The 101,202-nt window shown below is 42.2% G+C and overlaps 2 protein-coding genes across 3 annotated transcripts; one reads left to right on the top strand and one right to left on the bottom strand.

The window, feature by feature from the left end:
- Positions 1–39,647: 39,647 nt before the first annotated feature.
- Positions 39,648–88,255, top strand: PAIP2B (poly(A) binding protein interacting protein 2B). Its single transcript, XM_003413672.4, has 4 exons — positions 39,648–40,156; positions 68,574–68,722; positions 81,351–81,527; positions 82,526–88,255. The coding sequence occupies exons 2-4, from the start codon at positions 68,585–68,587 to the stop codon at positions 82,580–82,582; spliced, it is 372 nt and encodes a 123-aa protein (XP_003413720.1). The 5' UTR covers positions 39,648–40,156; positions 68,574–68,584; the 3' UTR covers positions 82,583–88,255.
- Positions 88,256–91,555: 3,300 nt separating this feature from the next.
- Positions 91,556–100,723, bottom strand: NAGK (N-acetylglucosamine kinase). Of its 2 annotated transcripts, none has more exons than XM_010593641.3 (10): positions 100,500–100,723; positions 98,258–98,342; positions 98,005–98,103; positions 97,030–97,171; positions 96,130–96,240; positions 95,150–95,262; positions 94,222–94,309; positions 93,168–93,265; positions 92,576–92,654; positions 91,556–91,872 (listed from the first exon to the last, which is right to left on the bottom strand). In XM_010593641.3, exons 3-10 carry the CDS (start codon positions 98,062–98,064, stop codon positions 91,682–91,684), a joined length of 882 nt encoding a protein of 293 aa, XP_010591943.1. In that variant the 5' UTR covers positions 98,065–98,103; positions 98,258–98,342; positions 100,500–100,723; the 3' UTR covers positions 91,556–91,681. The 2 variants fall into 2 exon arrangements, with proteins under 2 accessions (XP_010591943.1, XP_010591942.1); XM_010593640.3 differs by lacking the exon at positions 100,500–100,723 and adding an exon at positions 100,313–100,418.
- Between the last annotated feature and the right edge of the window lie 479 nt (positions 100,724–101,202).

The following is a 101,202-nucleotide window of genomic DNA, read 5'->3' as shown; positions in this document are numbered from 1 at the left end:
TTTCATTAGAATCAAAACTATATGATATGCGGTGAAAAATAACTTTCTGTCCTCTGCTGTCCCCCACCCTTCAACCCTCCACCCCCCAATTTTCTTTCCTCTTAGCTACCAGTTCGCCAATTTCTTGCATATCCTTTCAGAGACATTCGTTACATTAAAATACACACACACATATGCACTCCTTTCCCCCACCTACACATACACCAACACACAGACACAAATGGTACTGTACACACCTGCACACTGTTTTGCACCTTGTTTTTCTTCGCTTACAAGTGTATCTTGGTTGGCTTTCATCATTTTTTTAATAAAATAATATTATATTGTGTTTTAAGTGAAAGTTTACACAGCAAATTAAGCTCCCTTTTTTTTAACAATTTTATATAAACTATTCTGTGCCATTTTTTTTATTATTATTATTGGTTACAGTTTTTACAATGTGTCACTATTCTCATTATTTCCATTCTGTTATGTTCTGTTTCCATTGATCTAACTCCCGTTCCTCTCCTTGCCTTCTCACCTTTGCTTCTGAGTGAATGTTGACCGTCTGTTCTCATATGGTTCATTGTTTAAAAGAGTACATTACTCACAGGTGATGCTGTTTATTTTATAAGCCAATCTGTTATTTGGCTGAAAGGTGACCGGCAGAAATAGCTTCAATTCCACATTCAAAGTTTATACAGGGTGATAGTCTCAGGGATTCCTCCAGTCTCTATCGGTCCAGTAAGTCTGGCCTTTTTTAGGAATTTGAATTTTGTTCTACATTTTTTTTCTGTTTTATATGGGACCTTCGACTGTGTCCCTGGTCAGAACTGTTGGTAGTAATAGCGAGGCACCATCTAGTTCTTCCGGTTTTAGGTTAGAAGAGACTGTGGTTCATGTGGGCTGTTAGTCCCATGTGTTAGTTTCTTCTTTGAGCCTTTGATTTCCTTCATTCTCTTTTGCTCCTTATGAGTATAGACCAACTGTTGTATCTTACATGGCCGCTTGCAAGCTTTTAAGACCCCAGACCCTACTCACCAAACTAGGATGTAGAGCATTATCTTTGTGAACTGTTATGCCAATTGACTAAGTTGTCCCCTGAGACTATGGTCCCAAGCCATTTAACCCCTGAGTTGTTTGGCTATGTCTAGGAAGCCTCCATAATTGCGCACTGTGGTGTGATGAATTACTTAGTATGGCCTTTTTCACCATGGTCTTGTACCAGGTGATTGGGCAGGGCTGTGCAAACAAGATAATCCCACCAAGGGTATTGGTCAGTTTTGCCTTAAAAGAGAGCCAATTTCTGAGTAGAGAGAAGAGCCCACCACCAAGGAAAGAGAGACCTGGCATCCGCGGAGGGCTTCCCACCCCATAGAAAGAGAAAGCTGAGTGCTTTTGGGCAGAGCCTGAAGGCCAGGGAGAGGTGTACCTACGAGCTCAGCTTGGAAGAGACTTTTCTGATGGGAGAACTGCATTCTGAGTGCTCCCGAGCCTGAATTGTAGTTGTTACCTCCCTAATAAATGCCATAATTGTAAGTATGATCTGTGAGTTCTGTGTGGCCATTGCAATGAATCACCAAACCCAGTAGAGAATGCTGTGAGAGGGACGGTTGGTGTCAGAATTAGTGGAGATGGTAGAGAGAGGAGACTTGTCTGGCCTCAGCCTCACGGGAGTCAGCCTTGTAGTATTGATCTTGATTCTCCTTCCCCCTTTGTGGGGTTGGAGGAGGTCAGACACTGTCCCCACACCTTTTTTACAGCCCCCTGTGTGATTTGTTCTGCGAAGAATGGGAATTCCCGAACACTTAATTGTGCTCATGAGGAAACTTTACATAGATCAAGAGGCAGTTGTTCGGACAGAACAAGGGGATACTGATTGGTTTAAAGTCAGGAAAGGTGTGCATCAGGGTTGTTTTCTTTCACCATACCTATTTAATCTGTATGCTGAACAAATAATCCGAGAAGCTGGACTATATGAGGAAGAACAGGGCATCAGGATTGGAGGAAGACTCGTTAACAACCTGCGTTATGCAGATGACACAACCTTGCTTGCTGAAAGTAAAGAGGACTTGAAGCACTTACTAATAAAGATCAAAGACCACAGCCTTCAGTATGGATTACACCTCAACATAAAACAAAAATCCTCACAACTGGACAAATGAGCAACATCATGATAAACGGAGAAAAGATTGAAGTTGTTAAGGATATCAGTTTACTTGGATCCACAATCAACAGCCATGGAAGCAGCAGTCAAGAAATCAAAAGACACATGGGCAAATCTGCTGCAAAGGACCTCTTCAAAGTGTTGAAGAGCAAAGATGTCACCCTGAAGACTAAGGTGCACCTGACCCAAGCCATGGTATTTTCAATCACATCATATGCATGTGAAAGCTGGACAATGAATAAGGAAGACTGAAGAAGAGTTGACGCCTTTGAATTGTGTTGGCAAAGAATATTGAATATACCATGGACTGCCAAAAGAGCAAACAAATCTGTCTTGGAATAAGTGCAGCCAGAATGCTCCTTAGAGGCAAGGATGGCGAGACTGCACCTTACATACTTTGTTCATGTTGTCAGGAGGGATCAGTTACTTGAGAAGGACATCACGCTTGGCAGAGTACAGGGTCAGCGGCAAAGAGGAAGACCCTCAACGAGGTGGATTGACACAGTGGCTGCAACAACGAGCTCAAGCATAACAACGATTGTAAGGATGGCTCAGGACTGGGCAGTGTTCTGTTGTGCATGGGGTCACTATGAGTCAGAACCGACTCAACGGCACCTAACAACAACAGCATACCTCGGATGGGATTGCTGGATCATAAGGTATTTCTATTTCTAGCTTTTTGAGGAAGTACCATACTGTTTTCCATAGTGGTTGTACCATTTTGCAATCCCACCAGTGGCATTCATTGTTTTTAAGGATTGCATAGTATTCCACCAAATTATTGTTTGAAGTTGTTTCCATTTTTTTGCTATAACAATGCTTCAGTCAGCATTCTTACTTATTACCAATTGGCATGTGAATAAATGTATCTTTACAATAAATACGTAGGAGTCAAATGCTCAGTCAGAAGGTGGGGACTTTAAAAATTCTGATAAATATTGCCAGGTTGCTCTCCGTAGTGGTTGTTTCAGTTTACACTCCCATAGCAGTTTACTAAGACTCCTGTTTCCCCAAATCTTTCCCTATACAATATGTTATCAAATTTAACCGTCATACTTTCTTTTTCTGTGAACTGCCCACTCCTACCTTTTGCCCATTTTTCAAATTTAATTATTGGTCTTTTTCTTTTTGTAGTACATATAATTGTATAACAACAACAACAACAACAAAACAAACCCATTGCCAATTCTGACTCATAGCGACCCTACAGGACAGAGTAGAATTGCCCCATAGAGTTTCCAAGGAGTGCCTTGTGGATTTGAACTGCTGACCTTTTGGTTAGCAGCCATAGCACTTAACCACTACATCACCTGTAACTATTCCATTGTGACTAAGTTGCTTATCTTTTATCCACCTCGACTTTTGGCTTTGTTTACAGATTTTTTTTTGGTAATTAATTAATTATTTTTATTTTTATACAATCACATTTATTTTTTTTTTCTAAGTCTCTAGGTTTTCTTTTGCTTGTTAGAAAGGCTGCTACCACCCCACAAGATTTAGAAAAATTCTCCTTGGTTGCTTCTAGTATGTTTGGTATGTACATGGTTAATCCATAAGGCAGATACTCTGTAAGAAGTAAATAAGGGTAAAGGACCTGAATAGACATTTCTGCAAAGGAGATATACAAATGGCCAATAAGCACCTGAAAAGATACTCAACATCGGTATCTATCAGGGAAATGCAAATCAAACCATAATGATATGCCACTGTAGGCTAGGATAGCTATAACAAAAAAGATAGAGAATAACATGTTGGCAAGGATGTGGAGAAATTGTAACTCTCATATACTTCTGGTAGGAATGCAAAATGGTGCAGCCACTTTCAGAAACGGTCTGTCAGTTCCTCAAACAGTTAAACATAAAGTTACCATTAAAAAAAAAAACCAAACCCATTGCCATCAAGTCGATTCCGACTCATAGCGGCCCTATAGGACAGAGCAGAACTGCCCCATAAAGTTTCCAAGGTGCACCTGGTGGATTTGAACTGCCAACCCTTTGGTTAGCAGCTGTAGCACTTAGCCACTACGCCACCAGGTTTTCCAAAGTTACCATATGAGCCAACAATTCCCACTCCTAGGCATATAAACCCAAGAGAAATGAAAACATAGTCCACATAAAAACGTGTACAGGAATGTTCATAGCGTTATTCATAATAGCCAAAGAGTGGGAACAGCCCAAATGTCCATCAGCTGATGAGTAGATAAACAAAATGTAGTATATCCACAAATGGAATATTATTCGGCAAGAAAAAGGAATGAAGTACTGATACATGCTACAATGTGGATGAACCTTGAAAACATTATGTTAAGTGAAAGAAACCACAAAGGGCTCTGTTTTATATGATCATTTATATGAAATGTCTAGAATAGGCAAATGTACAGAGACAGAAAATAGATTAGTTGTTGCCTAAAACTGGGGAAGGAAAGGGACAGGAGCTTGGGGGGTGACAACTAAGGGATGTAGGGTTTCTTTTGGGGGTAATGAAATGTTCTAAAATTGATCGTGGTGATGGTTGCACAACTCTGCATATACTAAAAGCCATTGCATTGTATACTTTGAGTAATGAACTGTATGGTTTGTGAATTATATTTCAATAAAGCTACTAAAACAAAATCAATACCAAGACTTCACTGAACTGAAAGTATATGAACAAATAGTTCATAAGTGAAGAAACTCAGAGAACTATATCTTGGGGAAATGACTAGCCTTGCTGCAAGGCTAATTGAAAATTATAAAAGAAAATATTGGTGGAGCTAAGAAAAATGGCAAAACTCATAAATTATAATGTTATTAGAACAAATGTCTTAGATAATACTATGACAAAACACAAGATCTTTGTATTTATTCATATTCATCTAATGTACATTTGGGAATATATTCCCCCAAAATAATCCAAATGAGAAAAATCAATTTTCACTAAATGTTTATAGCAGCACTATTTGTAATGCAAAACAAAATAAAACTGGAAACAACTCAGACACTTAATAATTGGGAGGGTGTTTATTAAGGTAGCAAACATGGGAAATTAACATTAATTTAATAAATAGGAATAAATTGGAAACATTAATAAATAGGAAAGCATATGCAAAATAATGGAAAAGTAGAATACAAATTAGTTTGTAAACGCTGATGAAAGTGCATAAATATGTGTACATCACTGAGTATAATGAAGAAATTTAGTAATAAATGGTACCAGATGTCTCTTAAAAAAACAAAAACAAAAAAAACTGCCTCTGTTTGGGAAAATACCTTGATAATCTATTTCTACTATAAGACTGAAAACATGAGTATGAACAGAAGCCCTAGCAACACAAGAATGATAAAGCTGTTCTGCATAAAAACATGAGAGGAGTTAATTTTTCTCCTGACAGAGAGGAAGAGAAAGTGTTGAGAAGAGATAGGCCAAGGTGGAGGAGAGCAGTCAACAATAAAGGAGAAGCCTGGTTGCTGCAATTGATGTATTTGAATGGTGATGTTGACAAAGAATATTAAATACACAATGGACTGCCAGAAAGATGAACAAATCGGTCTTAGGAGAAGTATAACTGAAATGCTCCTTAGAAGCAAGGATGACAAGAGTTTGTCTTGCTTACTTTGGACACCTCATCAGGAAAAATCAATCACTAGAAAATGTTTGGTAACGTGGAGGGTCAATGAAAACAAGGTAAACCCTCAATAAGATGGATTGACACTGTAGCCACAACAATGGGTCAAACAAAGATCATGGAGATGGTACAGGACCTGGCAATGTTTGTTCCGTTATACATGGGGTCACCATAAGTTGAAGCCAACTCTACAGCAACTAACAACAACTGGTTGCTATGTAGAGTGTAGGGCCACTGTGGTGATAGGGTGGGAAATCCCCAGTAATAGGGATTTTGAGTGTGCTTTAGGTGAAAGTTTATAGAGCAAGTTAGTTTCTTGTTAAACAATACCCAAATTATTTCGTGACACTGGTTGCCAACCCTGTGATGTGTCTACACTCTCTCCTTCCCCACCCCATCTTTCCTGTTTCCATTTGTCTAGTTTTCCTGTCCCGTCCTGCCTTCTCATTTTTGCTTTTGGGCTGGTGTGCCCATTTAGTCTCAAATACCTGATTGAACTGCGGTGCACATTCCTCACATGTGTTATTGTTTGCCCTATAGACCTGTCTAATCTTTGGCTGAATGTCTTTGGCTGAAGGGTGAGCCTTGGGAGTGACTTCAGTACTGACTTAAAAAGGTGTCTGGGGGCCATATTCTCTGGGTTACTCCAGTCTGTCAGACCAGCAAGTCTGGTCTTCTTTTTGTGAATTTGAATTTTGTTCTACATTTTTCTCCTACTCTGCCTAGGACCCTTTACTGTCATCCCTGTCAGAGCAGTCAGTGGTGGTAGCCGGGCACCATCTAGTTGTTCTGGGCTCAGTCTGGTGGAGATTGTGATGGTTGTCGTCCATTAGTTCTTTGGACTAACCTTTCCCTTGTGTCTTTGGTTTTCTTCATTCTGCAAAGCTCCAACCGAGATGGAACCAGTAGATGTATCTTAGATAGCTGCTTGCAGGCTTTTAAGACCCTAGACACTACTCAATACAGTTGGATGTAGAACATTTTCTTTATAGACTGTTATGCTAGCTGAGCTATATGTCCCCTGAGACCATGGTCCCCAGCCCTCAGCCCACTAGCTTGGTCCCTCAGGGTGTTTGGATGTGTCTGTGAAACTTCTATGGCTTTGCCATGGTCAGGTTGTGCTGACTTCTGCAGTATTGTGTACTGTCTTACCCTTCATCAAAGTTACCACTTATCTACTATTTAGTTAGTGTTTTTCCCTCGCCACCTCTAATAGGAATTTTTTAAGGAACAGGAGTGTCTAATATATAAGTTTTGAGCTGTTTTCTCAAATCTTAAAATCTCAGTAAATCTTCATGTGAATGGAGTTTTGGGGAAACTGAAGAAAAAGCTGATGTTGAGTCAGTGGAAGCAGGGACTCAGAGGCAGAGAGGATAGAAGAAAATAAGCCCCTCAGGAATTATTGGAAAACAGTCTGTCAGTTCTTCAGTTATACATAGAGTTACCATATGAGCCAACAATTCTACTCCTAGATGTATACTCAAGAGAAATTAAGACATATGTCCACACAAAAACATGTACATGAATATTCATAGCAGCATGAACTGCTATGAACTGAGAACTACAGACACCCAAACTGGACTTTTAGGACCATCCTATTTGTATTACAAAAGGGAAGGGAGGCTGTAGCTGACATTTGCCTTATATAAGGATAAGAAGATAACATGTTGTAAATTATAGTGTATGAATTTTTTAATTCCCATTTTTTCTAACAATATTGATCCCCATCCACTGAAACAGAATGAAAGGATCCTGGCTAAGCTCCTGCCGCGGTGAAATCCAGTGGAAGTGATGTTCAAGTGTACCTTGGGTAATGGCTAGGGGAATAGAAATGAATATGTAAGATAGAAAAATTTATATCCACTCTCTCTTAGCAGTAGGGGTGGAAGGAGTTTTGTTATGCTGTCTCAGTTTAGGAAAATCTGTATTCTATGTAGAAATGTTACTAGAGCAAAAATCCCATCAACTCTTCAAGAAAGCTAGTCTGTGAGAAAAGTTCAAAAGAACAAATGTGTAAAGAACTCTCAGTAAGCATTTTTAAGTTCTTAATTGCCCAATCCAGAATTCATGACTTCCATTTGCTTAGCCAGAGGAAAGTTACTAACCAGCCTGATTTACAGGTCTGTGGCACAGGGCCTAGAAGTGATTTTCCCAAGGTTGTAGACCAAGCCAGAGGATGAGATGAAAATAGAACTGCACCTCACACTCCCATGCAGGCTATATGATAACTTGTGTACTGTCAGCAAAGAGTTGAGGAATGAATGTTCTGGAGAGGTTAGCATAGTTTTATAGCTAAAGGAGTCTTGCTCAACAATTGCAAATGCTACTTGACAACAGCAAATGGCCTACCTAAAACAGTAACATCATGGACTCTTAAGCAAATTTTCAGAAAATTACAGAAAAGAATCTCCCTCTTTTAAAAAAGAAAATTATGCAGCTCTACTGTCATGAAGCCACCACTTGTGTAGTGCTTAAACCTACAGAGATAGTCACACTCGGTCCTGTGCCGCTAAAGACTAAACTTCTAAATAATGACTCCTCAACACTGTAATATCAGCAAGCTTACAGGATTTTGCAAAAAAAAAAAAAAAAAAGCATCTAAAAATTCTCATAAGTGCAGGGTTTTCTGGATTCTGGAGACTTAGGCGCTCACTGGTAACTTTCTGTTAGTTCCTTTACTGAATTAACAGAGCCAGAAAGTAATGAGATAGTTACAGCTCCAGGGCTCAGCTACTAAATTTATGTATCTAGGTACCTAGACCATGGAGGGATTGCTTAGGGAGCTGCCATACTCATACCTAGGGATATTTTTAGAAAAACATAAGCTAGGGCCACTGTTAGATGACAGTTTTCTAGGGGAGATTCTTATATTGTACTGAGCTAATCAACAGAAAACTTAAAAAATTTATGTTTTCAGGAGTGTTAATTCCATTCCCACTTTTTAGAAAGGATTCTTTCTGATTATTGCTGTTAATACTTTCTGTCCAGTCCTAAGGGGAAGTATCAGAGAAAATCACAGACTATGGTCTTCTTAACTGCTAGTTTCCTCCCCTTCACACAAGGGGCTGCACTGTCACTGCTTCTACTCAGTTCTTCAGACTCATGCCTTTTGCAAGACCCTGACCAGAAAAGTAAAATCTAGATGTGCAACAGAAGCAAGTGATGGGTTCAACAACCATTTACCAATGTGCTGTCACTTAACTGGTAAAAGTGGTGGAAGCCAATCCCCTTCCCATAGCATAACGTGGTATCTGAAAGCATCTTATTGAGACCCCGTGAAAACCAGAAACTACAGACCTACCTGGACAAAATACATGTCACAAGTATCCACCAATAAAATCAGGATGATTAGAAATGTTACTTTTTGTAGGCAGTATGTTTTTTAATAATTTTATCTTTGTTGTTGTTGAGAATATACACAGCAAAAACAGACACCAATTCAAGTTTCTACGTGTACAGTTCAATGGCATTGATTATATTATTTGAGTTGTGTAACCATTCTCACCCTCCTTTTCTGAGTTGTTCCTCCCCCATTAATGTAAACTCACTGCCCTCTAAGGTTCCATCTAATCTTTTGAGTTGTTGTTGTCAATTTATCCCATAAAGAGAGATCTTAACAGAGCACAACGCTCAAGGCAGGCATTCTTTACTAACTAAGCTAAACTGTTGTTTGGTTTAAAGAAGACTTCAGGAGATATTTTTGGTTTAAGGCTTAAAGATTATCTTAGGGCAGTAGTTTCAGGGGTTCATACAGCCTCCATGGCTTGCAGGCAATATAATATTAATATATGAATAACCCAATTATCAGATAACAGAATAATTCAAACATCCAGATTTGTATGTCTCTTTCAGCATAAATATTTTGGCTGCCACCATTTTTTTTCCCCCTTTTTAGCAGCACAGTGACATAGGTTAAGACTTTCTGAGGCATACATTTAGAGTGGGCATTGGATATAGCTCTACTCAAAATACCTTTTGAGCATTTCTTGGGCATTCTAGTGTCTGAATTCTGGCAACACACAGAATTTGTCTCTGCTAACCAAAACTTTTTTTTTTTTTTTTAACCAAAACAGAAAGGCCAGGGCATGTCTTGAGTCAATCTCTCTTGAGATATAGAAGAGATTAAACAAGCAAGAAAAAAAGCAGAGATGGAGGAAAAGAGATTCCAACCCACAGGAAGATCTAGGAGCAGAAGCTCAAAGAGGCAAGGACCTTCCTCCAGAGCCAACAGAGAGGGAAAGCCTTCCCCCTAGAGCTGGCAGCCTGAATTTGGACTTCTAGCCTCCTAAACTGTGAGAAAATAAATTTCTGCTTGTTAAAGCCAAAAAACAAAAACAAAACACCAGCAAGGTCATATTTCACATAGAAGGAAAAAGAAAGTGAAGAGCTCCATGGAGTCAACAGCGTACCTGGGTTGTCCTTTTGCTTGCTTCTACTAGTCCTTTCTCTTAGTTTGACTAATACCCTATTTCGAAGTCTTGGCTTTTTATTTTGAACCCTAGTTTAGCAATTTCTGTGTCTACAGTTCCAACTATGGGCTATTTTAATTGATCTATGTATTCAACCATGCATCTTTTCACCAACGTTTCTGGCGTTATGGGAGACACAAGCTCCCTGCCCTTGATAAAGCTGCAGTTGATCGGGGGAGATAGTCACGGTAACAGACACAATGGAAGAAAGTATAAGATAAGTGCTAGACTTAGGCTTTGAGTCAGAATGGCCGAAGGTCAAATCTAGTTCTGCCATTTACTAGCTGTTAATTTAGTTGGATTACTGAACTTCACTGAGTTTTATTTTCACCATCTAGAAAAATGAGTGTGGCAATCCTATTTTAAAGATGGGCTTCAGTGATCCTGGTATTCATATCCTTGTGTAATCCTTGAATGTGGACAGGGCCTAGTGACTTTCTAACAAATAGAATACTGAAAAAGTGATAAGATGTCACTCCCTTGATGTGACTTCCATCTTATTGGATTTTCTCTGTTGCCTTCTTAGGTTATATACTTTGATGAACCAAGCTGCTATGTTAGAGAAGCCTATGTGAAAAGAACTGAAGGTGGCCTCCAGCCAACAGATAGTGAAGAACTGAATCCTGCCAACAACCATGTGAGTGAGCTTGGAAGCAGGTCCTCCCCTAGTTGAGGCTTGAGATGATTGCAGTCTCAGTCAACACCTGATTGTAGTCCTGTGAGAGACCCTGGAGCAGAGGACCCAGTTAAGCCATCCCAGAGTCATGGCCCACAGAAATTATAAGATAATAAATGCTGTAGATTAAAGCCACTAAGTTTTGGGGGTAATTTGTTGCACAGCAATGGATAACTAATGCAGTGGAATAATACGTTTCTTGCAGAATTATTGTGGGGATCAGAAAGCATGTATATGAGGGTTAGGTGATGATGATGATGATGACAATGACAACAGGGAATCCCAGTTAAGCCTAAATGAAGATTCAGAATCCCACAGAAGTGCTACCATTGTGAAGAAGGTATTTTTTGGTGCCTGAGCCCCTGAGGAGTACAAGAGAGATGAAGGTATGGGGAACGGGATATCGAGTTCCTCATTCAGGCCCAAACTATGTCTGACTGCGATAGAAAGAGGGGCTGGTGGACAAAACTAAAGTGGTAGTTTTGTAAAACTCTGTGCACAAGAACTGTTGCTTGGTGGACCAAGTGACAAAGTTTGACAAAGAGCTGAGGAAAGGGTCATTCTCCCACTTCTGCTCACATTGGAGCCTGGGTACAGCTACAAAGTGAGAGCGGAAGGGAAAGTGCAGTTCTTCAACTCAAAGATTTCCTATATTGGGAGCATGGAGAACAGCATCCTTGGCAGGGGGGTAGAATTCTCGTAGAGAAAATCAGCTAGAGTGGAGATGACAAGGCCTCCCACTTCTGCTCAGATTGGAGCATAGCTATAGCTGTATTTGTGATGGATGAACAACAAGGAAGAGACTATGGGAAGGAACATAAGCGCACTTGGCTCTAGGCAGCCTCTGAGAGTGGAGTCTGAGGACTTGTATCACCACAAACCAGTGAAACTGGGTTATCAATGTCTTAATGGATGTACAGAGTTTCCAGAGGCAAAGAAGGGGTAAACAGACATCCTAAACTGAGGCAACCACGCAAGCAAAGATTCAGAGCTGTGCGCATGGTCTTGTGTAACCAGAGAAAGGAGTAAAAACTACTAGTTAACTCTTCCTGTTCTGATTCTCAAACTTCCTGATCTCAGTTCCCTTTTGCACTCTTAAAAGCTATTGGCAGCCTCAAAGGGTTTTGTATATATGAATAATACCTTTTGAATATTTTCCATATTAGAAATTATAACTGATAAATTTTAAAATCATTTAGTTTGAATTCATCTAAAACAACAATAAACCTGTTACATGATAATATAAATAACATTTTTATGAAAAATAACTATTTTTTCCAAGACACAATAAAAATAAGAAGAGTGGCATTCTTTCACTTTTTTTTTTCCTGTGGTAAATATATATTTATATATAACAAAACATTTGCCATTTTAACGTTCTTCAAATGCACAATTCACTGACATCAATTATATTCATCATGTTGTTCAACCATCACCATTCTTTTACATTTTTGCAAATCTCTTTTATGTCAGGCTTCATAGAAGACAGCTGGATTTTCATATTCATTTGTCTATCATTCTGTTACAATATCACACATCATATTGCCTCTGGAAAATTGCATTGTACTCTTCTGAAAGAATGAGAGTGAAAAAGGCAAATCATATCTTAGTAGTATTATGAAAGTAGTTTTGATTTCCCAGACCCTCTGAAAGAGTTTTGGGGTCCCACAGAGGTCCGTGGACCACACTGAGAATTGTTATCCGAGACAATAGCAATATATATTACAAAGAGAAAAAGTCAGAATTTACAAGTATAGTAATAATGATGATAATAATATTAATAATAGCTAACATTTATTGGGCATTTACTACGTGCTATTCTAAGCACTCACAAAAACCTAAGAAGTGATTAAAATTACACTTTACAGATGAGGAAACTAAGAGCAAAAGAAGCTAAATATGTTGCCCAAGTTTACATAGCTAGTAAGTAGTGGTTAAGCTGGCATACAAACCTGGCTCCAAAGCCTGTACTCTTAACCACTGCACCACTTAACCACTGTACCATCCTGCCTCTCAAAGGGACAAAGCCCTACAGTGTCATTGACAAAGGGCTGCAGTCATCCTACTCACCCCACCCCTGCTCCCTCCTCTCCCTGCCATTTTATATTTCAATACCCTTTTCTCTTTCCCTGCCTGGTTAGGGTACCTCATGTTTTTTTTCACTCTGCAGTAAGTCCTTGTCCGTTGCCCTGTTGTTCATTATTTCCACCACTCCACAGAAACTGCTCTCTCCAAGGGCACCAGTGACCTTATAACTACCAGATTCAGTGACCACTTTTCAGTCCTCATCCTTCTTGCACTTTGAGATATGTGATATTATGGACCACTTTCTTTTTATTAAAATTCTCTCCTCTCTTAGTTACTCTGACACGAGATTCTTCTGTTTCTTTTACCACTTTGTATTATCTCCTAGGGCTACTGAAACAAAGCATCACAAACTGAATGGCTTTAAACAACAGAAGTTTGTTCTCTCACAGTTCTGGAGGCTACAAGTCTAAAATCAAGGTGTTGGCACAGCCATATATTTCTAGAAGTCTCTAGGGGAGGATCCTTCCTTGCCTCTTCCTAGCTTCTGGTGGTTGTGGGCAATCCTTGACTTTTAGACACATCACTCTAATCTCTGCCTCCATAGTCGCATGGCGTTCTCTCTGTGTCTCTTGTCTGCTTATAAGGACATCAGTCATATTGGATTTAGGGCTCACTCTATTCCACTATGACCTCATTATTATATCTGCAATGACCCTATTTCCAAATAAGTTCACATCTAAGAGGGGCACTATTAAATCCAATACATTATTCAATAATTTCTTCTTGGAAAATCCTTTAATGGTCTTCCTTGATCTGTCCTTTAAACATCATTATTCCTCAGCATTTGGTTCTAGGTCCTCCTTTCTTTTTATTCTATATCTTCTTCAATTGCCATACCATTCACCTCCATGGCTTTAATTACTAAATATATGCTATTAACACTCAAAGACATTATTTACAGCCCAGTCTTCTGTCATGTATGTCCAAATGATGCCTAGGCATTTCCTTAAAAAAAAAAAATTCAAGCCCCCTTCTTCTCATATCCAAAGGATTATTACATTAGCCTCAGTAGTACTTCACTTTCTTCTAGTTCTGGCTGCTGACAATTCATCCACTGTAGTCAGAGTTGTCATTCTGCACAGCTCTAGGTGTCACCATTACATTGTATCATTTATTAATGGTACCTCCATAGTGGAGGCTTTGGACCACACTCCTGTTGAAGTAAGGTTTCTAAATCCCATGCCCAGCTAGGTTCCTCTATAGCCTAAAACCACTTCAGTGACTCCCCATTACCTTCAAGATAAAGCCAAACCTCCAAAACAGTGTTCTAGTGATTATGGCTGTGTTACAAACTACTCTAAACTCAGTGGCATAAAACAACAATCATTTTATTAGGATCATGGATTCTGTAGATCCAAAATCTGGAAAGGGCACATGGGGGATGGTTTGTCTCTGCTTCTTGATGTCTAGGGCCTTAGCTGCGGTTATCGCAGTGAATGATGATTCACATAATCTGACGGCTCATTCACTCACGTACCCAGTGCCTGGGCTGGGAGGAGGAGATTAGGACTGCTGACCAGAGCACCTATATGTAACCTCTCCTTATGGCTTGGTTTCCTAACAGCTTGGTAGCCTCAGGGTAGAAAGTCATCTTATATGGCATTTCAGGGTTCCAAGTATGAGTGTTCTGACAAACAAGATGGAAGCTACATCATTTTTCTGATAGCCTCTGAATTCACACAATGCCACTTCTATCATAGTCTGTTAGTCACAAGCAGATTTAACCAGATTCTAGGGGTGGAGACATAGACATCCCCTCTCAATTGAAAGAGTATCAGGTTACATCGCAGCTGGGCACGTAAAATGGGAGATGTTGTGGCCATATAAGGAAAATACAGTCTGCTACACAAACCATGCCACATCCTGCCAATAAGTCCAGTGTGCCACTCTCTCTGCCCTCTGTGCTCCAATCATACAAACTTCCGGCTGCTCCCCTTTGCATATATCGCTTCCCCTACTTGCACATAAGTATTGGTGGTTCAGTGGTAGAATTCTCACCTTCCATATGGGAGACCTGGGTTCAGTTCCCAGCCAATGCACCTCATGTGTAGCCACCACCCATCTGTCAGTGGAGACTTGCATGTTGCTATGAAGCTGAACAGGTTTATGAGAGCTTCCAGGGTTCACCATGAGTTGGTTACCAACTCAACAACGACTAACACCAACAACCTGCACATATACCTCTTTTAAGAGTTAGCTCAGGTGTCATTTCAAGAAGGCAGACTTAGCCAAGCATAAGTGAAAAACAAAGAATCTTATAAGCTTCCAAGCAGGAAAAAACAGATGGCTTTAAAAGAAGTTAAATACTACGCATCGATAAAGAACAGTGACGAATCTCTGAAACATTTCATAACATGGAGGAATCTGGAAGGCATTATGCTGAGCGAAATTAGTCAGAGGCAAAAGGATAAATATTGTAGAAGACCACTATTATAAGATCTTGAGAAATAGAAAAAACTGAGAAGAACACATACTTTTGTGGTTATGAAGGGGGGAGGGAGGGAGGGAGGGAGAGGGTTTTTTCTTGATCAATCAGTAGATAAGAACTGCTTTGGGTGAAGGGAAAGACAACACTCAATAAAAGGAAGGTCAGCCCAATTGGACTGGACTAAAAGCAAAGAGGTTTCCGGGATAAAATGAATGCTTCAAAGGTCAGTGGAGCAGGGGCTGGGGTCTGGGGAACAAGGTTTGAGGGGACTTCTATGTCAATTGGCAAAATAATTCTATTACGAAAACATTCTGCATTCCACTTTGAAATGTGGCGTCTGGGGTCCTAAATGCTAACAAGCGGCCATCTAAGATACATCAATTGGTCTCAACCCACCTGGAGCAAAGGAAAATGAAGAACACCAAGGTCACACAACAACTAAGAACCCAAGAGACAGAAAGGGCCACATGAACCAGAGACCTACATCATCCTGAGACCAGAAGAACTAGTTGGTGCCCGGCCACAATCGATGACTGCCCTGTCAGGGAGCACAACAGAGAACTCCTGAGGGAGCAGGAGATCAGTGGGATACAGACCCCAAATTCTCATAAAAAGACCATACTTAATGGTCTTACTGCGACTAGAGGAATTCCGGCGGCAATGCTCCCCAGACCTTCTGTTGGCACAGGACAGGAACCATCCCTGAAGACAACTCATCAGACATGATAGGGACTGGTCAGCGGGGAGGAGAGAGATGCTGATGAAGAGTGAGCTAATTAAATCAGGTGGACACTGGAGAGTGTGTTGGCAACTCTTGACTGCAGGGGGGATGGGAAGATAGAGAGAGAGGGAAGATGGCAAAATTGGCACGAAACGAGAGACTGAAAGGGTTGACTCAATAGGGGGAGAGCAAGTGGGAGAAGGGAGTAAGATGTATGTAAACTTACATGTGACAGACTGATTGGAATTGTAAATGTTCACTTGAAGCTTAATAAAAGTTAATTAAAAAAAAAAGAAGTTAAATTACATTTCTGAAATGACAAAAGAATAGAGAAAAAAATCACCCAAAAAGAATACAGTCTAGAAGTAGACACTGGTGTGTATATATGGAATTTAATGTTTGATATATGGGCGGCTTTTCAGATCAGGGAGGGAAAAGATACATAATTCCAGCACATGTCCAAGAGTCAGCTTCACCTAGCAGATTCCGGAAAAGTGAAATTTTTTCCAACCATCTTTCTTATTTCCTCTGAGTTGTGTACTCTGTGTATGTTCTTCCCAGCTTCACCCTTGCCTGCTCCCTCCCGCCTTAGCTTGCTGGTGGTCTCTGCTTGGGGCTCTAGGACAGGTCCCTTCTACAGATTCTGCTCCTTTAGGGGCCATGCTGCCACCATACAAGGCTGTCCAGGTGCATTATACTCAACTAAAGAATTGGAGAAATTACAATGCAGGAAGGGAAAGCTTAAAAGTTGAATGCAAAAATATGATTTTTTTTTCCAGAAAACACCTATGACTTTCATTCAACCTGTCATTTAACATGTATTTACTGTGCACCCACTATGTGAGAGCAACGTTCTATGTGGTAGTGTTAGGTGCTGCCAAGTCAGTTCTGACTCATAGCAGCCCTAAGTACAACAGAGTAAAACAAGGCCCAGTCCTGCAAAAGTTTTAGATGCTGGTAATAAAATGATATAGCAGATGATGTTGTGGCCCCATTCATATCCCCTCAGGCCTTACTATTATAGTGCACACCATACAACTTCTAGTTACCAGCATTTCTTTGTCTGTTGACTTTCTTTAGTAGCCAAATCATAGGCCGGGTGTGCGAAAGAATCCATATACCCTAGAAACAACCCTCATTCAGTGACTGCCAGAAGTTAGTATACAAATACCTCAGCAGCCTTGCCTCTCAAGGTGTATTTCTTGTGTTCTATACTCTTTCTCAGAATTTCCCTGCAAGATTAAGCTCCAGTTACCCACAATAGTAACTTGCTTGATAATTCATCATTTATTGTCTGTCTTCTCATCTCTGTCTTGCTTCTCCATTCCCCTATGATATTTTCTGGGATCATATCCTATATAAACAATTTCACTCAAATTCTTGTCTCAGGTCTGTTTCTGGGGAAATCCAAACTAAGATAAGGGTTTTAAAAAAGAAAGTAAAGTCCTGACCTCGTGAAGAAGATTGACAACAAATAAGTAAACAGATGAATATATGATTTTAGGAAATTAGAAATTCTCTGAAGAAAAATAAAAGGAAGGTGTGATGGTTAATGTTTTGTGTCAACTTGGCTAAGCCATGATTGTAATTATCCTCCATTTTATGTGTATGAATCCTAACCTCTATATGTTAATGAGGCAGTATTAGTATAGGGTGTGTCATGAGTCACATACAAGAAGGTGTGACGCACGTCACAGCCTTACTCGAGTCACACCCTTTCTTAGGTCATAGCGTTACTCAAGTCACACCCTTACTCTAGTCACCACCTTTATTCAAGTCATACCCTTATTCAGGTATCTGATGTAAGGGGAGTTTCTTTGGGGCATGACCTGCATCCAATACACATGTGAATTTCCTGGCAAAGCTCTCTGTCTTGCTCTGGATCCTGCACCAGTTCATCATCATCTGACCTCCAGTTCTTGGAACTTGAGCCAACAGCCTGACGTCTGAACTTTCAACTTTAGGATCGTCAGCCCCCGCAACCACATAATTCAGGAAAAGCCTCCAGCCTAATGCTTGATCCATGATTTTGGGACTTGCCAGCCTCCACAACCACACAAGCCATTTCCTTGAGATAAGTCTTTCTCTCTCTCTCTCTATACATACACTTCATTGGTTTTGCTTCTCTAGAGAACCCAGGCTAAGATACAAGGTAAGGGATAAAGACGGTTATAGGTGGGCATAAGGGGGAAAGATCCCATTTAGATAGGGTGATCAAGGAAGGTGTGTCTGAGGAGGTGATAGCTGAGAGAGACTTAAATGAAGTGCCTTATATGCATGCGAAGGCCGAACAATGAATAAAGACAAAAGAAGAATTGATGCATTTGAATTATCTTGTTGGTGAAGAATATTGAAGATACCATGGACTGCCAGAAAAAAAAACAAATCTGTTTTGGAAGAAGTACAGCCAGAATTCTTCTTAAAAGCGAGGATGGGAAGACCTTTGTCTCACATACTTTGGCCATGTTAACAGGAGGTACCAGTCCCTCTACTTGGTGAAGTAGAGGGTAAGTGAAAAAGAGGAGGACCCTCAATGAGGTGGGTTGACACAGTGGCTGCAACAATGGGCTGAAAGAGCAAAAATTGCGAAGATGGCGCAAGACCAGACAGCATTTTGTTCTGTTGTGCATAAGGTTACTATGAGTCGGAACCAACTCAATGGCGCCTAACAACAACATAAATGTGAGGGAGTGAGCCTTGCAAATGTCTAGTGGAACAACACTCTTGGCAAAGTACCTGGAGCAAGAATGAGCTCCTTCTGTTAAAAGAATTGTAAGAAGGCCAGTAAGGGGCCCTTTTCTCCACCTACATTCACTCTCTTGGTGATGTCAACCTGTCCCATAGGTTTAAATACCATATACTTTCAACTCCCATAGTCATATTTCCAGTTAGGTCTCTCTCTTGGAATCCAGACTTATAAATGTAACTATTTACCTGACATCTCCTTTTGGACATTGTGATAGTTAAGGTTGGGTGTCAACTTGGCTAGGCCATTATTCTCAGTGGTTTGGCAGTTATGTAATGATATAATTACCTCCATAATGAGATCTGTTACAATGTAATCACCTCCATAATGAGATCTGCTATGAGCAGCCAATCAGTTGAAAGGGAGTTTCCTTGGAGGTGTGGCCTGCATCCAATATATGTGGATTTCCTGGCAAAGCTTGCTGGCTTTTGCTCACTCTGGATCCTGCATCAGCTCTCATCATCTGACCTCCAGTTCTTGGGACTTGAACTAGCAGTTTACCTGCCGATCTCAGGATTCAATGGCCTCGGTAGTGGCCTGCCATCTAACCACCTGATCTTGGGTTCATCAGCCCTGCAGCTGGATGAGTCAGGAGAAGGCTCCAGCCTGACACTCGATCCATGGACTTGGGACTTGCCAGCCATTTCCTTGAGACAAGCCTTTCTCTCTCCCCCTCCCCCTCTTTTTCTCTCTCTCTGTATAAAAATATACATGTACATACTTCACTGGTTTTGCTTCTCTAGAGGACCCAGCCTAAGACAGACGTTTAACAGACATCTCAAACTTAGATATCTAATCCCCTCCCCAAATGTTCTCCTCCCATTGAGATGTCTTTCTCCATCTCAGTAGATGGGCAACCTCATTCTTCCAGTCTCCCAGGACAAAGTTATTGGAGTCATCTTTGACTCTTCTCATTTACCTCTCACATCCAATCCAGAAGTAAAATTTGTCAGTTCTGCCTTAAAACTGTACCTAGAATCTAGTAACTTCCTACCACCTCCACCGTTGCTACCTTGATATAGGCCGCCATCATCTCTTGCCTCCCTAGTCTCCTTGTATCCCTCTGTCCCTACTACAGTTTATTCCTACAAGCAGCGAAGGAATCGCTTTAAGATAAAGTCATCATCTCACTCAGAGCAAAAGCCTAGAAAATACCACACTATCTACATTCCCACTTACCGTTCTGACCTCATCACCTACTACCCTCCCTCATACTTTTCCTCTAATATGTCAGTCACGCTCCCATCTCAGAACCTTTGCACTTGCTTTTCCCTCTACTCAGAATGCTCTTCCCCTACTTAGCCATGGGGCTGGCTACTTACATCTTCAGCTCTTTGCTCAAATATCACCTTCATAGTTATATCCTTCCTGCCCAAGGCTCCTGCATATGGTTGGGCACCGTGGGGATAAATGGGGGCTGAAATCAGGCTCAGTACATGGCACACAGTAGGGACTCAATAAATGTTTATTGAATAAATAAATGAATGAACAAAAGAATGAAGCATTGCATCAGACATAGGCAGGACTCCTAATTTAGTATAAATCCCTAAGGAAGAAAAGGCATTTCTTCCCCATCTGGAATGCTGTGCTCTCACACTGGTGTCAGAGCCTTGCATTATTATGCAGGGCACTGTTAGTTCCTTTCCCCTTCTTTGGCTTACAGATTGTGCCCATTCAGGCTTGCTGGGAAAAAGAAGTCTGGTGGCTTTTTATGGCCCTTCTTCAATTGCACAAAGACTTGGCTGAGGCTGTAGAGATTATTGTAATGCTCTTAATGACCAGATTACATTCTTAGCTCAGAACCACATCTTCCCTGGTTTCTACATGAGAACAGGAAAAGAGCTGTATTGTCCTTCGTAAGAAACATAGATTATTCAAAACCATGCTATTGGGGTAACTGGTTAGCCATGGGGAAAGAAAAATTAGTTGGATCCCCACCTCAATTCCTAAATCAAATGGATAAATTCCAGAAGAATTACTTTTACACTTAAGCGTAAAAAAAAAAATTAAAGTGAAGAAAATGTATTCGGTGAATACATACGTGAGAGAGACATTTCTAAGCATGAATCAAAAGTCATAAATCATAAAGGAAAACAGATGTTTGTCCTACATAAAAATTTAAAAACTTTTATGTGGAGATTTAGGAATAAATATGGATGAGGTAAAAGTATAAAGAAAAAGAAGAGAAGGAGTAGCAAAAATGTTGTATAGTTACCTCTGCAGGGAGATTACCCCAGCAATTTTATGCCTATAAATTATCCTATGGAATGAATATTATAAGTTTCTAAAAGTATATTTGCAAGTGGGTTAATCACAGTATTTTTATATTGGACATAACCCCAAATTTCATTCACAGGAAATAAATTATAACATGCACGCAACAATGGAATCCTAATATGCATTTAAAATGATGTTAGCATAGATGTACTAACATGAAAAGATGTCCACAATATTTTGTCAAATGAAGAAAGATTAGAAAACATCATATGTACAGTGGTCTGGTTTGTGTGTGTGTGTGGTTAAACAAACAGATAAGTATGTAGAAGAAAATATTAAAGGCTGGATAGGAGCCCTAGTGATTTGCAGTGGTTAAAAGCTTGGCAGCTAACAAAAAGGTTGGCAGTTTGAATCCACCAACTGCTCCTTGGAAACCCTATGGGGCATTTCTTCTCTGTTCCGTAGAGTTGCTACGAGCCGAAATCAACTCGACGGCAATGGGTATCTCTGAATAATGGTATTTTTGGAAACATTTGCTTTCCTTTTCATATTTTCCTGAATCATTGGGTATTTATTAATGTACAAGCATCTTTTTGTCAATATAATTGTTTATAAAATTTTAAATTTGAAAAAAAATTTCATTTGTAAAAATTAAGTACATCACATCCCTGTTGACACACAATTTCTATATAGCCTTAGTATTGTGACACTCCTGTCCCTTTTCTCACTTTCTGCGTAGAGCTCATGTTCACCTCTCACATTGGCTTGGGCCCCTGAGTTCTCTCATTTTTTTCTGACAGGTTGCTCCACCTAGTACTCATAATCTCCTGCTTCATAGCTAGAGCCACTCAGAAACCCTGGCCCCGTTGGCTGAACTCCTGGCATACTGCCTAATCTTTGCAGTAAGAATAATTGAGTAAAAGAAACAGGCTAGTCTAAAAAACAAAGGACAGCCATGAAAGGAGGCTCACCATACTAGATGTTAAAATGTACAATAGAGCAACTATAGATAATATAGCATACTTTCCTTTGTTAAAAATCGTCTAAGCCAATAATATAAACTGATTGAAGTTTATTTAATTTGCAAATTGGGGTAACATTTTGACTAGAGAGTCAAAAATGTTCTGAATATGAGAAGAACTTCCAAGATTCTTATATCATATCCTATTGGCATTGCCATAGAAATGTGGGGCCAGAACATTTTTCATACAATAGCAATTTACCCTTAAACACAGCTTCCAGTCAGACCATGGTGCTGATGTTTCCTGAAACTGACTACACATAGATAATTTTCCAAAAGAGCCCAATGCCTAACACAGTCTCCACTAAGCTGCTTACTAGGCTATTGTTTCCTGCAGGGCAGCTGGTGGGTTCCAACTGCCAACCTTTGAGTTGGCTCTTGACCCACCTAGCTCGGTCCCAGAAACTTGTTCAGCATCATAGCAGTATGCAACCCTGGTCTCCACACGGAAGTCAAAAATTCTGCCACTGAACTACCAATGCCCCCGGTTCTCAGCTAGGCAATTGGGTTTCTCAGAACCTTAAGAACACAGCACCCTGAGTCTTAGCTCCAGGAAGAAAAAGGCAAGTCTTAAAGGGATTTATGGGTGTGGCTTTTGTCTATTAGAGATTATAATTTGATACTTAGACCCACAAAGTTTTTGAAAGAATTGTGTCAGCTCGGACTAAAAGGAACAGAAATAGTTTAAATGAAAAGAATCCTGAGGACCTCCAACCTTCTACAGGCCATAAGCAGGATAACCAAGCTGTTTAGGTACAAACATGGCCTATTTCTTACAGAAAAAGAAGGGTGGCTTAGAGAGCAGAACCAAGAGCACAAAAAATGGAGCCAACAGGCCAAGGAGAACTACTCTAGAGGAGCAGAATTGGGCCATAATAAATATACATTCCCTTTCCCCCAGGGCGTTGGACTTTGGATCATGTGCCCTGATAGATTTCAGAATTGCTACAGATCAGTAACTGCTGCGTGCCTCCTATCTTCCCACTGTCCGAATAGAAATGTGTATTGTAGTTATCCTATTTCTCTCTCACCATTGTATGTTGTGTGTTTTGGGGGGCTGGGGGGAGGATGGAAGGGATAACATGTCTATTTCTAGGTGTTTTCAGATAGAGAGGGAGCCACACAAAAGGAGCTACATCAGAGAAATTGTACCTGAGGAGCTTCCTCTACATCTGGACCTGATTTAGATGACTATATCCTAAACCTTGAGCTGATACATAATGGAATGAAACCGGAAGGGATGGTCTTGAGAAGGAGTGAATGTATTTTGCATGTGTGAGGGATATGCATTGCTCTGGCCAAAGGGCAGTATGTAGTAGGATAAAAGATATAAATAGGTAAATTCTGAAGAAGTGACAAACTGGAGTCACTGCCCTACCTGCACTGTCCTGGCTCTGTCCAGGGCTCCCTGCCCAGGGACAGAAGTTGCTCTCTTTCTTGCCACCTTGCTGTGCTGACAGCTCTAATTGCTAAATGAATAGTCTTGAGTTTCTAGTGGGGAGAGAGATTCTCAAAAGAGTGTTTGAGACTCTGCAACCCTGGGAAGGGAGCACAATATTGTGCAATCAGAAACTACCACCTCAGCAGGAGAGGTCAGCACTGGATTTTCCATTACAGGAGGAGTAAATTTGGAACCTGGAGGTATTCTTGGAATTTTGGTTCCCAGAGTATAGTGGGACCCTTCTAATAATTGGGAATGCCAATGGGCTTTGCTTTCAGTGCACAAGCTACTATAGAAAAATAATGGTTTGCAAAAGATAAATTGGGTTGTGGGGTAGGGTTTATCTGGAGCACAAGATAATCAACACCATCAAGGAGCTTATTTCAGGGAGATAAGATTTATGCACATGTAACACCTGAATAGCTATCACAGGCTCAATATGTTTTACAGGCCAAAATAAAATGTATAAATAGCATGTACCATGGAAATTCCGTGGAATTTCAGGGTTCCCTGGCCAGATAACGGAAAACTTCAAAGTGGAAGCTTGGAATGAGTTAGCATACTGACATATTCACAACATGAATCTTTAAAGTCCATCAATAAATAAATATTTGTGTGGTATGTATGTATGTAGCAGAGAAATCAAGAACTCTAAAACATGACTCTTAAAGAGGTGGCAATTTAGGGAATAAATCAGGCAGTCACAGAGACATAGATAACAATCCTAGACAAAAAATGATAAGGATCTAATAATGGATACAAGCACTCAGAAGAAGAAATCATTACTCCCAGTGCCCTTAAAATAGATGAATTTTCAAAATAGTATTTAGATTATTGAAGTCAGGAAACACCTAAGAAACTACTGGAGAAATCTGGAAATCATCATATCAACCAGCTCTAATCTCAGATTTGCTCTGCAAAATCTCTATGGTAAAGACCTTGGCCAAACTTTTTTAGTCAACATTGATAATTAATAACTTAAATTTTTCCCACATAGTGTTGATTTCTCATTAGTCTAATTACTTACTATATAGCTGTATTTTAGTTTCTGATTGATCTATTAATAAAAGCTTATACTTTAGATTTTTTATTTATAACTTTTATTAAGAAAATATTTAAACAAAGAGTAGTACATTAAACAGCCTCATCACCTGGATCCAAAGCTGATTAACATTTTGTCCTATTCAGGTCATCTTTGTATATGTGTATGCAATGCTAAACCATTTTCAAAGTTAGTTTGATATCATGGCGATTCATCAATATTTTACCATGTAGCTGTAAAAAATTATTATTAACCACAATGCCACCAACAAAATTAACAAGAATTCCCTAACGCTATCTAACATCCGGTACATATTTTCATTTCTGCAACTATTTCAAATGTATTTCATTGCTGTTTTAGCTTATTATTTAAATGTTGTTGAAATCACCACTACCATTAAATAAGCTATCATTATTATTAGTAGTATCACTTACATTCTTAATTATATAATGTCCCTTCCTATCCTGCGCCTTTACATCAGACCAGCCTATTCAAGCACCTTGAGGTTGACACCTAGCACAAAGGAGCTTTGGGTATCTCAGCCTTCATTATAAGTCTTGGCTAGGCCCTCTTCCCCTGTTCTTGCCTTTGTTCCTCATCTTCCTTTCACCTGGTTCCTAACCTTCTAGAGTCACTTGCTTTTTGTTAGCCCTCAGACCTGACACCACTTGCCCTCACCAGTCCAGGCCTCTCCTGGACAATTTTTAGATCTTCCCTCTGGATCTCGTTCCTTCAAATGTTCTACTTCACTTGATCAAGCCAATGCCAACATCAGACAAACTTTGCCTTTGAGGTTATTGAGGCAACCCCATCTAGGGAAATGGGACATTTTTGCATTTACCCCAGGATGGGTGGGACGAGCACCATGGAGGATCTATCACAGTCTAATCATACCCTGCCTTGCTGTGGCTGACCACTGTTCCATGGCCTCATTCCTGGTTCCCACATTTCTGCCTATCATCTGCTGCACTGAACTCTGTTTGGTTTTGTGCTCCAGGCCTACAAGGAGGATTTTTCAGCATTCCAGTTGCACTTGGTGTAGCAGGGTCTGCCTTCTTAAAGTAGAGAAGGGCCAGATCAGGACATGAGAATCAGATGCCTGGACAAGCTAATGATTTGATGCTCCATTAAATGAATGCTTAAAGAATATTCAATATTTCTTTAGGGGGAAGAGTTAAGCACTGTGTGGAGAAGAATGGAGAAGGACTATATGTGGTCACTCACATACACTTGTATACTTGACTCAGCAGAACAAAAACCATGTAATTAACTGGACCCATTTTCCTTAAAAAATTGTTGGAGGGAGGAGAGGAAGCAATATTGCTGAGGTTGAGGTTCGGGGGTAAGAAGAGAGGACAGTGGCCCAAAAGACCATTTCATTTCAGCTGTTCATTGGAGCAGTGACAGCTGCTATCAGTAACTTGTTGCACAGACCATCTGAGGTCCTTGGCCTTTCCAGGCTGGAAGCCAACAACAGAGCATCTCCTGAAGGATTCACACCTGCCACCTACCACCATGGCTTGGGCCACTTTGGCCTTATCGCCCCTGCCACCCCAATGCCAGAAAGTCCAGATAATACACCATCTATAGGGAGGCTGAGGGACTGCCCCATCCACCACCCAACTCCCTGGTACAAGCATCCAGTTGAACTGGTGACCAGTCTGAGTTCTAACCAAGAGGCTGCACTCCCTCTTCTAGCCTGAAGCTGAAGCTCTTTCACAAGCCATAACACCAGTTCTCCAGCAAGACCCTAGTGACCTTTATAAGGTAAAGAGCTCCTACAAGGATTACTAAGGCTTCAACACAGCTCACCACCACACCATGAGGCACTGGATATTTCTAGTGATTCATTCACTCCTTTCCTACCCTGACAGCACCACTAACTGACTTATCTAGAAGGTGAGGTGATGTGTTAGGTGCATGGAAAGTCCTCAATATTACAGAGCTGCAGGCTTTGTTTATTTCTCCTCTGATCTTGTCTGTCCTGGAATCAGTCTGGCTTTTTATAGTTTCTAGACTCTTAGCTTGTACCAAAGTCATGGGGACAACTGTATCCCAAAAAGACATCAGTCTGGTAACTTCGACCCTGTGTCCATTCCTCATAAAATTTGACCCCACTGGAGGTCAAATATTATTCTAGGGAATGGGAAGTCCAGCTTTCAGACACTGTTTCCTGAGGGCCCAGCATCTGCACTTAGAGCACACAGGGAAGGGAAGCTAGCAGAGAGTTGAGGACCTCATACCACCAAGAAAGCTGTACCAGGAGCACAGCATGTAGCAGCTGCTGCATGCAGGGAAGTTCTATTCACACTAGACAGGCTGCCTGAGTTTTCAATCTCATATATTCTGGACAGAAAAGTTACCAAGTGGACACTCATTCCTTAAAGCTAAAAGGGCATGTGCTCAGGTTGCTGCTCTGTCACGATAATCCTGGCCATAGCCCTGAATATGATCTACAAAGCACAGTATCAGAAATAACATCCTGCACATTGCTGCTGCATGAGACTTCCACACCAAAGTCAAGGAATACTTGGGAAGCCTGAGGAGTTAATGCATCCTCTCCAAGTCCCAGTGCTTCCTTCTAACCCAACCTTCTCACATGAATATTTCCCATATTAGCCCTATCTGGATCTCCATAGCCAATCAATTAATCAATGAAATCATCTTCCTCCACAGAGGACTCAGGCATCTGACTTCCGACCTAGCACCCAGCTCCCCTCCCAGTTCAGAAGAGCAAAATCTTATCCACCTGAACACTACCCACCATACACAGTGATGATCAAAAGAAGCATCTCATCCATAGGTTCAAAGAGAACCTGTTGCTGTGCCTCTGCAGAACTCATCATTGCACGGCTTGTGTTCAACAGCTTGCTCTCCCTCTGTCATGGATTGAATTGCGTCCCCCCAAGTGTCCACTTGGTTAGGCCATGATTTCCAGTATTGTGTGGTTGTCCTCTATTTTGTGATTTTCCTGTGTGTTATAAATCATAATCTCTGCCTGTGGCTAAAGAGGATTAGAGTGGGTTGTAACATCCTTGCTCAGGTCACATCCCTGATCCAATGTAAAAGGAGTTTTCCCAGAGTGTGGCCTGCACCACCTTTTATCTTACAAGAGATAAAAGGGAAGGGAAGCTAGCAGAGAGTTGAGGACCTCATACCACCAAGAAAGCTGTGCCAGGAGCAGAGCATGTCCTTTGAACCCCAGATTCCTTCTCAGAGAAGCTTCTAGTCCAGGGGAGGATTGATGAGAAGGACCTTCCTCCAGAGCTGACAGACAGAAAGCCTTCCCCTGAAGCTGATGCCCTGAATTTGGACTTGTAGACTACTAGACTGTGACAGAATAAATTTCCCTTTGTTAAAGCCATCCATTTGTGGTATTTCTGTTACAGCAGCACTAGATGACTAAGATACCCTCTTTTCTCAGAGCACCCCGCCATGTTGCCACATCTCCCTGTATCACCAATCTGGAACTCCATAAGCTTCATTATAATGATGCTTCATCTAGTCGTTTTGACCCGAGCCTTCATACCCACTAGACCAGCCCATGGGTCAGGGATGACAGAATAATAAAAACAAGTCTTGCTTGCTTTAAATTCTGTTACCTGCCGAAGAATTACTCAGAGTCCTCTGAGATTTACTTTCAACCTGGTCTCATCCCAATTCCAAGCCAACTCTTCTTGACTCTTGACTCCTGGTTTTACCAACATCTGAGGCTCTGCTTCTGCCATCTTGAATTCTTTGAATGAGTTTGATTTTCTGCGTTTGGCTCATTGGGTTCTTAAGGACTCTGTCTTGTATTCACTTCTCTGGTACTCAGGACCTATATCAGTCATAATGGGCTGGGTCATGCTATGGTTGAACAATCCCAAAATCTCAGAGGCTTAATACAACTAAAGTTTATTTGTCTCTCATTCTATGTGTACAGTGTGGGTCAACAGGGAGCTCTGCTCACTGTAGTTACTCCAAAGACCCAGGCTGATGGAGGCTCCATCTTAACACCTGCTACAAGATCGCTGTGGTAGGAAGATGTAGCATATGATGTGCTAGCTCTTAAAATACCTATCAAGAAATGACACATACCACTCACATTTTATTAGCCAAAGCAAGTGACATGACCATGCCTAACTTCAAAGGGGGTAGGAAAGTGCAATCTACTGTGAGTCTAGAAAGTATACTGGAGTATTTTTTAGTGGTGCTAATGACAGGTCCAGGATCCATACCTTGGATGGCCCATTTAATTGTCACCCCCCATTAAGGTGACTATAGGGTCGCTATGAGTCAGAATCAACCCAACGGCAATGGATTTGGTTTGGATTTTATTAAGGCCTGATGGCCTAGTCCTCTGTGTCACCCCTTGTTCTTGGAAGTAACTTCCATTCCTTCACCCCTATTCTCTCCTCCCACATTGGTCTACAACGTGGCTCCTACTCTCTGCCTTGCCCCTAAGATCAATTCCCTGGTGTATGACCTATACTTTTACATCTGATTCTGGTCTTTGACTTCTGACTTCAGGGTACATAATCATAGGAAAGAGGCATTCTGCAAACATGCCATGCCTGGAACTCACCATAGCCGGGTTAGTCCTTGTCTGGCTCCCTTCTGATAGCAGAGGTTTAGACTTTAGACACCCAGTAAGTGCAGCTGGAGGACAAATACCAAAGCTGTGTCCAAGAGAGGGTGCCAAGGCTGAGATAACTCTGCCACAACTAGTCATCACACAAGGAGCCAGAGGCACACAATAGGATTCTAAAACAGGGTCAGGGAGCTGAGAAACATGAGAGTTAGGACTACCAAGGAGGACATTGCAAACAGAAACTCTATAAACAGGGCCCCATGTTCACACCTTGTGGTTTTATAATTACATGTATTTAATCCAAGTAATGTGTACATGTGGTTTACAACATTAACTGGTTTTAAAAAGCTTGTAACAAAAATCACCAGTCCCCTGCCCTATCCTTGCTTTCTGAGACAATCTTGTTTCAACCTTTTTAGCTGTTTCTTTTGATATTTATCTTCATATATTGAAAACATGTTTATATATCTATTCCTTGGTTTTTTTTTTTTTTTTCCAATTTTAGACTATTTGGTCTATTGGCTTTATGCTGTAAAATATGGGGAATTAGCTCTCTTTTGCCACTAACCACATGCTTTCCCTCTCCCTGTTCTCCCAATGTGGTTCTATCTCCAATTTTTGTTAAATCAATATTCAATGTTAACATGATTATTACTATGTAAATATTGTCATAGAGGCAGCAGAACACAGTGATTAAGAATAAAAATTCTGCAGACAGGCTTCCTGGATTTGACTCCCCTGCCTCCACCCTTTACTGTGTGTGGTGGGCTGAATAATGGCCCTCTCAAAGATGTCCACATTCTAATCCCCAGAATTTGTGGATGTTACCTCACACTGTGTGATGGTTAAAGTTGTGCATCAACTTGACTGTTTGGCAGTTATGTAATGATGTAATCCTCTGTGATGTGACCTGATATGATCAGCCGATCAATTAGTTATAAGGGGAGTTTCCTCGGGGGTGTGGCCTGCAACCAATATATATATGGGTCTTCTGGCAAAGCTTGCTTGCTTGCTCTAGATCCTGCATCGGGCTTATCATCATCTGACCGCCAGTTCTTGGGACTTGAGCCAGTGGCCTGCCAATCTTGGGTTCACTGGCCTCTGCAGCCTGTGAGCCAGCATCCTGCTGTCTTACCTGCTGATCTTGGAGTCATCAGCCTCCACAGCCCGTGAGCCAGCGACTTGCTGTCTGACCTGCCAATGTTGGGTTCATCAGCCCCTGCAGCTACCTGAATCAGGAGAAGCCTCCAGCCTGCTGCCTGACCCATGGACTTGGGACTTGTCAGCCTCTACAACTGTGTGAGCTATTTTCTTGAGATAAGTCTCTCTCTCTCTCTCTATATATATATACACACGCATTGGTTTTGCTTCTGTAGAGAACTCAGCCTAAGACATATGGCAAGAAAGGAATGTGCAGATGTGAATAAGTTAAGGATCTTGAGATGGGGTGAGTATCCTGGTTTGTCCAGGCGGGCTCAGTGTAATCACAAGAGTCCTTATAAGAGGGAGGCAGGGAGATCAGCGTCAGAGAGAGAAGATGTAAGGAGGGAAGCAGAGGTCAGAGGTAGAGAAAATGCTATGCTGCCAGATTTGAAGATAGAGGAAGAGGACACGAACAAAGGGAGGCAGGCAGCCTCTAGAAGATGGAAAAGAAAACAAATTCTACCCTAGAGCCTCCAGAAGAAACACAGACCTACCAACATCTTGATTTTAGCCCAGTGAAACTTATTTTGGATTTCTGACTTCCAGGACTATAAGATAATAAATTTGTGTTATCTTAAGCAATAAAATTTGTGGTAATTTGTTACAGCAGCAATAGGAAATTAATACACCGTAGAATCTTTGACAAGGTGCTTAACCTCTATGCCAAAGATTACTTGTCTGTAAAATTGGAAACTAATAGTAGCCACATCATGAATTGTGGTGAGCATTAAATTAGTTAATAAATGTAAAACACTTAAAACAGTGCCTAAAAAGCAAAAAACCAAACCCATTGCTGTCAAGTCTATTCTAACTCATGGCGACCCTACAGGACAGAGTAAAACTACCTCACAGGGTCTCCAAGGGGCGGCCGGTGGATTTGAACTGCCAACCTTTTGGTTAGCAGACAAACTTTTAACCACTGTGCCACTAGGGCTCCAAAACAGTACCTAGCACATATTAAGTGCTATATGTGCATTTGCTATCAATGCTTATAACTAACTGTGAAAAGGTCATATGATTATATGCCTTTTCTTCTTTTTCTGGAGTTAATAATTCCCTCTTAAGCTTCTGTGTATCTATCACTAACTCATCCCCAGCTATAAAACTGCTTGTCAGTGTGGCCATACATATAAGGAGATGTATCAGTTCCTTTTTTCTTCTGCATCCCTTTTTTTTTTTTTTTTTTTTCTGGTGATAAATCTTCCTCTCCAGTTAGTATTTTCGATTGTTTAAGGACACCATGTGGACCTAAAGACCCTATTTTTCAAATTTATGAGATCACATAAGCCTCTTTCTCATCATACACCTGAAGGCTATTTGGGGGAAAGAAGCAGTGGAGAGTGAAGAGAGGCTATCTTGGAGATATATCCTTTTTTTTTTTTTTCTAAAAGAGATAATAATTTCTTGTAGGGACCACTTAAATTATTTCATCAAATGAAACTTTAAACCAGTGTGAGAAATTCTAAACAGGTATATACCTAAGAATATAGCTTCAAAATTCGTGAAGCAACGTGACGTGACCTTGGATTGGGCAATGTGGTGGTTATGCTTCCCAGCCCCGTTCCCATGGTTGACTTCTTCACATTATTCAGGACTCTGCTCGAAGTCTCCTTCCTCAGATACCTGTTAAACTGAACATTCTACCCTAAATAGCCATTCCCCCAACCATTACTTAACTCTGCTTTATTTTACTTTATAATAGCTCTTAGTCACAACATGACATTTCATTATTTATTGGTTTCTTTATTGTCTCTACCACTGGAGTGTAAGTTTATGACACATCTTCATTGCCTTATTCACAGCCAGATCCTCAGAGCCTAGATCAGAACCTAGAACATCATAATACCAAAAAACCCGTTGCCATCGAGTCAATTCTGACTCATAGCAACCTTAGAACATCATCACAGATGTTAAATATATTTGTTGAGTGAATTATTGAATTTATTTAATCAAAGTTTATTTCATTATCTTCTCCATTTTTATCATTTTTCACTCATTCTGCAATCACTTACTAAGCCTCTACTCTGTGTCGTGTATGAGGCTGGGGAGAGACAAAGATCTATAAAACACAAACTTTCATAAAGAAAGCCCCACTTCCAGAAGAATAAAATTCAAAGTCCTTAGCCTAACATGTAAGGCCCACAACATTCTTGTGCCATCCTTGCCCAGCCGGATCATTCTACTCATGATAATTCTGATAATAATAATAATATTAGTAAAGTAATATTTATTAAGCATTTACTGTATGCTTGAAAACCCTACACATGGCAGTTCTTCTCTGTACCCTTGGGGTCACCATGAGTTGGAATCGACTCATCTGCAACTAACAACAATCTACAAAACCCACCTAGCTCGTTCCTTCTTCCATACTTTGGCCTACACTGTCTCGTTGGCCTTGAAGTCCGTCCCTATTTGAATCTTTCCTGGTTCTGCTCAAGTTCCATACCTTCACAGAAGCCTTTTCTACTGCTTCAATAACAGACAACTTTCTCCTCAGATTTCTTCCTCCATTGTGTTTCTCTATCACTGAACAGTGACCTAACATTATTTCTCCCATTATATGACTATCCATATCATCTCCCTGTACCACTATCACCCATGTTGTTGTTGTTAGGTGCCATCGAGTCAGTTCCAACTTATAGCGGCCCTATGCACAACAGAACAAAACACTGCCCAGTCCTGCGCCATCCTTACAATCGTTGTTATGCTTGACCTCACTGTTGCAGCCACTGTATCAATCCACCTTGTTGAGGACCTTCTTCTTTTCCACTGACCCTGTACTTTGCCAGGCATGACATCCTTCTCCAGGGACTGATCCCTCCTGACAACACGTCCGAAGTATGTAAGACGCAGTCTCGCCATCCTTGCTTCTAAGGAGTATTCTGGTTGCACTTCATCCAAGACAGATTTGTTTGTTCTTTTGGCCGTCCTTGCTATATTCAATATCTTTCAAAAATACCATAATTCAAAGGCGTTAATTCTTCTTCTGTCTTCCTTATTCACTGTCCAGTTTTCACATGCATATAATGCAGTTGAAAATACCATGGCTTGGGTCAGGCGCACCTTAGTCTTCAAGGTGACATCTCTGCTTTTCAACACTTCAAAGAGGTCCCTTGCAGCAGATTTGCCCAATGCAATGCGTCATTTGATTTCTTAACTGCTGCTTCTATGGCAATTCATTGTGGATCCAAGTAAAATGAAATCCTTGACAACTTCAGTCTTTTCTCCTTTTATCATGATGTTGCTCGTTGGTCCAGTTGTGAGGATTTTTGTTTTCTTTATGTTGAGGTGCAATCCATACTGAAGGCTGTGGTCTTTGATCTTCATTAGTAAGTACTTCAAGTCTTTTTTACTTTCAGCAATAAAAGTTGGGTCATCAGCATAACATAGGCTGTTAAAGAGTCTTCCTCCAATCCTGATGCCCCGTTCTTCTTCATATAGTCCAGCTTCTCGGATTATTTGGTTAGCATACAGGCTGAATAGGTATGGTGAGGGGATACAACCCTGGCACACACCTTTCCAGACTTTAAACCAATCAATATCCCCTTGTTCTGTCCAAACAACTGCCTCTTGATCTATGTAAAGCTTCCTCATGAGCACAATTAAGCGTTCCGGAATTCCCATTCTTCGAAATATTATCCATAATTTGTTATGATCCACACAGTCGAAAGCCTTTGCATAGTCAATAAAACACAGATAAACATCCTTCTGGTATTCTCTGCTTTCAGCCAGGATCCATCTGACATCAGCAATGATATCCCTGGCTCCACATCTTCTGAAACCGGCCTGAATTTCTGGCAGTTCCCTGCTGATACACTGCTGCAGCCCTTTTTGAATGATCTTCAGCAAAATTTTGCTTGTGTGTGATATTAATGATATTCTATAATTTATACATTCAGTTGGATCACCTTTCTTGGGAATAGGCACAAATACGGATCTCTTCCAGTCAGTTGGCCAGGAAGCTGTCTTCCATATTTCTTGGCATAGATGAATGAGCACCTCCAGCGCTGCATCTGTTTGTTGAAACATCTCAATTGACATTCCGTCAATTCCTGGAGCTTTGTTTTTCACCAGTGCCTTCAGTGCAGCTTGGACCTCTTCCTTCAGTACCGTCAGTTCCTGATCATATGCTACCTCTTGAAATGGTTGAACATTGACTAATTCTTTTTTGGTATAATGACTCTGTGTATTCCTTCCATCTTCTTTTAATAATTTTTATTGTGCTTTAAGTGAAAGTTCATAAATCAAGTCAGTGTCTCTCACAAAAACCATATACACCTTGCTACACACTCCCAATTAGACTTCCCCTAATGAGACAGCCCGCTCTCTCCCTCCACTCTCTCTTTTCGTGTCCATTTTGCCAGCTTTTAACCCCCTCCACCCTCTCATTTCCCCTCCAGGCAGGAGATGCCAACATAGTCTCAAGTGTCCACCTGATCCGAGAAACTCTCTCCTCACCAGCATCCCTCTCCAACCCATTGTCCAGTCCAATCCATGTCTGAAGAGCTGGCTTCGGGAATGGTTCCTGTCCTGGGCCAACAGAAGGTCTGGGGGCCATGACCACCAGGATCCTTCCAGTCTCAGTCAGACCATTAAGTCTGGTCTTATGAGAATTTGGGGTCTGCATCCCACTGCTCTCCTGCTCCTTCAGGGGCTCTCTGTTGTGTTCCCTGTCAGGGCAGTCATCGGTTGTAGCCAGGCACCATCTAGTTCTTCTGGTCTCAGGATGATGTAGTATCTGGCTCATGTGGCCCTTTCTGTCTCTTGGGCTCATAATTACCTTGTGTCCTTGGTGTTCTTCATTCTCCTTTGATCCAGGTGGGTTGAGACCAATTGATGTATCTTAGATGGCTGCTTGCTAGCGTTTAAGACCCCAGACGCCACTCTTCAAAGTGGGATGCAGGATGTTTTGTTAATAGATTTTATTATGCCAACTGACTTAGGTGTCCCCTGAAACCATGGTCACCAGACCCCTGCCCCCACTACGCTGGCCTTTGAAGCATTCAGTTTATTCAGGAAACTTCTTTGCTTTTGGTTTAGTTCTGTTGTGCTGACCTCCCTTGTAATGTGTGCTGTCTTTCCCTTCACCTAATGTAGTTCTTATCTACTACCTAATTAGTGAAGGCCCCTCTCCCACCCCCTCCCTCCCCCCTCTAGTAACCACAAAAGAATGTTTTCTTCTCAGTTTAAACTATTTCTAGGTTCTTATAATAGTGGTCTTAAACAATATTTGTCCTTTTGCAACTGACTAATTTCACTCAGCATAATGCCTTCCAGGTTCCTCTATGTTATGAAATGTTTCACAGATTCATCGCTGTTCTATATCATGCATATTTATTCCATTGTGTGAATATACCATAATTTATTTATCCATTCATCCGTTGATGGGCACCTTGGTTGCTTCCATCTTTTTACTATTGTGAACAGTGCTGCAATAAACATGGGTGTGCATATATCTGTTTGTGCAAAGGCTCTTATTTCTCTAGGATATATTCCAAGGAGCGGGATTGCTGGATCGTACGGTAGTTCTATTTCTAGCTTTTTAAGGAAGCGCCAAATCGATTTCCAAAATGATTGTACCATTTTACATTCCCACCAGCAGTGTAAAAGTGTTCAAATCTCTCCACAGCCTCTCCAACGTTTATTATTTTGTGTTTTTCAGATTAATGCCAGCCTTGTTGGAGTGAGAATTCCATCTTCTTTTGATGCTTCCTGCATCATTTAATATTTTCTCCATAGAATCCTTCTCTATTGCAACTCGAGGCTTGAATTTTTTCTTCAGTTCTTTCAGCTTGAGAAACACAGTGTATGTTCTTCACTTTTGGTTTTCTGTCTCCAGCTCTTTGCACATGTCATTATAATACTTTGTCTTCTCGAGCCGCCCTTTGAAATATTCTGTTCAGTTCTTTTACTTCATCATTTCTTCCTTGTGCTTTACCTGCTCAATGTTCGTGAGCAAGTTTCAGAGTCTCCTCTGACATCCATCTTGGTCTTTTCTTTCTTTCCTGTCTTTTCAATGACCTCTCACTTTCTTCATGTATCATGTCCTTGATGTCATTCTACAACTTCTCTGGTCTTCGGTCCCTAGTGTTCAATTTGTCAAATCTATTCTTGAGACGGTCTCTAAATTCAGGTGGGATATACTCAAGGTCGTATTTTGGCTCTCATGGACGTGCTCTGATTTTCTTCAGTTTAAGCTTGAACTTGCATAGGAGCAATTGATGGTCTGTTCCACAGTCGGCCCCTGGCCTTGTTCTGACTGATGATATTGAGCTTTTCCATTGTCTCTTTCCACAGATGTAGTCAATTTGATTTCTGTGTGTTCCATCTGGTGAGGTCCATATGTATTGTCACTGTTTATGTTGGCGAAAGAAGGTATTTGCAATGAAGAAGTCGTTGGTCTTCCAAAATTCTATCATTCCATCTCCAGCATTGTTTCTATCACCAAGACAATATTTTCCAACTACTGATCCTTCTTCTTTGTTTCCAACTTTCACATTCCAATCGCCAATAATTATCAACGTATCCTGATTGCATGTTCGATCAATTTCAGACTGCAGCAGCTAATAAAAAATCTTCAATTTCTTCATCTTTGGCCTTAGCGGTTGGTGCATAAATTTGAATAATAGTCATATTAACTGGTCTTCCTTGTAGGCGTATGGATATTATCCTATCACTGACAGCATTGTACTTCAGAATAGATCTTGAAATGTTCTTTTTGATGATGAATGCAACACCATTCCTCTTCAGGTTGTCATTCCCTGCATAGTAAACTATATGATTGTCCAATTTAAAATGGCCAATACCAGTTCATTTTCAGCTCTCTAATGCCTAGGATATCAGTTTATGCATTCCATTTCATTTTTGACGATTTCCAATTTTCCTATATTCGTACATTCCAGGTTCCAGTTTTTAATGGATGTTTGCAGCTGTTTCCTCTCTTTTTGAGTCAAGCCACATTAGCAAATGAAGGCCCCAAAAGCTTTCCTCCATCCACATCATTAAGGTTGACTCTATTTTGAGGAGGCCGCTCTTCCCCAGTTGCCTTTTGAGTGCCTTCCAACCTGGGGGGGCTCATCTTCCAGCACTATATCAGACAATGTTCCGCTGCTATTCATAAGGTTTTTACTGGCTAATTCTTTTCAGAAGTAGACTGCGGATCCTTTTTCCTAGTCTATCTTAGTCTGGAAGCTCAGCTGAAACCTGTCCGATGTAGGTGACCCTGCTGGTATCTGAATACCAGTGGCATAGATTCCAGCACCACAGCAATGCACAAGCCCCCACAGTATGACAAACTGACAGACACGTGGGTAACTATCACCCATATGCAATAATAATTTGTTTTTTGAGCACATGTCATTTTCCAAGCACTATTTTATGAATTTGGTACAATTTATATGTGAGGAAACTAAAACTCAAGAGAGGTTAAGAATCTAGAGAACAGGGCTAATAAAATGATCCCTAGGTCTGACTGGTTGAAAGGCAGGAATCTGACAGGAGGGCAGAGATCTTGCACACAACTAGGGTAGGACACAGGCGAAGATTCTTGTTGTTAGCTGCTGTGGAATTGGCACTGACTGATGGCACCCCATGCACAACTGAAAGAAATGCCACCCTGCCTTGTGCCATCCCCATGATCCATTGTAGATTGCATCATTTTGATCCACAGGGTTTTCACTGGCTCATTTTCAGAAGTAGGTCACCAGACCTTTCCTCCTAGCACTGAAAACTGTTCAGCATCATGTTGCTGTTGTTAGGTGACATCCAGTTGGTTCCGACTCACAGCAACCCTATGTACAACAGCACAAAACACTGCCCAGTCCTGCACCATCCTCACAATTGCTGCTAGGTTTTCAGCCGACTGTTGCAGCCACTGTGTCAATCCACCTCATTGAGAGTCTTCCTCTTTTTTGATGACCCTCTCCTTTACCAACCATGATGTCCTTCTCCAGGACTAGTACCTCCTGATAATATGTCCAAAGTACATGGGACACAGTCTTGCCATCCTGAACTTCAAGGAGCACTCTGGCTGTACTTCCAAAACAGACTTCTTCATTCTTCTGGCAGTCCATGGTATATTAAATATTTTTCACCAACACCATAATTCGAAGGCATCAGTTCTTCTTTGGTCTTATTCATTGTCCAGCTTTCCAATGTATATGAGGTGATTGAAGATGTCATGTCTTGGTTCAGGCACACCTTACTCTTCAAAGTGACATCTTTGTTTCTTAACACTTTAAAGAGGTCTTTTGCAGATTTGCCCAGTGCAATGTGTCATTTTCTTTCTTAACTACTGTTTCCATGGGGATTGACATATTTGTTTCTCAACACTTTAAAGAGGTCTTTTGCAGCAGACTTGCCCAATGTAATGTGTCATTTGGTTTCTTGACTACTGTTTCCATGGGCATTGATTGTGGATCCAAGTAAAATGAAATCCTTCACAACTTCAGTGTTTTCTCTGTTTATCATGATGTTGCTTATTGGTCCAGTTGTGAGGATTTTTGTTTTTTTTTTTTATGTTAAGGTGTAACCCATACCGAAGGCAGTAGTCTTTGATCTTCATCAGCAAGTGTTTCAAGTCCTCTTCACTTTCAGCAAGCAAGGTTGTGCCATCTGCACAATGCAGGTTGTTAATGAGTCTTCCTCCAATCCTGATGCCCCTCTCTTCTTATAGTGTAGTTTTTCAGATTATTTTCTCAGCCTACAGATTAAATAAGTATGCTTAAAGGGTACAATCCTGATGCACAACTTTCCCGATTTTAAACCACGCCATATCCCCTAGTTCTGTTCCAAAGACTGCCTCTTGGTCTACGTACAGGTTCTGCATGAGCACAAGTAAGTATTCTGGAATTCTCCTTCTTGGCAACGTTATTCACAATTTGTTAAGATCCACACAGTCAACTGCCTTTACATAGAGTCCTTAAGTTCACGAGGAAAATAAGATTTTATTTTTTAAAAGCAGTCAGGAAGTTAGGTTGTTTCTAGAAATGTGGACATGTCCCTCTGCTTCCTTCTGGCCTTCCAAGGAGCCCAACTCCCCGATTTTCCGTGCTGAAGCCCAGCAACAGGTCAGCGCCAGCCTGCTCAAAGCTCCTCCCCACGTAATTGACAGCTGGGGAAATCCCATTGACGTCCGCCCCCACCCTCGCTCCTCGTTGGACTGAGCTGCGCAACCTGGTGGGAGTGGCTGTGGGCTTAGCCAATGGGAAGAAGCAGAGCAAGAGCTTGTGTAAACAAACCCAGACCTGCTGCGGGTTTTGGCACCTCCCCCGCTACCCCACCCCCACCCCCGTGGGGGCCAAGGCATCCTTGGCCCAATTCCTATCCAGGACTAGTGTAGCGTCTTGTCAGCCAATCACACCCGGTGTGTTCCGCAAGGAGGCTCCCCGCTCCGAAGAAAAGAACTAGGAAAGTGAAAAGACAGATGTTATAACCAATCAGAGGCTGGAATTTCTGAGGGAGTGGGCGGGAACTACTTCACATTTAGACCAATAAACACTACATATGCCCTTCTAGGTGACTGAGCGGCATCCTCTTCAGTCCAATAGATGAATGGGGCGGTGCCCGGCAACCAATGGCTTGGGTTGGGGGCGGGGCGAAGAGCCAGTGTGCAGTAAGAGGTAACCTGGACAGTGGTAGCAGCGTTTCTCCCGTGCTGTGGCTCACGTTCTGGTGCTGAAGGCCGAGACTGTTCTGGCAGCGGCGGCCTCTGCGGCGACGGCTGAGACTCTCGAAGGAGTGGCGGAGTACGGTCTGAAGGAGGCGCCTCTGGCCAGCCCAGGTGGGCTCGTCGCCTGGGCTACGGAGGAAGGGACCCGTGGGGGATCGCCGCCGTCCGCGCTCTGGGGGCGCCCTGCGCCTCTCTTCCCGCCGCGGTCGGGACTGTGACGGGCGGCGCGCGCCTGCCCGAGCTCCTGTGGGAAGGGAGAGCCGGAGGGGTCCTGAGTCGTGGTCATCGGAGGGAAGGGGCGCCCGCTGGGGTCACCCCCTGTCCCTGGGACTGTATGTAGGCGGGCCTTACTTAGTGCCTTTTTCCCCCATCACAGGCACGCTGCCCACCCCCCAACTTCCCCGAACCCCTCAGCCTTCTTCTAACACTCGAGCTGGATTCCCTAGCTTGTGAGTCCCTCACTACCCCAGTGCAATAAAAAAACTGCACGGCAAATTGACCAGCGCTGCATACCCTCTCCAGGAGACGCGAAGGGGTGGAGTTGCGCATTTGTGCCCCTCCCCCATTCAGTGGGTACTCCCCCGCCCCCCACGTTATCTGCGTTTCCCTTACACCCTCCACCTTACGCTCTACTCCAGCCCTCATTCCCCAAACCTAGTTTGACTTGGGAACCCTGGCCATTTGTCTTCTGCCTTCTTTACGCGAGTGAGTCCTTCACCCTCCCACCCTCTAAATTTCATCCCCATCTCTTTTGGAAACTAACATTTTCCATTTGCCTCTTCCAGGCAACTGGAAGGTGAATATGAGAGAGGCAGGTATATACGGTACAGGGAGCTTTGCAAGGTTGGGAACTTTAATCTGTTTTGTTAGTGGTGAACTATTCTTGCCTTGCTTGAGATGGCATTTGATCGGTATACCTTTTCTAGAGTCTTTGTCCCAGCACAATTCTTTTGGTGGTAATTGCTGAAAATACATGTGAGAAGAGTTACTGGCAGCAAGGGTTTAAAATTTTTTTTTGTCTGTTTGTTTTTTGAGTAGATGAAATTGGATTATATTGTAAACAGCAGAACTAGGATGGCTGAGAATTTGCAGGAAAGGCCCGTCCACCCTAGCCTGTTATAAAACGTAGAACATACTTTAGTTGTATAGCACATTGTGATTTGAGCACACCCAACCTACGGGTAATACGTTTTGTTTAAAAGCAATAGTCCTCATTTTCACAGAGAACTTGTATTTACCTTCATAGTATATCAGTTTGGTTTTCAGCTGTGTTGGTTTTAGCCTTATGCTTCTAGATAATAGTGCAAACTGTGTTGAGTTTATATAAATTTTGCCAAGAATTTATGGGGAGAAACTAACTTACCACTCTTAGTTTTGATTGAGTTGTTAGAGGTTTGAAAATATTAATTTGCACATTGGACAGTGAGGCTTTTGTTTTGGGGGAAGGAGGAAATTAATTCTTGGGCTAAGCATGGTGGGCCTTTTTCCCAGAGGGTGTGTGTGAGAGAGTGCCTATGTGTCTAAAACCTTGTGAATTCTAACTGCTTAGTTTCATGACTTTACGTAAATTGAGATTGTTTTTTCTAGTTCTCAGTGGCAAAAGGTAAGCAGTGAGTTTAACATGTCATTCTGTTTTGGCCAGGATTTTGCAAGTTTTGTGACGAATTCTTATTGCTCTCCTTATCCTGTAACAAGTATGTCATTATGCTTCCTCGTATTTTACAATGGTAAGATTATATTTTGTATATAGGGAGATGTAAGTTTAATAGAGTACATTGAAAGGAATCTTTACTCTGAGGTGGCAGCATTGTCTAATAGATCATATGTTTGAGCCTTGTTAGTAAATCATACTACAAAAAGAAAGTTCTTAAAACTGTTTGAACAAGTGCCTAGGTGTCTAGAACAATAAAAAGAATCTACAACACAACTTTTAGCAGTCATTAAGGAAAAGTGCTGGACAAATTACCAATCTATGAGTTGATCACTGTTGTGAGTAAAAGGGCTGCAGTTGAAAACCAAAGTTAATGTTGTACAGTCTTTTCAGGTGTATTTGTGCTTAGAAATCATTCATTGGCTTATTTGCAAATGTAGAGGACTGTAATTATAAGTCCTGCTGGCGCACTGGCTAAGAGATCAGCTGCTAATCAAAAGGTTGTCAGTTCAAACCTACCAGCTGCTCTGTGGGAGAAAGATAGGGCAGTTTGCATCTATAAAAATTACAGCCTTGGAAACTCTATGGGGCAGTTCTATTCTATTTTATAGGGTTGCTATGAGTCGGAATTGATTCGATGGCAACGGGGTTTTTTTGGGGGGTATAGCTATGAATTCTTCATAGAGACCTTTTCCTTGAGGAGCTCACGGTTTAATGGAATAAAAAAAAAAAAAAAAGGAAAAGAGACCTGTAAACCAAGAAGTAAATGCAGAGGAGAAGGTTCTGTAGTAAAGGGTGAGTACAAGGCACAGAGGAATACTGTGGCCCTTGGTGCTCTGGCCTCTACTGAGCCTCCGGCCTCCTCTCCCACTGCTCTAGACTTCTTAAAGTGCTATTTCCTGAACCTGTCTGATCTTTTCACACCCCTGGGTCTCTGTAGCTGTTGTTCCCTTTCACTGAAAGCCTTTTCCACCCCTTATGTGCCTAGTGCGCTCCTATTCCGTCAAAATCTTTTTGAAGCCTACCACTAACCCAACCCAACCCACTGCCGTCGAGTCGATTCCGACTCATAGCGACCCTATAGGACCACTAGCCCCATCCAGATCATTGTTTTTTCTCACTGTTATTTCATTACAAATACAACCAGTGGCCGTTGAGTTGATTCCAACTCGTGGTGACCCCGTGTGTGTCAGAGTAGAACTGTGCTCCATAGGGTTTTCCATGGCTGATTTTCCAGGCCTTTCTTCTGAGGTGCCTCTGGGTAGACTCGAACCTCCAACTTTTTGGTTAGCAGCCAAGCGTGTTAACCATTTGCACCACTCAGATACTTCTCATTATAAGTAATTACTTGTAAATGACTCCTGGATTCCATTTCATGGTAACTCATCCCCCAAACTTTTATAAAATGTACCTGCAGCCTCTTAGATAATTCATCCACTCAACAAATTATTTATTAAGCACTTTTATAAGCCAGGCTCTGTTTTAGACTGTGGGTCTTATAATTGAGTAAGGAAGACAGAAAACAGTCTGGAACTCAGGGGAAGGTCCTAGATTGGAATACATTAAGTCCCCAGGTTATGGACAATGTCACCTTGCCCTTTAATGTTACATAGATTTGCCCTCATTTTGAAACGATTGAACCAACCCCTACTCGCAACAAATTCTTCATCACAGTCATCTTCATCTGCTGCACGTGCAGCTTGTAAATCACTGAAAAGGCTTTGAACCTTATCTTGCACTAACCAAACCAAACCTGTTGCCCTTGAGTCAATTTCGACTCATAGTGACCCTACAGGACAGAGTAGAACTGCCCCATAGGGTTTCCAAAGAGCGCCTGGTGGATTCAAACTGCTGACCTTTTGGTTAACAGCCATAGCTCTTAACCACTATGCTACCAAGGTTTCGTCTTGCACTAAAGTAAGGCTAAATAAGACCATATGCACCTGTTCCAACTTATATACAAATCCAACCTAAAGGCAGACTTAGGAACTGATCTTGTTTGTAACTCAGGGACTGCCTGTATTTCCCAAGAGAGAGCATCATCTTGGATTGGTTTGTCACCCTGCAAAATGAAGGGCCTCCATTGTGCAGAATTTTGAGCCAAGTCATGTCCTAGATGATTGTTCTCCCTTCAAGTTCAACCTGTAGGTTGTCCTCAGGTGGGACACTTAGCTCAGGTTCACTCACTTGTGGCCACAGTAGTAGGTTGGTTTCACACGTTATCTGTGGTACAGACTAGCATATGTAAAAAGAATCTCTTGGAGATCGTTTCTTCAGAAGACAGCTGACGGTACAGCAGTCTTTTGAGTTTCATAGACACTCTGTTCGATTCAAATACCTGTCTGACATGGTTTATACATAATGTTTAATAAAGCACCTAACAAAGTAATTGACACATGTCAAATATTCGGTAAATTTTCCCTTTGGTGTTGCATTCGACATTATCATGGTGTGATTTATTTGTTCATATGTCTGTCTCCCTTACTAGACCGTGAGCAGTGTCCATGTCTTCATATTTCTATCCTTCGCAGTTAGTACAGTGTCTGATTCATAGTAATAGATGCATGGACAGCTAACTTGAGGAATGCTTAACTCCTCCAAAATGGGTGGAAGGATGCAAAGGTTTCCCAAAGAAGGTATTGTTTGAGTTGACGCTTAAGGATAAGTAGGGATGTTCCCAGGTGAATAAAATCCTGATTCTGCATTCCAAACAGGGATCCGCAGGTGCAAAGGCACAAAGATATATATATATATAAATAAAAGTGATGTTTACCGAACACTTCAAGTAGATTTAAAAAAACAAACAAACAAATAAAAATCTCCTAAGGAAGAATCTGTGAATGGGCTTGGCCAGAGGACACGTCAGAACTGAGTTAACCATGAGAACAGCGGTGCAGTAGTGCGTGCAGGTTTTAGGAAGAGAGGGTAACACTGATTGTTGGTAGGATATCAGTATAAGAGTTTAGAAATACAGGTATTGAATTCTGGAACTGTTATGACATAGTGAAATCATTTCCTTCTTTACCATGTATGACCATAGCTCAAACGTGTCTCACACTGTTCAAGGTGCTGAGAATACAATCAAACTTATTCTCAAGGAGCTCACAAGCTAGCAAGGAAGACAGAAGGATGAACAATAATTTATGATGTGATAAGTGAGGTAGTGGAGACATAACTAAAATGCTGTCTAAACCAGGAGAAAGGAGTAATTAGTAATATCTGGAGTACTGGGGGAAACCCTGGCGGCATAGTGGTCAAGGGCTATGGCTGCTAACCAAAAGGTTGGTAGTTCAGATCCACCAGACACTCCTCGGAAACCCTACGAGGCAGTTCTACCCTGTCCTGTAGGGTCGCTATGAGTTGGAATCGACTCAACGGCAACGGGTTTTTGGTTTGGAGTGCTGGGGGAAGATTTTCAGATGAGGTGATATTTGAACAAGACTCACCACTCTGGTGGTGAAGAGTTCACTAGACTGAAAGTAGGGACTTGTTAAAGAGTTAATATTTTTATGGTAGGAAAGACTTCAGAATTACCCATATTTTGCCATGTCTGTTGTGGGTGCTCAACTAATGATTACATTTATTCAAGCAGTTTCCCTGAACATAAGATGTGAATTGTTACACCATAATAGAAGTATTTTGTGTCCAAGTAAATTGGGTTAAACAAAGGTTTCTGTGATGGCAGGATTTCTCAGCGCTTCTATTATATTAATGTCCTTTGTGAATTGTGGATCTCCAAAAGGGGTATATTGTATCCCAAACCACTTACCATGGTTCCCCCCTGTACTATACCTAAACATCTTTGGAACAGAATTATATGAGACAGTTTGGGGAATGATGAATGAAGGTACATTTTTACCAAACTGAGGTTTATCAGTGGTCTCTCTGTACAATTTCTCCTGAATAATTTTATAGGAAAGCAGAAGGAACATTTGGAGGGAAAAATACATTCTAGCCAAGTGATTGTCATCTTGGTCAGTAAGTCTCAAAAGTTAAAAAATTTATCATATCCATCCCCCTTGAAAAGTGTGACTTATTTATATTTTGAAATTCCGAAGATGATTAGAGATACCCTCAAGTGTTACAGAACCAGAGTGGAAGTCAGTGCTGGTGGCAGAGGCAAAGGATATCTTGAAAGTGAGAATCTTCTAGCCCGAGAGAATGTCACTTTTTTTTTAACTAATTTATTGTGCTGTAAGTGAAAGCTTACAAATCAAGTCCATCTCTCATACAAAAAGTTACACACACCTTGCTATGTACTCCTAGCTGCTCTCCGCCTAATGAAACAGCACGAGGGAATGTCACTTTTATTATGCATTATTTTAGGCCAAACTGGACATACATTTTGCCAGTTATATATTACACTGAAGAACACACATAAAATCCACACCCTCTCTGACTCTCAAGTTTTGGAGGTTGTTTGCCAATGTTCTTCTTTCAATAAGTTCTGATTATATGAGCATTAGGGACTGAACTTTTATACTGCAATTGTATTTAATAAAGCTGTCAAATTCTGACTGTGTGATTAATTCCTGAGGTAGTATTACAAATTAGGGAAGCAGTGGTAATGTTTTTGGCACACTGAATCTGAAGTCAGAAGGTCTAGGTTTGGAATTGTCTCTGCCAGCTTTCTATTTGTATGTCCTTGGGCTCAGCTGCCTAACCCATCTGTTGCCTCCTTTTCCATTTTCATAAAATGAGAATACCTAGGGCTACTGTAAGAATTAAATGATGCACGTAAAAATACTTGGTGAACTCTAAAGCACTACGCAAATATAAGACAGACCAAAGGCATGTGTCCAGCTTGAGTCAACAATCTTTTCAATTTTGTAGTAGAGACCTAGTGCATGATGTTTCCTGTTGTAAAATTAGAATAGACTGATATGCATTAAAAAAGAAAAACCCCAAAGCACTGTATAGATCCACGTACTAAGATAATGGTTGACATTTTGATGGATATATTTAATACATTCAGTGCATATTTGCATGTGTATACATGTATATGCATTTTTTTAATATAGAAATGAATGTATCTTGGGTGTTCTGTTTCGTCACTTTATTTTTATGAGTTAAATCCTCCAGGAGTAACATTTTAAACCTTAATCTGTGTATAATTTACGGTATTTTTGTGTGACAGTAAGGATTCCATTTATTTTTCTCTTCCCTTCCCTCTTTTGAAGGGCTAACTAGTTGTCCCGCTACGCTTTGTTAAATGATCTTTCTTCACTATTTGAAATGCAACTTTTAACATGAACTAGATTCCTATTACTGTGCAATAGCTCCCATTCTCTCCTCCCCCCAGCTCCTAGTAACTATTAATGAACTTTTGTCTGTATGGATTTGCCTATTCTAGATATTTCACATAAGTAAAAAAAAAAAAAAAGGGACCATACAATATTTGTCCTTTTGCAACTGACTCATTTCACTCACCATAATGTTTTCAAGGTTCATCCATGTCATAGCATGTATCAGAATTTCATTTTCCTTTATGGCTTAGTAATATACCACATTTTGCTTATCTGTTTGTCTGTTGATGGACACATGGGTTGTCTCCACCTTTTGTCTGTTGTGAATAGTCTTGCAGTGAATATTAGTGTACGAGAATCTGTTTGAGTACCTGCTTTCAAGTCGAGTCTTAAGTGTACATACCTAAGAGTAAAATTGCTCAGTCATATGGTGATTCTATGGTAACTTTTTGAGGGAACACCAAAATTTTTTGTAGCGGCTGCACCATTTTACGTTTCCACCAGCGGTGAGTGAGGGCTTCAGTTTCCCCACATCCTCACCAACACTTGTTAGTGTCCGTGTTTCTGCCAATAGCTATCCTGACAGATGTGAAGTGGTATCTCATTGTGGCTTATTTATTAAGATTATTCCCAAGAATTTTGGATGTTTTTATAGTGTTATAAATTGGATCTTTTTTCCATTTATCTTCTCTAACTGGTTGTTACAGGTTTATACAAAAGCTGTTGATTTTTTAAAATGTTTATTTAACCAGTCTTGTTATTAAGTTCTTTGTTTCTTATACTTTTCAGTTGATTCTTAGTCTTGCTGAAAAATCAAAATCATAAGATAATCTTGCCTCTTTGAATACTTATACCTCTGATCTTGTTTTCTTGACTAATTGCGTTGGATGGTAGCACTCAACAAAGTGAAATGGTGGTCATGATGGTGCATATTCCTGGTTTTTTCCTATTTTTCATGGGAATGCACTAAAGCTTGGGGCAGGGTGATGCTTAGGTAAGTAAACTGATTACATTAAAGGTGCTTGATTTTATTCCTCTTTAAAATGAATTTTATTAAAATTAGATTTTGAATTTTAATAAACATATTTCTGGCAACTATTGAGATGACCACATAGTTTATTCTCCTTTGCCTGTTAATATGTTAAAATAGATTTTTATATTTCTTAATTTTAAACCATCCTTGCATTTCTGGGCTGAACCTTACTTGATCAAAGTTTTTTTGTTTTATGTTTAAATAAATTCCTTGATTTTATTAGCTCATTTTATTTGAAATTCTGCATTTATATCATGCAGTTTTGTGATTTTCTTTTGTGCTATTTTTGTTTGGTTTCATGTGTTGAGCTATCTAATATGCAAATAATTAGAACACTCTTTTCATTTCTCTATACTCTGAAAGGAAACCCTGGTGGCATAGTGGTTAAGTGCTACAGCTGCTAACCAAAAGGTCAGCAGTTCGAATCCGCCAGGCACTCCTTGGAAACTCTATGGGACAGTTCTACTATGTCCTATAGGGTTGCTGTGAGTCGGAATTGACACGACGGCAGTGGGGTATTTTTTTTTGGATATACTTTGAAACAATTGCATGAGAGTTATCTACTTTTTAAAGTAGGAGTTTTGTGGACTATCAATTTGTATTGCCCACTCTTTAAAATGCAGTAATCTGAGGGAAAATGAAGTTTTAGTGTAGTGATTTACTGTAAACAGGAGCAGAACAGAATGTAATTATCTAGTGAGATCTTGCTTTTGTCTGATAGTGGTGTTCTTGGTGTCTTTTTATTACACTCTCCATCTAAGGATTTGTGGGAATGTTGTTCTAATATTAAACAGATGTAACTGGTTAGTTCTGCAGCCTTGCAGATATACAGAATGTGCCTACTAGGGCTCTGCTTTGTCCCCACTGAAAGCAAAGAAGTAACGCAGTAAAATTTTTGGCTAGACGCCTCTGAAGAGTGAGATGTTCTGGTTTAATTCTATTAACTTGAAAGTATAAAAAGGTAAAAAAAAAAAAAAAAGCTTTAACTCCTTGTTGAATACAATTCTAAAACATAGCAAATGATTCCGCTTTTCTTCTCTAGTGAGTTTGGTATATTCAGACCTGGTTGGTATTTTATTGGAGCCCTGGTGGCATAGTGGTTAAGCTTTTGGGTGCTCACCAGAAGGTCGGCAGTTCAAATCCACCAGCTGCTGCTTGGAAACCCTATGGGGGCAGTTCTCCTTGGTCCTGTAGGGTCATTGTGAGTCAGAATTGACTCAGTAGCAGTGCGCTTGGTTTAGTTTTGTTGTTTTATTATTGCACTCCTTGAGCGTCTAAGAATCACCATTCCCAGAAACCCAGTGCTGTCGAGTTGATTCTGACTCATAGCGACTCTGTAGGACAGAGTAGAACTGCCCCACAGAGTTTCCAAGGAGCACCATTATGAAGATGCTTTTCCAGAACTTTAGATGTAAGAGGATGTAAAAGGTTAGATCAGGCTGGATGGGAACTGATGCCCATAAGTATAGTTTTCAGGCTAAATCTCTGACTGTGGCTTGTTTTCTTTTATTTAACTCATAAAATAAACACATTGGTTTGAGGGAAGGTGTTATGAGGGGATTGTGTCTTTTAGTTGAATGTCTTTATTTCAAATCAAGATGGAATATACAGCACCCTGGCTTTGGACCTACTTAAGGCAACCCATTTTTCTCTTTGCGTTATACCAGTGGTTCTCAGACTTGAGCTAGCATCAGAGTCAACTGGAGGACTTGTTACCACACAGATTGCGGGGCCCCACCCCAGAGCTTCTTATTTTGTAGATTTGGGGTGGGGCCTGAAAATTTGCGTTTGTAACAAGTTCTTAGGTAATACTGATGATGCTGCTGGTTCTGGGACTACATTTTGAGAACCAGTGCTGTATACTAATGGTAGGTTCTAGAAGAAAGCACTGTTTGGTCAGGGAGTATAAGAAGCACACAGGTTATGCAGCAAATCATGAAAGATTCAACCCTCTGCTACCAGTACACTATTGAGTTCATGTAATGAGCAATACACAGTGACATAACAATTCTTGTTTTATCATTGATGTTGTAACAAGGAGGGAATCTCCTACAATGTGTAATTTTAGACTATCAAGTGAAAGTCCTTTTTGTTTGCAGGGCTTAGAGACCAGGGGATTCTCCTCAAAAGGGATTTAGTGATTAACCCCAGGAGAATAGGGGCTTTTCATATCTCCCTTTTGTCTCTGCCATCGCTTAGCATTTAGCCTTGGAAGGGTTCAGTAAATTTTTTTTTTAACTCATAGAGGGCTTTAAATGTTTATTAAATTGAAAGTTTTGTGTGTTTTTAAAAGATATTAGCCATGCTTATTCTTAAGGTTTTTAAACTCAATTAAGGGAATAAGGGAAGCTTTTTCCAAAAAGGAGAAATCACTGGAATTATTTTATTTTACTGAAATATGGGAGAATATAGTCTGCTTCATAAAACATCAAGTGTGCAATGGATTATCTTTTTTTTTTTTTAGCGATTGATCATTGCATTGAGTTAATGCTAATAAAAATAGTTCTTGTAATCTCACCGGAGATGAAGAATAAAGGCCAAAATCTTGAATGTAGCATAGAAGCTGGATGCTGGAGACAGTTGTGAAGCGAAACACACACTCACATGTATTTTTAAATTATCATTATTATTACCTAAAGACAAAAATGCCTGTTTTCTCAGATACCTGTGCTGAATTTAGGTATCACATATAGAAGCCCTTGGACTGGAAAAAAAGGAAACTTAGAAGCCACCCCTTTTCTTCCAGGAGTTTTGCTTCAACAAGTTTTTCTTGCCTGTCAACTCTCTAATTTCCATTGTTCCACTGCTAATAGCCTTGGTTTTCTAGTTGGCTAGCTGGTCCAGCATAAACTGATGGAGGAATGACTGGTATTACAAACAGTAGGCTGGGCAGATTCTCTATTTGGAAGCATTCCTGTTATCCTTTCCCCCCACCCCCGCCCACTGAGGGAAGAAGTTGGGTGAGGAAAAGGAGGGTAAAACTAGATTCTACACTGTGGTTGCCAAACCTGGCTGCACATCAAAAACAACCTAGGACCTTTTTAAAATACATGTATAGATTTGAGGGCTATACCCCCAAGTCTTCTGAATCATAATCTACTAGAATAGAATTGGGGGTTCTGTATTTTTAACAACTTCCTCAAGTAATTTTATGCAGTCAGGTGGGCTCTAAGCCTCAAACCAGACCAGTGTTGGTCCCCAGTGAATTTTCACCAGCCCATGGTAAAATAAGAAAAATAAGGACCACATGCTATTTTTCATGAAGTTAAACTTATTCAATTTAAAGAATTGGCCTTTGCATTCAAATTAGGGCCTTCCTGCATTTTTTTGTGCTACAATGTCCTTTTATAAAATAATATTGACAAGAATGTTTTTACTGACCTTCCCACCTATTGCCGTGAAGTCAATTCTGACTCACAAGGACCCTATAGGACAGAGGAGCACTGTCCCATAGGGTTTCCAAGGGTGTAATCTTTACAGAGGAAACCCTGGTGGTGTAGTGGTTAAGAACTATGGCTGCTAACCAAAAGGTTGGCAGTTTGAATCCACCAGCCGCTCCTTAGAAATCCTATGGGGCAGTTCTGCTCTGTCTTGTAGGGTCATTATAGGTAGGCATTGACTCAATGGCAATGGGTTTGGTTTTTTTTTTCCTTTTTTTTTTAACCTTTACAGAAACAGACTGCCGCGTCTTTCTCCTGAGGAGCAGCAGGTGGGTTCGAACCACCAACTTTTTGGTTAGCAGCCGAGCACCACCAGGGCTCCTTTACTGACCTTACTTGGTTAAAGGAAAATAAAATTGTAATCCTGTGTTGTCTTCAGAATATTTTAGGAAATTTAGACTGAGTACCTCTGATCTAAACTATTTTTGGAAATTCTTTTAAAAATACCTTGGAATACAGGTTCATAATTCTTATCCAAAACCCTTGGGGCCAGACAAGTTTCCAAATCCAGAATTTTTCCGATTTTGAAAGATGCTTTTTCTGTATGTTATGTAATGCCCCCAGAGGATCTGGAGCAGTACCCTCAGTGATACATATTAATGTTTCTGAGCAAAATAGGAGTAGTCACACTAAGGAGGAGAAATAAAGACTCCATCCCCAAAACTATTGCCCTGAGATAATCTTTAAACCTTAAACCAAAAATATCCCCTGAAGTCTTTTTAAAACCAAACAATAGTTTAGAATGTTTGCGTTAAGCATTATGTTCTTTTAAGATCTATCTATAGAGGCTCAAGTTGACAACAACTCAGAAATATAAGATGGGAAATTTGGCAGCAGTGACTTTATATTAGTGGGGGAGGAACAACTCAGAAAAGGATGTTGAGAATAGTTGCACAACTCATAGAATGTAATTGCTGTCACTGAATTGCACATGTAGAAACTGTTGAATTGGCAGTTCAGAATATGCTGTATATATTCTCAACAACAACAAAACTAAAATAAAATATTTTTAAAAAGAATTTAAAAATAATAATTCTCAAAAAGTTCTGTCGGACAGTACTGCTCTATATCAGGCACTGGCAAATTACAGTCCACCATCTGTTTTGTTGGAACACACACACACGAAATAATAAAACAAACACTCTATAGCTTCAGTGAAAAAGGAAGATTGAAGGAGAGTTGATGCATTTGAATTGTGGTGTTGGCGAAGAATTTTGAACATACCACGGATTGCCAGAAGAGCAAACAAATCTGGCTTGGAGGAAGTACAGCTAGAATGTTCCTTAGAAGTGAAGATGGTGAGACTATGTCTTGCGTACTTTGGACGTATTATCAGGAGGGACCAAACTCTGTAGAAAGACATCATGCGGGGCAAAGTAGAGAGTCAGCGAAAAAAGATCCTCAGTAAGATGGATTGACACAGTGGCTGCAACGGTGGGTTCAAATATAGAATGATTGTGAGTATGGCGCAGGACCATGCAGTGTTTCATTCTGTTGTACATAGGGTCGTTATGGGTTGGTGGTAGCTGGGCACTATCTAGTTCTTCTGGTCTCATGCTGGTAGAGTCTCTGGTTTATGTGGTCCTTTAGTCTCTTAAGCTAATATTTTCCTTGTGTCTTTGGTTTTCTTCATTCTCCTTTGCTCCAAGTAGATGGGACCAATTGACGTATCTTAGATGGCTGCTTACAAGCTTTTAAGACCCCAGACGTGTAGCAAGCTTTTATGCCTAGCGTATAGCTTATATCTCGTGAGGAGAATTTTATAGCTACCTGGTGCTATTAAATGATAAAATAGCAAACAAAAATGTATTTTAAAAATTTCTAGAACTGATTTTTTCCCCCTTAAACATAATTTAGCCTGACAAAAACAGATTCCTAAGTGGGAGTCCCAGAGTGGTACAAACGATTAATGCACTCAGCTGTTAACAGAAAGGTGAGAGGTTCAAGTCCACCAGAGAAGAAAGGCCTGGCAATCTACTTCCGACAAGTCAGCCATTGAAAATCCTATGGAGTACAGCTCTACTCTGACACACATGGGCTGCCATGAGTCAAAGCCAGGCTGACTCGGCTCTATGGGCGATTCGATGGCAAGTGTCTGGCTTTGGGAAATAACTTTCATACACTGGCGCCTCAATGAACAGTGCGGGCCACAGATCCTAGACCCTAAGAGTGTGGATTTTCTGCCTAGGAAATGAGATTTAAATACAGCCGTCTAGAAATGGCAGTTGTCAACAAATTATTGAGGGCCCAGTAGTACACAGAGGCATACTAGAAGCTATAAAAGACTTGACTCTCACCCTCAGGGAACTTCCAAAGTTATAAATAAATAGACTATTCTCAAAACAAATAATGAGTAATACCTCATGGGGGCACAGTGGAGGAGACCTAAGGCAAAGATTATATTCAGGCTTCTGTAGTGGCATTTCTGATGTGATTATGCACTTAAAAAACAAGTCAAATTGTCATCAATCAATCTAAGACATTTAGAGGCTTTTGTTTTGTTGGTGAGAAAAGTTATACATATTTTCTATATAATCGTTTGCCCATAGGAATGTTTTTGATTAATGGTATCTGTTAAAGACTTCAGTTCACAATTATTTTCCCTGTTAATAGTATATAATATCTTTTAGGAGCTAGATATGCTGACCACCATTTGATGTTATCCTGGGAAGACAATTCATTGCCATTAACTCTGAGGGGAATGGAGCTTGGGGTGCAGAGAGCTTGCCACTGACTGTTGGCATGTCTGTTGATTCTACCGTTGGGAGTGCCTTTAAATGCTTTATGGAGTACATTTTATATCTGTTTTGTACATTTCCAATAGGGTAATAGTTTCATCACACTACACCCATGGGCAGCGTTTCCAAAAGTCTGTGGGTTGGTAGAAGTTAGGAAAAAAAAAAAAATGAATAAATGAATGAATGAAATGCTTGATAAAATAAAGTTCAATAGGACTTCCCAAAGTAATGGATTCACCTAACCATGGAATTTTTTTGTGAAGAGCATTTCATAAGACTGATGTTTTATAGAACACCAGCCTGGAAACTGCTGAAGTAGAAATTAGTGTAATTAGGATTTGGATCTATTCCAAGTACAGTTTGCCACTATGGGAGGCTTAGTTCTTAGTCTTTGCTCTATATCAGAATCACTTTAGCACTTAACAAGCACCATTCAAATTTTGGCCCTTGGTTTAGGGCTACCAAATGAGAATATCTGAAAGGCGAAGTTATGGAAAAGTTTCCAGGTGATTCTGATGCACTCCAGGGATTGCAAACCACAGAATTAGAATATGCCTTCTCACGACTTACTAAATGCGTTTTTAATCCTATTTGAGTATGCTTCGGTTTTGTTTTCTTGGCTCTGTTCCAGGGACCAGACTCTAGCTATAATTAAATTCAGTGTTATCATTCTTCTCAGAGTGTCTGCACCCAGATTTCAGGTTCCATTTCATCAGTGGGGCAAATCTGTAGGCCAGAAAAGGAACACCTTAAACAATAATAGGAAAGAGATCGTATTGTATTTATATTGTGTTTCTAATCTGGCAATCTCGAGTTTAATGTAGAAGATGCTCCAGTTTGTAGTTCACTTTTGTTTTTAGTATATTTTACTATTAGGAATCACAGAAATGATTTTCTTCCTTTTTTTTACTTTCTTGTCAACTAGAAAGTTTTTGAAAGCTTGTCAACTTCTGATTGTAGAGGAGTTCAGTTTTCCTGTGGGCTTAACAAGCCACTGACATTTCATTTGCGAGCACATTTCTTGTATAAAAGGGAAGATAACTAATGTGGGAGTATTTGTGCATTGAGGTCAATATAGGAAAGCTTAGCAGGGTAATTACTTCCTTATATTCTGTTAAAGTCAGTGAACTTCTTAAACAAATGAATTTACAAAAGAAATCTTATTCTCTGGGATAAGATCATTCTAATTAGAGATTGACCTGGGTTCCTGTTTTTTTTTAAACCTCTGTATACGTATCTAGGAGACACTGAGTAGCACAAACTGGTAAGCATTCAACTATTAGCTGAAAGATTGGTGGTTTGAACACACCAGGAGGTACCTCAGAAGAAAGGCCTGGCAATCTGTTTCCAAAAGGTCACACCCTTGAAAACCCTATGGAGCAGTATCCACACATGGGGTCGCCATGAGTTAGAATAGATTTGACAGCAACTAACAACAACAATATACATATCCTACATGCCGTCCTCACCCACCCCCCAAAAAGCTGAACTACTTACTACTGCCTATTTTCCTATTCTACCTCCCACCAAATAATGGAGAAAATCTGATGAGTTTATTTACCTAGGAAAAGAAGACTTTTTAAAACAAGGAGACGGAGAAATTATTTTAGCACAAAGTATAACATGGCATATTAAGATATGTTCTGCATGAATTTAAAAGGCTCTGTAAAATTATTTCTTGTATTGCTTATGTAAGGAGCCCTGATGGTACAGTGGTTAAGCACCCAGTTACTGACCGAAAGGTCAGTGATTTGAATCTACCAGCTGCTCCAGGGGAGAAAGATGTGGCAGTCTGCTTCTATAAAGATTACGGCCTTGGAAACCCAACGGGGCAGTTGTGCTCTATCCTGTAGGGTTGCTATGAGTTGCAATCAACTTGATGGCCATGGGTTTTTAGTTTGGTATTGCTTATGTAACTTTAAAATGTGTATACATGTACATGGGGTTGCCATGAGTCAGCATCAACTTGATGGCAACTAACAGCAACTACTAATACGTGTGTGTGTGTCCCTGGGTGGCACAAATGATTAAGCACTCGATTATTAACTGTAAGGTTGGTGGTTCAAACTCACCGAGAGGCACCTCGGAAGACAGGTCTGATGATGATGCTTTCAAAAGTTCACAACCTTGAAAACCGTATGGAGCAGTTCTACTCTGCACACTTGGGGTCACCATGAGTCGAAACTGACTTGACAACAACATATATATATATATATGTCACAAACACATGTAAGTATGTTGCAAAAAAAAGTAGAAGAGAAAACAAAAAGAAAGTCAGAATTTGGAATGTTTATCTAGCAATTGTCAGAGCGGAGAAGACTTATGATTGGGGGACATAAAACATTCCTGCTACCAAGGAATTGAAGCCTCCTGCCATGGAGTAAGAATGTTTAACGTGGCTTCATAATGGGATAAAATCTCCCTCTCGATACTCTTCTCCTTCTGATTTTGTGCTCACCATGCAACCATCTGTTACTAATTAAGAATCCCAGGCATTTGGATTTTGAATTACGGGAGTGTATTACCTACTCAAATAAATAAGTAAATAAATATCCCTTCCTGCATTCCCGCTATCAATTATTCCCCCCTCTGTTGTATTTGTAGCCTCTCCCTCTCTACTAGGCACTTTCTATAAGCATCTAAACATGCTCTAGATTCTCCAGTCTTTAAAAAGAAATTCTTGCCCTGTCCCCCTCTCCCCTCCAGTTTCTGCCCATTCTTGTCCCTTCACTTGGCAGTGGGACTCCTCGAGTTATCTAATAGTTGCCATTGCCTACAATTCATCCCATCTCTATTTGACGTTCATCCTCATTTCTCTTCATGGAAGCTGCTCTCATTCAAGGCATTGAAGACCTCCATGGTCCTAAATTCTGTGGACATTCCACAGCTATCCTCTTACTTGACCTTTCAGAAACCACAACACTCCCACCTTTTAGTTTCCTGTGGCTGCCATAATAAATTAGCATAAGGTGGGTGATTTAAAACAGAATTTTTTCTCTCATAATTCTGGAGGCCAAAAGTCTAAAACCAAAGTGTCAGCAGATCAAGAGGAGAATCTGTTGTTTGCTTTGTCCAGCTTCTCGTGGCTCCCAGCATCCCATGACTTGTGGCCACATCACTCCAGTCTCTTCCTCTGTGGTCACATTGCTTCCTCCTTTTTATCTTTTCAGATCTCTCTCTGCCTTCCTATTATAAGGACACTTGTCACTGGATTTAGGATCCACCTGGGTAACCCAGGATGAGCTCATCTCAAGATCTGTAATGGATGGAATTGTGTCCCCCAGAAATATATGTTGTAAATCCTAATCCCTATACCAGTGAACATAATCCCGTTTAGGAATAGGGATTTCTTTGTTAAGGTAATGAGGCCATATCAGTGTAGAAGGTGTCTTAAGCCAGTCACTTTTGAGATACAAAAAGAGCAGATGAGGCACAGAAGAGAGCAAGCACAGATAGGGGAAGACAGACGTCACACCACATGAAAATCGCCAAGAAACTGAGGAACAGAAGCTGGAAAGAGACAAGGACCTTCCCCCAGAGTCGACAGAGAGAGAAATCCTCCCCTTAGAGCCAGCACCCTGAATTCAGACTTGTAGCCTACTGACTTGTGAGAAAATAAATGTCTTTTCATTAAAGCCACCTACTGTGGTATTTCTGTGATAGCAACACTAGAAAACTAAGATCCTTAACTATACATGCAAAGACCTTTTTTGCAAATAAGGTGACACTCATGGTTCTGAGAATTAGGACATGTCCACATCTTTCTGGAGGCCACCATTCAACCTGCTACACTGAGTTTCTGTCTTCCCTTGATGTCTGTAATACCACACTCCTCTGGTTGCCTTCTCAACTCGGGCTTCTCCTTCTCAGTCTCCTTGTTTATATCATTCTTCTCCTCTACCTGTCTGTTATAAATTTTCACACACTTTACAACAACAACAACAAAAAGTAGTAGCTGAGGCAGCTTATGCACAACCAAACACCTTACGGGATTTGGTTCCTTGGTTTGGAGGTTTAGAGGCATGGTTTCATGGGACATCCCAGGTAATTGACCTAATACTGTGTTTCGTGCTTCTGTTCTACCTCCTAGTTAATTGTGTAGTGCCTGGGGTTTTAAAAGCTTGCAGATGGCCATCCAAGGTACAACAATTGGTCTCTATTCACCTGAAGCAACAGAGGAAGAAGAGTCAGGAGTGGGAAGAGGAAATGAAATATGTGGCTAATTGCCTCCATAAACAACTGCCCCCTTTGCCATGAGACCAGAAGAACTGGATGGTGCCCGGCTACCACTCTGAACGTTTTGATCAAAGATTCTGTAGCAGAATCCTGATCAGAAGGAGAAATATGCAGAACAGAATTTCAAATTCTCATGGAATCCAGAGTTTCTAGAGCCATGGAGACTGGATGAACCCTTGAAACTATTGCCCTGAGATAAGCTTTAAACTTTAAGCCAAATATATTCCTGAAGTTTTCTTAAAACCAAACAATGGTTTACTTAACTAGTAAAAAATATATGCCTTGAGCATTATGTGTTCCTTTAAGATCTATCTATATGAGATCAAATTGACAACAGCAACTCAAAAGATTAGATAGGAATCTTAGGGGGCAGTGAGGAAGAACTCAGAAAAGGGGGATGAAAATGGTTGCACAACTTGAAGAATGTAATCAGTGTCACTGAATTTTACATGTAGAAATTGTCGCATTTGTGTATGCTCTACTATGTATATTTTCAACAACAATAAAAATATTAAAAAAATTCACACACATCAGGGCTAGGTCTTATCTCACTTTGCCCTTTCTTCATAGGCAATATCTTCTAGTCTGTGGCTTCAGTTACCATTTATACAACTGAATACTGTACTCCAAATTTCTGCATTTAGCCAGACCTGTCCTGTTCTTTATTCATATCCTACTTAACATTACCATTTGAGTATCTCAGAGGCATTGAAATTTAACGTGTCCAAAATAGAAGTCATCACCCTTCTTATTCCATCACCCATCACCATCCACTAAAAATCTGCCCTTCCTACAGAATTTATTAGCTCAGTAAAAGACATCACCATTCACCCAGTTGCTTATGCCAGATTTACCTTTGATATTTCCCTCTTCCTGTCTCCCTACATCCACTTCATCACCAAAACCCATTGATATTACCTCCTTAAGGAAGCCTAGTGGAAAGTGGTTAAGCACTTGGCTGCTAACCGAAAGGTCAACAGTTTGAACCCACCAGCCGCTCCGTGGGAGAAAGATGTGCAGTCTGCCTCCATAAAGATTACAGCCTTGGAAGCCCTATGGGACAGTTCTACTCTGTTCTATAGGGTCATGTTTAAAGTGAAATCCACCCACTTCTCTTTATCTTACTGCCATTTTCTTTTATCCACCCTTGGTCTCTTCAGTCCATTTTCCACATAGCAGCCTGAGTGATGGCAAAATATAAATTGAATCATGCCACTAGGAACCCTTTTTAGTAGTGGTTTCCATTGCTTTTAGGATGAAATCCAAAATCCTCATGTGATTTCTAAGGTCCTGCGTGATCTGGCCCTGTCTGCCTCTCCAACTTCATCTCTCTTCCTTGTCCCTCTCCCGCTGGCTTTCCTTTTACCCACCAGCTTTATACATACCTACCTTCTTTTAGTTCCTGAAGGTTCCTTCTGCCTCTGAGTCTTTGCACATGGTTTTCCCTCTCCTCCCTATTGCTAACAAACTTACATTCATTCTTTAGGTAAAAATGAAAATGTTGCTTATTTAGGGAAACCATTCCTAGCCATTCCCTGCTGCTGGACTAGATTGGGCCCACTTGTTCCCTTATAGCGCCTTTCAGTTCTCTTTTTGGAGCATGGATCATAATTATTATCTTTATTTGTCTCCCCTGATGAAATACGAGTAAGTGCCACAAAGGCAGGGACTGTGTGCTCTGTCAAAACACGAGGCAAGCACAGTACCTAGCACAAATAGGAATTCATATATTAGTGAATGGATCTAATGACCTGAGTTGCTAAGATGAAACTGGGAAAAGGGAAAACCTGAATCCAGTGACAGCATATTTGAAGTAAAATAGTTTTTAAAACCATTATGTACGGTATTAACTGGATTGAACAAAGTTAAGGAAACTTCAGGAAACAGTAGAGACTCATTTTTATATCAGCTGCTCGATAGACTTTTTCGAGGGAATGCAGCTGAAAGCCCCAAGTATTCTTCACAGTCGGGCTGTTATCATGAACATAGTCCAGGTTTACAGCTTCTGAAAAACCTTATTTAACTTCATAGAATAGCTAGTTTTTACTGTGACCATGTTGGGTCTGAAAGTTGTGGCTGTTCAAAGGGTTGAACTGAAGAAGCGTGTGTTCTAGAAATAGCCCAGATACATTGAAAGTCCTGAAGCTCTTTATGGCTGGGCACTGTGGTCACTATTTCACACCACGTATTTTAGACAAAAATCCTTGACCATGGTAAAATACCTAAATCAAATGTTTAGCAGGCCTGAGCATCCCTATTTTGACTATGACTGGGATTATGTGTTTTCCTATCTTCAGCCAAAATGACAGCTGTTACTTTCTATTTTCTAGAAAAATACTCAGCATGTTTGCCATGTATGTAAGAGGGAACAGAGGGGTGGGGGAAAAGAAGTTTAAAATTATTCTTACATTTTATAATGCAATTTAGACGCAGACCAGACATAAATTTCTTTATCTACTTTTGAGGTCTAATTCCAGAAGGACTGCTTCTCAAGCAATGACCTGTTTCTTTTTGTGTGTGTGTGTATGTTTTCTAAGCTGTAATCTTTTTTTTTTTAACTGTACTTTAGATGAAGATTTACAGAACAATTTAGTTTCTAATTAAACAGTACACATATTGTTTTATAACATTGGTTAACAACCCCACGACATGTCAACACTCTCCCTTCTCAAATTTGGGTTCCCTATTACCAGCTTTCCAGTTCCTTCCTGCCTTCTAGTCCTTGCCCCTGGGCTGGTGTGCCCCTTTAGTCTTGTTTTGTTTTATGGGCCTGTCCAATCTATGGCTGATGGGTGAACCTCAGGAGTGACTTCATTACTGATTTGAAAGCGTGTCCAGGGACCATACCCTCAGGGTTTCTCCAGTCTTTGTCAAGCCAGCAAGTCTGGTCTTTCTTTTTGAGTTAGGATTTTGTTCTATATTTTTTTCCACCTCTGTTCAGGACCATCTATTGTGATCCCTGTCAGAGCAGTTAGTGGTGGTAGCTGGGCACCATCTAGTTGTGGTGGACTCAGTCTGGAGAAGGTTGTGCTAGATGTGGTCCATTAGTCCTTTGGACTAATCTTTCCCTCGTATCTTTAGTTTTCTTCATTCTTCCTTGCTCCCAAAGGGGTGAAACCAGTAGAGTATCCTAGATGGCCGCTCACAGGCTTTTAAGACCCCAGATGCTACTTACTCACCAAAGTAGAATGTAGAACATTTTCTTTACAAATTATGCCAGGTGAGCTAGATAGTCCCCAAGACCATGGTCCCTACAACCCTCAGCCCACCATTTCCATCCCTCAGCAAGTTTGGATGTGTCTATGCTGCATCCATGACCCTGCCTCATACAAGTTGTTTTGGCTTCCCCAGTATTGTGTACTGTCTTACCTTTCACCAAAGTTACCACTTGCAATGACTGGTTTCAAACTCTATACATTGGTCTTCTTGACAGAGAAAAGGAAAGATCTTGTAGTAACTGGTGGGTGGTTTGTGTGAGCAGAGTTAGTTGTTAGTGTTTATAGAGCACCTCCACTACTTATCTATGGTTGCATAACAATTTACCCCAAAGCTTAAAACAATAAATATTTATTATCCCACGGTTTCAGTGGGTCAGGGATCTGGGAGCGTGGTTAGTTGGGTGCCTCTGCCTGAGGGTCTCTCGTGAAGATGCAGTGAAGCTGTCAGTTGGGGCTGCTTATTTCATCTGAAGGCTTGACTGGGGGAGGATGCACTTCTGAATTCACTTGCATGGCTGTTAACAGGATTGTTACGTGGGCCTTACCAAAGGGTAGCTGACAATGTGGCGTCAGTATGATTGTTTTTTCAGATTAGACAGGCACGTTTTGTTATCAAATGAAACAATTCTACAAAAACCCGATGGTATTGTACTAAGTATTACTGTCTATCTTTGGGCAGACAACATCTTTTTTTTTTTTAATAGTTTTTGTTGTGCTTTAAGTGCAAGTTTACAAATCTAGTCAGTCTCTCACACAAAAACCCATATATACCTTGCGTATACACCTTGCTACACACTCCCAATTACTCTCCCCCTAATGAGACAGCCCGCTCCCTCCCTCCACTCTCTCTTTTTTTGTCCATTTTGCCAGCTTCTAACCCACTCTACCCTCTCATCTCCCCTCCAGGCAGGAGATGCCAACATAGTCTCAAGTGTCCACCTGATCCGAGAAGCTCACTCCTCACCAGCATCTCTCTCCAACCCATTGTCCAGTCCAATCCATGTCTGAAGAGCTGGCTTCAGGAATGGTTCCTGTCCTGGGCCAACAGAAGGTCTGGGGGCCGTGACCACCAGCGTCCTTCCAGTCTCAGTCAGGCCATTAAGTCTGGTCTTATGAGAATTTGGGGTCTGCATCCCACTGCTCTCCTGCTCCCTCAGGGGTTCTCTGTTGTGTTCCCTGTCAGGGCAGTCATCTGTTGTAGCTGGGCACCATCTAGTTTTTCTGGTCTCAGGCTGATGTAGCTTCTGGTTCATGTGGCCCTTTCTGTCTCTTGGGCTCGTAATTACCTTGTGTCCTTGGTGTTCTTCATTCTCCTTTGATCCAGGTGCATTGAGACCAATTGACGCATCTTAGATGGCCGCTTGCTAGCATTTGAAACCCCAGATGCCACTCTTCAAAGTGGGATGCAGAATGTTTTCTTAATAGATTTTATTATGCCAATTGACTTAGATGTTCCCTGAAACCATGGTCCCCAAGCCCCTGCCCCTGCTACACTGGCCTTCGAAGCATTCAGTTTATTCAGGAAACTTCTTTGCTTTTGGTTTAGTCCAGTTGTGCTGACCTGGGCAGACAACATCTTAAAGCATCAAGTGTAAATAATTTTATTCTGATATTAAGTGCCAGTGATCACCAATTTTCACACAAAATGGTTTTTCTCTCTCTTTTTTTTTTTTTTACTGCAGTTAAAGGACCATTGCTGGTCAGCTGAAGAGGGAAATGTTTGGTTTGCCATTCAAGAAGTTAGTCAAAGTAATGTAGATAAAAACGGCAGCCATATAAATCAGCGTGGCATTGCATCCAAGCAAAGGACAATAGAGTAACTCAAAGAAATATGTCCACTTAGTTAATCAAACTGTGTTTTACTCTTTGGAGTTTACAAGAGTCGGTAGTACCAGCTAGCTAGTATCCAATATTAAACTTAGCCATTCTGATTCTTGATCCTTCTTAGGTAACCAAACATTCCCCTCCCCTCTGGAAGCTTTGGGGATATTTTCTTTGTTCCCATTACACTAGAATTTTACAATGATGTGAGCCTTGGTGTAGGTGAGGATCAAGTGAAATAATGATTGTGAAAGGGCAAACAGGATGGCTGGAGAAACAGGGTACTCCTGGAGGGCAAGCGTGGGAGGGTGAGCTGGGGCAGAGCTGAGAACAGAAAGAGAAGGTTACATGACAGTCTGGAAGCAGAAAGTCAGGGCAGTTAAAGGTGACGATCCTTTCTTACTTTGGTGCCTTGCCCAAGTTGGAAGCGTTCAAATGCCTAACTCCGGAGCTACCACTCTAGCAAAATCTCCCCACTCTCACTCGGCAGCTAAAGTCAAGGGGCACATTAAGCACCAGTTCACTCTCACCCAGTAGATCCACAAACCAGTGTTGTTCTTGAACTAACCCAGCAACTCAGAGAGGTTGTTTAACCCCTGAATCTGGTACCTTCTTTGGTCTTAACTATAGCACTGTCTGGGTGGTTTTTAAAGTGAACTTGGATAGATTACATGCCACAAGTCAAATCATAGATGTGAAAGTACTACAGCTTCTAATTGGTTTGTTTTGGTTTGAACCCCTGCAGAGAATTTGCCCTTCCACCCCAGATATACTTAATCAGAATCTACATCTTAACAAGATCCCCAGGTGATTCTTATGTATAATGTATTTTGAGACACACCACCCTGCTAGTGGCTCTCAGAATTGGTCCCTAACCAGCAGCATTAACATCACCTGGGAACTTGTTAGAAATGCAAATTCTCAGCAGGGGCCCGAACCGGACCAGTTCCAAGCCCTGGGAAGTATTTTATATAAACTGTTAAACGCTATACAAATTAAGTTGCTAGATTGCTGTTATTTGAAGACACCGAACTTTGCAATTATGTGGAAAACACAGATTGAAAGGTATAAAACATAAATCAACCCCGTATATAAACTGCGGTGGGAAAACCAATGTTTTGAACTTTTCTAAAGTGTTTGCGTTAAATTCGTTAACATCCCATGTTGAGTTTATGGTGATTTTCCATTCCCTTTCTCATGAACTAGTGTGTCCTGCAGTTTGCTGTCTGTGCTCTGCCTTGCTTCTGAATTAGAAGGCTTACTCTGTTTTTCTTTTTCCTCTGCCTTCCCTTTTTCCTTATGATCATGTGCACCCAGGATTTAATTTTCTGGTGAAGGCAGATGTTTCAGAAACCTGAGCTCTGGTTTTCTGGAGATGGTTTCCAGTTGACGGTGAGAAATCACTGTGCTGGTTGTAAACAACTGCCAAATAAGTCTTTGGAAGTATAATGCAATGTAAGTGCTACCCAGCAAGCTTAAGGACTTTTTAGCGTCTGTGCTTAGGAATACCCTCCTTACTTATGCAGTCGCTTTGGCATTTAGAGTAGATTTGCATCTGTCATTGTTATGCTGCCAGTGGAGGTAGTAAAAATAAAGAACTGGTTTCCTCCCTTCTGTAAATCAAAACCAAACCAGTTGCCATTGAGTCGCTTCTAACTCATAGCAACCCCAGAGTAGAACTGTGCTCCACAGTTTTAAATGGCTGATTTTTTAGAAGTATGGAATTACTATTATTATGGAGCAGTATTTGGAGTACCCATTGATTTCTTTTGTCCCTTTTTTCTAAAATAAGATACATTTCATACTAGGTGACCTATTCAGATCTACAGTGAATTAAATGGGTTATGTTTTAAATGAAATTCTTTTTGAACTGTGAGTTTTCCCATCTATCCTTTACTCTTCACAATTCTACTTAGCCTTCTGAGAAGATTAGACTGCTGCCAACCAAAAGGTCTGCAGTTTGAATCCATCAGCCGCTCCTTGGAAACCCTATGGGGTGGTTCTACTCTGTCCTGTAGGGTCTCTATGAGTCAGGATCGACTTGATGGCAACAGGTTATGGGTTAATGTCCATACCAGGTTACAAAATTGCAAAAACTTTTAAAGGATATTAAGCAAGAATTTTTTTTGTATGCTTAGGAGTAGAGAAGGGATTTTTCTTGACTGTTGCCAAGATGGAAATGAGTGGGGAAGTGATTTGTTAAAGAAAACTTAAGCCTTAAGGGATGAGGGCTGGAGTGGGGGTTGATGGAAGCTGGGGTAGAGAGGGAAAGCAGCCTGTACACAGTTGATCACAGATATTTATGGAGTTCCTGATAGTGTGGTGAGTTACAAAGTGTGTAAACCTCCATCTTGCTTTTTAGGAGTTGTGAATCTAGTTGGAAGGAAAAAATTTATACATGTGAAATAGGACAATTGAGTACTATTAACATGGCATACCCTAGATGCAATAGCTTAGAGAAGGGAAGAGGTCAGTGAAGACTGGAATGGTTTTTGAAGAATGGTTATGATTTAAATAAAGAAAACGGGAAAAAAAGACATATTCCAGATGATAGCATAACATGTCAGAATGGATTTGGAAGCTGAAGTAAATGATTTTTAAAATGCACACATACTTTAAAAAGCCATAGACACAGTATACATACAGACAAAGCCATGGACAGAAATTAAGCTCAGCAAAAACTGGCACACATACAAAGGTATTATAATAAATATAATAAAGTTCCTACAAAAGATATATACCCTGATAGAAAAATGCGCAAAGCACTTTAGCAGGAGTATTACAAAATAAGAACTATGAATGACCAGTAAACATGTATCAAATATATTTAGCTTCAGTAAAAATCAAAGAAGTATAAATGTAAACATTAAAATGAAAGCTTTATCTTATGAGACTGACAGTGGTTTAAAAAATAATACTCATGTATCTGGAGAAACAGGCACTTACACACCACTGGTGGGAATTTAAATTCTTATGGCAGTGTGGCAGTAAATCAGGAGCCTTAAAAAACTAACATTTTTTATGTAGCCTTCATATAGTTCTAGCCTAAAGAAATCATTAGATAAGATGCACATAAATCCATCCAACCTTTATAATGCAGAAACACTGGAAATATCCTAAAAGACAATGTGGTTGTATTAACATAGAAATGAGAAAAAACAAATGAGGGAACGACTTGGACCCTATGATCGTATCGCTATAAGAATGGGTACTTGGGGAATGTCCACCTATGTATGCATACACGTAGGAGAAGTTGGAAGGCTATATGCATTACATTGTTAATTGTTCTTAATTCTAGGTAGTTGAGCAATTGGTGACTTGTGTTCTTTGTGCTTATCAATGAAATGAACATGTATTATTCTTTTGAAATCCATTTTAAAGAAAAACAGTTTGAGAATCAGAATAAGAGATAATTGCCTACAGTGGCCTTTAAGAATGTATTTCTTCTACCTATTTAAACACTGGGATTTGGCATGGAGAGATTTACCCTTTGCCTGGAAAGCTAATAGAGCCTCAACATTTTTTTTCTTATTAATCTTAAAGAATTGTATAGTTGATAACTGTAGGATTTGTTTGGTTTCCTAACAGTTACAGACTGTATATACCATGATAGAAAAATGGGCAAAGTAAAAATGAGCAATTTTAATAGTCAGTACAGCTGGACTATACCAAAAGCCAAGAAGTTTCCTGAATACAACCAAATCCTTCTAAGGCCAGAGTAGCAGGGACAGAAGTCTGGGGACCATGGTTTCAGGGGACATCTAGGTCAATTGGCATAACAAAATGTATTAAGAAAACGTTCTGCATTTCACTTTGGTGAGAGGCTTCTGGGGTCTTAAACACTAGCAAGTGACCATCTAAGATGCATAGATTGGTCTCAACCTACCTGGATCAAAGGAGAATGAAGAACACCAAAAACATGGTAAAGATGAGCCCAAGAGACAGAAAAGGCCACACAAACCAGAGACTCCATCAGCCTGAGACCAGAAGGACTAGATGGTGCCCGGCTACCACCAATTGCTGCCCTGACAGGGAACACAATAGAGAATCCCTGATGGAGCTGGAGGACAGTGGGATGCAGATCTCACATTCTCGTAAAAAGACCTTTAATGGGCTGACTGAGACCGAAGGGACCCTGACGGTCATGGTCCCTGGACCCTTTGTTAGCCCAAGATTGGAACCATTCCCGAAGCCAACTCTACAGACAGGGATTGACCTGGACAATAAAATAGACAGTGATACTTGTGAGGAGTGAGCTTCTTGACTCAAGTAGACACTTAAGACTATGTGGGCAGCTCCTGTCTGGTGGTGAGATGAGAAGGAAGAGGGGACAGGAGCTTGTTGAAAGGACACGGGGAATACAGGGTGGAGAGGAGGAATGTGCTGTCTCATTAAGAGGAAAGCAGCTAGACAACCAGTGACTGCCCTGACAGTGAGCACAACAGAGAGCCCCTGAGGAAGCAGGAGAGCATTGGGATGCAGACCCCAAATTCTCCTTAAGAGACCAGACTTCACGGTCTGACTGAGACTAGAAGGACCCCGGAGGTCATGGTCCCCAGACCCTCTGTTAGCCCAAGACAGGAGCCATTCCCAAAGCCAACTCTCCAGACAGGGATTGGACTCGACTATGGGATAGGAAATGATACTGGTGAAGAATGAGCTTCTTGGATCAAGTAGACACATGAGACTATGTTGGCATCTCCTGTCTGGAGGGGAGATGAGAGAGCAGAGGGGTTCAGAAGCTGGCCGAATGGACACGAAAATAGAGTGTGGAGGGAAGGAGTGTGCTGTCTCATTAGGGGGAGAGCAATTAGGAGTATACAGCAAGGTGTATATAACTTTCTGTATGAGAGATTGACTTGATTTGTAAACTTTCACTTAAAGCACAATACAAATTAAAAAAAAAGAGAGCAGCTAGGATTACACAGCAAGGTGTGTATAACTTTTTTTTTTTATGAGAGAGTGACTTGATTTGTAAACTTTCACCTAAAGCACAGTTAAAAAAAAAAAAAAAAAAAGCAGTTTCTGTTCCTTTATAGTTAAAGTCTTTGACTTAGAACCTAAGAAGCTTCTGGAAGAAACTGGGTGTTATAGGTTCCCTCGATCCTTGTATTTATTTTAGCCTATCTTTTTGCTCCTGTTTAGGCTCTATCATAATGAATGGATCCAGTGTGGCCAATACATCACCCAGTGTAAAATCCATAGAGGACCAGGGGATAAATGGGCATGATGAGAAGGAAAACCCATTTGCAGAGTACATGTGGATGGAAAATGAAGAGGATTTCAACAGACAGGTAAAGAAAGACGTGGAAGGCAAATGATGCATAGAACTCAACAGCAGTAATACTATACTGTCGGTCCATTAAGAAAGAAATGGGTGGATTGGCTTTAGAAAAACTTAAAAATACACAGAGGCCTGATCCAGAATCACCAAGAACCATCTTCAGCTGGTAAGAGAGGATAGTGACAGTACTTTGAATGAAAATATTGATGTATTTCTGCCACAGTGATTAAAAGAGGACACAAACATCAGACTAATCCATTGATAGCTGAAAATCCTTACGTGATGAGCCCATGTATAACCAAGTAGATTGGTATGTACTGCACACTATGATATGTCCTGAGTGTAATTCATGTTACAGAGTAACTGCTGCAGAGAGGCCTTGCTCTCACCTTATTTTGGGTGTGTTTGCTTATTGAATTTCTTTAGGTGACTGTAAGCCACTGTAGGAATTTCCCAGAGTTTAAATCAAACCAGGCTCCTCCTGGATCCCAGGCTGTGTTTAGCTTTTGTGTTGACCTACCTGTTCCCCTCTGCCTTTATCCATCCTTTGAATGAAAAATAGATTGTTGAAAGCATAAGCCATTTGTACTAGCTTTGAGAATAATCAATGACATCCTCTTGGCCCCACTGAGCAGGATTGAACTGAGACTATTAGGAACCAGGTGTCTGACCTATGAACTTACTTAGGCATTTATCGTACTCAGGCAGAATGCATGGAAAAGTACTGGAAAACTAGGACTTGCAAAAAAGAGAGAGGAAAAAAAAAAAAAGAAGCTGAAGAAAGACAGTCCAGAAACTGTCATGGATTGAATTGTGTCCCCCAAAAATATCAATTTGGCTAGACCATGATTCCCAGTATTATGTGATTGTCCAGCATTTTGTCATCTGCCCTGATTTTCTTATGTGTTGTAAATCCTACCTCTACGATGGTAATGAGGTGAGATTAGTGGCAGTTATGTTAATGAGGCAGGATTCAATCTACAAGATTAGATTGTGTCTTAAGCCAATTTCTTTTGAGATATAAAAGAAAGAAGCGAGCAGAGGGATATGGGGACCTCCTAACACCAAGAAAGCAGTGCTGGGAGCAGAGTGCATCCTTGAGCCAGGGGTTCCTGTGCTGAGAAGCTCCTAGTCCAGGGGAAGAATGATGACAAGGACCTTCCACCATAGCCAACAGAGAGAAAAAGCCTTCCCCTGAAGCTGACACCCTGAATTTGGACTTCTAGCCTTCTACACTGTGAGCTATATCACACACAAGTAAAATTTTGCTGAATGTCATTCAAAATTGTCTGCAGCAGTATATCAACAGGGAACTGCCAGAAATTGAAGCCGGATTCAGAAGAGGATGCGGAACTGGGGACATCATTGCTGATGTCACATGGATCCTGGCTGAAAGAAGAGAATACCAGAAAGATGTTTACCTGTATTCTGTTCACTGTGCCAAGGCATTCGACTGTGTGGATCATAACAAATTATGGGTAACATTGTGAAGAATGGGACTTCTAGAACACAATTAATTGTGCTCATGAGGAACCTTTACATAGATCAAGAGACAGTTGTTTGGCAGAACAAAGGGATACTGGTTGGTTTAAAGTCCGGAAGAGTGTGCGTCTTTCACCATACCTATTCAATCTGTATGCTGAGCAAATAATACGAGAAGCTGGACTATATGAAGAACAGGGCATCAGGATTGGAGGAAGACTTGTTAACAACCTACGTTATGCAGATGACACAACCTTGCTTGCTGAAACTGAAGAGGACTTAAAGCACGTATCGATGAAGATCGAAGACCACAGCCTTCAGTATGGATTACACCTCAACATAAAACAAAAACCTTCACAACTGAACCGATAAGCAACATCATGATAAACAGGGAAAAGATCAACGTTGTCAAGATTTCATTTTACTTGGATCCACAATCAACACCCATGGGAGCAGCAGTCAGGAAATCAAAAGACGCATTGATTGCACTGGGTAAATGCGCTGCAAAAGACCTCTTTAAAGTGTTGAAAAGCAAAGATGTCACCTTGAAGACTAAGGTGTACGCCTGACCCAAGCCATGGTGTTTTCAGTCACCTCATGTGCATGTGAAAGAGGGACAATGAATAAGGAAGACCAAAGAAGAATTGATGCCTTGGCGTTGTGGTGTTGGCGAAGAATATTGAACATACCATGGACTGTCTTGGAAGAAGTGGAGCCAGAATGCTTCTTAGAAGCAAAGATGGCAAGACTAAATCTCATGTACTTTGAACATGTTGTCAGGAGTGATCAGTCCACGGAGAAGGACATCATGCTTGGTAAAGTAGAGGGCCAGCAAAGAAAAGGAAGACCCTCAATGAGATGGCTTGACACAGTGGCCGCAACAATGGGCTTAAGCATAACAACAATTCTGAGGATGGCGCAGGACCAGGCAGTGTTTTGTTCTGTTGTGCATAGGGTCGCTATGAGTCAGAACAACAAGAAGACTGTGAGAGAATAAATTTCTCTTTGTTAAAGCCATCCACTTGTGGTGTTTCTGTTATAACAGCACTAGATAACTAAGACAAAAAAAAAAGATAACTAAGACAGACTAAAAATTATAATAACTTGTCTGAGAGAACTAGGAAAGCAATGACAACTTTACCCTTGGCGGCTTCAAGGATTGTTATAAATAAATACCAGACTCTTAAAAAGGGCTGAAGCCCGGGTGGCGTAGTGGTTAAGAGTTCAGCTGCTAACCAAAAGGTCAGCAGTTCGAATCCACCAGCTGCTTCTTGGAAACCCTGTGGGGCCGTTCTACTCTGCCCTGTAGGGTCACTATGAGTCAAAATTGACTTAACAGCAATGGGTTTGGCTTTTTTTTTTCTTTTTTGGTAAAAAGGGCTGAGCAGATAAACCTATGTTCACTCATATTCCCCCCAACCTTAATATTCAGAGGTAATACTAGCTTGACAACTTTATTTTGAAACTGCTGTGTGACATTCAGGGGCCCTGGTGGTGCAGTGGTTAAGAGCCCAGGTTGAATCCACCAGCCACTTCCTGGAAATCCTATGGGGCAGTTCTACTCTGTCATATAGGGTTACTATGAGTCGGAATCGACTCAATGGCAACAGGCTTGGTTTTCGGTTTTTTCTATGATATTCAAGTTAGGGATTGACTGTTTCAGAGAAGCCTTCTTTGTTCCTCATTTGGTGGTGCAGTAGGGTTTAGGAATCTGGGATCCGACTAATGCCATTTCTCCCTGCACATTACTCTGTTTCCCCATGGTGAACCGTACAGTGTTTGCCCATCACCACCAATCCCATCACTAGCATAGTTTTCATGCATACTACGCTTCTTGAGTTGGGTCTTAAGAAGAAAGAAATTGATTTCTAACTAGCAGCCCTGATACAGTATCTTCTGACTTTGTGATGAAATAAGAAACAACTAAACACCACCAAACACTAGGAGCAACAGTCATTGTTCTGTTGAAATGATCTCCACTGACTCAAAGGCTGATAGAACTAGATTGAAATGTAGTTTTAAAGGTTAAGTCCCTGCCTTAGTCTGGGTTCTCTAGAGGAGCAAAACCATTGAAGCATATATAAATAGAGAGAGAGAGAGAAACTTGCTTCAAGGAAATGCTTCACCCACTTGTGGGGGCTGGCAAGTCCCAAATCTGTGGGTTCAGGTGACAGGCTGTGAAGACCTCTGCTGGGTCATATGGTTGAAGGGGCTGACAAACCCAAAATTTGTAGGAATTGCATTCACAGGAATGCAAGGGTTGGTGAATCCAAAATCCTCAAGTCAGGTGACAAGCCAGAGACATCTGCAGCTTTATGTTCCCAGACCGGAGGTCAGGCATTAAGAGAAGTACAGGGTCAAGAAAAAGAGCAAGCTTCGCCAGAACATCCATTTATATACTAGAGGCAGGCCATATCCCCAAGGAAACTCCCATTTCAACCAACTGGCTGCTCACGTCAGATCACAAAATGGAAGGTGATTACATAGTGTCTGCCAAATTACTGAGAATCAGAGCCTAGCCAAGTTGATACATAACATTAACCATCACAGTCCCAATAAAGGTTACCTAATTTATTCAAGATCTAAGAAAGTATAACTCAGGAAAAAAAGGAAGTGGTAAGGTCTTACATTAAAAAAAAACAAAACAAAAAAAACCTGTTGCCATCTAATCAGATCTGTCTCATAGTGACCCTGTAGAACAGAGTAGAACTGCCATATCTTTCTCCCCCGGCGTGGCTGGTGAGTTTGACTGCCAGCCTTTCAGTTAGCAGAAAAGAACTTAATCACTGCCCCCAGCACTCCTTAAGGTCCAACATACTATTTATAAATGTGAATGGTTTGTATCTAACCCACACCTAAACATACACACACACACACACACACACACATAGAATTAAGAGAGAAGAGAAAAAGACTCAGTTGGATTAAGAAAAAAATAAAAGATAAAATCTAATTATGTACAGTTTGTAAGATTAATTCTTACTGGCTATCCAAGCTGAGGAAAAAGATGAAAAATGTTTGGTGAGTTTTAAAATCTTGTGGGTTTTTTTGCATATACATTTCTAAGTAGGAGTTTTTTTTTTTTAATTGTGCTTTAAGTGAAAGTTTACAAATCAAGTCACTGTCTCATACAAAAGTTATACATACCTTCCTATGTACTCCTAGCTGCTCTCTACCTAATGAGACAGCACACTCCTCATCTCCACCCTGTATTCCCCATGTCTATTCAACCAGCTCCTGTCCCCCTCTTCCTTCTCTTCTTGCCTCCAGACAGGAGTTGCCCACATAGTCTCAAGTGTCTACTTGAGCCAAGAAGCTCACTCCTTACCAGTATCATTATCTATCTTATAGTCCAGCCCAATCCCCGTCTGAAGAGTTGGCTTCAGGAATGGTTCCAGTCTTGGGCTAATAGAGGGTCTGGGGACCTCTGGGGTCCCTCTAGTCTCAGTCATACCATTAAGTCTAGTTTTTTTGAATGAGAATTTGAGATCTGCATCCCATTGTTCTCCTGCTCCATCGGGGATTCTTTGTCATATTCCCTGTCAGGGCATTGAACAGTGGTAGCCAGGCACCATCTAGTTCTTCTGGTCTCAGGCTGATGTAGTCTCTGGTTTATGTGGCCTTTTCTGTCTCTTGGGCTCATCTTTACCATATGTCTTTGGTGTTCTTCATTCTCCTTTGCTCCAGGTAGGCTGAGACCAATTGATGCATCTTAGATGGCCACTTGCTAGTGTTTAAGATCTAACAAGGAATTTTTTGTACTCTGTAACCTCCTGTCTTTTTTTGCATGGGGTATCTCATAAGTAAAAATTGGGATAGATATATTCCAAATTGTGATTAAGGGTGATGTTTTCCTTCTTTTTTAGTTTTCTAATTTTCCAACGCTTATACAAAAAAAAAAAAAAAAAAAATATGGGGAACAAGTTCACATGTGAAGGCCCTAAAAGAGAAATATCTGAAGTAAAATGCTTCCAAAAGGGAAAGCATAAAAGATTATAGAGGCTTGAGACTATGTTGGCATTTCTGGCCTGGAGGGGAGATGCGAGGGTGAAGGGGGTTAGAAGCTGGCGAAATGGACACGAAAAGAGAGAGTGGAGGGAGAGAGCAGGCTGTCTCATTAGGGGGAGAGTAACTGGGAGTGTGTAGCAAGGTGTATATGGGTTTTTGTGTGAGAGACTGACTTGATTTGTAAACTTTCGCTTAAAGCACAATAAAAATTATATATATATAAAAAAAAGATTATAGAGGGAAAATACCAGGCAAATTAAAATAAAAGAAAGCAGGAGTGTCGATATCAATATTGGATAAAGTAGATATTGAAGGGAAAAATATTAAATTTCATGAAAAAGAATTCTGCAATAAGAGTTATATATTTATGGATTTTTTCCAAGTAACATAGCAATAAAATAATAAAGGGAAAAATTACAACACAATAGAATCCACATCCTAATGGGACACCTTCACTTACATTTATTCATTCAGCAAATATTTATTGAGACAGATAATTAATGGACTAGATGCTTTGGCTGATTAAGTAAGCAAAACATTATAAGAATACAGAGTATTTATGTTAAATAGTCTTGATTTAATTGACATATATCAAATTTTGTATCCTACAAATAGCAAATGCCTTATTTTTGAATATCCAGGGAGCATTTATCATGCTCCATTGTCTGCTAAGCTAGAGAAAACATCTGAAATTACCGTAAGGTGCAAATTGTACAGGTTATATTCTCTGGCCATGGAAGATTAAATTAATAACAAAAAGCATGAACTATTTAGAAATATATTTATGTTATAAATAAAACTTTGGTTAAAGAGGACATCAAAAGCAGTTACAAATGATATAAAAATTGGTGACACTGAGAATATTTCATATCAAAACCAGAGGGATAGGGACAAAGCTATGCATACAAAAATTTTTAATCTAAAATGCTCCTACTAAGCAAAAAGAACCTAGAAAAATAACCATATAAACCTATGCAAAGGGTTATACAGTTTGAGAATCAGAATAAGGAGTAGTTGCTACAGTGTTCCTTAAGAATACATTGTTTCTATGTATTTAAACATTGGAAGGAGCCCTGGTAGCACAGTGGTTAAGCGCTCGGCTGCTCACTGAAAGGTTTGCAGTTTGAACCCACCAGCCGCTCCAAGGGAGAAAGATGTGGCAGTCTGCTTCCGTAAAGATTACAGCCTTGGAAACCCTATGGGGCAGTTCTAATCGTTCTGTTCTGTCCTGTAGGGTCACCGTGAGTTGGAATCGACTGTACAGCAACAGAGTATCTAAATATTAAGGCAGCCATAATGATCGTGATTAGGGTCTAGGACATATAGGAATTTGCCATGGAGAGATTTACCCCTTGCCTAGAAAGACTAAGTGAGCCTAGACATTTTTTGCTGTTTCGTTTATAAGGTTAACTTGAGTAGAATCAACCCTGAGTTTCCAGTACTGAAGTTATATATTCTCAGAGAAATACCACTGGTACAGAGATTTTAGGTCAACAAGGTATGTGTTCCCTGCCTCCTATCCTAGCCTGGGTTCCCTGTGCTCTGTTCTATCCTGGGATCCCCCAGCGGATCACTTTCTTCTAGTGCTATGTAAAAATAGCAGCTTGGCATCTGACCCCCTCTAACTTTTTAAGGGAGAAAGAGAATCAAGATCAACAGCCCAAGGTTGATTCCTATGAGGCAGAGGTCAAACATACCTCCACCTTCCAGCCTTTTGACACCAGCTGTCCCTCCCATGGCACTCTCTACTTCTCTGCTGGATTTGATAATTCATTGCAGCAGCCACACAGAACTCATAGATCATACACACTGTTATGGGGTTTATTAGGGAAATAACAGGTTACAGCTCAGGATACAGTTCTTCAATCAGAACCGCCTCTTCTCAGCCATGCCCCCAGGCAGGCCTTTCTCTAGCCCTCAGCCAGGTCTCTGCCATGCTCAGGCAAGTGTTCCAACACTATTTAGTTCCACCAATAAGTACCTGAGGCACCCCACTCTACCAGTAAGGCCTCGGCCCGAAGGCACTCAGCTCTCTCACTCTGTTGGTCAGCGAGCTTGGCTCCACCACGTGCCTGGAGGTACCCCACTCCACCAGCAAGCCTCCTACCGAAAAGCACTCAGCTTTCTCACTCCATGGGCTGGGAAGCTCACCCTGCCATCTCTTGCCAGTCTCCTGATTCTGCTGCTGCCATTTCTCTGCTGCTGCTTCTCGCCATCTTGCCATCTCTGGTTTACAGTTCTCTCTTGTCTAGGAGGGTCTCAGTGCAGGAATTCCAGGTCCAAAGGACACACACTGCTCATGTCTCTTCTTCTTGGTGGTAGTTAGGTCCCCTGTTTCCGCCTCTGGGATGGCTCATTTTAAGCCTAGCAGGATGGCAAAACTGACCAGTCCCCTTGTTAGAGTTCCATATACCTTATTTGCATGTCCTGCCCCCACAAGAATGCCATGCACCTTATTTATATTATCAGCAGGCCATCCAATCCCTTTGCTGGGCCACAAGCACCTTAGCTGCATAGTCCTACCCAATCATTGAGCCCTTGTGTAAGAGCTCGACTGTTAACCTAAAGGTCTACAGTTTGAATCCACCAGCCACTCCTTGGAAAACCTATGGGGCAGTTCTACGCTGTCCTGCAGGGTCACTACGAGTCAGAATTGACTCAGTGGCAACAGATTTGGTTTCTTTGGTTTTACCCAATCTTTTGGGGGGAGTTGCAAGACCATGGCTAGGAAGGCCATATAAAAGCAGTCCATCACACTGCATGCTGCCTGAGGCATCTCTTGGTTACCCACATCACACCTCAATGATTAGCATAGCACATAAAGGTATATAGCTAAGTGTAGCAGATGGGCACCTGTCGCCACCTTGTGGCTGCGCCGTATTTTACTGCACTGACTATACTCGTCAAAGCTGAGGAAGAAGGGAGGAAGGATGCTGGCAGAGTTTTGAAATTCTGCCTTGTTTTGTTTACTATATTTTTCAGACTCTCTAAATGAGCGTTATGGATTGAATTGTGTCCCCCCAAAATGTGTGTCAGCTTGGCTAGGCCATTGTCATGGGTTGAATTGTGTCCCCCAAAATATGTGTCAGCTTGGTTAGGCCATGATTCCCAGTACTGTGTGGTTGTCCTCCATTTTGTGATTGATATAATTTCCGTATGCCTTGTAAATCCTAATCGCTGCTTGTGGTTAATGAGACAACATTAGATTACGTTAAAGAGGATTAGGGTGTGATGTAACACCCTTGCACAGGTCACACCCCTGATCCAACGCAAAGGGAGTTTCCCTGGGGTGTGACCTGCACCACCTTTTATCTTATAAGAGATAAAAGGAAAGGGAAGCAAGCAGAGTGGGGGACCTCATACCACCAAGAAAGCAGCACCAGGAGCAGAGCATGTCCTTTGGACCCAGGGTTCCTGTGCAGAAAGCTCCTGGTTCAGGAGAAGATGTGATAAGAAGGACCTTTCTCCAGAGCCAACAAACAGAGAGAAAGCCTTCCCTTGGAACTGATGCCCTAAATTTGGACTTTTAGCTTACTAGACTGTGAGAGTATAAACTTCTGTTTGTTAAAACCATCCACTTGTGGCATTTCTGTTATAGCAGTACTAGATAACTAAGGTAGCCATGATTCCTAGCATTATGTGATTGTCCACCATTTTGTGATCTGAGTGATTTTCCTGTGCATTGTAAATCCTACCTCTATGATGTTAATGAAGCAGGAGTAGAGGCAGTTATATTAATGAGGCAGAACTCAATCTATGAGATTAGGTTTTGTTTTAAGTCAATCTCTTTTGAGATATAAAAGAGACTCGAGCAGAGAGACAGGGGAACCTCATACCACCAAGAAACAAGAGCCAGAAGAATAGCGCGTCCTTTGAACCCAGGGTCCCTGTGCTGAGAAGCTCCTAGACCAGGGGAAGACTGATGACAAGGACCTTTCCCCAGAGGTAACAGAGAGAGAAAGCCTTCCCCTGGAGCTGGCACCCTGAATTCAGACTTCTAGCCTCCTAGACTGTGAGAGAATAAATTTCTTTTTGTTAAAGCCTTCCACTTGTGGTATTTCTGTTACAGAATTACTAGATAACTAAGACAATGTATATACTTTTTTTTTTGAAATGATTTTTTTAGTCTGAAGATAAAATGTTCTCTATACCATATGTCCACAATTATGTGGATCAGAGTATGCCACAAGAAATGATGGAAATAAATGACTAGAAGATAAACAACACTTATTTCAGAAAGGCAAAATTGTATATGATGGTTATTTTCTCTCTTTTTCCCCAATTTTTATAATGGCAAAACTGTAAACTCATAAGTTATTAGAAAGGCAGAGTGACCTTCTGTATCTGAACTGTAAGCTTTCCTTTTTCTGTTTAATACGAACACTGGTAAGATGAGAATTCACAGAGATAAACTATATAATTTTATTAGTCAGATAAGGTTAAGCCTTGTTCCTAGAAATCTCTATCTTCTGCTCTCTTTTTGAAATGTTTTCATGGAAATTTGTGTGAAGGGGTGAGGTGTGGCTATTGAGCATATGAAATAAGGTTGCTTTAATCTGATGTGCGGTGACCTCTGAGAAAGAACAGCTGTGTGCAGACAGCCAGCCTGGTATGCCCCAAATGGGAACCAAGGTGCTGCCAGAATGTGAATCTGAGATAGAGAAGTGTGTTAGGTGGGATAAGGCTAGACTGCTTCAACAAAGATTCAACAGTACATTGTCTAACGTCTCTGTCACGTTAACAGCCCAACTAAGCATTCCAGGTTGACAGATAATTCTGCCACCACATGGCTTCTTCCATGGGGTTGCTTTGCCATCCCCAGGGCGTTTTAGCTAAGCAGCTGAGGGATAATTAGGAAGTCTAGCAGCTGGGAAAGGGGGAGAGAGTGAAGGCCAAGGCAAGGGGTTTCCTTTTAACCAGGTGATGCCGAGTTGCCCACATTCCTTCTGGTGACATTCGGTTGATGAATAGTCACATGCCACATCCAGCATGGGCGGGAAGAAATGTGGTTTTAACTGAACAGCCTGGTGCCCTGGGAAGAACAGGGAAACGATTTAGGGGGCTCAGCCAGCAGTTTCCACCCCAAGGGACTTACTCTGAATAGCACATATGCCATGTCATCAGTCACACCTTTGTGCCCAGGTGTATCTGTCTTCATCGGTTGTACCAGTGAACAAGAGTAGATATTTTGTTGTTGTGAAAATGTATATAGCACAACATCTGCCAATTCAACATTTTTCAGGTGTACAATCTGGTGACATCAGTTACCTTAATCGTGTTGTGCAACCATCACCGATAATCGTTGCCAAGTTTCTCATCACCACAAACAAAAATAAGATTTATGTTTAATTGAACACAGATTTAATAAGGAGGAGCAAGCTCTTTGTTCTTAGAGAGTCAGGGCAGATCTTGAACATTTATGTCAAGTCTCGTGGCTTGGAAATCTGTCGTTACTTTAAGTACTTCATGACTATCTCATTGAGATTTAAAATAGCGTGGCTCACTGTAATTTGAAGCACTATTCTTAAGTCTTACTACCATGACTCTTCCTCTGAATTTATGAGGCAACGACATGGACAAATTTGGTTGATTTTTTTTTATTATCGTGGTAAATATATATGTTACAAAACATTTGAAATTTCAACAGTCTTCACATGTACAGTTCAGTGATAATATGTTCGTCATGTTGAAACATCATTGGGTGATTATTTTTTGCTCTACCTCCGCTCTGATGGTGGCACTAGTGAGCTGTGAATCTGTCACCAGGCCAGCTGCAGGAAGGGGAGGGCAGATTGTGTTCTCAGTCACACTCAAATCTGCAGAGCGAGCCATACTCTTTACTAATCATGTTCATTACTAAGAGTTAACAATGTATGCAAAGGAGTATAAAACATCTAGGTATATATTGCTTAAATTTAAGGCCATGTTTAAGAAATATGGAGTTGTTTAAATATTCATATATTTTTTCTTGTTTCAAAAGAATACAACATTGATGCCATCTCATTTTCTGGTGGTGTGCCAAAAAGTGTTCCATCTTTCTAAGATCCTGAAAGTATTTTTCTCCCATGGGGACCTCGTTACCAGGAGAGTGGGCCAGAAGCTGAGCAATAGTTTTTGATTTAATCTCCACTTTTTTTTTTATCCAGGTAGTGAAACCCTGGTGGTGTAGTGGTTAAGTGCTACGGCTCCTAACCAAGAGGGTGGCAGTTCAAATCCGCCAGGCACTCCTTGGAAACTCTACGGGGCAGTTCTTCTCTGTCCTATTGGGTTGCTATGAGTCGAAATTGAATCGACGGCAGTGGGTTTTTGGGTTTTGTATCCAGGTAGTTAACCCAGTGCGGTCGAGTCGATTCTGACTCATAGCGACCCAATAGGACAGAATAGAACTGCCCCATAGAGTTTCCAAGGAGCGCCTGGCGGATTCGAATTGCTGACCTTTTGGTTAGCAGCCATAGCACTTAACCACTACGCCACCAGGGTTTCTACTATGAGTTGGAATCGACTTGACGGCACTGGGTTTGGCTTTTTGGTTGGTTATCCAGGTAGTTGAAACCCTGGTGGCGTAGTGGTTAAGTGCTATGGCTGCTAACCAAAAGGTCGGCAGTTCAAATCCACCAGGCGCTCCTTGGAAACTCTATGGGGCAGTTCTGCTTCTGTCCTATAGGGTCGCTGTGAGTCGGAATCCACTCGACGGCACTGGGTTTGGTTTTTTTTGGGCTTATCCAGGTAGTGAGCTAGTCACATAGTTACTGTGTCTTTTTTCATACTTGTAAAATGGGGAATTTAAGAAGGTTGCTTCTTAACAAGATCGAAAAAAAGAATTTCAAGCTCTCAAATGATTATCCATAAGTGCTAGATGAATGGAAAATGTCTGTGGTATGTTAGAAATACTAGAAGATCTGTGAAGAGCTTGAATTTCTGCTATTTTGAATAACTACTCAGTCTTATTGTTGATGGAATTTGATTGCAAAAATTAGAAATATTTTCCCTAGCCTGGCATTAGAAGCATCTTCATTCTTAGTAGATGTTATACAAAATCATTCTTTATTGTAATGTAAAAACCTCTGGAGGGAAGAGGTGAGCAGAAACCTGGAAGGGAGGAGTTCCATTGGCACAGTCAGTCTGAGCTCCTCCCTTTTGCTTGCTAGGTGGAGGAGGAGCTGCAGGAGCAAGACTTCCTGGACCGCTGCTTCCAGGAGATGCTGGATGAGGAAGACCAAGACTGGTTTATTCCATCACGAGACCTGCCGCAGGCCATGGGACAGTTGCAGCAACAGTTAAATGGCCTTTCAATCAGCGACACTCATGATTCTGAAGATATTTTGGTAAGAGCCATATGTGGTTCTACATGCAGTGTAGTGAAGAGAATATGGGATTTGGAGTCACAGAACCTCTTTCTTGGCTCTGTAACCTTGGGCAAGTCTCTGCAGCCCTGTAAGCTACTCTTTCTTCACTCACCACATAAACATTACTAAGAGGGTCCTTTGAAGACACATTGCACCTCATAAAGCTCTGTGAAAACATTTATTATTGCCAGTATCACCACTTTCCATTTTTCCCTAAGGTGCTTTTCAAAGTGGAATTGGGACTAAGAATAAAAAATTGAACACTGAATTGGTTTGGTTTCAAATTATGATTTGCTGCTGCCCTTCCCTTTTAATACCTCCCAAATCTGTATTTAATATAGTTTTGAATGTTATAAACATTGCCTGCCCAGTTTGGAAGGAACATACTCCTGAGAGCCCATTTTCCACTTGGAAGACCAGATAGTCTAATTCCCTGTCTGCCCTGTTGATTTAATGTGTTCTGTGACTGATACAGTTCTCACACAACTCCTGTTCCGAATGACTGTGCCCTGTGGTTTTGCTGAGGTTTTGGATATTCACATGAGAGTACATAGGTAAGGAGGTGAGGAAGAAAGATGACAAAAAATAAGCATTGTGGTAGCCAAACTGGTTTCATGGAAAACTCTTTTGACTTTCATCAAGTTAAGATACTCAGTGAATTGAAATATTCCTTTTGGAGTCAAACTTATGGGCCTCTGATGAGAATTGGGAAAACGTCATGAAGGAAACAGGAGTCCAAAGTAAGGAGAAAACAAGGCTGGTCAGGGCTTAGTGTGTCAGGAGCCACTGGGAGCAGCCCAGCTTTTGTGTTTATGGAACTCTGGCATAGGTTGCAGTCACAGCCTGCTATACAGAGAATTTTATTTATTTCTCTCCTTGAGCTGAAGGAAAGATACTGGTAGTAATAGAGGCAGGGAGAAAATGACTTTTAAAGTGCAACTTCCTTGGGATTTATTATCTCTCGATTCTTCTTTCAGAGCAAAAGTAACCTGAACCCAGATGCCAAGGAGTTTATTCCAGGAGTGAAGTACTGAGCTGACAAAAAGCTTTGAGGAGGACTTGTATGTCCCCACCTCTGGGGACAGCGCTGCACAAAAAGCTGGAGCTGAAGAGGGGGGTGGGCTGGGGAGGGGTGCTCATCGGGGAAGGGGAACAGTGGTTTAACTCCTGTGACTTGAGTAACTAATGTGCTCAGTCTTATTCTACAAGCCTCTGAGTATTTCTCTTTTGTTCTACTGACTTCCATGGGGAGCAGTTTCATCTTTTTTTTGTTAGCTCTTTTGAGTTAAGGAAATTGCAGTCTTTTTTTCTTTTTTCCTTCATCAGGAATGTCTGCTGTGTGTGTTTAAACAAAATAAGCTGACCAAGAAAAACTGGGTGTTTAAGAAATGCCCTTCTCTCCCTGCTGTATACTTACAAGGGCAATGAACACCTGGAGAACTACTTGTCATGTTTGCTAAGCTGGATGGAAAAAGAACAAGCAGAAGAAGCAGGTGGTGCAAACCAGAATACGCAGCTCAGCTCCCTCACCCCAGGAGGTGTCCTGCAATGAACTGGGATTACCAGGAGCGTATCAAGCCCACTTTTCCCTGCCCTGAACCCTGTTCAAGAAAACACAATCTTAAAGTACTGGTTTATGGTAACTCTTGATGGTTGATGAAAGTTGTAAATCAGAAAGGAAGGACTGTGATGGTGATTGTCACTTGAGTCATTTCAGTTACCGTTGTCCTACTCTTAGGCCTCTGTTTACAGCTACCATCAGGCTCATCATTTACAAAGTAAAAGAACACTACAAGTGATTTGCCACCTCATCCCTCATGGTGTCTAGGTACTCCCCTGTCTCCTGTCCTCCCCAGCCTTACTCTGATTTACCAAGAAAAGACATCATTACCAAAGCTGTATGAGAGGCATGCTGTGATGGCAGTCAGCTTGAGCCTGGAGGAGTCATCCTTGAAGCCTGTTAGTTGTGTCTTAAGTCTATTTTGCATGATTTTATTTTTTTCCAGTTCCATGAACACTTGGTCCCCTTGGTATTGTCATTCCCTCAGAAAGGTCTTATGCACTTTTACAGGTAAATTTATTTTTCAGGACATTAGCAAGAAGCTCAATTCACAGTTTGGGTGCTTCTCCTCCACCCTGTAGAATTGTGCAGAGGAACTCCAAGCCTAGGAGAGTGAAGCCTGCTTTATCAAGGTGACTGTAATTGTTAGGATATAGTCAACTGTTACAAAATTTTGCAATTTGCATACACCCCACTTTGCAAACTTGTTAGTCACACTCTCTGGGTGCATTCCTTTTATCTTTCCTGGGGTTTTTGTTGATACTTATAAGGAACTAAACTGGGTACCAGGAGCTTCCTTTGTGTGATAGAGGTGCAGGTGGCAGAGTCGTGTTTGAAAGAGATCGTGTCTAGTCCTGGCCATTGTCCTTGGACTAGGACTTGCATAGGCCTGAGGATGATGGTGGCTTCTTTGTGACTGCTACTGTGTGGTGTGATAGGCCTGTAAGGAAATGATCACGTAACTTGAAATAAAGTCTGTGTAAATTTAGTATGTGGATGTTGGGCAGAGGTTGGAAAGAAAGGACTGGGGTCTGGAAAGCTTAGCAAACTTCTTTTTCTTATGAGTTCCCTTGTTGACTTTTTGAATGGCAACAGGCTAATGTCAAATTTAAAATATGAACCACATCTTTTCCTCATTTGAATCTATAGGATAACATCATTTGAAAACCGGCCATCCTTGTTAGGTCTTATGTCATAGGAGATTAGCTTGGGGAGCTTGTATTTCCAGACAAACACATTAATTCCTCAAGCGTCTACCTCAAGAGAATGGAACCATTAACTCTTCTTCAGGGAGGACTATGAATAAAGAAACTTCATTACTCCAGCTTCAGCTTCCAGCTGGTAGTTTCCTCTAACAGAGAGGAACTTGGAAGTGCAGAGATAGAGGTCTCTCTCCTGGGGCAGTTTTTCCTCCCTCAGTCTCCATTTGCCTGTCCAACCTCAGAATTCTGAAGGCTTTTGGAAATGAAATGACAGAAAGTGCATTCTCAAGACTGTGGATGCCTCTGTCATAGAGTACGATAGATTCTCATTTGGCTCCCCATCCAGAAAGTCTTGCAGGAATCTGGAGTTAAGCTGTTTCTTCACCCTTGGGGAGGCTTGAGCTCTGACACCTGGGTAGGCTATGCGGCTAGGTTCAGTAAGGGGCTTACCTCTCTTGCTGCTGTGCAGTTCCACTTTGGATGTTGGTCTTCAGCATGTTTCACAAGGCGTTTTTGGTTAGGACTAAAAAAACTTTTCTGTCAGATGAGCAGTGGAGCCTAAGTCCCATTCAGAGATATTGACTTCATGGTCAGGAGGTGGCTTATAATGTAACACCTTTTTCAATGTGTAGGCTTGTGCTATAAATGGTTCCTTCTTGTAGCCCAGCTCTTTTCTCCATCTATTTTATGTTGTGAGGTGGGAGCACAGTAACTGCCCAGATCATAGGCTCAGCTGTTGTTTGAGTTTGCCAACTTTGTAGCAGAAAATATGTTTGGGTCTTGTTGGACCTTCGCCAGGGGAAGGATAGTAGCCTCGGTCTGTCTGACTTTTCCTCGTAGGAAAGGTCCCAAGTGCAGGTCAGGCCCAACACCTTTACGATTTAATGGTGAGGCGTGTATTTATTTATAAGTGATTATTTTGATGTTGAATTTAAGCCACTACTCGATTCAAACTTTATTGGCAACTGGAAGTCAGAGAGTTTGTTTAGAGATGAAACCGTGTCTTGACAGTTGCCAGATCTGGCTGGTCCCAGTATTAGTTTATTAGTGATTGATTTCTGATTATTATGGTTGATTATTTCACTCTAAATCTTCAAGATGAAAATTATTTTATCTCTTTCTTTTCAAGAGGAAAAAAAAAATAGTAGAAATGCCTTTTTGATTTTTTCAGGCCTTTTGCCTGCAGCAGAAAACTTAGGCCTGAGCACACGCATACCTGGATCTCTGGACCAGTTTCTGACCCAGAGCAGTGGACTTTTGGGGATCACAGAAGGTCAAATGAGAAATAACCATAGGAAAAGGCTGGACTATTGCAGCATCTTTCGTTTCCAAAGTAAAAACAGCTAGGGTCTCATTAATTAGGATTACATTGTTAACTGTGGCTTAAAAATAAAACTTTTGGTGAAATACCAAGCAGCATTTTCCAAATTGTATATTGCTATAACGCAAAAGTTTTGATTGGTTTTGGCGAGGCTGGGAAATAAGGCAAGGGAGAAAGTGGCAGTTTGCTTCCATAACGACTTACAGCCTTGGAAACCCTGTGGTAGTTCTACTCTGTCCTATAGAGTCGCTATGAGTCAGAATCGACTAGACAGCAGTGGGTTTTGGGTTTGGGGAAGTAAAGAGGAGAGTTATGCAAAGAGGAAGTCAAAGGACACAGCCTGTCTGAATCTTCTTGCATTAGCACTGCTGCAAACCCCATGCAAAGAAATGACTGCCCAGGCTCCCGAAACATCTGGAGCCCAGGAATCTACTCACCTGTGATTGTAGGGGGCAGGCATTCTTTGATAAGGATTCCTGTGCCACAGGCTAATAAAGTTTCTTGGTTTGGGTGATGTTGAGGTATGGGAATAGGCAGAAACCTAACAAATGTGACCAAGATTGGGACATGTCCACCTACTGGGGAGGACTGTATGCCCAGTCACTCTTTGGGATAATGCCAGCATCATTAGTTTGAGAAGTAGGTGGAGAGGATAGGAGAATTGAACCCAATTTGGCATGCAGCGGGGGCTTTGCTCTCCTCCTGCCTCTGCCAACAGTTCCGCGTGTGAGTCATTTCACCCCTCATTGCCCACATGGATCATTAATTCTCTTCTCTCCACCCTATGTAGTGTGCAGAGCACTTTCACACACACTGCTCTCCAGCCTTGTGGTGAATGTCACTCACAGACTTGGCTAGTCACAATTTTGGAAGGTTTTTTTTTTTTCTCCTTTGCTTCTAATCTTCTGTCTTTATTTCTCCCATCTTGAAGCTGCTTTTGGTGACGGGGAAGCAGGAAGCCCACCCAAGGAAACACTCATGTTCCACCCAGCCCCCTACTGCTGTTTCCAGTCAGTTTGAGTTTTTAGGGGGTTGTGAGAATAGGACAGCTGAGTACACTGGTCTCTACATGGTGTCAGCCAAGAGATCCAACCCCCAGGGGACAGAAGAGAAGTGTGCAAAGGGACAGATGCACCATCTTTTTCAAGAGAAAAAGCCTCCTTAGATTTTGTTACTAGGAGTCTCATTTGCAATATTTACTAAGCTTTCTCCTCCAACCCTGCTTTCCTTTTTAAAAATAATAAATAAAAATCCTAGGCTATTTAATGCTAAAAAAAAGGAAAAGACTGAGATAGTAGTAAAATTTTCAGTCTATAAACCAGCACTAAGTGATAATTCTGTTGATTGTGAGCTTTCAGAAATACTGAATGCTTGGTGGGTGGTTTGGAAGGCAGGAAGTTTCTTTTTAACACCTTCATTGAGGTATATTTTACATATCATAAAATTCATCCATTTCAACTGTACAATTCAGTGATTTTAGTGACTTTCCCAAGTGGTGCAGCCATCACCATAACTCAGTTTTGAGACTTTTTTTTCACACACCCTCACCCCACTTACCCAGTAAGATCACTCATCCCTGTTGACACTTAATTCCAGTTCCCACCTCCAGCCCCAGCCAATCACTAATCTACTTTCTGTCTATAAATTTGTGTTTTCTGGACATAACCATAAAGAATAGGTGATCTCTTGTGCCTGACTTCTTTCATTTAGCGTAATGTTTTTGAGGTTCATCCAGGATGTAATATGATCAATAGTTTATTCCTCTTTATTGCTGAATATATTCCATTATATAGATATAAGATACTTGGTCAGCAAGGGAGCCTCTTAAACTTGGATTTTAGCTTCCCGTGGTCTAACTGAAACCCTCAAAACTCCTAGTGGAAGCTGCTGTTCACGTTAAAGGGACGCTGCTCAGCCAGCTTTGTCATCTTCTAGACACTCCGCTTGAGGAGCCTGAACTGCTGCAGAAATTTTTATAATTTTGCACCTTTTTTTATAAGGAACGTTTGTGCTGTCTCCACGTCAGGACTTTTGAAGCATCTAATATTCATTTAATAAGTACGAGCATGTGCTTGAGTGGACAAGAAAATGAAACCATCAATGCTATGTTGGATTTTTTTCCTCCCCCAGGCTGGATGGGGGGATCTCTGAGCTTCTGAATACAGTATCGTGTCTCCGTTACAAAGTTGAACACGTATTCAAGGTCCTGCTGCCTTTGTTGGACAGACTTTGGAGGAAGGAGGGCCGACAACAGAGGAGGTAGAGCGGAAAAAGGGAGGGGGCTCGTGGAACCAGAAGCCCCCAGGAAGTGTCTGCAGGGCACACTGGCCCTCGGCCTGGATGAAGTGCCCACGGTGCCCTGGGGCAGCTTAGCACCTCCAGCAGGCCCAGCAGGTCTCCACTCTGATCTTTCTCTCTGTTTCACAAGTGTTTAAAAGCTGTTTTTGTTCTTTTTTTTTTTTCCCACTAAGTAAATGTTATATGGTAGTTATTAACACTTCTTTGGAGAAGGAAATAATTTTCATAAAAATATCAAAAATGGAAAAAAGTTACTTTTTACAAATTTTGCTATACAACCAAATGGCAGCTGTTGACAATTTAAATAAAATGAGAATAAAATGCTTCTGCTGGCAGTGGTACCCTTTTTCCTCAGGTTGGGTCCTTCTGTATCTATATGGCAGGGAGTCCGTATGTACGAGGTGTGCGTGTATGCTTGGTTTTTTCAGTCATAATTTTAGTTACATAGTTTTCCGTTCCAAACAGGGTTACGAAGTGCTAAGAGTATGGGCTTGCTTATCACTTTCTCTGTGCCCTTCGGCCTGAACCTCAATTTCCTTATTTGTAAAGGTACATTTCCCTCTTGAGGCTATTGTGAAAATTAACTGAATTTTAGAATACATAAATCCCTAATACATGGTTGCATCGTTGGTAATAGTGACAGTAATGTGTACAGCTTTGAACAAAATGGTAACAGGAAATCCTTGGACTAGTAAAAAAATTAGGTATTTTCTGTTTCTGAGCAAAACTGACTCCTACCTAGTAAACAAAGGAGTTCTCTGCCTTTCAACTATTGAACAGGTTTGAGAGCCTACTTCATACCAAATGCTGGCTTAGGTCCTGAGACTACTTGGTTAACCAATCACATAATCCCTGGAGATTAGTTTGGTAATGTGTAGTTTCAATTTACGTAAATTCAGAACTCCCAACGACTGTCTGAGGGGCTTTATCATATGGTAAAAAGATCATGGGGCCAGACCAAGGTCCCTGGGTTCTGCTTTGAGGCCTTTTAACTCCTTCAATAAAACCATGGGGGCAGGAAGAATCTGAGCTGACTTGCCTATTTATAGACTGTTATGTATAGGAGTCCCTAAGTGACGCAAATGGTTAAGCACTCAACTACTAGCCCAAAGGATGGTGTTTGAACACACCGGAGGCACCTCAGAAGACAGGCTTGGTGGTCTGCTTCTCAAAGTTCAGAGCCTTTACAACTCCATGGAGCAGTTCTACTCTGCACAGGTGGAGTCACCGTCAATCGACTCAATGGCAAGTAGCAACAATAGCTACATGTGTACAGGGCCTGAACTATTAGAGTGTGACATTGTTTAAGATGTGAGTGATGTATTCATTTCTTTAACTTTTTATTGAAGTATGTTTCACAGAAAAGTGCAGATATTTTAAGCGTGCAGTTTGTGAATTTTCACCAACTGAAAACGGGTGAAAACTTTAATTCTTAGAGCACCCATCACTCTAGAAGACGTTCAGTACACATTTGCTGAGTGAATGGTACAGATGAGACTGTGCTGTCCACAAGATCACTCAGGTAAAGGCAGCGCTGGCCTCATTCAAGTCCAGTGCGTGTCCAAGCTCTTGCCTTGTCACAGGGCTGTGTGGGATCAGATGAGATGAATGTATGCATCTTCAGTGCCTTGGAAGTGGAGAATCCCGTGAATTACTCCCGATATTTTGTTGGGGGATGGAGAATAGATCTTTAAAGGGAGTAAAACTCTTTATTAAAATCATTTAGGGTTTTCTGCACCTCAGCCACTGTGTAACACTACTAACTAGAGAACAAGCTACTTCTTCTTTGGCTAAAGAACTAGAAGCACAATCTGACCTTGTGCACTTTGATTGCCTTCTTTTTTTTAAAGTAATTACTCAACACTGAAGTGCTGAGAGGAAACCCTGGTGGGGTAATGGTTAAGTGCTACGGCTGCTACCCAAGAGGTCAGCAGTTCGAATCCGCCAGGCGCTCCTTGGAAATTCTATGGGGCACTTCTACTCTGTCCTGTAGGGTCTCTAGGAGTCAGAATCGACTCGATGGCAGTGGGTTTGGTTTTGGGAAGTGCTGAGACTACAGAATCAGGATGTGCTCCTTGCTCTGCTCTAAAACATCCCGTTCATTCGAATTGTAGTGCCTCAACAACCATAAGGAAGCATGATGACCGTATCCTAAACATTAGTTGGTCTCAGCATTTATAAATTCCACTTTTCATCCAGAAAGTTTGGATTCTAAGTCCAAAATACTGCTTGATCCTGGTCTTAATATCATGTAAAAATGGCGGTTTGAACTCCATTTCTCCAAAACCCACCACTTACTAAAAACAGTATTCATTAGGGTTATGGGATATAGCAAATTCACCTCTTGTGTGTCCTTGTTCTCCTTACAAGCTTTTTACCAGTGATGTAGTGGAGACTTGCTGAGAGCCAGACCCCACTGTCCGATGGTTTGGGCCATAGATGGAGGTGTAGATGGCTGGCTGTTTCAGAAGGGTCTTGCTTGAGTACTCTGGCTTGCTGGGCTGAGCATGACGGGATGAGAGCTGCTGCTATTCTGTTCTATATGAATGCCAGTGTGTGAAGGTACAGCGTCAACTGACCTGGGAAAACAAGCCTATATATAAGGCCCCTGAGAGTGCCCCATCAGAACTCAAAACCTGCAGGGGTACAGCTTCCTCGGTTACAGATCCTGGAACCCCTAGAGCAATTACCTAAAGAATTTAGTAGAAATGAAAATCTCCCATCCCCATCCCACCCTTGACCTATTGAATCAGATACCTTATGGGGGGAAGAACACAAATCTGAGTTCTAAAGTCGCTCCTAGAATTATCGGTGTACGTAAGCTTGAAAACTGGTATCTAGGACATGATCCATGCCTTCAAATAGTTTACACTCTAAACTCCTGTAGAGGCAGCCACTGTGGCTTAAGACTCTCTCTTCAGTCCACCAAACATGTGCAGCAGAACAGGAAGGTCTGGGCTTGTCTTTACTGATCAAACCACAGTATCCAAGGGACAGGAACCATGTCTGGTCTTCACTGATGTTCATTTCATCATTCCTGGCACCATATAACAAACACAGCATCATGCTTTCACCAGAGCCAGGCTGGCAGCAGCCAGGAATAGGTGGGCCACCTAAGTAAACTGTGCCCGAGTGGCCTTCTTTGATCTCAGCAATCTTCATCATCTCCAAGAACTCATTCACGTGAAAAACCGCCAAACGTGTTGTTTACTCACAGTTACCCAGTCAGCGATGTTCAGATTCTCCCACATGAGAAATGTACCCTCTCCCCCAAATTCACGGGAACTGTCACAGGAGAGCATCATATGCCTAAGGTTATTCCCTTTGACATTTTGCGTGGAGTACACTTAGTTCTAGTGAACATGGTTGGGCAGGAATCATTACTTTGACAGGAGAAAACTGAGATCACAGGTTAACTGGCAGGCGCACAGCATATATGTATGGTAATATAGGGGAGGGAAGCCTGTACAGATCGATTACCTGCCTAATTACTGCAGACCACAGGCCAAGCACCTGGGATGAGGCCTTAAACCCTGGACTAAAACCATTCCTGAGCCCTCTGATACCTGGAAAGTTCCCTGAGGATGTACACATGAAGTCGGCTTGATAACACAATCCCATTGGGGAGTGGGTAAAGTGCGTTTATTTTCTTCTATGTTTTTTTAAAAAAGGAAAAATGAAGAAAAAGCCTCCTCCCTTCCAGCACCCAATGTCCACGGGGCTTAGAGGAGGTGGAGATGGGGCCAGCCCCCTAGGAGAAGGTGTAGGAGTAGAAGGCAATGGCACTGACGTTATAGTCCATGGGGAGGAGATGCCCAATGTGCTTAGCCCCAAGGCTGGCCCCACCCAGGGCCGAGGAGTGCCTCAACTTCATCAGGGTGACTCTGGACAAAGAGTTTTGAGCCTGGATCTCTCTGCCCTGCGTCAGCGCCAAAAGGAAACCTGGAGGGAGAGAAGGCAGAGGACAGAGATGAGGCGAGACCAGTGAGAAGGTGGGGCAGAGGGAGAGAAGAGGCCTGGGCCCCCAGCATTCCTGTAAAGGTCCTGGAGGGCCCCCATGGCAAATCCCCAACACAGGGCGTACCAAGGCACAGAAACCCAGTAACAGCTGTGAGGGGCACTGGAGCCAGCAGCCCCCAGTCAACCCCAAGATGCCCGACATGAGGAACTCCATCCCAGGAAGCAACGGAGATCCCTGAGCTACTTCACAATGTCTAATGGAAACCGTACAACTACCTGAAATAAGGCTGCAAGGGCTAAGAAGTCACGTTCCTTTTGGCTAGGATTGTGTTGACTAGGAATATCACCACAGGCTACCACACACTTGTCAGAAACTGATTTTAAGTTAGATTCATATTTAATTTTTAAAAGGTGTTTATTATTTAATAAATCCTTTGGAAAAGACCATCTTCTCAAAAGTCTGTGGAAGCTGGAAGGGGACATTCTATAAGGCCTTACTGGCAGATGGAAGGCTGAGGACCTTGACCTAAAACAAGAGCTGCTAATCCAGGCCCTCAGGCCCAGTCTTTTACTGGGACCAGCACCCCAGCCCCAAGTTCTCCCTGGGCAGGCCGTTTTCCTGGGCCACCTCTTTCCCAGCCCCGTTCCCTAGTCCTCCTCTCCTCTCTCCCACCTGCAAACTCACCTTCCTTCAGCAGCTCCCAGCTCTTCCACACAGAGCCCACACACAGGATGGGGAGGCCAATCTCCCCTTGGAACAAGACCTAGGCAGAGGGGAGAGGGCAAAGGACAGATGTTGGGGGCCGACCAAGCCTCTCCAGGACTGGAGGGTGTGGTTTCTTAGCACCAACCCACACTATCCCAGTTACTCTCCCTGTAGCCGAGAGCCAGAAGGCTCAAGGGAAGTAAATGGGGGAGACTCAAAAACGCAAGGGAGAGAAGGAAAAGGAAAAAGGGTTAAGTAACAATACAGAGGAAGGAAAGAGACAAGGGAGGGGAGGCCCAAGGACAGGAGTGTAAGAGAAGCTGCAGTACGTGCAGTCCATGAAACCAGTGTCCTGTATGTAAATACAGATCCTGACTCATCACAGAGAGGAGGCACTTGACCGAAGTACTCTTTCATGCTATAGACTTTCCACAGAATTTCTTTCATAACCTCAGTAAATTTAAAATAGTATCCAATTTACACAGGGTTTATGGGGTTAGTCCTGTTCACGATGAGCAAGGGCCACATCTTGCCCAGCAGCTCCCAAACATCCTCTCCCACCTCAACTCACCGGGTCAATCTCAGGCAACACGGCTACGACGTGTCTGCCTAGCATCTCCCCAGCTTTCCTGAAGATATACCGGGAGAGGGGGTCTCCCTGCTGAGCACCTGGGGTGGGGAGGAAGGAAGATGACGGGGAGCTGGGAATTCCTAGGGAACTGACAGCCCTCGGTTACTCCCTCCCTTTGATGAAAGGCAGCAGCAGTGGAGTGGCTCTGGCTAAAAAAATAGTGGAGGCCTAAATCAGGATGGATGCCGGCTGCATGACATAGGGGCAAGAAAGCCTCCAATGTAGCCACTCTCCCCTCCCCCACCCCCACTCTAGAAGGGGCTCCATTCCAGGTGCTGGAAGGGTAGCCCCCACTAGAGAAGCACAACGGCACCTGGTTTGTACTCCAGCTTACACAGAGTTACTGTGAGTCGGTCCCTCAGGTCTGGGGCCCTGGCACCCTGCCCTAGCAGGTGACAGTACACCTGTCAGTGCCTCGCACCCACCTACAAGTCTACTGTTGGTAGCCCCCTGCTTGCTCTACCACAGGGGGCAAGAACAGGCCCTGCTCTGGAGGCTGCAGTCCAGAGACTCTGAAAGCCCTTGAGTCAATGTCCTGAGGCTGTGGGAATCCAAATCAAGGGAGTATGGACCTTACAGTGGAGAAAGGGCCATGTGCAGACCAGCAAACCCTATGTTCTGCTTCTCCTGACTCCCAACAAAATATGTACAACCTCGCTATAATTCCCTAGTTCTTTGGGTGTAAGTTTTAAGTAAAAAAAAAAAATCACAGTTATACATTTATTCAAAGAACTGCTTCATAAATTTCTCAAAAAGAGGCATACAGCCTACACAAGCCATGACCGCTGACAAGAGAAAGACAAGTAATAGAAAACAATACAACTTGGGTGCCCTTCTGCCCACCAAGGCTCACCACCACCAAGGTCCACAGAAATGAGGGCACTTGGTCAAAGCGAGCTTGGCTTCCAGTCCCCAACCAAACCCCACTCTACTCTCTAATGAGGGAGGTCTCTGGGGAACAAAGCCAGATAAAACCTAGCCCCACCTCCAGTACCTTCTGCAATTTTCCGGCAAAACCCAGCAAACCTGCATTTATCAAACTCCCTATAGAGGTGAGTGAGGATTCCCAGCCGATCTGGCACCTGAGAGAGAGAGAGAGCGACCAAGCACAGATAATCATCAGAAGCAAGAGAGAACCCCCAGGCTGCCCACCCAAGTTGGCTTTCCTGTCTATACTACTGGAAAAAGTGGAATAGTTAATTTTTCACTAAATCTAGAAAATGCAAGGATTTGAGATTTCTCATTTGAGAAATCGTGTTTGTTTTCCCCAACGTGAACTCCACTGCTCCTCACTGATCACCTTGGAGGCAGCACAGAGTGCAGATCTATGTTCCCCAAGGTGTGCTCTACAGCTCTTTGAGGTGCTCTTGGAAAGCTTTCTTTAGTTGAAGGAGTTTAAGGAACACTGCACACTGCCATTCTCCCTTGGAGCGTCACAGTACACAGTAGCAAATTAAAGGTTCTGAAAAGTCCTGCAATCAAGAAATCTATTTAACTTTGTTCCACCCCAACTTGTACGACCACAGGAGGCCTGCTCTGTCCACCCCAACAAACTTCACATCCTTAACACCTCTTAAGGTCCTGGAGAACCAGGGATTCCCAGAATATTCCAAAACCAGACCCACTGCCATCGAGTCGATTCCGACTCACAGCAACCCTATAGGACAGGGTAGAACTGCCCCATAGAGTCTCCAAGGAGCGGCTAGTGGATTCAAACTGCCAACTTTTTGGTTACCAGCCAAATGCTTAAGCCTTGCACCACCAGGGCTTCATAGAGCACCTACAACAATGTACTTACACTAATAAGCATTTTATACACATTATTTAACCCGTAAGTTAACTCTAGGAGTTGGATTCACTTCTGCCCAGTTTCCCACTGCCCCACCTCAGGTACACATGTCCAGTGGGGGCAGGTAGCATACCTGGAAATAGTTGAACATGGCCTGTTTGACGTAGCCAATGTCATGTGGTGCCGCCTCTAAGTTGTCAATGGAGTCAAACACTATTTTCACTGCTTGGTGTGCAATCCAGTAGGCTGTGGAGAGCAAAAAGGGGTAAGAAAATAGGGGCAATCTTCCCGAGCTCACATCCAGGAAGGCTAGTGATCTACCTGAGTTTTACAGCAAATTTAGGTATCCTGATTCCCAGCTGAGGGGGCTCTAATCAAACTGTACCTGACTGACTCAGATAAGGGAAAGCTAGAAGGAGACAGAATAGGTGAGGCTGTCACCACACCAGCACCTCCCTCAAGATAAAGACAAGGTCAGTGAGCTGCCACACAAATCACTGTAGTCACTGCCAAAAGATGGACCCCAAGGACCCCCTTGAAATTATACACATGCTATCTATGAAGAAAGGGATCTTGGTGGCACAAACAGTTAAGTGCTCAGCTACGAGCCAAAAGGCTGTGGTTCAAACCCACCCAGAGGCACCTCAGAAGACAGACCTGGAGACCTGCTCCTGAAAGGTCACACCCTTGAAAACCCTATGGAGCAGTTCTACCCTGCACACGTGGGGTTCTATAAAGAGGTGGGGAGGAGGGGAGAAGCTTCTATACCCCCTTCCCACTAGCAGACAGGTACAGCGTACCCTGACATCTATGGCCTTAACCTTCTTAATTTCAACTCTTCCCTAAGGACTCCAAAAGTCCAGCAAAGGTAGGCAATGGCTACTGTGCTGAGGCATTAATCTGAATCCTGGGTGCGAGTCACTGCAGGAGAACGGCAGCAGTTAGTCCAGCATTCCCATAGCTATGGTCTCCCAGTCATTACACTGGGCTCAGAACAGTCAGGTTCTAGAGCTGTCCCAAAGAGCCCCAAGGGTTCAGCAGGTCGAGGGTAGAAAGAAGAGAGGAAAAGAAGAGTCCAGGACCCTGAGCCAGGTCCAAGCAGCATGAGCTCACCTGAGCCCTCATCCCCCATCATGTGGCCCCAGCCACCACAGCCACTCTCAGAGCCATCAGGGTTGATGAGCCTACAGTTGGAGCCTGTTCCAGCGATGAGCACGATCCCACCTAGAGAGAGGGCACAGGAGGCTCGATGTGGCCAGGCCTGTATGAGGCACACAGCTAGTTGGAAGACAGGACAGAAACCAGCCCTGGGAAAGGGATCCCCACCTAGTCATATAGAGAAAACTAAGCCTAGCTAGTTTCCTGCCTAAAAATAGAAGGCCTGGAGGGGCTTGGACCTCAGGGAAACTCCAATCATGTCCCTTCTCTGGGGGACAAAGAAGAACATGGGTCTGCATCTTGAGGGAATGTGGCTCCTCGCCCAGCCAGCTTTCAGGTGATAACTTTATTTGCTTTTTACTGAGTGTTTACTGTGTGCCAGGGATTGTGCTAGACCCAATTCCCTGAACCACCTCATGGATACAGTTAGCCGCATTTTACTGTGAGGAAATTGAAACTTGACGTAACTTCAAGACGATACAGCTGCCAGAGAAGAACTGGGATTCAAATGTCAACCTCACAGTACCAATGCTCTAACAGAGCCCCACCCACTTTCTTCTGGGAACTGACTGCCTTCCCCAGCCTGCCGCCATCACTCCTCTGCCATCAGAGGCTCCCTTCTGCCCCTAGGTCTGCATGTTCCACTGCTTGCTTCTTAGCAAAATACCCTTCCTTCCCTCCATCCTTCTGCCATTCTTGGCTCTAGAACATTTAAGCTAAAGGAAGACGAGTCAGGGGGAGAATATAATGGAAGCTGCCTTCCAGCTACTTGGAAGACAAGTTTTACCAGTTACATCTAAGGGGCTCTCCCAAGAAAACCAGTTCTCAACCTCACCCCTCCCTCCACCTCCTCACCATCCGGTGTAGCTGTGGCGATGGAGCCAGCGGCGTCAGAGGTGATTAAGTAGCTTTCACTCAGGTAGGGAAATCGGTCCCTCAGCTCCTCCATCAGGATCCTCACCGCGTCCTCCTGCTCCCCACCGCTCAGGGATAGGCCCTAGGCCACGCGGGAGGTGAGCGAGCAAGCGAGTAGGGCCCCAGACCCAGCTCCTTTCTCAGCCCCCTCCCCTCCTGATGCCTGCCCCCTGCTCTCCACATCTGTGTTTACCCTGTTTATCCAGCCCCAGTCCTCCTTCCACCCCACACAATGACCCCTCAGAAAGCATGGCTGAGAGAAGGGCCTGGGCTGGGGATGAATGAAGGAGGATTCAACAATGTCGGGTTTGGGGCCTGGAAGGACAGTGGTGCCCGTAGAAGAAAAATTAGGCAGAGGAGCACACTGAAGAGAGATGGAGAGAAAAGCTTGGTTTGGAATACAGAGGGCAGGTTGTGCCTACAGAACATCTCACTGGGGATATGTCTGGGGTGTTGCTGAAGCTACGACTTGGGAGAAAAGAGTTGAGCTGGGAATGATACTAGCAAACATTAAGTGAGTGCTTATGGGTGAGGCTTTATGCTCACTGCTTTGGGATGTATCATATCATCTTACATCCTAAACTCTGAGGTAGCTACTGTTACTATCCTCATTTTCCAAATGAGGAAACTGAGGCTTAGAATAAGTAAATAACCTGCTTAGGGTCACACAGATAGTCACTGGCAAAGCTGGGGTTAAAACCAAGGTCTCAATGGCTCTCCGAAGCCTTGTGCTGTTCCAGCCCACTTGTGGCTCTTGGCAAACGAAGCCACAAGAACGGATGAGGTCGTGTGTGAGCTTCTAGACCATCCTTAGAGGCTGCTCCCTGTATGACTGTTGAACTTTATCTAGTCCAAACTTGCCACCTGTCTCAGTGTCACTAATGACTGCACTCCCAAGCTCTACCCCAGACTCACCAAGCTGCGTAGAGGTACCAAAGGATCCACCCCTGCTTTCCGCTTGGCCCTGTTCACCATCTCGTTGATCCTCTCCACACACTTGTCTGTCCCGATCAGCTGGCCCCAATTAAGGGAAGGAGGAGTTACAAAGGCTCATAAGACCTCTGTTGCCCCTGCAGGCTGCTCTATAAGCACCAACCACCACCTCAATCAGGGTTACAGAAAATAAAACCACAACCAAGCCCACTGGTCCTCTCAGTGCGACCTTTACCCAGTGATTTGTGCTGAGTCCATCCACTTCTGCCAGGATCTGCCCATCTTCAGAGAGTAAAAGGACCTTGGACTGCGTGCCTCCCCTACAGAACACAAGGGGGCACTCAGTCTTCCTCAGAAAAGCCTGCAGATACTCAGTCAAGCTGGTGCAGCCCTTGTTGCAAAGCCCAGTGTGATGGAGGAGGTGGCTTCAGTAAACCCAATTACCACTGCCAAACCCACCTCTATGGTTTGATGTCTGCTGTGCTGTTGGACTGAAATGTAGTTCTCGTTCATCTTCCCCTGAGGATGTCCTACTTATCCCTCAAAACCCTAGTTCTCAAAAACTTATCACCCCCACAGCTCCATTAGTGCTTCTCAGTGTCCCGTAGCTCTTCAGGATTCCTCTGTATTAAGAGCAAAACTGACTCTTTTTCTGTCTGCCTGTGACTAGACTATGAACTCCACTGGGTCAAGCTCCAGACCATCCTTCTACCCTCAAGCCTAGCCCAGAGCCTGGCACAGGCCAATGCTTAGCAAATGGGGCTAAAGACAATGTCATTTCTCTTCACTTTTCTTACAAAAGCTAAAGGCTGCCTATCAAGGTCCAGCTTCGCTGCCAAAGTCTTCAAAATAACCTTCTGAGGAAGACCAGAGTCAGGACAAGTGGGTGAGTTTATACGAACGTAAGCCTGGTGGTATAGTGGTTAAGTGCTACGGCTGCTAACCAAAAGGATAGCAGATTGAATCCACCAGGCGCTCCCTGGAAACTCTATGGGGCAGTTCTACTCTGTCCTATAGGGTAGGGGTGGGGTAGGGTAGGATAGCGTAGTCGGAATTGACTCCACGGCAACGGGTTTGGTTTTTTTTAAGCAACTAAACCTGCAAATGCTGATAGTGGGACAAATGGTAGTCTGGAGGATGTGATGTTTTTTACTCATGAGCACTTTTAGGAACGTCTTAGGACACTGAAAACCTGCTGCTGAAACTTAACATCAAGTTTGGAGGGGCAATTAATACCTGTGGTAGCAAATTCAACATCCAAAAGAATCTCATTAAAAGCTAGAAAAGCGGATCAGAGCTCATAAATGAATTTAATAGGGATGAGTGCAAGCTCCTGTACTTACGTTAAAAAAAAAAACTGTAATAAGTATATCAACAGATATATCTATCAACGTTAACAGCAATAAACAGAAACAATTACTTTGGGGTAGGTGAGTCAGCAGCAGCTGCCAGAAAAGTAAATACAAAACAATCTCAGGCTGAAAAGTATAACGCCCTGGCTGAGAAAGACAGCCACCCTCTTGTCACGCCCTGATTTGATACATCCACATTCCCAGAATGTGTCAATGGCAGGGGACTTGGAGATCATCTTGTTCATCCCTCCCTTCGTTTTGCATACGTGAAAACTGAAGTCCATGTAGGTCAAAAATCTTGCCCATAGTCTACCAAGAGGCAGAGCTATTGAAAAAAGTACAGAAGCTTCTCAACAGGAAAGATCCCAGAATAAGAGCTTTCAATGTAGTGTTGGGAGCCTGGAGTGCCGGGGGTGGGGGTGGGGGTGGGGATTTCCACCATCAGGACGGGCAAATGCATTCTGGCTTGCAGCTGCTCCAACGTTACCCTCTATCAAAATCTTTGTTCGGGCGTCTGCCCCACCCCCACCGCCGCTACCTGCCCAGCAACTTCACATTTGACACCTGTTCTGCAAAAATCTCTCCGGGATCGGAAATAGGGCAAAGGGGCTGCTTCTCCTACGGGAGACACCGGAGAGGGTCTTTCGTGGGAAAAAGGAGCGTGGTTCCGCCGTGAAATACAAAGGACCCCCCCCCGGGGTGTGGCTGTGGCACGCGCCGAGCCCCTGCAAGGCGCACGCCCGCACGCGCGCGTGCTCACATCCCTCCTCCCGAAGGCTCCGCAGCCCAAACGCCCAAGCAGCCAAAACAAACCTTCAGGCCTGAGGCCACCTCCCCGCCGGCCCGGCCACGGCGTTCTCCCCCACCCTCGGGCGCCGGGTGGCCTAGACTGCTTGCAGGCCGGCCCTCCCGGGCTGCCTCCGTCAGACCGCACTCACCCCTCCACACCCCCGTAGAGCGCGGCCATCCTGCTGCTACCAACACCGCCGATCCCGCCGTTTGCTTTCCTCCCGCTACCCTCCCTCTAGCCCTTTCGGCACCGCCCCTCATCACTTGACCGCCGGCGCGGGTCAGCTGAGTCGGAGTGCGCGTGCGCGGGGCGTGGCTCCGCGAGCCGCCACTTACCTCAGCCCCTGACCGATCTTCCGGACGAGGTGGGTGCCCTCGGTAGCGGCTCCTACGAAACTCAGTCAGCCCCTCCCCCATCCCCTGGACTCTCCTTCCGGAGATGGTGACCGGATTCCGAGCGGAGGAACCAGAAAGATCTGCGGCCCGGACCTGCTGGGTACCGCGCCGCCATGTCGGCCCCTCAGCGCCCGGAAGTTGCGGCGGCCCAGCTTGGCGCGTGCGCACTGCTTGAGCCAAGTAGAGGGTGACGCAGACGGTGACGCGCGGAGACACCTACGGGGATGTGCGTTCAGCGCGCCGACACGCAAACCAAGGCGACCTTGAGGCTCTTAGAAAAACTGTTACAGTGTTCCACCCAGCATCTCCCTGGCGAAGGTAAAAGTGGCACGTCATTCCGGCGCAGGTTTTCACGCGGCACACAAGTGAATATACGCACCCAGGAATACAGAGAAGTCGGTTGGAAGGGGAGAAACGTCCTCGAGGGTGTCCTTGCAGCCTTGAGAAGGGAGCGCTCAGTGTTTACTACTCACCCAGCCTGCTTTGTGGATGGTGTTTGCTGGCTTACGAGCAAACTGTAGTAGATAAGGTTTTACAAAGCATTTATTGTCCTCGGGCATCACCCCCTATCCTAGTTACCCCAGTACTGCAGTAACACAGGTACCACAAGTGAGGAGCTTTAAAGAACAGAAATCTATTTTCT

Source organism: Loxodonta africana, chromosome 15 (genome assembly GCF_030014295.1).
Source record: "Loxodonta africana isolate mLoxAfr1 chromosome 15, mLoxAfr1.hap2, whole genome shotgun sequence".
NCBI lineage: Eukaryota > Metazoa > Chordata > Mammalia > Proboscidea > Elephantidae > Loxodonta > Loxodonta africana.
Note: the sequence above shows the minus strand (reverse complement) of the source record. Positions and strands in the feature narration are given on the sequence as shown.

Bases quoted from the DNA above. Each gene is read 5' to 3' on its own strand.
- PAIP2B (XM_003413672.4), top strand. From the start codon at position 68,585: ATGAATGGATCCAGTGTGGCCAATACATCACCCAGTGTAAAATCCATA. The intron at 68,723-81,350 runs GTAAAGAAAGAC...TTTGCTTGCTAG, and splicing joins AAGAGGATTTCAACAGACAG to GTGGAGGAGGAGCTGCAGGA. The intron at 81,528-82,525 runs GTAAGAGCCATA...TTCTTCTTTCAG, and splicing joins ATGATTCTGAAGATATTTTG to AGCAAAAGTAACCTGAACCC.
- NAGK (XM_010593640.3), bottom strand. From the start codon at position 100,341: ATGGCCGCGCTCTACGGGGGTGTGGAGGG. The intron at 98,104-98,257 runs GTAAAGGTCGCA...AATTGGGGCCAG, and splicing joins GACTCAGCACAAATCACTGG to CTGATCGGGACAGACAAGTG. The intron at 92,655-93,167 runs GTGAGTTGAGGT...CCCTCTGCCTAG, and splicing joins TGTTGCCTGAGATTGACCCG to GTCTTGTTCCAAGGGGAGAT.